Genomic DNA, 144,179 nt, shown 5'->3' with positions numbered 1-144,179 from the left:
ACAGAGCTGTGAAAACCGCAGTGTGAGCCACAGCAGTTACTGCGGCTGACAGGTGATAATGTCATCATTGCTCACTTTTCACTGGAAAATTCAGAGCACGGTTACAGTGGAAGCTTTATGAAGTTTCCTACAGCGTCGACGCATGTCAGCGGGGAGAGAGCACATGTTGAACCAGTCAGGTCTGCTACATGAGAGGCCACTTATTAAACATGAAGCCAATACTACCCAGACGCCTTGAGGGGTTTTAGCTATCAAAAAAAAGCTCCCCACACTTGCTAGGTGGAACAACACCTGTTCTGCTCTATAACAATGTCACAAGATATTGGAAAAGTTCAGGGAAAAACTGCCACTTTTTACCATTTTAGCAAATACTTCAGTTGGACCGACTGTTCAGAAAAGCTGCCTACCATGTTTCTACAATGTGGAAAAGAACCAGATTAGGATGAAGCTGCAGCAAACTGCCTTCATCGCCTCAAACCCTTGATGCCAACCATCCTCTCCACATGTCCAAATGACAGGGCTGCCTCATAAATAGCGCTCAGAGATGGCTGAAGAGAACGCTGAGACCATCATTATAGACATCCTGTCACATATGGTGCTCAGACCAACATGCCAGCACACACTCTGGGGCCGGGTAAACATGGCTGCAGACCTGGGGTCATGGACAAATTGCCTTCCTGGTAGTCTTTGCCAGATGAGGGTTGCAGCTAATCAGCAAGGAGGTACAATGGTGTAGGCGGGAAGGGTTGAGAGATAGAAGTGCTGGATCTGCTGCATTCAACATCGAGGGAAGAAGTAGACTTATAGATAAAGGTCAGGACTGAAGGGGTCAGGTCAATGAGCTCTGTGATTTTGGTGGTTGAATTTGAATGAATGTTGATTGAATAATCCATCCATTAAAAATCCAAATCAATTTCCACTTCTGCATTAATCCCTCAATTACTCAGTTGTAGAAATCCAGAGCCAAATATTTGTTTTTTTTGTTTGCTTTTAAGATAAAATAACAAAATAGTCGCCCAAATAAAATGTTGGTGGATCAATCCACTGGTGTCTGTAGCTGTGATGCAGTCAACGAGAGTGGATTATTAAATTAGACTATTTAATACTGTTTGTGCTGTTAAAGTGCAAAATTACAGATAATCGACCAAGTGTTGTAAGGCATCGGCTTTATATCATTAGTCTTCGTATTTGATGAACCACACTCGCAAGCATATATTATGGTTTCACATGGGCATATCATTAATTACCACTCACACATTCACAAACCCAGAGGTTGTTCAGGAAACTGCAAGCATGAAGCGCAAAAAGAGGCCTAAGAACGGCACCTGCATGGACAGAATAAACAGCCAGTGACAAAGCAGCCACCATGCTGGCTCCAGTCGACCTCCCTTTTGACACAATGAGGGGTGAAAACCTTGTTCTACTTGTTAAGTCTTGGGAAAAAAAATTTGGACGAGTACTCAAGATTGCAGAGAGCTCATTAGCAAGACAACTGGCCAAAACGAGAAAGTGTCATCGGACGTTTTTCATAAATTAAAGATGTGTTTTGCTGATCCATATTTAAATGTATGTCCATACTAAACATCGGCAAAGATATACAGACAGTTGTTGGCGTAATCCCCGGACGTGGTTTCCTGCCGCTCGTTGCGAGAACTTTGCGGGACTTGTCCAGAACCTGACTTCAGGTTCTGCCAACGTACTGGATATGATCAAAGCATGGAGCAAAGTGGTAGGACACGCCCACCCAGAATCTCACTAAAAATGTTCCTGTGACTGCAAACAGAGCTGGCCAATCACAAGAAAGTGGGCATGTGGGGAGGGGGGCCCTTAAAGAGACAGTAACTGAAATTAAACATTTCAAGCAATTGGCTGAAATTAGGGATTTCACTGACGCCAGTTCAAGATAAATAGGGAGGTTTTTGAGCAACACATCTCACAAAGCTTCTCAATAGGTGTCCCAGACTGACAGCTTTTAAAGGTGAAAGTGAGAAAAACAGATCTCTGGTATATTATTACAATCTGCTATTGCCTACATTACTGATTTAAAAAGGAAAAGTCAGTGCCACAAAGAATCAGTTTCTTTAACTCTGCAAATAGAAGCTCAGTGAAAAAAAAGCCTGAATCCGCAGGGAGAGCCTCCAGATTTCTTACAAAACACACTCTCACTACAGAAATGGTCCTTTGCGTTGAAGATCACTTGTTCTAATTCCCCACTGAATGATCATCAGGAAATCATAAAAGGGTACAGACACCATCTTACAACTAAAGGTCACAGATCTGATAGCTGCTGCAGCTGCTTGTATCCATGAAGATCCTAATTAATAAACTCAACCCCAGCAGCTTGCTCTCTCTCTGCAGATAAGAGCCTCTGTTAAATGTCATTAATTAAATATTAAAACATACATGAAAGGTGGACAAGAAGGCTACCGCTAACCTGAGTGACAGTCGCTCTGACTTTAATACATTATGCATCAAAGAGGTGCCGATTCCCCGTTGTTCTAGCACTCTGTTCAATAGGAAGATAAAGCTAAAAGCATCGACAAGCTCCGACAAGCTCTGCACGGTCAGTGATGGAAATCTTTACGTTGTTCGGAACAGCGGCTTGACCTACAAGCTTCACCTGCTGCACACGTTAGTCCACCTTTTCCAAAACAACCAAAGCTCCAGGCTGCACATTCAAATCAATACTGATGAATATTGCAAAGGCTTGGTTGAGGTCTGAGAGAGAAAAAGAGAGAGAGAATAGAGGGAGAGAGTGTAGGAATAAAGTAGAGCTGAATTTAAAACTAGAATTTAAAGATGGTGACATCGTAGATGAGACAGTCCATGTGAAATACATGTGAAGATGTGTCATGAAGAGGAAGAAGATTTAGGAGTAAGTTGGATTAGAAAGTCTACTCATATGGCCGAGCCTGACATCACTAAACGGCATAAACACCGCAATTACATGGTTACTGCAAATGCCATTTTCAAGGACGACGAGTAATCCCCCTTTTCTTAATGAGGGGGTTTCAACAAGGATGATCTACTTAGGTTTTTTATTTCTTTTTAGGAAGAGCGAGTGTGGAAAACAAACATGTTGTTTCCAAAGATGGCATACCCTTAACTGTTGTTCCATTTTAGGCTGTAGGAAAATAATCTGCACTGCTTTTTATTGCATCTTTGTTGGCATCCAGAAAGAGAATTAACTAAAACCATTCAAACCTTCTTTTTCTTGATTGGACTTGTTCACTCGCTCTTGCCAACAGATGCTGTCTTAAGCCCTGAGTATACTTTCTGTTAACTACGCGTTCACAAACACATGACATCAGCCTTGAGTATCCTGTGGTGGTTTTGAGTGTTGATTGTGCACGTCCTCAGAAACTAACGCTACACACCGCTCTCAGCGACGGCAAAAGAACCGCTAGGAGCAGTGTAGGACTGTACGGTGATGAGACCAGAATTGAGAACATCGGAGACACCAGAGAGCCGCTACAACAATGGAGGAAAGTTTTGAAGAAAAGTTAATAGATCGAGTCTGCAACTATCCGCACTACGATGTGTCATTGCCGTTGCATAGCAACAAACATGTTTGCCAAAATAGCTGGCGACAGGTCATCTCTACTTCGGTGTTTTTACGCCATTTGATTTATGTGTCTAACCCCTCTAGAGGAATCCTCCAGTAACACGCGTTGTACAAAGGCAAGTATGTGAACATTTAGGTTCATGATGCAGCAGGTTGTCTACGTGTGGCTCAAAATGAAAACCTTTTTAAGTTGTTTATGACCACACACTAATATGGCCAAAGAGGGGCTCAGAAGGCTTCTTTCTTGAACAGGTAACTTCAGTATACAGTAGAATGTGTTCATTTCTTAACCTTTCCATCCGATTGGAGTGTGAACTACCATTTGCTAAGCTGTGATGTTTGCAGCAGACAGTGCAGAGAGCATTTCAGTCGGAGAGCGTGCTCTTCAGGTCAAACTGTGTGTTGACACTATCCCTAAATTATGATTTGTTTGAACAAAAGTTTTCATATTGGTGAATATATTGCAAAACATACAGGATGTTATTGTACTTTTGTAGAAAGTGATATTTAGCCACACAGCTACTTTTTATAGCTTCATTTTTTAAGATATCCTCTGAGACTCTCTACATTGCATGTTCTATGGTAAGGAATGATATTCTTTTTGTGCTTTTAAAACACCTGAATGACATTTCAAAAACTCACTGTGTAATGAAGGGGGCCTCATGAAAGACAGCTCACTATGGACCAGTAGACAGCCTGTCACACATAAGCACTCCCTTGTTGGTCCTTTGTCGGCATGCAGCAGAAGCATTAGAGTAAAATTAATGTAGAAGTCAGAGGCTTGTTGCTGTGTATTTTAATTTATTTTTAAGTTGTTGGAATAAATTATGGCAATCAATCAAGACAAATTAATGTGGATACATTTTAGTTTTATAACCTTTAATTATTCAAAATCGTTTTAAATTGTAACAGGCCTCAGAGGAGGTGCCCGACCCAACAAGTCCTAACAAACCACTGTACAAGTTTACAAGCGTGCCATCAAAGCATGAATACGCACTTAACTTCCTCTTCCTATACCACCTGAATCTGTCTTTTATGTATCTGATGCCGACTATAATAATTTCTGTCCCGTTTGGTCATTTTACTGTTGCATCTGTGTCTGTGTTTGTTCGGTTCTCACTGCTGCATCCTTGCGTGTGTTAAAGCAAAAGAGAAAAAATCTCCCTGGCATCAAACCCTGCTGTTTGTAGTGACAGACTTCAGTAATGGAAAGCGTCTCACTCAACCATTCAACCTCAACAGCACACACACACACACACAAAAAAAAAAAGACAAAAGCACTGAAAGGAAGCGAGTGAGTATTTTCCAGAAACCAATGACGACAGAACCACAGAGGCCTGGAGGGACAAAAGAGCTACATGACATGAGAAACCAGCAGCAGCAAGAGCTTTCCAATGTTACATTTACATTTCTATGTTTACTCTGTCTGCACAGTGCACAGCTTGAGACGACTCAGTGGTCACCTGATTGTCAGTCACATACCTCACAGCTGCATGCTGAAAATGTTATCACTGATTTATCTAATATTAGGTTGCAGCCACCATGTCTAACCAGTGCTTGGCATGGAAATGGATTGATCTGTGCATTCAATAACTCAAACCATCCGTGCAGCAGTGTTCGGTCATGCACTAAAAATAAAAACTGGAGAAGGAAAAGAAGAGAAAGCAGGGAGAAGTAGATGGTTTATATTAATGGAGTTTGGGTTAAGGTTTTATCGTGCATGTACAGTAAGAGCACAGAACACGGAGGAGAGTGTTATATAAGCCATGCCACATATTCAGCAAAAAAATATTTTCATCAGAAGACACGTCAAGTTGTTACTAAAGAACAATTCAAACGGGCAACAGTATAAAATGACAGCGGCAAAAATGGAGTTGATTTCTATCCAATCCTTTTTTTTCCAGAGCTAATTCTTCACTTTGTGTCCACGTACACAACTCGCTGCTCCATGAGCGCAAGTGTTAATATACCTCTCTATGAACTATGTTACTGGAGGATATCTCCAGACTTTAGATTCCTCATCAGGAAATTCCTCATCACAGCACCGGATCCATCCAACAGACAATACCAACCAAGACAGGAAGTGGTGTGGAGTCAAACAGTTCGGTCTGTTCTGTCACAGCAGAGCATGCAGCATCTCTCAAACACAGAAACAACTACCAAGTGTGCAAGGTCAAGGTCAAGGTTTCTTTATTCGTCTCCCTAGGGAGAAATTTGTCTTGGATACTGGAAAATTGCTGCATGGACAATACATCAAAACAATATAAAAACAATAATTACAAATGTGCAAAAGCATTATCTTATCCCTGCTACAGTTTACCCAAGCGTCTGCTTAAGTATTTATTTTACATATTTAAAATACATTTAAAATCATCGTTGTTAGACTAGCAGTTCAACGCTGCTCGCTGCCTTCAATGCGACATATTGCACAGCCTGACTTCATATTTTTTCTCGTCTTTGCAGGATGTAAACTGAAGACATGACGATACTCCAGGTGGTTACTATGGTGATAATTCTGAGATCACAACAGCAAAAAGTGACAGTGATGGCGATGTAGGTGGTAGAGCGTGTAGTATTGTAGTACTCAAAACCGGTCTTGTCGCGGTGTCAGGTGGACTCCAGATTTTAAATCAAGACCGGCCAAGACCACCACACTGATAGGTTGTTTTCACATCATTACTGTGATTAGAAGGAAACAATGCTTGAGTGACACGCCCGCTGCACACAAGATGATGATTTTTCAGTAATATGTATGGTCTTTGTCTTGTCTCAGTCTCGCCCTGCCTTGGTCTTGGTCTTGTCTCGGTCTCGGTCTCGGTCTCGATCCCTAAATGTCTTTGTCTTGTCTCAGTCTCGCCCTGCCTTGGTCTTGGTCTTGTCTCGGTCTCGGTCTCGGTCTCAATCCCTAAATGTCTTGGTCTTGTCTCAGTCTCGCCCTGCCTTGGTCTTGGTCTTGTCTCGGTCTCAATCCCTAAATGTCTTGGTCTTGACTTGGTCTCGGAGCACTCTGGTCTCGGGTATATCTTGGCCTCGGTTAGTGTGGTCTAGACTACAACACTAACAGTATGTAAGGTGGACAGGACAAACCGTCTGCACTGTCCTCCATGCACGGACATCCTGTTACTGCCCCACACTTGTTTCCATTTAGTTTTGCAGGTTTTCATGTCGACTTTTAAAATCAAACTCACCTGTCCGCAGTTATTTTGACAGGTAGGTTTGTCACTGCAGTCACAATTACCCATCATACAGATGTGGATAGTTACAGACTTCATCAATTAGCTTGGCAAAAAAAAGCTTTCTGCAATCGTCATCCCTGCAAGTGTGTTGACTTTGTCACATCCTCTTTCTGCCTCTACTGTTAATGTGAACGCTGCATTTTGCAAGTGTTATTTGCAAGTTAATTTTTTGGGGCATGCGGGGCAGAAAACATGTGTGTGCATATGTGTGGGTAAAAGCAAGTATATCTCCAGCTTATAGCCCTGCAAAGACCAGGCGCCAATTCCCCCTATAGTTGACTAACTATCTAATTGTATAAAACATATCCAAAGAATGCCAAAATAACATGATGCTGATTTTTCAGGTCTTACAGTAAGATGAGATTTTTTCATATTCATTTCATTTTATACTCTAAATGATTAAGTAGTTTCTCCCAAAAATGACAAGCTGATAAGTTGTTTAAAATGGACACATAGAGAAGACATAGAAAGATTACAGTACTGACTGTATTTTATTATTGTTAAATGTTCTATATTGACCCCCTGACCACAGACATCTATCAGCCGGAACAGATTTGTAAGTTCTGGCATCTTCCCATTTGGCAGAGACCTCCTCTGCATCGCCCCCTGTCTCCCTCGCTCTGCTCTCCCTCTGTCGTCTTTAGTTAATGTGCAGCCTTATGTGCAGCTTTACAGGCAATCCACGGTGTGTAAAAAAAACAACAAGCAGCCCCTAATTGCTTCATTATCTTTTGTTAGAGGCGATTAAAATAAAGCAATCAATCTAGAGATACAAGAAAAAGAAGCAGAGAAAAGTAATGTCAAGATTGGAGGAACATTTTGTGCTGCTATTGTGTTTATGACTTAAAAGATAAAATGAGGCATCCGCTACCAAAAAGCTCATGCTACAGTTTTAAGGAAAATCCCCTTCTAGCGGCCATTTTGAATGACAAATTCTTGAGGACCAATTAATGCTTAAAGACTGCTGTAGCTTTCCACTAAATCAAACAGAGCTGGTACATTTTTTGTGCCGTTATGTCTGCATTGTAAATCAGAAACCATATTATAAATCAACTCAGCACGTCTGCCTTGGTGTAAACAAGACTGTGAACATGACTAATTAAAACTGCAGGGCCCACACACCCCTACACATCTGCAGTGAAAGCAGCGGTGTTGATACAGGATGTTAGGACAACTAAACGATGCCTGAGAGGGAAGACATGTAAAAGCTGTGACACTAGATAACATCTATTGAGAGGAAGTTGATATACTGTGAAGATCTAGAAGACTGTCACATCATTGAATCACAACTATTCTTCTTCTGAGTTATGAGCCAAAGTCCACATGGGGTGAAGCACTCAGGGAGTTGTTATATATTGATATATAGCATACCAAGTTAATTTCATATTAAACATCAGCCATGTCATGTGAGAACATCTTCATCTCATCAGTGTTTCACTGATTTCACTGTCATTCATCAGTACCAAAAGATGATGGGATCTGTGTTATTTCCAAGAACCATGGTTTAAAAAAGGAATATGTTGTCCTTGGAATCCATTAGTGCATGTATATTTAAGGTTAGATAGCAGACTTTTAAACTGTGATACGATTATTTCAAATCAAACAAAGTAAAATGTGTGTGATTGAGTGTGTTAGAAGCCACAGGAGGCTCAGGCTCTCGAGTAGACGGAGCTCCCCTCAACCTTCAGGGAGGTGATCAGGTGGCACTACCACCACCCGACATCCCTGACGCCCAGCCTCTACCATCAGACTGAGTCCTGCTCCGACCCCCACCTCAGCGGCAAAGAAGTGTGGACAACAGGAACGTGAGGAATACAAAGGAGAAATCCGTCCTGCATATTATCCCATATGATCTTTTATAAAGCATCTCGAGATAACACTCGTTATGAAATGGCGCTATACAAATAATGATTGATGGATTGTCGATTCCCGTTTCGATACCATAGCAACAAAAAAGTAAGTCCTTAGCAACCAATGTTTGGTCATTTCTGGTTTTCTAATCACCAAAAAGTTGCAGGCAAACTCCTGCACACTGTATAAATGGTACAAATAAATTGGCAACATTTCAGTTATGAAACCTTGGCAACATATTTGTGCATTTTAATCAGAGCTCTCTCATTTTGTTTTGCAGCTTTTGGTTTAAAAAGCGACTGAAGATGTGAAGTTATTTTAAAGCTTTGGTTCTTTTTTTAACTATCATTAAAACAATGGAGATTATATCATTTAAAACACATGGTATAGAAGAATCAGAAGTATCAAACATTTTAAAAACCTTTATGTACATTAGTCTGATTCTATCTTTGGAAAGTATTACAGACAGACCAATGACTCTTAGTCCATGAGGCCATGGTCAAACTGTTTGCCAATTCCAATAAATTAAAGGAAGCCAGTGAGTTTAATAAAAAACCTTCCATTCCCTAAAGCTTACTCATCCTGTCCATCCAGCCTCTAACAAAAAAGGGAGTCTAACTGCAGCGGGTAAGTCCTGACGTCCACAGTGTCTGAAAAAATAATTGATGCTGAATCAGTAATTGGACGAGATGCTTTGCTGTGTGATGTTTGTGCCACTGTATGTGTATATCAGACAATGATTAAAGGGTTTGCAGTGTCATGCAGACCCAGAGGACATGAGCATCACCAACACTGAAATGAGAAACGATAAACAAACTGAGGCTCATTCTGGATTCACAAGTGGCTCATTGAAACGCTGTTTTTGTGCCATTTTGAGCATCTATGCAGCAAATACAGCCACAGTACCCAAGAGGACAGTTGTTTATAACTTTTGATGGACACTATAGCGTGACTTGTTCAAACAGCGATGTCAACAAGACATGTCTCTGTGCATTTGTTGCTGTCTGATAATTAAGTTATTGTCATGATGATTTAGACCCAGCGTTTGATTAGTGGGAATAAATTAAAGAGGACATATGATCCCCCTTCTCCACCTTTTCAAACTCCTGTGGTCTAAATGAAACATCTGTGCTGTGCTTTGGTCAAAATATAACATGAATCAAACACCAGAAGAGGTTTTTTGACCCTGTATAAACCAGCTCTCTCAGAACGCTCCGTTTTGGTGTGTGTGTCTCTTTAAATGCAATGAGCCCTAGCTCTAGGCTGGGGGTGGAGTTCATGTGTGGAGATATCAGGGGAGGGGAGGAGAATTCCACTGTGACATCACAAGTTGAGCAAATTTGAAATGGAGCATTTCTCTCTGTGTTGTAAGACTTATGCAGACTACAAACAAAGGACTGGATGGATTTATTTCACATTTTGTGGGTGAGTAGACACTCAGGTTACCCAGATATATGTTCAAAAACACTGTGAAAGTGGATTTTTTCATAATATGTCCCCTTTAAAATCAGCACCTTTTCCGTCTCTATCTGGGGGATGAGGGCTCAGCTTATTTTACATGAACTAGGTGGGCTCCAAGGGAAAAAGGCTGAGAACAACTGCCCTCAGTATAGTGGTCAATGTGGTCTCATGTTACCGATACACAAATGGAGCTTTTAGAGGCTCACTAAAAATAAAGCCATTTTCCCATTAATCCTTGTCCCATGGGTGACAGTCTTCATTTCATATGGCTCCGTTTACTCCGTATTGAAAAATACCCTTTTTTGATGCGTTAACATAAAACAATGAGACTGTGACATGCACATGGATCAGAGATCTTCCATGAAGCCCCGAGCAGTTCAGTCCTTAACACAGACGGAGAGGTTTGCACCCTGCGACGCCCGCGGCTCACTCTTTGATACGTCTTAAGTCTAACATGTGGACTTTGTGACCTAAAGTGAACTCTGTCACCCCTCAAAACCTCATGATTCATGCGAGCCACATTCTGTTCACCCGCGGCTAACCCCAAGTGCTAACCCAGCACCGCTTTGATGGTACGACTGATGCCATGATGATTGTTGTACGAGGAGAAGAGGCGGTTTGCTTCCCCTGTGTGTCAGCAACTTTTACTAGCTGGGGCTGTGGCCAAATCTTCCCCGAGACACGCACGCACACATACACCACCGCAAGCTTTTCAAGAGGATCTCACACACACACTTGTACACAGCTAAACAGAGGCCTATCCTAACAATAGTGTTATTAACAGTTAAGTTACACGTAAAACAATACAAATCTCAATCCAAAAGCCGTAGCACTGAGGAGTCCTGACATGATTTTATACCTCGATAATCACATGTTACATGACAAATTACATGAGAGCAGATAAGTGCTTCCTGTGGTCTTTGAGCTTTCCTATCTTTGCAGCAAAGTTGTCACGATACCAGATATTTAAACTTCGATAGTAAATCAAACCATTCAGTGTGTTTCGATACCATGGCAACAAAACGTGTTGGAGCCAGATTATGGGTTTTTGTTTTGTGTCATGGTATTTTCCTTGTGGTTGTGGGTGTTGGCCCTCTAGTGGGCACTATGTGTAGCCCGGGCGGATGCTGTGTTTAAAGCATGGCTCCAGGTGAGGTGGGACAGGTGATTGAATGGAGGCAAGCACTTTTTTTACCGTGTCAGCCTGTCGGAGTTAAACGCATCCAAAGCGGATTTGTTTGTTTTATTTATAGACTTAGTGGTTCGTCATATTTTCCTTTATTGATAAGAAATGCTTAAAATAAATGGATTGAAATATCCAAATCACAACACCAATGGACTGTGTTGATTTCTTCGAGCTAAGCACGCTTCCAAAAGCTTCCACATTCATCCCTCAAGTGACTTTTCTAGACAACATTGGGTTTGTTTAAATTGGTCACTACAAAACGTCCTCAGCACCTAAAATTGTAATCGCAATATTTTGTTTTCAATAACCAAAACATGCATGCGAACTCCAGCACACTCTCTAAATTACAAAAATAAAATGTAGTCATGCAATTTGGACAGCGCTTTCTCTTTTGTTTGCAGCAGCTATTGGTTAAAAATATAACGGATGGTTAGAATTTTTTATAAATCTGAAGTACTCTTGATACTTAAAATAACAAAGATTGTATTTTTTCCACATCACCTAAACTTTCTAAATCAAAAAGTATCGGTGTATCAACAATTTCGACAACCTTCCTTTACACGCTGAGAAGGACCGACAGTTCGAGGAGGAGAACTAGGTTAATGAAATGTGTTTTGTGGGCCTTCAAACAAAATGAAGTTAAGGATCCCGAATGGAGATGTTATTCTAATTGGGAGTGACGCTCCAGGCTGACGTGATAAGAGCCTGTGATGTGGAGTGGTTGTGCCAGGAGAGAAGACATGCAGGAAACAAAAGGGGCGCTTGTCAAATGCAAATTAGACCCCCTTAATTTCCTGGAGAAGGTGCATGGATGTGTGATAGCGAAAATGCCGAGAGTGACAAACCCTGAGGGAATATGAAATCTGCTGGTGGTATATTCATAACAAAAAAGAAGGAAGGTAAAGTCACATGGGAAAGAAGTCAATTTGTATGTGGGTGTAGAGATGTTCCCAAAAAGTACGGCGTCACCTTCATCCGTCCTCTTGCCTCCACATATCATTCCTTTAATTGAGGTGGGGGCTTTTCACATCGTGCTGCAAGGCTTCTAACAAAAGTCTATCTCCATCTCCCTGCAGTTACCATGTAATGTGCCTGCTTCAGCACTCGCCTTCCCACTACAAGATCATTAAACCGCCATGCCATTCATCATCTGTGATCGGCTGCTAAGAGCGATACACACCCAAGTCTCCTTTCTCCGCGTTTAATACACTCCCGTTTCAATGTCAAACTCGGCTTAAAATGAGAGTGGAGACGAATGAGGCTGATGCAAATGCTAACTAAGAGCGGATATTTCTCCTAAGCCTGACACATTCACAGTGATGGCTTATCAGTCTTGCAGCAAATGGCATAAAAATGCAGATTCATGCCATTTGTGTGGTGCAGAGCGGTGATGTTTCATATTAACACATCATCGAGAGTCAAGGCTGAAAAGTGGCCGTTTAGCCCCCTGATACTCTGACTACACATGAGAAGAAGTGGGTCCGGGCTCTGTTATCTGTTCAACGCAGCTTCAAGCCTATTTTCATCTTTTCTTTTCTTGTAGCTGTTAAACTCGAGCTCGTTCCTGCCATGTCGCCGGCATTCTGGGCGTCAGAGTAAAGACCATGTTGTCAGTCCTGCCAATCAGAGTGAACGTAACGCTCCTGTTAGTCAGCACTTTTCAAAAGCTCCCGTGTATGACATCAGATTGGATCAGTGCTCAGCTGGTTTTGATCAAAACTGCAGTTTGCCCAGGAATGATGGAAGGGTTTTGAGCAGTAAATGGAATCACCGGCTCTTTAAACCTAAATACAGCAGAGAAGTCACGGCTTATCGGCACCCTGCCCAGGAGTGTGTCCATTTTTGACTGGTGTGGCCCAACTGGGGCACTGACTTATGCAGGGGTGGCATGAAGTTTGAGTGAACATCATTTTTTTACTCTGTCGCAACTGACCAATGACATTATAATTTAGTTTCATACAGATGGCATACTCCTGTGTATAAATATCTTTCATGCTTCAGTCATAAAGGACTCATAAAGAAGATGCAAAAGTATGAACAAAAGGAAGTATAACATGTTGCAACACAGCCCAAATTGTTGATCGCCACACAAGAACCACCTCTGACAAAGACAATAGCTAATAAAAGTATGGATTTTTGACTCGATTTCAAAGTCAAAGCCTTTGGAAACGCCACTGACCCTGTCATGGAAGACCCAATCTTTTAATCAATTACCAACAGCTGACAACAATTATGGCCTTGGGGGACGATTTACAGAGTTGTTGATAAATTATACCATTATCAATATTACCATCCAATACATTCCAAAGCAGCCTATCAGGTTTTGGCACGTGTGCAAGTCAGGCACCGATCTGATCGCCTATAAAGTCAACTGGGAAAGCAGAAAAATAATTTGATGCTGCTGATGAGTATAAATTTGGACAAAGCCAGCCCAATATCAGCAACAGTACCTTTCCACTAATACTGCCAATATATCTGTTTTTGCAATGATTTATTACACTGATATTGGAGGGATACTCGCACTCTGCTGATACACTGGTGTTGGTATGAATACCAGATATCTGATATCAGATAGATGGACAAGACTTCCCATCCTTCTGCTGGTGGTTGTCTACAGTCCAACAAGAATAGAGTTGGATTTGAGAGATTTATATCCCTTGGTTTGTTGAGAGGTCCAAGTGGGAAAAGTAAAAAGCCTACTTGTCTCCCGATGCAAGCCAATGGGCTCAGAGCTTCATATCAGCCAATTCCATAAGGCCTGTTTCCCTGCATGCAACCAAGACAAGCTCAAACATGATTGGTCAATAATACTCCCACTACAAATGGAACCCAGAACATTTTCGAAACCAAAAATCGTATCTGCATATTCATGAACAATGTGTAGGCGAAGGATATCTGTTCCTGGGAACATTGGAGGTCCAAACTCTCACACCACTTCTCCTATTTAAACTGGATTTACAAAGTTGCTAAAGAAAACACCGTTTGAGTTACACAGGAACCTCTTTCCCTCTCTACTCTTGCTTATGGAGAGTCTAAGAACATGTCCCCACATAAAAGCTCCATATTCAGCAGACTGTCGGTGTGTGTGGGATTGTGTGAATCTCAAGTGGGATGTTGCTGGCAGAGCGAGCGTTCTCTCGGTTGGGCTTTCTCTGGACCAGTAAGGGTTGGAGGCACTGTCCGAAAGAGGCTGTAACAGTAAGTGAGATCATGTGAGGTGTCAACAAGGCGCTGAGGGGAATTGTGGGTCATCAGAGCAGCTGTTAAACTTTAAGTTTAGCCAAACAAGCAGATCGGAGAACTCAACTTACAACTCAGCCGGATGCCCTTTAAAAACAGACCTCTAATCTAGGCTTGGAAGAGTTACCCTCAAAATAAAGCCAGGCCACATTCAGAGTCCCTTCTATCATATTTAACATTATTTCATTACATCACAGCAGTGTCCAGAGCACATATTACTACTTGAATAAGCATCTCATGTCAATTACAGGGGCTCCAAGATATTTAAAATGGGAGAGCTACTGTCCTCTGTCATACACCAAAGGATTTCAGATTTTTTTTCAACTTTCCACTCAACTGAAAGAAAGCCTAATATAGCAAATTGCTGCTACCATCAGTTTATTCCTGAGTCTTCTTTTGGCTAAGAGGATCAAACCATTGCTGGGATAAGGGAATCCATCGAGTTCAATTCCAACTGAAACAATCGTTTGAATGACACATCAATACAAACGCATCAACATTGGAAAACGTCCTTCTCTTTGTCTTCTTTATGAAACAAGAAACACGACTAACTGAAGACTCCGCTCTGCGGCTAACTAGACACAGCTGGCCTCACAAAGTCTTATCACTCTGCTGTCTGCAGGAAATGTAGGGAACACGGGGCAGGTGAAACGGTCAGGAGGAAACCCTTTCACAAGAGGTAGCAGGTTTTATCAAAAGTTGAAAATCGCTGGCAAATTTAAAAAACCTGCAACAAGCTTTGTGCTTAGCATTAAGATCGGGTTGATTGATGATGCTCTGTCCATTGCTCATGCCTTACAGTCATGCTTTACATCATGCTACTGCCCCCTCTAACAATATATCACGGTACATTGCCATGTTTGACTCTGGACAATGTCAGAAACAAGTGTTTTTTTAAAACGTTTCACAGTGAGTACCACCGCATAAAAATGTGGCTCTCCAAGCACCACCGTTACCACCAACATTCAAATACAGCAGCATAGAGCTACATATGCAGTTTACACAAGAGGCCATTTTATTCCTGATATGGATATTATTAATTATTGTCCGCAAACCACACACTGCGGCCTGGGCTCATTCTCTGTGTCACTGCAAAATGTGACACGAGTCATATGTCGTTCACTTCAGTTTCTACACTTTACTTCCCTTTGGAGCCAAAAATGAAAAAAACGTTGTAACCATCATATTTGCTTCCTCTGCTTGCCATCACAGCTTTGCTTGTCAACCATTTGATTTGTACAGCTTTATTTAAGAAAATAAATAATCTGAGACTCCCATATGAGAGACTCCCAGTGTACCACAAGAGGGATCCCGCATACCACCAGTGGTACAGTTTGAGAATGAATGTCATAAACACATTTGATAGTCAATGTAAACCCCAGCAGTACTTCAACGAGTTTCCAACACTTTCCTTATTTAGAGCGAGAAATTTCATAGAGGGATTGATATGACTGCATGATGGAGGCTATGGTCCTCAAAGCAGGCGGCCCGGGTTCGAATCCAGCCTGTGGCTCCTTTCCCGCATGTCATTCCCTACTCTCTCTCTCCCTGATTTCTAGCTCTATCCACTGTCCTATCGCTCTAATAAAAAGGCACAAAAAGCCAAAAAATGAATCTTTAAAAAAAATAATAATAAATCACACCAAAGCAGTTGAAGAGTCTGATTTAAATCAGCCACCCTTTTCAATGACCTGCTCTCTTCCAACGTGGCATCACCTGAGGAAGGAGAAGGTGAAAGTCCACCATTTGAAGGACTCTAAATCTCCGACGTCCACACCTTCCTTACACTCGCTCATTGTGTTTTAGAGAATTTATCCACAGCTCCCGGCTGCTCGGGGACGCTGTGCGCTATCTGTCATGACAGGTTCATTCAGCATCCTCAAAGAGCAGCTTCACAGGCCATCAGTGTCATGAAGCTCTCTGCCCTGCACACTCACGGGTGACAAATAACCCGGCACCCCTCGCTGTGTCTCTCATTATTCCCTATTCTCTCTGTCTGGAGACACAAGCCTTTCCCCTTCTACAGAAAAACAGAAGAAACAGTCGTTTGTTTCCTGCTCTTTCCTCTTTTTTGCATGAATTACACACACTGTGCTTTTGTAGTTTATTCTCCTTTTTTTGTTCCAGCCTTTAATACTGACTCTTTTCTGGTGTCAAAAACGCTCGGCAGACGACTCTTTGTGCATCCAGAAGTAGTTTGCAAACAGCGCAGCCTTTTATGAGTTAGCCCAGATTCACTGCATGACAGACAAGGGTGCATGACATGGCAGGAAAAATGTTTAGCTATTGATCAGTTTTAAATAAAAATAATTAGTAATCAAGAGCATAACATGGCGTCCTTCCAGGTACTTAGAGCCCGATTAATCAGAGGACATGACAATGGAGCTAATCGATGCTGATGGGAGAGCGTGTCGCCCGCTCTCCATCAAGGCCGTTAAACTCTCGTCTGCTGAGATTCCGCCCTAATCTAATCCGACACTTTAAATGAAATATCTTCAGCCGGCATTGATCTCGGTGAAACGCTGCCCTCGCGATCCAACGCAGACATGACCCAAGGGCAGGGAGAGAAGATGTAAAATGAAAGCTGTGACATGAAAGAGGAGGAAGATCAGTGAATGAGGAGAAAGAGGAGTTGTTACATCGAACATGTGGAGAGGAACTGCAGAGAAGGGAGAAAGAAACGATTACAGACAGGGAGGAAGATTTAATGAGAGGAAAAGGAAGAAGAGGGAAGAGAGACAGGACGAGAGATTGAAGGGAAGTACAATCAAAGCGGTGCAGGAGAGTGGAAGGAGTAGACTAAATGATAATGGAGAACTGGATGTAGAGACCAAAGCTTGGAGATGGGGGTCAAGTCCCCTCAGGGTTCACTGGATCATCCCCCGTTTGATACAGCAGACTGCTCGCAATCAACCCCGAGGAAGTGTTGAGAAGTGACGCATATACCTGAATCACTTCTCAACACCTTTAAGGCCGTGTTAAGTTCTCTACACCTCATTTTCCTCTCTTTTCAAACAAGCTTCTACCAGAACTCAAATGCTGAAATACCCCTAAACATTTGCCTACACATACACAGGAATTAATAAATATATACTACACATACACACAGGCCAGTTATTTAAGTGTAAAAAGTCTGTCTACAAACTTAAAAATCTGACATTTGTCTATGTCATGGCTTCATCTTAAAAACAAGAATAAATATTTCTGGTTTGGAGAATTCGTTCTGCAGTTAGAGTTTAGAGTTAGAGAATTTATTTCATCATCTCTTTGGAAAGACATAAGGCTGTTCAATTATTTTAAAAATCGTATTTCTCCTGAAACAACTCAAACTTAATCCCCTAGTTCCCCTTACATGTACTGCAGCCAGTAAGAAATCTAATAGATATATATTTCATAATGTGCTAAAGTAAAGCCAAAACTGTCTGACTGCACCGTGCAATCAGGATGAAACCTCCTCAAATTATTTATTCAGAAACAACAAGACGTCACTGGACTTTTGCAGGTGCAACTTTTGACTTCCCTGTGTTCAGTGAATCATAGCTACATGTTTATGTGCTGATACTGTATTGATATATTTCAGGAGTTTCACTAATGTGAGGTGTTCGGGATTCTGGGATTGAAGGGCTGTTCCAAATTTAAACTGCATTTTCTTTTGCATCAATGAATGTTTGAAGTGAAATGTTACCTCAGCTTGTGTCTGTTCTCTTTTACCTTACCGTCACACTTTCTCTACAAACTCTGTATTTACACTGAACAAAAGAGCCAAACATTTTCCATCTTCAAGTTGCCTAAACACACACTCAAAGGTAGAGTCAGCAGAAATGTTGCAGCTTGTAAACACAACATTCAAACTGAGCCTCTCCTCCTCGGCTCATCACCACCAGAGGTGCACACTCACTGAAGGACTCTGCGTGTTTTCATTTACTGCCTGTAGCTACATTGCAAGCTACCTGAGAGTTGGCCTATTGCATTTATTATAATGGAAAAGCCAATAATTCAGCAAGCTAGCACAAGTTTACTGCCGATGTTTGGCACCTGTCTGTCCAACAGAACGAAGGCCAACTCTGCAACACAAGGTTCAAACTCGTTTTGGAGCGAGCTTTGTCCACTTTTTCACCTCAGTATGAGTGTATTTTCTCTTCTGTGCAGCTCGACCACGTCTGTCATTTTTGCCAGTTTAAATCGCGTCCAATCACTGAAAAGTATCCACTCCTAAACTCACCTGCGCGGTCATTGGCTGGAGGAAACACATCAGCTCCTCACCCAGAAACATCCCGAGTTAAACAAAAAAAAACATGAAAATCCAGTCAGAAAACCGACTCTCTGCAGACACAGTCACCACCACACATGGGTCCCGTGAAGGCCCAGAAGTGATGATTGAGCGGCATTACGTTTGTCTCTATATTTTGTTTTTAGGAAAAAGCTCCTGACTCTGCCTTTAAGCTGTGTTTCCACAGCAGAAACGTTCCCCATGGGTCTGGGGACTTAAGGGTATTAAAGTCAGTGCCAGAAAAGTGTTAAGGCTCGACACTCAGCCTTAATGCTGTGATGGCAATTTCAGAAAGCAACTGGTTGAAAGCTGAATTATTACAAACAGATCTCAGAAAAGAGGAAAACAATATAATAGATGAAAAAGCCAAAAAAAGCCAGAGAAACAGAAGATGATCAAAGCCAAAGCCACATCCAAACAGATCTGAGGCAAAGTGAAGACAGAACCCAGAGCACAAAATGTGACATGAAACCAAAGAAGCCAATAAAAAAAAGGATTTTTGTAGCTTACAGCTAAAGACTGGGTTTCTTTATGATGTCGAAAAATGGTCGGGTTTAAGCCAGATCATAGAGCAAAAACTAAATTCATTAAAAACCTATTACGCTTAAAAAGAGGACAATTATGGGAAACAGCTCAACTGTGGGAAAGAATGAATCCAAGTGTAGACGTCAAAGTTTGTGCTGCGCTTGTGAAGCAGACATCTGTACTCTTCAGAGTAAACCAGGATACGGCTACCTGTTTCTTTGCTAAGATAAAGCAGATCAAACTGGACAATCAAAGAGATGAGCTCATCATGTCAGACAAGAAGAGTCCAACAGTTCAGAATAAGGCGTGTCACCTCTAGCTTCCTCTTGGCCAACCTGAAGAAGCTAGAGGTGAAACGCGTTGTTTGCTCACAATAAAATATATAAAAGTTATTTTCAGTGTGCCACAGAGTTTTGATTTGTTTTTCATGGTATGTTCCTGCAACCTGAGAATGTCCAGGCTGTGCACGGTGTACCCTGTTGGCCATTTAAATTCAGAATAAGACTTTGTAGGCTGCATTTATTAGCTCAGAGCTGTATGGTTCTTATTAAAATGAATATGAAAACATAACTGAAAGCAAAGTAGCATACTATTCATTTTATATCTTATTTGTACAAAAAGTAGAAAGTGTCAGAAAACTGTAAATCATTATAAATATCTTTCACAATCTTGTATTTTATAGGTTATTTAAAAACAAAGTGTTTGCTGGTCTCCTCCCTTCTGTCCTCACTTACGACCTCCAGAATAAAGAGATGTGATTGGTCAGAATAGGCAGAGATTCATACAGGTTGAACTCAGGAGACTGTTAGGTGTTCGGCATAGGTTACCATGGCGATCAACCCCAGTAACCCAAGTAGTGAACCACCTTCATTAAGGTTGAACTCTAATCCAGATAATAATCACATACTGTAAATATTAATGTTTGAAGCCTGAGTGACGTCAGCCATCTGTTCCTGCAGGGGGCTCCGGAGGCTCATCTGCAGCAGCCGCCATGTTGGAAATCCTGTCTCAGACTAACTTTCAGTCAACCTAACGACAGGCTGAGAGCTGGAGCTGAGGCGGGTTTTAAGCCTCTTGACGAACCGTTACATCGCATCAACCTGTCAATCAGATTAGCTACATGCCTATATGGATAACACGTGTCCGTATCAAAATCAAAACAGAGCCGCAGGAATCAGGAACTGCAGGATTTTGCACTTCCGCATTGGCTTCATGACAATATTTGACAATAACCCGTTCATGAGCAGGTTAGGTGGTCAGCACAAGTTACCATGGCAATGTACCCCCGGTAGGAAATGAACCACCTTTGTAGTAATGACCATCAAGAAATAACCCTCAAGTTACCTCGATAACGGAAACACCTGTTTCTTGGTGCCTGATGTGAGCAGGAAGGTGATTTGAGTCATAGGGCTGCAATGATGAATTGCTAAATCAATTCACGATATATTATGCATCATGGTTTTTCTCTCAAAATTTTAAAGTAAATACTCTCTGGTTGGAGCTTCTCCAAAAGAGAAGACACTGCTTTTCTTTGTCCTTTGTGACAGTAATCAGGTGTAGTCCATTCTCTGAATGATAATCAATTGTTTTACAAATATGCAGATTTATAGAAACAGCATTATGTACTTCAGAAATAGATATAACTAGATCAAAATCTAGTGCTGAAATAGGTTGAGAAAGAAATTACACATGGTGGGTAATTCATTTAAAAACAAAATTGAAGGTACAAAGTCTGAAATCATCATCTGAAAAGCCACAATGAAACACAAACACATAAAATAGCAGAGTCCTGTTAGAAGCACAGCAGGACTTGGCAGCTGCACAGACTACCTGCTGGTCTTCAGAGCCGCCCTCACCAGAGCTAATGACTTCTCTTGGGCTCATCAAAGTGCTTACTTAGGCTGCTTCACCCACCAGACCAGACTACATCCAACCCCAACACGCCTGCACAGTCCTGGCACGCCACCACACCTTGCACACCGGGTCTGATAGCGAGCGCGGCTTAGACAAGTCTCTGTGGCGAGGTTATTAGTATTCTCCCTGGGGATCAGATTCAATTCTGCAGCTTCTGGTTGACTGAATGAACGAGTGAGCGAGAGAGGGTTAACACTATGAACGGGCCCACTGCCAGATCTAACCTCAGACTGGGTCCTGTGGGAGGGGACGGGGATGCCGCAGCATCTCACTTGTTACACCATCAAGGAAATAATTGGTGCGCCTGACTTGGGCGTGTAATTCAATTAGGGCAATAAAGAAGCCGTTAATATTCTCTGGAAGATGAACAAAGAGGATGACGAGAGCTAAAGCTTCTTCAGCCAGTAAAATCAATAGAAGAAATAAGAAAACTCACTATTTCCCAAGAGTTTTCCTTAATCTAATGATGGCATGTCTAACCTTCTGCAAAAGGGACTTTTGCTATAATATTTACACATTTAAGAGTTTACAATCTCATTACTATGGATGTTTTTCTTTCACTGGTTTCTTATCACACGGCTCTTTTCAGCCTCGAACAGATAAAAATCGATGCTGCAAGCGAGTGAATCTATTATTAAAAATGTTCCAGGCGTTCACGAGAGCAGCCTGAGAGTGATACTAAATGGATGAGGATGAGCCCTAATCCACATCTGAGTCTCGTAAAAAAAAAAAAAAGAAGCAGACCTCCAGACAATAGTCCCCCCCCCCCCCCCTCCCTCCCCCCCTCAAGGTAATACTTCAATAACATTAATGATAAAAAACCTATAGGAGCATCCTCCGCCTGGAGATGTCATCCAGACGTTGTAAAGGGAGCAGAGGGCGGTGTGATGGATGGAGGCAGTCGTGCTGTCTGGAGGTCTGCAGCCTCACATAAAGTTTGTCATTGTAGAGGGAGGCAGAAGTACAGTTTGATAGAAGGGATGTAGCACAGGAGAGAGTAAAATCCTCTTTGCATCAGTTTGCATCAGCTCTTGATCATATCAGTCGTTTGCATCTTAGAAAGCAGTTAGAAGTTTTAAGAAAATTTGTTTTTTGAAGGGAGAAAAGATGCACAATTCCAGTTTTTGTCTTATAATTGCTGCCAACAACTACCTCAAGTCACAGAGAACAATCTGTGTACATGCATTTCAATCACTTTTTCATGCATCACTTATCTTCTTTGATAATCTGACTGCACCTTGCAGAAGTGCTCTGTATATTTACAACCTGAGAACCAAACAGAAACGCTCCTTTAAAGGCAGGTGCAGCCATATCTGGAACAATACGTGATATATCTTTTGGAGCCTCTGAGCTCTTTACGACCCGGCAACCATACATCAAGTAGTAAAAAAAAAAAAATCACACGTTTCTCTCAGCAAATTGATGCTGAATTGTCTTACCTGGTGTGTAGCAGCTGAAGAGGGGAGGCTCTCTATCTCTCTCTCTTTTCACCGCAGATCTTTATTCACAGCACAGGCAAACCATGACGGGATTTCAAAGGAAGAACAGCGTCGGGGGGGGGGAAGCAGTTTAAAGTCCCCTTTGAGGTGTTCCTGGAAGGCGGTGAGAGGAGGGATGGAAGTCCGGGTATGTGAGGGAGAAGGAGCCCCGCTCAGGCTGCGAGAAAGCGGCGGAAGAGAGCCTGCAGACCTCGCAGCTACAAGCTCGTGTGAGCGCTCAGCGGGGGGAGTGCAGCTGCTCCGGCGGACACCAGGTGGCGGTGTGGGACATTAAATCCATGACAGTGGAGGAGCGGTGTGGGGAGGATGCTCCCTGAGTTGACGGACATCGAAAGCAAGAAGAGACACTTTATTCATAAGGGTTAGGGATAACCTCTAGAAATGCCATAATATCCTTTAAACTGCAAAAAAAAAAGCCAGTGAAGTTGTGATTTCTGCAAAACTTCCCTTTCATCCATATTTTATTTATTCAGTTATTTAGTTATTCTGTCTATTCATTTAAGTGAAAAATGTACACCCCACAACATTACAAACACAGTGACATTATTCAAAATCTTAAGTTTTTATGAAAAAAATGGCATGGACATAACTATCACATTGGACGAACCAGACTCATTGTTTGAGTGTTTTAGCACACAAGCTAATTCTCAATGTTTGTACACAGGAGGCTATAGCAGCAAACTGCTGTCAAATTAGTTGTGAGAGTTTTTTTTAATCTTTATATTTCACTATTCTTCCTTTAATGTTCCACTGCATTTCTTCCTTGTCCAGTAAATTTACACTTAAGCACTGAATACTTTGTTTGAAATGTCACTGACTCATGAACTATGTGCAGAGGCTGTAGTCCTCCAAGTGGGCAACCATGTGTTCGAGCCCGACCTGCGGCTCCTCTCCTGCATGTCATTCCCAAGCAGCAACCTCCAGTGTTGAAAAATAAAGCCCATGCGGAAGTGTAAAATCCTGCAGTTCGTCAAGTCTCTGCTTGAAGCTCACTGTAGAAGCACCAGAAGTCACACACCCATTCAAAAAACTCTGTTTTTACAACAGAAATTAATTTTACAAAAAATGACCCAGGTCAATAAGCTCAAGTCTCAATCGGCACACACTGTACGTGTGTGTGGGGGGGGGGGGGGGGGGGGGGGGGGGGGGGGGGGGCGTTATTCACAAGGCCATAGCTGACCTGACTAGGGTCTGTTAAGAGGCTTAAAAGCCACCTCACCTCCAGTTCTCAGCCTGTCGTTAGGTTGACTGAAAGTTAGGGTTACACAGCATTTCCAGTATGCTGACCGCCATCATTGGGACTACAAAGCCCCCTGCAGTAACAGATGGGTGACATCACTCAGGATTTGTCCATTATACAGCCTATGGTCATTCTCCACTCAATGGTCATTCTACCAATTTCCCGCTCGATCCACTGTCCTATCCAAACAACGGCATAACCCCAAAATATATATTTTTTTTTAAATAAACAAAAACATTAAAATGTGACCAACAAAAAAAGGCCTGTCCTGCCATTTTAAAGCAAACAAAATTAAATAAAGGCCTACTTTGTTTTCAAAAACAACTCCTGTCATTTAATAAAGAGGCTTTAAAAGTGATTTAGACTTTTGTATTGGTGAGTGACCTAAAGAGAAAATATTACTATTCCAACAAAGGGAATCATTAACTTAATTTTTTTTAGCAAAACTATAAAAGTTGGTTATACTGTCTTATATTTCTTAAAAGTAGGATGACAAAAAAAAAGCCAACATATGAACTGATTTGAAAAAAATATATATCAAAATTTGAAGAAAAAAAGAGCTCCTTGAAATATTAAAACAATTAAGCGACAATACTTGTTTCCATGGGCCACATACAAGTGATGAACATGCACAGACACTACTTGGACCAGTTACACCTCCAGTTAAATTTTCATCGATTATTAAATTATCGTCAGTTCTGCTGAACCCCCGCGATAAGGACTTTAGCCTCCAAACTCAAGGCGCACAACATAACCAATAGGCTATCAGTGCCTCCTAGCTCAGTTTGTTACTTACAACTTTAGATCCAGACAACAACCTACAGGTTAAAAACGAGACTTCTACATGCTGATGTGGGAGTCTGCTGTAGCAGGGGTAGGAGAGTTGGAGAAGTCAAAGACTGGTACTGCACAGCCAAAAGACTCAAGACTTCAATGAATCAGGACTCAAGCCTTCATATTCCTATTTATTCAAAATGGAAAGCAGTTCTCTAAAAGCTGGTATCTTCCATCGCGTTCAAATATTACAAATTAAAAAGCAGATTTTTCTCAAGGTTTTTTTTTGTTCTTGTAGGTTTCTAAGTCATTAAATGAAAGAAGTAGTTCTGTAAACATTGAGGTTGAAAGGCGAGGAGCTGCATACAGTATACTGAGTGTTATGTGCCGGTAAAAGAAATCACTTCATGGTACTATTTCAGATAAAAGGCAGTTTGATGAGGCGTTCACTCATCTCTTTTCACTCAAGAAAAGACCTTGATATGTACAAGACATAGAACTATGGTTTCTCTCTCTCTCTCTCTCTCTCTCTCTCCCCTCCTTACACACCTGTCTGACCCACTCTCTCGCCCTCTGCTCTCTGTTGATCTGACTCAATCACACCACTAGAGGAAGCAGACAGAGTGGTCACTGATGATTCCTGCCTCTCCAAACACTGTGATGGGTCTGATTCAAGGAGCGCTAATGGGCGCTCAGAGTGAGCATGGAGGTAATTAGTACTCTGCCATCATCATGCATGTGTGTGATTCTGTCCTTCTTGTTAATGGAAAAGTTTACCGACTGCCTGGCAACCGTCACAGTCATGTCCTTGTCTACAAATGAGGAAGCCAATCGGCACCCTCTCCTTGTGTTTCTGTCAGCCAATTAGACGTCTGAAGCAGAATGAATACACATGTTTGTATTTTGCACCCTATCATTGTTTTTCATTGTTTTTGTGATTAAATATTAAATGATGAAGCAGGAAAGTCTTCTAGTGTTTTGCATCATTATCAGAGGCACTGATTGTCAAAGGGCTAGGCAGGCAAACGCTTGGGGCCCCAGGCCAATAGGGGGCCCTTATTGGCTGACAAACTTGAAACCACAACATTGCCACAAAATGTACAAATGTTGCAATGGCAGTAGGAAACCTCCCTAAGGGGACCCCATCTGACACCACTCACTCTCAATGCCCTGCTAAGCGTCGCATGCATTATTGCTGTGAAAACCAAATTTTGTCAATGAAGGTAAATTAAGAGGAAATATCCACCTGGGAAGGGGAAAAAGAAAGAGGGAAATAATAATGAATGCTGGCTGAAGGGGCCACAAATTAATTATTGCCCAGGGTCCCGACAGACTCTAGAGTCGCCCCTGATCATCATACCTACTCAGAGGAACATGTAAGCAAACCTCTTATGTGTTATCTCAAGGCTGTAACAATGGCTAAATGACATTGTATGACAATTTTATCGACTTAAAAAGAGACCTAAAGGGGCGCCGGATAGCCTAGCGGTGAAGACTGCACTAAGGTCCTTAAGTTTCAAGCATGCTGGGCGACTTATATCCTATCCTTCTTTTCAGGTATGTCAGATTCAATTTTGGACAAGCTTGCCGACAGCAAGAGTTCAAACCTTTATCTGAGAGATAGGACACTTTTTTATCCATCTTTTCATTTTTATTTTATTAAATTCTTATTGGTGTGCATTAGTCTCTCAATTATTTTATTAACTACTTTTTCGTCAATAACTTTTCTGCACTCTTGTAAAGCACTTTGAACTGCAATTTAATTTGCCTGAAAGGTGCTATATAAATAAAGTTTGACTGATTGATTGATTGAACATTCAAAACTATTTCGAACTAAACTGAACTTGAAAACAAAAAGTCAAAATGAAATAAAAATAGTTTTTGGATTGCTCATTACTTCCCATTTTTAACATTGGCACCGATGATGCACAGTGCAAAAGAACTGAGCCCTCATCTTTTGATGGATTTCATTTCCTTGCACATTTAACATGTTTAAGAAAAAAAACAACAATAACATGACGACCTTATCTGTCAGAGCGGAGCTGTTGCACCATCTGCCAACCATAAAGCATCACTGAGAGGCCCTGAAGGTCAGGGTAATCGACTGAAACAAATCCAACATTATGTGCATAAATAAAAACAAGCAACCAGGAACGTAAAAAAGGCAAGACGCACTTCCATGCTGTTTGGTTGTCATATTCATTTGAAACACGGTCATGGAAGAAGAGAAAGCGAGGTTTATAGCATTTAAATGTTGAACAGAGGACTGCTTTGTGTTTCCATTTTCTCCTGTATCCCCGAGTTTGATTTACAATATCACAAAACTGTATGACTATGAAATATTAATGAGGAAATAAGGTTTTATGATTTCACTTTCCAGCCTCAGAAAATGCAGATTTATTGAGTTATATAAGAAATGCAGTGAAAGATATTCATGTCTCTTTCATGTCTGTCTCCTCTCTTATTTTTTAATGATTGTACATTAACTGATGTTTAAATAGCATCAGCAGGTTTAAGACGGCCGTGTTTTTGAGCTTGGCAGGGACGTGCTGGTTGATACAGCCTGTGCTATACTTGTGTTCGCTGTTTAATCATGTAGACGCCCACTGGCTCAGCAGAGAGAGAGAGGCATGCCAAGTCCTTCACCTTCTCCTCCTCCTCCTCCTCTTCTTCTTCCTCCTACACCGCCTCTCCTGGCACTTCAACAGCACGGAGCTTCAAGAAGATTTAAAGCACATTATACTATCTTAGGAAAACTGAAACATTTTTATGGGCCGACAAGATTTGTTGAAGTTGATCTCTCATACATTGTTAAATGGCCTCGACCTGTAAACCCTATACATGGAGGGGGGGCATGAAATGTTGAAAGTATCTGTCTATACATGAAATTAGAACATCACTGTGGATCCCTTTTCCACAGTGAACATATGAATACTTCTTCAGAGTCATATGACAAAGTAATAAAGATCAAGAAAGTCTGCTTGGTGACAGTCAGGACGTATGGATCGCTTGATTTTCACCCAGGAGACCAGAGCTCGAGAACTTTATGACACCAAAGGTCAAAGTTGGCTTGTTGACTTGTCATCATAATGCAAAGTTATTTATGTAAAGTCATGCAGGTATGACGCCTAACTGCAATATTTATTGAGATCTTTATTTTGAACCTGTCAAGATTGAACAGGGCTGCATGGTGGTACAGTGGTAAACCAGAAGGTACCTGGTTCGAGTCCATCTGGGCGGGTTGCCTGCCATGTGGAGTTTTGCATGTTCTCCCCATGAATGCTTGGGTTCCCTCTGGGTACACTGGCTTCCTCCCACAGTCCAGACAAGACTGTGACAGCCCCACAACCATGGAAGGGATAAGTGGTATATATAATGGATGGGTGGAGATTCTAAAATCAAAAAGTATTTTTAAATGTAGAGTATATGTACAGTAACGAAAACTAAGGTTAGCAGACATAAGCTAACAGCCAAGGTACCATAATATAAGTTAACACAGCACTAGCAGAATCAGTATACACATAACCGCAAAATGATACCACATTAGGGAACATACGGTGAAGTAATTCAATAAAGACAACGTGTTTCAATTTAACATATTGCGATTATATCTGTAATGCAACGTGATGCAACGTGACGTAACAAGACATATAACATAATGCTACATATACCAATGCATCATCACTCAGTGTAATGCAACCCAACACAAAGTAACCCCACACAATGTATGACAATGCAGCACAACCCAAAGCAATGCCATTGTACCCAAAATAATGAAAAGCAATTCAATGCAGCACAAATCGACTCAACTTCCACTTACCGCATCACAATGTGACCCCATGTGATGTAAATGTAACATAACATGAAGCAATGCAATATAATCTAACATAATGTAACTTGGGGAATGCTCTTACTTGACCTAAGTGACCTTTTTCAGACACATTTGGAGCTGGAGAAGTTCCAGGTTGTCAAACATTAAGTTAATAAATGTACTGTTTAAGTCAAAGGCTAATATATTAACTTCTTAATTTGAATGTTAAAAACAACGTTTGACACAAAATTCACTTACATTAGAAGTGAAAGCTGACTTAGTTGTTTATTTATTAGAATATAAAGGCTATCAAAGTTTGCATATCGTAGCAGTGTCATGTGTTGTTTACACACATTAAACATCAGAGATGGAGCAGTTTAATGAATAAACATTATTATGCTAGGTCTCCAAAAAAGAAAAACCTGTCACCTTTCTTTTCCTGATTTATTTCAGTCATGTTTATTATCTCTATAAATGTGTATTGTTTTCCCCCTTCTCCTCAACAGCATGAGGCATAGTAACATCATGTTTATTGGTAAACTGCTGCACTTTTTACAGACTGCTGAGCAGGTATGAGGCTCAGATGTAAACCCATAAATCCTGCAGGATGCTGTCCTGCATTTTAATGAAGTCTGCTGTTGGTTGAATGCTTCTGTCCTTGCTTTTTCTCCATCTTTTTCTTTTGTTCTTCTCTCTTAGTGTGTTGCAGTTCAGTTTGTTTTATTTTACTCAGTGGCTTTTCATTGATTAGTGGACGGGGAAACATAAGGAGCTATCAAAAAAACAAAGAAAACATTCAAATTGAGGGATCTGACTTTCAGTAAAAACTTAAAAGACTGAAAGGTAGAAATGATAACCGGCATACAAAAAACTCAGCTCGGCCTGTTTGTCTATTGGTTCTAAATCACACTGTACCTCTTTTGACAGCTCGCTCCATCACTGACGGTTGAAGGTTGCAGGCAGCTCCAGCACTTCTCAGACCCAGAGGATTATAGTGTCCTTGGGGATTATTGCTGATGGAGGTCCGTGACGAACCTGATGCTCCAAAAAGCCTCTGGGACCCAACCTATGGTGCCTCCACAGCCATGACAGCCATAATACTGATAGCTCCACATGCTCTCTAATGTCTTAGGTCACCTCTAACAGGACAGAGGTCAAACTGTGCTAAGTACAAAAGTATCCCCAGTGTCTGACCTTTGTTTCCTGCATGTAACCAAGTCAGTAAGTTAAGTGTAGGATCACCATAAGTTTACATCGCAAGCATTAATTTAAGATGATAATTAGAAATGTCTTCTCTTTTTTTACTTAAAGGAGTCGTCACCCGTGGTAACAGTTTCCATCTCCTCAGTATAAGTATTCATAGCTTTCAGTCTTTCAGACTGTTGCAGAGGCCTCCATTGAACACTTTGTAGAGCTGCAGCACAGACTTGTTAACATCCCATCTCTTCAAAACGACGCAAGTTAACATCACATGAAAACCGCAGAAAACAAAGATAGTAGGACAATCTGCAGTCGTAAAATGACAGTAGAGGACGTATTTTCCATATAGCTGGGTCAATATTTTGGGCAAAAAGTGCTAATTAGCTACCGCTGACACCCTCACAAGGGACAGCTAATCGTCTATCATTCTTTATTAGATTCAATTCTGTAGAAGTACAAACCCAGGCTTCTCTCCTCGTCAGGTACTGCATCCAGTTGAACAACAAATGTCTTTATTTAAAAAAAAAAACAGAATAAAAGTAGTTAGAACACATAGGTGGCAACTGAGACTGATAGCTTTTCCTTAGCGTGCAGCCGCAGGGCGCTTTCTTGTCTACAGGGTTATGTCACGTCACATGAAAACTATGAATTGTGGATCTGTACGGCTTGTGGTGAAAACTCAAGTTGCACCATAAAGACGGGAGGTTTGAGCATCAATCAATCAATCATTATTTGTATAGCGCCAATTCATAACAGGTTTTATCTTGAGATGCTGTACAAAAGAGCATATGGGATAATATGCAGGAAGGATTTCTCCTTTGTTTTCCTCAACTTCCTGTTGTCCACACGTCCTTGCCCCTGAGGTGGAGGTGGGAGCAGGACGGTGGTGGTTGTGGGGACGACTCAGTCTGATGGTGGTGGCTGGGCGTCAGGGACGTCGGGTGGTAGTAGTTCCAGATCATGTTTTTTTTGGCACTTTACTTCAGTATAATGTCTAGACTTTGCTTGACAACCACAGCTCTCCAAATATCTAGATACAGCAAGGAAGAGTGGCCAAACTCTGTCGCTTAACATAAATTGTCATGTCCTCGAGCAGCAACAAATCAGGGTGATGCTACCTGCTTCACACACTGTAAGATAAGAAGGTGACTTCTTAATGTAAATAAGACTATGTAGGAGAAGCCTGGAGGCAGCTGGAGGTGGAGTCGGCTCCTCCTGGACCACCTGGCTGTCGCCGAGCTGATATCTGAAGTTTTGGCAAAGTGTCGCCTGGCTGAATTTCAAATTAAGAAAACTTTCAACTGCAGGAGCAACAGAGTCAGTTAATGTCTAATTTGTCAAAACTCAAGTGTAAACAGCATCAAATAAATTGTAGAAGTTAAGATTTTTCCACAAAGAGGAGCTATAGGTATAACCAGAGGTTCATGATTCACATTCATGTTTAAGATCTCAGATACATCCTCCTTAAGGGGAGTTGTTAGTTCGGCATGATCTCTCCTTTTCCCTTCAGCTGTAGGCCAGTATAATTCAGGCGACTTCATGTTTCCTCTGATCATTTAAATGCAGCAGACAAACTGGAGTAATCGCTGTTAGGCTCCTAAATCTACTTTCCCTGCTCGTACCCATTATCATTTAATAGACTGCTCCCCAAAACTGCTTCTTCAAGGCGTTATCTCCTCAGCTCTCCACGAGATAAATCACACACTCTCTCTGCTTTGGAGCACCTATGGAGTTTTGCACAGGTCACCTGGAGGCACCCAGCTCATGCAAATGAAGTCATAGGAGTCAAAATCAGAGAGGAATGCAACTATAGGACCAAAGACATTTTCACCATCGCCTCACCACGATGTGACCTAGGGCCAGTCTAATGACTTTACACTTTTCTTCAGGCTTTTAAACAACTGAGCTATACAGCTGGTAAGCTAACATTGTATGTGACAGAAAGCTGTGTGCAGGGGCGCTGGTGCCGCAGTGGTTAGTCCGTGCGTCCCATGTACAGAGGCTGTTGTCCTCCAGGCGGGCGATCCAGGTTCAGATCTGACCTGTGGATCCTTTCCCACTCTCTCTTTGTCTCCCTGATTTCCGACTCTATCCACTGTCCTATATCTTCAATAAAGGCCCAAAAACAAATCTTTAAAAAAAAAGAAAGCTGTGTGCAGGTTACATATCACTATGAGTTATCATGTTGCCTGGATTCTGATGAGTTGGGTTCTGGTGTTGCTCCTGATTTGTTTGGGTTATTTTACTGTTGAGGTTTTGTTGTTGGTTGGGTGTCTCTTCAGTGGGTTGCTGTCTTGTCTTGTCTTGTTTTGCTTTTTATTTTATTTTTCTGGCTCTTATGCATTGTTGTTATTTATACTTCTGCATGGGTCAAAGCACTTTGCAAACCCTTGTTTTTAAAAGTGTTATACTAATAAAGTTATTATTATTATGTTGAACCTTTTAGTACTCGAATTGATGACAACATCAAATTTGATCTTGAAAGTTTTTTTTATAGTTTTGAGTTTTTTTGAAAGGGGTGCGTTAAGGGTGCAAGAGAGCACCCCTGTAGAACAACACCTGGGACACTACGTTCTTGCACCACTTTGCAAGAACTCGCAATTAATGGGCACAAGGGTGGAAGTGTGGATATTGAGACAGGTCCTTACATGATAAAGTGTGGACAGTGCTGTAGTGCAGGATATACGCAGGTACAGTATATGGAGTATACCCACTTATTTTTCAGTCTCCATTGGGTATACCCACTTCTAAATCTCTGATTCTCACCATTAATTGATTGACCATATTCAGTTTGATGCTGCATTTCCTAGGATGGTGAAGGGATGACACACTCTACTCTGTCTTCAACTAAGTAAATATGCAAGAGGTTTCTTATGTCACTGTTAGTAACAGAGGCCGTTGAGCCTCCACTTGAAAAAATAATTTTGGGAAAAATTAAGAGTATACCTACTTATTCAGGCACCACTACACCACTGAGTGCGGACAATGTGAGCAAGAACATACTACCTCCTGTTCATCAGGGAGCTTCTTCAATCACGAGCAAAAAATGCTCGTCTCTGCACCAGATGCTTTTATTGTGAAAGGCTGCTTGACCTACTTGACCGTACTTCAGAAGCGCCGCTACGGTGGAGAAAGTAGTGATATATTTTTTAAAAGTGTATATTTATTATAGATTTATAATACAGACACATGTGTAGTTTACAGTTTTTCTTAAGAACTTGAATCAATTGACATTGCGAAAAAGCTGATTTTAAAGTAGATTTTTCTGGATATTGGTTGACAGTTCAAGTGATATCTGTACAGTTCAGCATTGCTGTATTTACTCCATACAGTACTGCCATGCTGCCCTCGTTTAAGTCCAACACCCTTCTTCTTCTTCATTTTCCCCCATTGGTCTCAAATCTGATTATATTCTTATTTCCTTTTTCCTAATCATCACCTTAAACCTCTCCACCAACACACAATCCACTCTTTCATTAAAATTCTGACAGTAATTTCATCACAGCCTCTCCTCCCTCCGTCCTCATGTTGGTGCTCATCTTCAGGATCGATGCAGCCGGAGGAGAGACGATAAGAAGATTTAATAATCCTCCTGATACTGTCACTCCTCTCTCCTTTCTCTCCTCGTCTACACACAAACAAAAACACAATTACCTTCCAGCCTCACGGCTCCACTTTTGTTTTCTTGCCCTCAGGTTATGACTGAATACATTACGTGACAGCTTTTAAGTCGTCTCTTTTGGATATCTCTGTGAAGGATTGCTCTAAGGTACAATGAGGCTGCTTCACCCACACAGTGACTGTTCGTGTCTTTATAGAGTTCAATTAAAGTTAACATTTATAAAAGATGGGTGGGGCAACATGTAACCTCTAAAAACCTCCACCTTATTTTGTTCTGCTTTTTTTCCACGCGGTAAATCTGCTCTACATGTAAGTGAAACTTTAACTGGAAAATATTAAAAATGTCCAAAACTCTGTTAATGGCCCAAAGCTGAGAAGTGTGTCTGCTCAGAATACTAGAAATTAGAAAAATGTTTGCAAGAAGAACTAAATTCTAATAAATTAATTAAAAGTTTTAATCAATATGAAAACGCCTGCAAATCTTAGACTCTGCAAGTCGCGTGTGCAAGAGTGATACATTGGAACGAAACATGTACTGTATGCACACATGTTGTTGCCATGGTAATGGACATTAAAGTTATACCAGAGGCCAGTCAACAGCGGAGTAATGCCTGGATAACAGCAGCTATTTATAAAATATCAGAGGCATATGGATCAGAATGTGAACCCTTCAACAACTTACTTTTCCAATACAACTGATCAAACTTTTATATAATCCTGATGACGTCATCAAGGATCCTCTTGTAGGGGTTTTTGGCTTTACATATGTTTATCATTAATCAATGAAGCGCACCTGCGTTTAAAGCCCCTGTGAGGAGTCTTTTAGGTGGTGATGAATCAGTCTGAATTCTATCCTGATGTCTCCATATGAGCCACAAACAAGACAGTTTTGTCAACAATGGTCACCAAATTGATGATATATACAGTATATATGGTAAATGGACTTAAGCTTGTACGTATAACACTTTTCGAGTCTTCTGACTACTCAAAGCGCTCTTACAGCGCAGGTCACACATCACAATCACACCCTGATGGTAGAGTCCGCTGTGTAAAGTGACTATCAGAAGTAACTAATCCATTCATACACGTTCATATGCCACTGACGAAGCAGCGGGAGCAATTCGGGGTTAAGTGTCTTGCCCAAGGACACATCGGACATGTTGCTGCAGGAGCTGGGGATCGAACCCCCGACCTTCCGATCGAGAGACGGCCGAATCTAGCAACTGAGCCACAGTCGCCTATATATGTATGCAAATTCTCTCAAGTGCTGGAAACAAAAACCTGTCTTAAATATTGATGCTGGACATTACAAAGAAGTAAAATCCTAAGGTGCAGTTGCATTCTGGGAAACGTAGGATCCTGTGTTTCTGAAGCTTCTGAAGCTTGACCCATATTGGGAACTAAGTGTCTTAACAGTCATCTTCTAAACCAGCCTCTTCCTAAACATTAAAGAACTTTAATGATACATCGGATGACTGTTATTTAAAATGTCTGGACACAGTGAAACACAGTGGAAAGTGCAACAATTCAAGTTTTTGGGAGACGTTTGGGTCCATTTTGCTTTTTGTAGCAAATATCAAACCCTCATGCAGCATGGAGCCGACCTGAGAAGAAAACATTTTTATGCCTCGACAGCTGCTGATGTGCTGCCGACTAAACCTCCAATAAATATTAGAAACTACTTTTATTTATAGGACTTTTAATCAAACCTCTGAACGCGAAAGGAGAATCCTGTAATCTGTTTAATCATGCCAGACGTCTTTTCATGATTTTTTTAGAGGTTTGATTTCTGCATCTGCTCCTGTGGTTAAGTTTCTGCTTCAATTTACATGAGTGACACACGACCACTAGCTCTAAAGCGCAGTCTGTTTTATTGAAGTCGGCCTCAGACTTGATGTGTGATACCTGCAGGACTGACGTGGAGTCAGCACTGAGTCAGGCTGATGATGGTCACACGTAGAGCGAGCGCCAACATGAAAGAGAACCGCTCAGCTACAGCACTTATTAACGCTTTTTATTCAACTCTGAAGTCATGGCATTTTTCAATTAACCTCAACAGAGTGTCTTTCACTTTGCTGCAGCGCTCGTGTACATACGTGTTCTTCTGATGTAGCAACAACACAAGATGAAAGTCATATCATTCTTGCCAGAGGTGAAGAACTCTGGATGAAGATTTCTGCTCTGCATTGCATGATAAAAACATTATCACAGAGCATGTTTTCTCAGCTCTCTCTCTCTCTCTCTCTTTCTCACACACACACACACGCATGTATTTGAGTACTCAATGGTTCAACCTTTGAAAAACCTGCACAAAAAGGGAACTCCTGAGTTTGTAAGTACCTGCCTTAGGACTATGGATGAAATGTAGCTTTCGTGCTAATTCCAGCTTATTTACATGGATGCTATTTGCTGATATGTTGATTAATGTGCACTGTCCTAATTCAATAAATAAATAAATACAATTAAAGACTGACAACCAAAACACGGATTGGACTGAAGTGATCTCTTATTATTCAACAGATGAGTTTATAGAGGTATTTTCTGCTGCATCATTTTCTTATATAACTCACAGACAGGGGCGTGTCCAAATAGGCTGCAATGGGTGTCATGTACCCTCCTCCCCCTTTTAACTCTGTTTTGGCCACCCTATGGTGCCACCCCAAATATTCTTAACCAGGAGACAGGATTTTCAGTATGGGACTCTAAGGGCGCACTCACATAGCAAAGTTGTCCCGTGCTGTGTTTAAGGATGATTGTCCCCCCTCCCCATTCTCCCGCTGGCCTGCACTCACACTGCTCCAGGACTAACCGGGCCCAAACACGGTTACCTCTTGTACATAGCGTTGTAATACAACACATGCATGGATTAAAGTAATTATGAAGCGTGCTTAGTTTACTAATCAGGCGGACTCGAGAGAAAAAGAAAGAAAAACCAAAGAAAGCGCTTGGGTCCGCATCCGCACATCGCAGAACAACGCGGAGAACATTTGTGCCTTACTTTGAGTTATTTTAGTCAGATACAGCCATAACTGTACCATGCCCAAGCACACCTGTTGCCAGAGCCAAGGAAGTGTACCATGCACGGATTGGAGCACTCACACTAGTCAAACAAACTGGATTCTAGGGGTGAAGCGTGCTTAGGCCTGGTACAGATTGTCTAGTGTAAGTGCGCCGTAATGCCCCCTGCAGTAACAGAACGGTGATGTCCCTCAGGCTTCATCCTTTAATATTTACAGCCTATGATAGAAAATACGGAACAACAGAAATACTGACATGACAAAACCCCTAAAGCAAAGTTCATGGGAGCAGCAATGTCAGTAGGACTCTTCCTGTAAGGACCATAAATTCAGACAAACTCAGATGAAAATCAAACCAGAAACATGTCTACAATGCATATTAATCGGAGGTGTGTTTAATATATAAAACCCATCCGTGCAGAGCCAGGCTACTCTGCAGCAGCGTCTGGTGTTTGGTATTCAGCGTGGAGACCCTGTTGAGTAAATGTGTTGAGGAATGGGACCCCGGGCTGATGATCCATTTCACTGCAGCATGGGGCTGAAATCACCGAGCTCTCAGCTCTCTCTCCATTATCCATACATCACACATGTGAAGCCTAACAAGCAGCTGGACGGCCGACTCCACGGTGAATTACAACAAAACTGATATTTTCAAATCAAATCACATCAAACCACAGATGAAAATATGAAGCGGTGTTATTTTCATGCAAACTGAGGCAGGGAATATGATAGAGACGACCTCTCAGATATAAACAGGGTGATTTTGAATCAATACTCTTCATGTGTGATGACTCATATTTAGTAATGTGTCGTCTGTTTGTAGCCTCTCCTCTGGCCTCCTAATGTTTTCATTTGTAAAAAAAAAAAAAAAAAGACGTTTTTCCAAATGCATGATGATAACACATCTGTTTAAATTTCATGAACGATAGGCGTACAAGTTATCCATAGTTAGGCAGAGACTGACCTGATTGACAGGTGGGGGCGGTTTGTCAGGAGGCTTGAAACCTGCCTCCAAAGGCCCCTGCAGTAACAGATGGGTGACATCACTCATTAATATTTACAGATTATGGTTTCAATTGGAGGGAAAACTCAGGCCAGGGTGAAAAAAGCAGCAGACTTCTCAATTCAGACAATTTGAGTGCATCTACTCTGCCAGACACAAGGGGGTGGTGTTGCACACAAAATCCCTGAATGTGTTACGCTATATGGAAAAGATTTTGATGGTGCTGGCGGCTGTCATGCAGGGGTCCTGATAGTTTTCCTTCATTTTATACATACAAATCTTAGCACACAATTCAGAAAACTTGAAGCTCATGCATCAACAACATGACAAAGATGAAGTGAAAGCTCTTCTTCTCTTGCATTTGCTTTTTGAAGGTTGTTTAAATGATTGATCCTTTGTTACATCTGTAACACCGGGGTCATAAAGTCAAATAGATACCCAAACATTGATATTTGTATTGTGAAAAACTGTATGTTTATCCTGACAATTCAATGCCAATCAACAGTGATGCAAATTATAGACAAGGATGTTCTTCTTTTTATAAGTATTCATGGTGCAGTGAGTGTGCAACTGAGCGAGATGAGGGTTTAAAAAATTGTGTTTAGAAGTTAATTTAGTAACAATGCATCAGACTACAGACTGACATTGTTTGAGAGTTTAAATGAACAAAACAATTTCCTCTGGAGGTGAGAGTGAATGATGTCACAGAAAAAAGGACATCAACTGATACCTCAGCTGCCAAAGTATTCATCATCACTCAACATCAGTCGCCTTCCAGTCGTTTAATTTGATCAATCTGCGTTTCAAAAAACATTATGTTCAGAACATTTTAGAATCACAGGTATAAAAACTATAATGGCTGCATGGTTTATTTCATGCCAGGAGTAAATTGTGATGTAAGCCTTTATGACTGACTCGGTAAATGGACTTGAACTTGTATAGCACTTTTCTAGTCTTCTGTCTACTCAAAGCGCTTTCACACCGCAGGTCTCATCTACACATTCACACACTGATGGTAGAGGTTGCTATGTGAAGAGTCCATCAGTATGAACTAATCCCAGTCAAACACATCCACACTCCACCGACGAAGCAGCAGGAGAAACTTGGGGTTAAGTGTCTTGCCCGAGGACAGATCATAATGTGGATGCAGGAGCTGGGGATCGAACCCCCGACCTTCCTGTTGAGAGACGACCAACTCTACCAACTGAGCCACAGCTGCCCTAATAATCCTTACTGAGTACTCTGAATGACCGCTCAGACTGAAGAGAGAGCCTCCACTTTACAGGCAGGAGGAAGGCATGGATTGATTTTCAATATGTATTCATCCCCAGTCAAACCACTAACTCCAGTTAAACCCACTAGTTAACCATGAGTTAATCATTATCAAAAGATGTTTCTATCAAGACTCAGACCATCCAGTCATATACATTTTGCTAAAATTGGATACTTTAGAAATCGTGTAACCTCCATTTTTGTTCTCCGTCCGTCTTCTGTCTCTTTAAGTTATCGCTCTGTGCTCCTCCTGTTTCTCTACCAGACCCAGAAAAAGACATGAGGCAGAGTTACATCCTGTGCATTGGTAAACAGCAACATATTTTACCAACAGCCGGGCAGGTATGAGGCCTCGGTTGCAAACCTGTAAATCCTCAAAGGATGTCGTCCTGAATGTTAATCGCACAAGTTATTAGACATGTTGCTCTGCAGCTCCACGTAGTTATAAGCCTCTAAAAGGAGCACGAGTTGTTGCTTCTCTGCAGTATATTTACAGATTGAAGTTAAATCTTATCTCTTTGACAGCCTGGATACAGGAACGATGGGTGGAGGACAAAGGCACCTCCAGCAACAACAAGCCCAAGAGAGAGTCACTTTCCTGGGGGAGAGAAGCTGATGGAGAGGCCTTGGAGACCAATGTGTACATCTGTGCTGCAGAAGCATTTCATACATGAGACATACGACTGATGAATCTGCCAGACCTCTGAGGTCATAGGCCATATATCTCAGTGATTTAGGCCAAACTGTACCAAAGTACAAAAATACTGTATGACCACACCCATCCCATAACTAAAGTGTGTGGTCCTTTCTTTAGGCTTCTTTATCAATTCACTACCTGTTATAACCATTTACCCACATATAGATTTATTGATGACATTGCACCTGTGTGGGCCAGTCATTTATTTAAAAACCACAAAATGATCTTTTTACTGAACATCAGAGAGTTTAAGCTGCACAAATCTATATTTTTATATAGATAAAGTAGAACAACACCTTTCGGCTTGTGGCCTTCATCAGGCTCATCAAGAAACTCATTGCAAACATCATTTAAATCATCTTTTTATGATGTTACATAACTTAAATATTAAAATGTTCATGTTTTTATTATTATATAATGATATTATGCCTGCACGCACACGCACGCACGCATACGTCTGTAATTGGGACGTAATGACGTAGACCAAGGTACCCCTATATAAGCGCTGTCAATCAACGTAACCTTCCCCCTTTGCATTTGAGATTGACAGAGATTGACACGAGTTGACCCAGTGCAAAAACCTGAATACGACAAAGCTGATTTTTGGCGAAAGCTAACACATCTTGTGGAGAACAAACTTTACTTTGGTGGATTACTTCTGACAAGTGGATAATTTTATTATCACTTTAAGAAAAACATCTGGAGAGATGGCTCTTCGTTGGACGAGATCGCCGGCGCGTGAGGAGCACCTGCTGACCGGAGCTGACCTTTCTGACATCCACGACGGAAGTAAGTATAAACTTTATAATAATATTCTTCAAAATGTTACAAAAAGTGTAGTTAACCCCTTTAAATGCGCTAACCAGTAGAGTTGTACCATATTTTATGAAGTTTGAGCTTAAAAGATATGTAAACCTTACTGAGAAACACTTTTAAAAGTAATATACGGACGTTTTCTTTATAGATAATCTTGTTTTTTGGATTTCGTCCCTCTATTAAATGTCCCGGGAAAATGTGGAGAATGTTTCAACAATGTCGTGGTGATATAAAAACATTTTAATTTAAATTGAAGGGGGTTCATTTGATGTAAATTGTCGTCGAAAGTTTGCTTTAAAATGGCGACTGGCCACTTTTTCGAACAATCACAAAATATGTATTTTTTTTATCACCATGGAGACGGTGGAATTATTCTGAGGCCTTACGTCAGAACGTGCAGAACGTACAGATGTAAACAAAGCAGAACGACTTCCTGTTAGCCTAATTTAACAATTTAAAGCTTCATGGTTAAATGTTAAACCACTGTGAGAACAAATTCTATAGTTCTGTAATGATTACAGGATGTAGAATTATGTGGAACTATTATTTAATATGAGAAAATAAATTATTAACTACATTCAACCATTAGAGTTGCTCTATCCCAATACATCCATTTTTTGTGTGCAATTAACCTCAATTTCTAAGTCTGAATTTATGGCAGTATATAAGAAAAGTTATTTTATTCTAAATAAGCAAGCCTTCTCATTAAGCATGCATACAGTATAAGTCTGGATATACTGTCCATGCTTTTCAGAAGAAGCTAAAGCGAGTTATAAGATCTCATTCATTGACATCTATTGGTGGAAATAAAAATGCTAAAAACATCTTTCTCATATTGGCACGCTGGTGTTTCATGCACAGCTGCCATGTCTGAGACATATACTTGTGCATTTCTAGTTTTTTGGATGTCCTCATATAGGTCATCCAGTGAACAAGTGAATAAAGTCAATATTAGATTGAAAACCATAAAGTAGTCTTATTTATTTCCAGGCTTGAGCAGAGAGGAGGGAAAGCAATCTCTTACAGATGCTGCATTACACTCATAGATCTGAGAACTTTATCTGAACCTGAAACTGTGGAGATTTAGTATGTGTTTGTATATTTTTACAGTAAATTAAATACTTTTGCATGTGCTTTCTTTTCCACCTAGGTAGCTCCCTCCACGCAGACGACCTCCCTGGACGTGCCGAGGATCTCCTGCAGTGGATCAGAGCCCTCGACAACGACCTCCCCGTCTTCAGCTCTGAGGACAAGGGAGATAAGGTAAGTGAACTTGAGGCCTTCTGCCAGCTCCTTTCTGACGATGAAGATGAGGACGACGACGTGTTTGAGGTAAGTGAACTTGAGGCCTTCTACCAGCTCCTTTCTGACGATGAAGATGAGGACGAGGAGAATGAGGTAAGTGAAGGTGAGGTCATCTTCCAGCTCCTTTCTGACGATGAGGACGACGACGTGTTTGAGGTAAGTGAACTTGAGGCCTTCTACCAGCTCCTTTCTGACGATGAAGATGAGGACGAGGAGGATGAGGTAAGTGAAGGTGAGGTCATCTTCCAGCTCCTTTCTGACGATGAGGACGACGACGTGTTTGAGGTAAGTGAACTTGAGGCCTTCTACCAGCTCCTTTCTGACGATGAAGATGAGGACGAGGAGGATGATGTAAGTGAAGGTGAGGTCATCTTCCAGCTCCTTTCTGACGATGAGGACGACGACGTGTTTGAGGTAAGTGAACTTGAGGCCTTCTACCAGCTCCTTTCTGACGATGAAGATGAGGACGAGGAGGATGATGTAAGTGAAGGTGAGGTCATCTTCCAGCTCCTTTCTGACGATGAGGACGACGACGTGTTTGAGGTAAGTGAACTTGAGGCCTTCTACCAGCTCCTTTCTGACGATGAAGATGAGGACGACGTGTTTGAGGTAAGTGAACTTGAGGCCTTCTACCAGCTCCTTTCTGACGATGAAGATGAGGACGAGGAGGATGAGGTAAGTGAAGGTGAGGTCATCTTCCAGCTCCTTTCTGACGATGAGGACGACGACGTGTTTGAGGTAAGTGAACTTGAGGCCTTCTACCAGCTCCTTTCTGACGATGAAGATGAGGACGACGACGTGTTTGAGGTAAGTGAACTTGAGGCCTTCTACCAGCTCCTTTCTGACGATGAAGATGAGGACGACGACGTGTTTGAGGTAAGTGAACTTGAGGCCTTCTACCAGCTCCTTTCTGACGATGAAGATGAGGACGACGACGTGTTTGAGGTAAGTGAACTTGAGGCCTTCTACCAGCTCCTTTCTGACGATGAAGATGAGGACGAGGAAGATAAGGTAAGAGAACTTGAGGCCTTCTGCCAGCTCCTTTCTGACGATGAAGACGAGGACGATGAGGTCACCTTGCTCTTCTCTGACGATGAAGATGAGGTAAGTGAGGGTGAGATCAGTCTTTCACTCCTCTCTCATGATGAAGATGAGGTAAGCGAGGGTAAGAACTCTTTCCCACTCCTCGAGGTAAGTCTGCTTCTCTCGGACGATGACTTGGACCAGAGTCTTCACCTGTCAGACTCCGACTACGACAGCCTGTCTGACTAGGAAGAGGACTCTGGAAGATGTCAGGCCTCCCTCTAATCTCATCCAGCAGTTCCCACCACAACCCGCCTGTCCTCCTTTTTGTTCCCGTCCCTCCTTTTGGGATTTGGTTTATGTTCCTCAGAGACTGATTATCAGGATCCTGCAGGATCCTGTTAGCATGAGCAGCCTGTGGAGCAGCACCAGAACCTACATCAGTGTCTGCAGCTCCCTCTTTATTTCACAAGAGGAGGTGTGAACTAAAAGTCCTCAATGAGTAGCAGACAAAGAAGCCAGGTGTAAGTAAGAAGAGGACAATAACAAATATGTCAAAGAGGATGTAACCCTTGGAGATCCAGGTCCATCAACTCCTTGACTTGGCTCTTCTGCAAAGAACCTGAAAGAAAGTTACCACCATGAGACAGGGGAAGCCTTATGATCATCCTTTCCTAATATTTATTTTAAGTTATTTAAATGGTCAAATTTGGTGACATTGGTTTCCTAAAAAGTTGAATGTAGCTGCAGAAGTTTAGTTATGAAAACACTAACAAAGCTTCTGCAAGTCTTCTTATCTCTGCAGAGGATGACACCCGCCGGAGAAACCTGATCCAGAGAAACCTGATCCAGAGAAATGCTGCTTCGTATTCGACACCAACAAGAAAAAGTGAGAATAAGAGTCAAAAAAAAGTTTTCATGCCAAAGTGTTCAAAAATATTCACGACTTGTGTTTTTATATTCCTCAGGGACTCTTCTGGTGTCGTTTCTAACATTCCTGTGACGTCTTAAAGAGTGGATGTGGACACATCCTCTGTATCCTATCCTTGAAGAGCATCGAGTGGTTTCTATGACAACAAGTAAAGGAGTTCCTCCTGCCCTCCAGATGAGAAGGATGGTCGACCGCAAGACAAACTGGAGGATGATGGGCGACTTTTCATCAAACAAGTAAGTAAACCCTCACTTAGACTGGAGACTAAACTCTGTATAACAATAGTTTGTAAGTGTTAAACATGTTTAGCTACTCCCAGCAGTCACTCTAAAAGATAGAACCAACAGAGTCTAATTAATGTGTCACCTTAAAGAATAAAGGTAGAGTACGTTAGCAGATAAATCATTAAAGAGGGATTATTATACATATTATATATTTAGATATGATTAATTTAAAGTGACTGCACATCTGAGAAATGTGTTACATCATCATAACGTCTTTCAAATCAGAGTGTTCACAAATATTCACAACTTGTTTTTCTTTATTTCTCAGGGACTCTTCTGGTGTCTTCGGCTCTCGTGTGACTCCTCCTCCTGTGGAGGAAGTGGACCAGACGAGCACAGCAGCAATCCTTCAATTCCTGGGACACATGTTTTATTTTATTTTTAAGATCTGAAATCAAAATGTAAATACTGTACCTAGACAGAGAAGATATAACAAGATCTAAATCAATTTACTAAATATGAAGAAATACTAGAGTTGGTAAAATAAGAAGTTGTGTAAATAGAAGAAAAAAAACTAAATTAAATTTAAAATAACACTAAAACTTGATGTGATAAAGATTCAACATGAATGAATTCAAAATGAGTGGTAAAATAAAGTAAAAGAAGTTAAATGATAAAAAGGATTGTAGAAGTCTTTGCTTCAAAGCGGTCACTCGCAGCTACAAGTTAAAGCTTAAAGTCAAATAATGAAAACAAAATAAGAAAATAAGTCAGCAAGGAAGTCGATTAAGATTATTTAATAAACTTATTTTTTTATATTTCAGTAGACTAATAAAGTTCAGAAACATTTATCTTCATTGTAATATGAAAACAAATTCAGGTTTCTATTCTCCCAGTGAAATCTTTACATTAGTACAGAAACATGTTAGATTTACTAAATAATAATAATAATAATTCATACCTTAATAATTGTATAAATTAGGAGAATTAGAATTATGATTAAAATAATGATAGTAACAGGAATAGATAATAATTCTAGTGATAATAATAGATGTTTTTGTTGAAATAATAATGGGTAATAATTTAATAATACATATTTATACCTTTGTTTTATTAATGACTGGTTTCATGATTTAAGAAAACATCAGACATGTGAAATAATTTGGATTGAACGTCCTCTTAGATTGTGTTTTTAGTTTATTATAGAACATTTAAATGTTTGTGCTCTTGTATATTTCTGTAACGTAGACACGAGATGATGTCAGCAAAACATCTAAACCAAATAAATCTGTTTAATTCACTAAAAAAAAATCATACTGACTATTTGTTTTCTTTTGATTCATGGGTCTTAATGTACTTGATGATACATTTAAAGTACTGACAGTTCATCTGTGTTTATTGAAGTCATCCTCACATCTCCTGTGTAGTAAAGCTGTACATTTAGAGTCATGCTCCTTTGCTGCTGTGACAGGGAGAGCCATGCACACATGAAAGAGGAAGACACTTGTTAGCGCTTATTTCCAATTCTCAACATCAAAAGTCGGGTCGGCCTCAGCAGGAGATCTTCTACTACAGCGACAAGATGAGAAGAAAGCGTTTCCGTTCCCACCAGAGGTGAAGGATTCTGGACTCCTGCTCCTCGCTGCAACAATCACCTTTTATCACAGTCTTGAGCTTTTTAACAGAAACTAAAGAACAAGTAGTGAACGCCTACAACAAATTCATTTTATAGACAGCCAAGGGCAGGTTCAGGTCCACATACAGAGAAGGTAACAGGCATGAAGTCCTGATATTTAATGTAACAGTCACAGTTTGAAAGAGGCCAAAGGTACTTGGCAAGAGCTGTGGAAAGCCCAGCTGGATTTCGGAGAAGGAAAACTGAAGGAGGTGAGGAAAGAAACAGGTTTTAAAGGTTAAGAAATGTACAGATGTTAAAACTGTGCTGGGAGAAATTCTCAAAGGACGCACTCACAGGTTAAATCAATCTGAATATGAATCTCAATCGATTCCCTCACCTGTTGAGTAGCTCTTGCTTGTCACAGTATAATACAGGGTCAATTAAACTTCTGGGGTCAATCTGTCCATTTAACAAGCACAAGTGCTTGTTAATCAAAAAAAGTGACAACAGGTGCAACGAAGAGGCAAAAGCAAGACAACCCCTTAAAAAAAGGAAATGGTTTTACAAAAGGTCACCACAGAAAATCGCTCTCTGCTTGCGTGTTCTGCTTGTATCGTCATCACTACTGGTAGCCTGAGGCGGTACTTGCAGCCTTGTTAAGTTGCACAGAAAGAAAAACCAAAGAAAGCGATTGGGTCCGCAACAACGCGGAGAACAACGCGGAGAACAAGACAGATACATTTCACTGACTTTGTGCCTTACTTTGAGTCATTTTAGTCAGATACAGCCATAACTGTACCATGCTGAAGCACACCTCTTCCAAGCGTGCCAGAGCCAAGGAAGTGTACCACTCACACTAGTCAAACAAACTGGATTCTAGGGGTGAAGCGTGCTTGGGCCCGGTACAGATTGCCTAGTGTGCTCTCACAAGCAATTCCAGAAAATCCATGGCTAACCGTAGCAACAGATCTCTTCTCCTGGAACTCTGAGAACTACATTGTCATATGTGACTACCTCAGCAGGTACTTTGAAATCGAACACCTGCATAACATCACCACAGCTGCTGTTATCCACAAAATGAAAGCAGTGTTCGCTAGACATGGCATACCAAAAAAGGTCGTCAGCGACAACGGGCCATGCTGTAGCTCACGTGAATTCCAGCAGTTTGCAGAGTCATGGAGTTTCCAGCACGTCACTTCGAGCCCCCACTATCCCCAGAGCAACGGGCTGGCCGAAAAAACTGTTCAAACCGCAAAGCGGATCCTCACAAAGGCCAAAGAAGACAAGAAAGACCCATATCTCAGTCTACTGGAGTACAGGAATACTCCCGTCGACGGCCTAAAATCTCCAGCCCAGATCCTCATGAGCCGCAGACTGCGTGCTATCTTGCCCACAACAACACAGCAACTGCGACCTCAGGTAACCCCTCCAATCACAGTGCGAGCAAGGAGAGAGGAATGCCAGCGCCGCCAGAAGCAGCACTACAACAAGTCTGCTCGACCTCTGTCAGCACTGCACGCCGGAGCACCCATCCGCTTCCAGCAGGAAGATGGACGCTGGAGACCTGCAACAGTCATCCAACCAGCGGAGACCCCGCGTAGCTACCACATCGAAACCCGGGACGGACAGACCTTCAAGCGCAACCGACGACACCTCCTTGACAACAAGCACACACCTGTCACACAGCAGCCCGAGGTCGGCAAAGACAGTTTGACCCCTGAACAAACAGAGACAGGTGATCAACAACCTCACCATGGTTCAGTGTGTGAACCAGATCGCACCGAGCCATATTCCCGCACGACGTATGGTCGTACCATTAAGCCAAGGCAAGTCCTTGACTTATAACTGATTGTGAAGGGTGTACGAAGAACGCTGCCCTAAAAAAAAAAAAAACTTGTACCTGGTTATAATACTTACCCTGTTGTTGATGTTTACTTAATGCACTATTGTTGATGTTGTGATGGAAGAAGAAGAAACAGTTGTAAATGTGTTGAGGAATGGGACCCCGGGCTGATGATCCATTTCACTGCAGCATGGGGCTGAAATCACAGAGCTCTCAGCTCTCTCTCCATTATCCATACATCACACATGTGAAGCCTAACAAGCAGCTGGACGGCCGACTCCACGGTGAATTACAACAAAACTGATATTTTCAAATCAAATCACATCAAACCACAGATGAAAATATGAAGCGGTGTTATTTTCATGCAAACTGAGGCAGGGAATATGATAGAGACGACCTCTCAGATATAAACAGGGTGATTTTGAATCAATACTCTTCATGTGTGATGACTCATATTTAGTAATGTGTCGTCTGTTTGTAACCTCTCCTCTGGCCTCCTAATGTTTTCATTTGTAAAAAAAAAAAAAAAAGACGTTTTTCCAAATGCATGATGATAACACATCTGTTTAAATTTCATGAACGATAGGCGTACAAGTTATCCATAGTTAGGCAGAGACTGACCTGATTGACAGGTGGGGGCGGTTTGTCAGGAGGCTTGAAACCTGCCTCCAAAGGCCCCTGCAGTAACAGATGGGTGACATCACTCATTAATATTTACAGATTATGGTTTCAATTGGAGGGAAAACTCAGGCCAGGGTGAAAAAAGCAGCAGACTTCTCAATTCAGACAATTTGAGTGCATCTACTCTGCCAGACACAAGGGGGTGGTGTTGCACACAAAATCCCTGAATGTGTTCTCTATCTTCTGTCTACTCAAAGCGCTTTCACACCGCAGGTCTCATCTACACATTCTCTTCTTCTCTTGCATTTGCTTTTTGAAGGTTGTTTAAATGATTGATCCTTTGTTACATCTGTAACACCGGGGTCATAAAGTCAAATAGATACCCAAACATTGATATTTGCATTGTGAAAAACTGTATGTTTATCCTGACAATTCAATGCCAATCAACAGTGATGCAAATTATAGACAAGGATGTTCTTCTTTTTTTAAGTATTCATGGTGCAGTGAGTGTGCAACTGAGCGAGATGAGGGTTTAAAAAATTGTGTTTAGAAGTTAATTTAGTAACAATGCATCAGACTACAGACTGACATTGTTTGAGAGTTTAAATGAACAAAACAATTTCCTCTGGAGGTGAGAGTGAATGATGTCACAGAAAAAAGGACATCAGCTGATACCTCAGCTGCCAAAGTATTCATCATCACTCAACATCAGTCGCCTTCTAGTCGTTTAATTTGATCAATCTGCGTTTCAAAAAACATTATGTTCAGAACATTTTAGAATCACAGGTATAAAAACTATAATGGCTGCATAGTTTATTTCATGCCAGGAGTAAATTGTGATGTAAGCCTTTATGACTGACTCGGTAAATGGACTTGAACTTGTATAGCACTTTTCTAGTCTTCTGTCTACTCAAAGCGCTTTCACACCGCAGGTCTCATCTACACATTCACACACTGATGGTAGAGGTTGCTATGTGAAGAGTCCATCAGTATGAACTAATCCCAGTCAAACACATCCACACTCCACCGACGAAGCAGCAGGAGAAACTTGGGGTTAAGTGTCTTTCCCAAGGACAGATCGTAATGTGGATGCAGGAGCTGGGGATCGAACCCCCGACCTTCCTGTTGAGAGACGACCAACTCTACCAACTGAGCCACAGCTGCCCTAATAATCCTTACTGAGTACTCTGAATGACCGCTCAGACTGAAGAGAGAGCCTCCACTTTACAGGCAGGAGGAAGGCATGGATTGATTTTCAATATGTATTCATCCCCAGTCAAACCACTAACTCCAGTTAAACCCACTAGTTAACCATGAGTTAATCATTATCAAAAGATGTTTCTATCAAGACTCAGACCATCCAGTCATATACATTTTGCTAAAATTGGATACTTTAGAAATCGTGTAACCTCCATTTTTGTTCTCCGTCCGTCTTCTGTCTCTTTAAGTTATCGCTCTGTGCTCCTCCTGTTTCTCTACCAGACCCAGAAAAAGACATGAGGCAGAGTTACATCCTGTGCATTGGTAAACAGCAACATATTTTACCAACAGCCGGGCAGGTATGAGGCCTCGGTTGCAAACCTGTAAATCCTCAAAGGATGTCGTCCTGAATGTTAATCGCACAAGTTATTAGACATGTTGCTCTGCAGCGCCACGTAGTTATAAGCCTCTAAAAGGAGCACGAGTTGTTGCTTCTCTGCAGTGTAGTTACAGATTGAAGTTAAATCTTATCTCTTTGACAGCCTGGATACAGGAACGATGGGTGGAGGACAAAGGCACCTCCAGCAACAACAAGCCCAAGAGAGAGTCACTTTCCTGGGGGAGAGAAGCTGATGGAGAGGCCTTGGAGACCAATGTGTACATCTGTGCTGCAGAAGCATTTCATACATGAGACATACGACTGATGAATCTGCCAGACCTCTGAGGTCATAGGCCATATATCTCAGTGATTTAGGCCAAACTGTACCAAAGTACAAAAATACTGTATGACCACACCCATCCCATAACTAAAGTGTGTGGTCCTTTCTTTAGGCTTCTTTATCAATTCACTACCTGTTATAACCATTTACCCACATATAGATTTATTGATGACATTGCACCTGTGTGGGCCAGTCATTTATTTAAAAACCACAAAATGATCTTTTTACTGAACATCAGAGAGTTTAAGCTGCACAAATCTATATTTTTATATAGATAAAGTAGAACAACACGTTTCGGCTTGTGGCCTTCATCAGGCTCATCAAGAAACTCATTGCAAACATCATTTAAATCATCTTTTTTATGATGTTATATAACTTAAATATTAAAATGTTCATGTTTTTATTATTGTATAATGATATTATGCCTGCACGCACACGCACGCACGCATACGTCTGTAATTGGGACGTAATGACGTAGACCAAGGTACCCCTATATAAGCGCTGTCAATCAACGTAACCTTCCCCCTTTGCATTTGAGATTGACAGAGATTGACACGAGTTGACCCAGTGCAAAAACCTGAATACGACAAAGCTGATTTTTGGCGAAAGCTAACACATCTTGTGGAGAACAAACTTTACTTTGGTGGATTACTTCTGACAAGTGGATAATTTTATTATCACTTTAAGAAAAACATCTGGAGAGATGGCTCTTCGTTGGACGAGATCGCCGGCGCGTGAGGAGCACCTGCTGACCGGAGCTGACCTTTCTGACATCCACGACGGAAGTAAGTATAAACTTTATAATAATATTCTTCAAAATGTTACAAAAAGTGTAGTTAACCCCTTTAAATGCGCTAACCAGTAGAGTTGTACCATATTTTATGAAGTTTGAGCTTAAAAGATATGTAAACCTTACTGAGAAACACTTTTAAAAGTAATATACGGACGTTTTCTTTATAGATAATCTTGTTTTTTGGATTTCGTCCCTCTATTAAATGTCCCGGGAAAATGTGGAGAATGTTTCAACAATGTCGTGGTGATATAAAAACATTTTAATTTAAATTGAAGGGGGTTCATTTGATGTAAATTGTCGTCGAAAGTTTGCTTTAAAATGGCGACTGGCCACTTTTTCGAACAATCACAAAATATGTATTTTTTTTATCACCATGGAGACGGTGGAATTATTCTGAGGCCTTACGTCAGAACGTGCAGAACGTACAGATGTAAACAAAGCAGAACGACTTCCTGTTAGCCTAATTTAACAATTTAAAGCTTCATGGTTAAATGTTAAACCACTGTGAGAACAAATTCTATAGTTCTGTAATGATTACAGGATGTAGAATTATGTGGAACTATTATTTAATATGAGAAAATAAATTATTAACTACATTCAACCATTAGAGTTGCTCTGTCCTAATACATCCATTTTTTGTGTGCAATTAACCTCAATTTCTAAGTCTGAATTTATGGCAGTATATAAGAAAAGTTATTTTATTCTAAATAAGCAAGCCTTCTCATTAAGCATGCATACAGTATAAGTCTGGATATACTGTCCATGCTTTTCAGAAGAAGCTAAAGCGAGTTATAAGATCTCATTCATTGACATCTATTGGTGGAAATAAAAATGCTAAAAACATCTTTCTCATATTGGCACGCTGGTGTTTCATGCACAGCTGCCATGTCTGAGACATATACTTGTGCATTTCTAGTTTTTTGGATGTCCTCATATAGGTCATCCAGTGAACAAGTGAATAAAGTCAATATTAGATTGAAAACCATAAAGTAGTCTTATTTATTTCCAGGCTTGAGCAGAGAGGAGGGAAAGCAATCTCTTACAGATGCTGCGTTACACTCATAGATCTGAGAACTTTATCTGAACCTGAAACTGTGGAGATTTAGTATGTGTTTGTATATTTTTACAGTAAATTAAATACTTTTGCATGTGCTTTCTTTTCCACCTAGGCAGCTCCCTCCACGCAGACGACCTCCCTGGACGTGCCGAGGATCTCCTGCAGTGGATCAGAGCCCTCGACAACGACCTCCCCGTCTTCAGCTCTGAGGACGAGGGAGATAAGGTAAGTGAACTTGAGGCCTTCTGCCAGCTCCTTTCTGACGATGAAGATGAGGACGACGACGTGTTTGAGGTAAGTGAACTTGAGGCCTTCTACCAGCTCCTTTCTGACGATGAAGATGAGGACGAGGAGGATGAGGTAAGTGAAGGTGAGGTCATCTTCCAGCTCCTTTCTGACGATGAGGACGACGACGTGTTTGAGGTAAGTGAACTTGAGGCCTTCTACCAGCTCCTTTCTGACGATGAAGATGAGGAGGATGAGGTAAGTGAAGGTGAGGTCATCTTCCAGCTCCTTTCTGACGATGAGGACGACGACGTGTTTGAGGTAAGTGAACTTGAGGCCTTCTACCAGCTCCTTTCTGACGATGAAGATGAGGACGAGGAGGATGAGGTAAGTGAAGGTGAGGTCATCTTCCAGCTCCTTTCTGACGATGAGGACGATGACGTGTTTGAGGTAAGTGAACTTGAGGCCTTCTACCAGCTCCTTTCTGACGATGAAGATGAGGACGAGGAGGATGAGGTAAGTGAAGGTGAGGTCATCTTCCAGCTCCTTTCTGACGATGAGGACGACGACGTGTTTGAGGTAAGTGAACTTGAGGCCTTCTACCAGCTCCTTTCTGACGATGAAGATGAGGACGACGACGTGTTTGAGGTAAGTGAACTTGAGGCCTTCTACCAGCTCCTTTCTGACGATGAAGATGAGGACGACGACGTGTTTGAGGTAAGTGAACTTGAGGCCTTCTACCAGCTCCTTTCTGACGATGAAGATGAGGACGACGACGTGTTTGAGGTAAGTGAACTTGAGGCCTTCTACCAGCTCCTTTCTGACGATGAAGATGAGGACGACGACGTGTTTGAGGTAAGTGAACTTGAGGCCTTCTACCAGCTCCTTTCTGACGATGAAGATGAGGACGAGGAAGATAAGGTAAGAGAACTTGAGGCCTTCTGCCAGCTCCTTTCTGACGATGAAGACGAGGACGATGAGGTCACCTCGCTCTTCTCTGACGATGAAGATGAGGTAAGTGAGGGTGAGATCAGTCTTTCACTCCTCTCTCATGATGAAGATGAGGTAAGCGAGGGTAAGAACTCTTTCCCACTCCTCGAGGTAAGTCTGCTTCTCTCGGACGATGACTTGGACCAGAGTCTTCACCTGTCAGACTCCGACTACGACAGCCTGTCTGACTAGGAAGAGGACTCTGGAAGATGTCAGGCCTCCCTCTAATCTCATCCAGCAGTTCCCACCACAACCCGCCTGTCCTCCTTTTTGTTCCCGTCCCTCCTTTTGGGATTTGGTTTATGTTCCTCAGAGACTGATTATCAGGATCCTGCAGGATCCTGTTAGCATGAGCAGCCTGTGGAGCAGCACCAGAACCTACATCAGTGTCTGCAGCTCCCTCTTTATTTCACAAGAGGAGGTGTGAACTAAAAGTCCTCAATGAGTAGCAGACAAAGAAGCCAGGTGTAAGTAAGAAGAGGACAATAACAAATATGTCAAAGAGGATGTAACCCTTGGAGATCCAGGTCCATCAACTCCTTGACTCGGCTCTTCTGCAAAGAACCTGAAAGAAAGTTACCACCATGAGACAGGGGAAGCCTTATGATCATCCTTTCCTAATATTTATTTTAAGTTATTTAAATGGTCAAATTTGGTGACATTGGTTTCCTAAAAAGTTGAATGTAGCTGCAGAAGTTTAGTTATGAAAACACTAACAAAGCTTCTGCAAGTCTTCTTATCTCTCCTTTAAGGATTCTGCAGAGGATGACACCCGCCGGAGAAACCTGATCCAGAGAAACCTGATCCAGAGAAATGCTGCTTCGTATTCGACACCAACAAGAAAAAGTGAGAATAAGAGTCAAAAAAAAGTTTTCATGCCAAAGTGTTCAAAAATATTCACGACTTGTGTTTTTATATTCCTCAGGGACTCTTCTGGTGTCGTTTCTAACATTCCTGTGACGTCTTAAAGAGTGGATGTGGACACATCCTCTGTATCCTATCCTTGAAGAGCATCGAGTGGTTTCTATGACAACAAGTAAAGGAGTTCCTCCTGCCCTCCAGATGAGAAGGATGGTCGACCGCAAGACAAACTGGAGAATGATGGGCGACTTTTCATCAAACAAGTAAGTAAACCCTCACTTAGACTGGAGACTAAACTCTGTATAACAATAGTTTGTAAGTGTTAAACATGTTTAGCTACTCCCAGCAGTCACTCTAAAAGATAGAACCAACAGAGTCTAATTAATGTGTCACCTTAAAGAATAAAGGTAGAGTACGTTAGCAGATAAATCATTAAAGAGGGATTATTATACATATTATATATTTAGATATGATTAATTTAAAGTGACTGCACATCTGAGAAATGTGTTACATCATCATAACGTCTTTCAAATCAGAGTGTTCACAAATATTCACAACTTGTTTTTCTTTATTTCTCAGGGACTCTTCTGGTGTCTTCGGCTCTCGTGTGACTCCTCCTCCTGTGGAGGAAGTGGACCAGACGAGCACAGCAGCAATCCTTCAATTCCTGGGACACATGTTTTATTTTATTTTTAAGATCTGAAATCAAAATGTAAATACTGTACCTAGACAGAGATATAACAAGATCTAAATCAGTTTACTAAATATGAAGAAATACTAGAGTTGGTAAAATAAGAAGTTGTTTAAATAGAAGAAAAAAAACTAAATTAAATTTAAAATAACACTAAAACTTGATGTGATAAAGATTCAACATGAATGAATTCAAAATGAGTGGTAAAATAAAGTAAAAGAAGTTAAATGATAAAAAGGATTGTAGAAGTCTTTGCTTCAAAGCGGTCACTCGCAGCTACAAGTTAAAGCTTAAAGTCAAATAATGAAAACAAAATAAGAAAATAAGTCAGCAAGGAAGTCGATTAAGATTATTTAATAAACTTATTTTTATATTTCAGTAGACTAATAAAGTTCAGAAACATTTATCTTCATTGTAATATGAAAACAAATTCAGGTTTCTATTCTCCCAGTGAAATCTTTACATTAGTACAGAAACATGTTAGATTTACTAAATAATAATAATAATAATTTATACCTTAATAATTGTATAAATTAGGAGAATTAGAATTATGATTAAAATAATGATAGTAAGAGGAATAGATAATAATTCTAGTGATAATAATAGATGTTTTTGTTGAAATAATAATGGGTAATAATTTAATAATACATATTTATACCTTTGTTTTATTAATGACTGGTTTCATGATTTAAGAAAATATCAGACGTGAAATAATTTGGATTGAACGTCCTCTTAGATTGTGTTTTTAGTTTATTATAGAACATTTAAATGTTTGTGCTCTTGTATATTTCTGTAACGTAGACACGAGATGATGTCAGCAAAACATCTAAACCAAATAAATCTGTTTAATTCACTAAAAAAAAATCATACTGACTATTTGTTTTCTTTTGATTCATGGGTCTTAATGTACTTGATGATACATTTAAAGTACTGACAGTTCATCTGTGTTTATTGAAGTCATCCTCACATCTCCTGTGTAGTAAAGCTGTACATTTAGAGTCATGCTCCTTTGCTGCTGTGACAGGGAGAGCCATGCACACATGAAAGAGGAAGACACTTGTTAGCGCTTATTTCCAATTCTCAACATCAAAAGTCGGGTCGGCCTCAGCAGGAGATCTTCTACTACAGCGACAAGATGAGAAGAAAGCGTTTCCGTTCCCACCAGAGGTGAAGGATTCTGGACTCCTGCTCCTCGCTGCAACAATCACCTTTTATCACAGTCTTGAGCTTTTTAACAGAAACTAAAGAACAAGTAGTGAACGCCTACAACAAATTCATTTTATAGACAGCCAAGGGCAGGTTCAGGTCCACATACAGAGAAGGTAACAGGCATGAAGTCCTGATATTTAATGTAACAGTCACAGTTTGAAAGAGGCCAAAGGTACTTGGCAAGAGCTGTGGAAAGCCCAGCTGGATTTCGGAGAAGGAAAACTGAAGGAGGTGAGGAAAGAAACAGGTTTTAAAGGTTAAGAAATGTACAGATGTTAAAACTGTGCTGGGAGAAATTCTCAAAGGACGCACTCACAGGTTAAATCAATCTGAATATGAATCTCAATCGATTCCCTCACCTGTTGAGTAGCTCTTGCTTGTCACAGTATAATACAGGGTCAATTAAACTTCTGGGGTCAATCTGTCCATTTAACAAGCACAAGTGCTTGTTAATCAAAAAAAGTGACAACAGGTGCAACGAAGAGGCAAAAGCAAGACAACCCCTTAAAAAAAGGAAATGGTTTTACAAAAGGTCACCACAGAAAATCGCTCTCTGCTTGCGTGTTCTGCTTGTATCGTCATCACTACTGGTAGCCTGAGGCGGTACTTGCAGCCTTGTTAAGTTGCACAGAAAGAAAAACCAAAGAAAGCGATTGGGTCCGCAACAACGCGGAGAACAACGCGGAGAACAAGACAGATACATTTCACTGACTTTGTGCCTTACTTTGAGTCATTTTAGTCAGATACAGCCATAACTGTACCATGCTGAAGCACACCTCTTCCAAGCGTGCCAGAGCCAAGGAAGTGTACCACTCACACTAGTCAAACAAACTGGATTCTAGGGGTGAAGCGTGCTTGGGCCCGGTACAGATTGCCTAGTGTGCTCTCACAAGCAATTCCAGAAAATCCATGGCTAACCGTAGCAACAGATCTCTTCTCCTGGAACTCTGAGAACTACATTGTCATATGTGACTACCTCAGCAGGTACTTTGAAATCGAACGCCTGCATAACATCACCACAGCTGCTGTTATCCACAAAATGAAAGCAGTGTTCGCTAGACATGGCATACCAAAAAAGGTCGTCAGCGACAACGGGCCATGCTGTAGCTCACGTGAATTCCAGCAGTTTGCAGAGTCATGGAGTTTCCAGCACGTCACTTCGAGCCCCCACTATCCCCAGAGCAACGGGCTGGCCGAAAAAACTGTTCAAACCGCAAAGCGGATCCTCACAAAGGCCAAAGAAGACAAGAAAGACCCATATCTCAGTCTACTGGAGTACAGGAATACTCCCGTCGACGGCCTGAAATCTCCAGCCCAGATCCTCATGAGCCGCAGACTGCGCGCTATCTTGCCCACAACAACACAGCAACTGCGACCTCAGGTAACCCCTCCAATCACAGTGCGAGCAAGGAGAGAGGAATGCCAGCGCCGCCAGAAGCAGCACTACAACAAGTCTGCTCGACCTCTGTCAGCACTGCACGCCGGAGCACCCATCCGCTTCCAGCAGGAAGATGGACGCTGGAGACCTGCAACAGTCATCCAACCAGCGGAGACCCCGCGTAGCTACCACATCGAAACCCGGGACGGACAGACCTTCAAGCGCAACCGACGACACCTCCTTGACAACAAGCACACACCTGTCACACAGCAGCCCGAGGTCGGCAAAGACAGTTTGACCCCTGAACAAACAGAGACAGGTGATCAACAACCTCACCATGGTTCAGTGTGTGAACCAGATCGCACCGAGCCATATTCCCGCACGACGTATGGTCGTACCATTAAGCCAAGGCAAGTCCTTGACTTATAACTGATTGTGAAGGGTGTACGAAGAACGCTGCCCTAAAAAAAAAAAAAACTTGTGCCTTGTTATAATACTTACCCTGTTGTTGCTGTTTACTTAATGCACTATTGTTGATGTTGTGATGGAAGAAGAAGAAACAGTTGTAAATGTGTTGAGGAATGGGACCCCGGGCTGATGATCCATTTCACTGCAGCATGGGGCTGAAATCACAGAGCTCTCAGCTCTCTCTCCATTATCCATACATCACACATGTGAAGCCTAACAAGCAGCTGGACGGCCGACTCCACGGTGAATTACAACAAAACTGATATTTTCAAATCAAATCACATCAAACCACAGATGAAAATATGAAGCGGTGTTATTTTCATGCAAACTGAGGCAGGGAATATGATAGAGACGACCTCTCAGATATAAACAGGGTGATTTTGAATCAATACTCTTCATGTGTGATGACTCATATTTAGTAATGTGTCGTCTGTTTGTAACCTCTCCTCTGGCCTCCTAATGTTTTCATTTGTAAAAAAAAAAAAAAAAGACATTTTTCCAAATGCATGATGATAACACATCTGTTTAAATTTCATGAACGATAGGCGTACAAGTTATCCATAGTTAGGCAGAGACTGACCTGATTGACAGGTGGGGGCGGTTTGTCAGGAGGCTTGAAACCTGCCTCCAAAGGCCCCTGCAGTAACAGATGGGTGACATCACTCATTAATATTTACAGATTATGGTTTCAATTGGAGGGAAAACTCAGGCCAGGGTGAAAAAAGCAGCAGACTTCTCAATTCAGACAATTTGAGTGCATCTACTCTGCCAGACACAAGGGGGTGGTGTTGCACACAAAATCCCTGAATGTGTTCTCTATCTTCTGTCTACTCAAAGCGCTTTCACACCGCAGGTCTCATCTACACATTCACACACTGATGGTAGAGGTTGCTATGTGAAGAGTCCATCAGTATGAACTAATCCCAGTCAAACACATCCACACTCCACCGACGAAGCAGCAGGAGAAACTTGGGGTTAAGTGTCTTTCCCAAGGACAGATCGTAATGTGGATGCAGGAGCTGGGGATCGAACCCCCGACCTTCCTGTTGAGAGACGACCAACTCTACCAACTGAGCCACAGCTGCCCTAATAATCCTTACTGAGTACTCTGAATGACCGCTCAGACTGAAGAGAGAGCCTCCACTTTACAGGCAGGAGGAAGGCATGGATTGATTTTCAATATGTATTCATCCCCAGTCAAACCACTAACTCCAGTTAAACCCACTAGTTAACCATGAGTTAATCATTATCAAAAGATGTTTCTATCAAGACTCAGACCATCCAGTCATATACATTTTGCTCAATGGGATCCTTTAGAAATCGTGTAACCTCCATTTTTGTTCTCCGTCCGTCTTCTGTCTCTTTAAGTTATCGCTCTGTGCTCCTCCTGTTTCTCTACCAGACCCAGAAAAAGACATGAGGCAGAGTTACATCCTGTGCTTTGGTAAACAGCAACATATTTTACCAACAGCCGGGCAGGTATGAGGCCTCGGTTGCAAACCTGTAAATCCTCAAAGGATGTCGTCCTGAATGTTAATCGCACAAGTTATTAGACATGTTGCTCTGCAGCTCCACGTAGTTATAAGCCTCTAAAAGGAGCACGAGTTGTTGCTTCTCTGCAGTGTATTTACAGATTGAAGTTAAATCTTATCTCTTTGACAGCCTGGATACAGGAACGATGGGTGGAGGACAAAGGCACCTCCAGCAACAACAAGCCCAAGAGAGAGTCACTTTCCTGGGGGAGAGAAGCTGATGGAGAGGCCTTGGAGACCAATGTGTACATCTGTGCTGCAGAAGCATTTCATACATGAGACATACGACTGATGAATCTGCCAGACCTCTGAGGTCATAGGCCATATATCTCAGTGATTTAGGCCAAACTGTACCAAAGTACAAAAATACTGTATGACCACACCCATCCCATAACTAAAGTGTGTGGTCCTTTCTTTAGGCATCTTTATCAATTCACTACCTGTTATAACCATTTACCCACATATAGATTTATTGATGACATTGCACCTGTGTGGGCCAGTCATTTATTTAAAAACCACAAAATGATCTTTTTACTGAACATCAGAGAGTTTAAGCTGCACAAATCTATATTTTTATATAGATAAAGTAGAACAACACCTTTCGGCTTGTGGCCTTCATCAGGCTCATCAAGAAACTCATTGCAAACATCATTTAAATCATCTTTTTATGATGTTATATAACTTAAATATTAAAATGTTCATGTTTTTATTATTGTATAATGATATTATGCCTGCACGCACACGCACGCACGCATACGTCTGTAATTGGGACGTAATGACGTAGACCAAGGTACCCCTATATAAGCGCTGTCAATCAACGTAACCTTCCCCCTTTGCATTTGAGATTGACAGAGATTGACACGAGTTGACCCAGTGCAAAAACCTGAATACGACAAAGCTGATTTTTGGCGAAAGCTAACACATCTTGTGGAGAACAAACTTTACTTTGGTGGATTACTTCTGACAAGTGGATAATTTTATTATCACTTTAAGAAAAACATCTGGAGAGATGGCTCTTCGTTGGACGAGATCGCCGGCGCGTGAGGAGCACCTGCTGACCGGAGCTGACCTTTCTGACATCCACGACGGAAGTAAGTATAAACTTTATAATAATATTCTTCAAAATGTTACAAAAAGTGTAGTTAACCCCTTTAAATGCGCTAACCAGTAGAGTTGTACCATATTTTATGAAGTTTGAGCTTAAAAGATATGTAAACCTTACTGAGAAACACTTTTAAAAGTAATATACGGACGTTTTCTTTATAGATAATCTTGTTTTTTGGATTTCGTCCCTCTATTAAATGTCCCGGGAAAATGTGGAGAATGTTTCAACAATGTCGTGGTGATATAAAAACATTTTAATTTAAATTGAAGGGGGTTCATTTGATGTAAATTGTCGTCGAAAGTTTGCTTTAAAATGGCGACTGGCCACTTTTTCGAACAATCACAAAATATGTATTTTTTTTATCACCATGGAGACGGTGGAATTATTCTGAGGCCTTACGTCAGAACGTGCAGAACGTACAGATGTAAACAAAGCAGAACGACTTCCTGTTAGCCTAATTTAACAATTTAAAGCTTCATGGTTAAATGTTAAACCACTGTGAGAACAAATTCTATAGTTCTGTAATGATTACAGGATGTAGAATTATGTGGAACTATTATTTAATATGAGAAAATAAATTATTAACTACATTCAACCATTAGAGTTGCTCTATCCCAATACATCCATTTTTTGTGTGCAATTAACCTCAATTTCTAAGTCTGAATTTATGGCAGTATATAAGAAAAGTTATTTTATTCTAAATAAGCAAGCCTTCTCATTAAGCATGCATACAGTATAAGTCTGGATATACTGTCCATGCTTTTCAGAAGAAGCTAAAGCGAGTTATAAGATCTCATTCATTGACATCTATTGGTGGAAATAAAAATGCTAAAAACATCTTTCTCATATTGGCACGCTGGTGTTTCATGCACAGCTGCCATGTCTGAGACATATACTTGTGCATTTCTAGTTTTTTGGATGTCCTCATATAGGTCATCCAGTGAACAAGTGAATAAAGTCAATATTAGATTGAAAACCATAAAGTAGTCTTATTTATTTCCAGGCTTGAGCAGAGAGGAGGGAAAGCAATCTCTTACAGATGCTGCGTTACACTCATAGATCTGAGAACTTTATCTGAACCTGAAACTGTGGAGATTTAGTATGTGTTTGTATATTTTTACAGTAAATTAAATACTTTTGCATGTGCTTTCTTTTCCACCTAGGCAGCTCCCTCCACGCAGACGACCTCCCTGGACGTGCCGAGGATCTCCTGCAGTGGATCAGAGCCCTCGACAACGACCTCCCCGTCTTCAGCTCTGAGGACGAGGGAGATAAGGTAAGTGAACTTGAGGCCTTCTGCCAGCTCCTTTCTGACGATGAAGATGAGGACGACGACGTGTTTGAGGTAAGTGAACTTGAGGCCTTCTACCAGCTCCTTTCTGACGATGAAGATGAGGACGAGGAGGATGAGGTAAGTGAAGGTGAGGTCATCTTCCAGCTCCTTTCTGACGATGAGGACGACGACGTGTTTGAGGTAAGTGAACTTGAGGCCTTCTACCAGCTCCTTTCTGACGATGAAGATGAGGAGGATGAGGTAAGTGAAGGTGAGGTCATCTTCCAGCTCCTTTCTGACGATGAGGACGACGACGTGTTTGAGGTAAGTGAACTTGAGGCCTTCTACCAGCTCCTTTCTGACGATGAAGATGAGGACGACGTGTTTGAGGTAAGTGAACTTGAGGCCTTCTACCAGCTCCTTTCTGACGATGAAGATGAGGACGAGGAGGATGAGGTAAGTGAAGGTGAGGTCATCTTCCAGCTCCTTTCTGACGATGAGGACGACGACGTGTTTGAGGTAAGTGAACTTGAGGCCTTCTACCAGCTCCTTTCTGACGATGAAGATGAGGACGACGACGTGTTTGAGGTAAGTGAACTTGAGGCCTTCTACCAGCTCCTTTCTGACGATGAGGACGACGACGTGTTTGAGGTAAGTGAACTTGAGGCCTTCTGCCAGCTCCTTTCTGACGATGAAGATGAGGACGACGACGTGTTTGAGGTAAGTGAACTTGAGGCCTTCTACCAGCTCCTTTCTGACGATGAAGATGAGGACGACGACGTGTTTGAGGTAAGTGAACTTGAGGCCTTCTACCAGCTCCTTTCTGACGATGAAGATGAGGACGAGGAAGATAAGGTAAGAGAACTTGAGGCCTTCTGCCAGCTCCTTTCTGACGATGAAGACGAGGACGATGAGGTCACCTTGCTCTTCTCTGACGATGAAGATGAGGTAAGTGAGGGTGAGATCAGTCTTTCACTCCTCTCTCATGATGAAGATGAGGTAAGCGAGGGTAAGAACTCTTTCCCACTCCTCGAGGTAAGTCTGCTTCTCTCGGACGATGACTTGGACCAGAGTCTTCACCTGTCAGACTCCGACTACGACAGCCTGTCTGACTAGGAAGAGGACTCTGGAAGATGTCAGGCCTCCCTCTAATCTCATCCAGCAGTTCCCACCACAACCCGCCTGTCCTCCTTTTTGTTCCCGTCCCTCCTTTTGGGATTTGGTTTATGTTCCTCAGAGACTGATTATCAGGATCCTGCAGGATCCTGTTAGCATGAGCAGCCTGTGGAGCAGCACCAGAACCTACATCAGTGTCTGCAGCTCCCTCTTTATTTCACAAGAGGAGGTGTGAACTAAAAGTCCTCAATGAGTAGCAGACAAAGAAGCCAGGTGTAAGTAAGAAGAGGACAATAACAAATATGTCAAAGAGGATGTAACCCTTGGAGATCCAGGTCCATCAACTCCTTGACTTGGCTCTTCTGCAAAGAACCTGAAAGAAAGTTACCACCATGAGACAGGGGAAGCCTTATGATCATCCTTTCCTAATATTTATTTTAAGTTATTTAAATGGTCAAATTTGGTGACATTGGTTTCCTAAAAAGTTGAATGTAGCTGCAGAAGTTTAGTTATGAAAACACTAACAAAGCTTCTGCAAGTCTTCTTATCTCTGCAGAGGATGACACCCGCCGGAGAAACCTGATCCAGAGAAACCTGATCCAGAGAAATGCTGCTTCGTATTCGACACCAACAAGAAAAAGTGAGAATAAGAGTCAAAAAAAAGTTTTCATGCCAAAGTGTTCAAAAATATTCACGACTTGTGTTTTTATATTCCTCAGGGACTCTTCTGGTGTCGTTTCTAACATTCCTGTGACGTCTTAAAGAGTGGATGTGGACACATCCTCTGTATCCTATCCTTGAAGAGCATCGAGTGGTTTCTATGACAACAAGTAAAGGAGTTCCTCCTGCCCTCCAGATGAGAAGGATGGTCGACCGCAAGACAAACTGGAGGATGATGGGCGACTTTTCATCAAACAAGTAAGTAAACCCTCACTTAGACTGGAGACTAAACTCTGTATAACAATAGTTTGTAAGTGTTAAACATGTTTAGCTACTCCCAGCAGTCACTCTAAAAGATAGAACCAACAGAGTCTAATTAATGTGTCACCTTAAAGAATAAAGGTAGAGTACGTTAGCAGATAAATCATTAAAGAGGGATTATTATACATATTATATATTTAGATATGATTAATTTAAAGTGACTGCACATCTGAGAAATGTGTTACATCATCATAACGTCTTTCAAATCAGAGTGTTCACAAATATTCACAACTTGTTTTTCTTTATTTCTCAGGGACTCTTCTGGTGTCTTCGGCTCTCGTGTGACTCCTCCTCCTGTGGAGGAAGTGGACCAGACGAGCACAGCAGCAATCCTTCAATTCCTGGGACACATGTTTTATTTTATTTTTAAGATCTGAAATCAAAATGTAAATACTGTACCTAGACAGAGAAGATATAACAAGATCTAAATCAATTTACTAAATATGAAGAAATACTAGAGTTGGTAAAATAAGAAGTTGTGTAAATAGAAGAAAAAAAACTAAATTAAATTTAAAATAACACTAAAACTTGATGTGATAAAGATTCAACATGAATGAATTCAAAATGAGTGGTAAAAGAAGTTAAATGATAAAAAGGATTGTAGAAGTCTTTGCTTCAAAGCGGTCACTCGCAGCTACAAGTTAAAGCTTAAAGTCAAATAATGAAAACAAAATAAGAAAATAAGTCAGCAAGGAAGTCGATTAAGATTATTTAATAAACTTATTTTTTTATATTTCAGTAGACTAATAAAGTTCAGAAACATTTATCTTCATTGTAATATGAAAACAAATTCAGGTTTCTATTCTCCCAGTGAAATCTTTACATTAGTACAGAAACATGTTAGATTTACTAAATAATAATAATAATAATTCATACCTTAATAATTGTATAAATTAGGAGAATTAGAATTATGATTAAAATAATGATAGTAACAGGAATAGATAATAATTCTAGTGATAATAATAGATGTTTTTGTTGAAATAATAATGGGTAATAATTTAATAATACATATTTATACCTTTGTTTTATTAATGACTGGTTTCATGATTTAAGAAAACATCAGACATGTGAAATAATTTGGATTGAACGTCCTCTTAGATTGTGTTTTTAGTTTATTATAGAACATTTAAATGTTTGTGCTCTTGTATATTTCTGTAACGTAGACACGAGATGATGTCAGCAAAACATCTAAACCAAATAAATCTGTTTAATTCACTAAAAAAAAATCATACTATTTGTTTTCTTTTGATTCATGGGTCTTAATGTACTTGATGATACATTTAAAGTACTGACAGTTCATCTGTGTTTATTGAAGTCATCCTCACATCTCCTGTGTAGTAAAGCTGTACATTTAGAGTCATGCTCCTTTGCTGCTGTGACAGGGAGAGCCATGCACACATGAAAGAGGAAGACACTTGTTAGCGCTTATTTCCAATTCTCAACATCAAAAGTCGGGTCGGCCTCAGCAGGAGATCTTCTACTACAGCGACAAGATGAGAAGAAAGCGTTTCCGTTCCCACCAGAGGTGAAGGATTCTGGACTCCTGCTCCTCGCTGCAACAATCACCTTTTATCACAGTCTTGAGCTTTTTAACAGAAACTAAAGAACAAGTAGTGAACGCCTACAACAAATTCATTTTATAGGCAGCCAAGGGCAGGTTCAGGTCCACATACAGAGAAGGTAACAGGCATGAAGTCCTGATATTTAATGTAACAGTCACAGTTTGAAAGAGGCCAAAGGTACTTGGCAAGAGCTGTGGAAAGCCCAGCTGGATTTCGGAGAAGGAAAACTGAAGGAGGTGAGGAAAGAAACAGGTTTTAAAGGTTAAGAAATGTACAGATGTTAAAACTGTGCTGGGAGAAATTCTCAAAGGACGCACTCACAGGTTAAATCGATCTGAATATGAATCTCAATCGATTCCCTCACCTGCTGAGTAGCTCTTGCTTGTCACAGTATAATACAGGGTCAATTAAACTTCTGGGGTCAATCTGTCCATTTAACAAGCACAAGTGCTTGTTAATCAAAAAAAGTGACAACAGGTGCAACGAAGAGGCAAAAGCAAGACAACCCCTTAAAAAAAGGAAATGGTTTTACGAGGTCACCACAGAAAATCGCTCTCTGATCCTTCCTGACAGATTTTTCTCTTGTTTTGTGTTCTGCTTGTGTCGTCATCACTACTGGTAGCCTGAGGCGGTACTTGCAGCCTTGTTAAGTTGCACAGGTAGCCCAGCTCCTCCAAGATGTCACATCCATCCATCAACAGGTTTTGCCATTTCTCCCAGCACAGTCTGAAGCCCATGGAGGAGATACCAGGAGACGAGCAGGGCCAAGAGCAGAGCTGGACAAGTCTGCAAGAGGGGCAGCAGGACCGGTATCAGCTCCTGCATGAGAGGAGGAACACCCTATGAAATGACCTCCAGCAGGCTAATAACGGCATGTTTCTGACTAAACAGTCAATGATGGACCTGCCAATTCTGCTGTTCTCAAATGCTAAGCGAGCTGCACGGTGCTGGGCTGTGAGCACAGGTCCCACTACAGGATGTTGGGCCCTCATGCCACCCTTCATGATTGTGCTCAACATATCGAGCATTTCTCACTTCAATCAAATCAAATCCTGCAGAGTCCACATTTGATAAAGTGCATGGAAATGCAGTGGAAGGTGTTGGATCCCCTTAAATATCTTATCAGGTAAAATTCCATACATATAATATGAACCCATCCGTGCAGAGCCAGGCTACTCTGCAGCAGCGTCAGGTGTTTGGTATTCAGCGTGGAGACCCTGTTGAGTAAATGTGTTGAGGAATGGGACCCCGGGCTGATGATCCATTTCACTGCAGCATGGGGCTGAAATCACAGAGCTCTCAGCTCTCTCTCCATTATCCATACATCACACATGTGAAGCCTAACAAGCAGCTGGACGGCCGACTCCACGGTGAATTACAACAAAACTGATATTTTCAAATCAAATCACATCAAACCTCAGATGAAAATATGAAGAGGTGTCATTCTTATGCAAACCGTGGATGGAATATAATAGAGACGACCTCTCAGATATAAACAGGTTGATTTTGCTTCTACACCACCGATATGTGACGACTCATATCTGATATATTTCATCTTTTAGTAAAGCAGCCTTTGCCATCCTTCTGTTTCCGTCCAAATATAAAACTTGTTTTTCTAAATATATCTAATTCCCAGGTTATAATTACAATTGTTTTAACTCTGCTGTTTCTGTTTGTTATTATGCATTCCCAAAATGCTGACATATTAGTAAACCCTAGTGTAAAGACAGGATATAAAATGATGCAAAAACAGATCATTGATGAGGACTGCAGAGCTGTTTTTATTAGAATGAAAAGTAATTTACTACTCTAAAAAATAAAGCTTAAAGTCAGGAGGATGCACATTTGAATCCAAGCATTGGAGGTTTCTACAGTGTTTGTTTATTTATTTATTTCATGTGTATATGCATGAGTATGAAAGAAGTTACTGATCCCAAACACTGCAGCATTTACAGCCTAAGATCATTTGCAAAGCCCGTCCCCAGATGGGACTTTAAAATGCAGATAAAACAGAACCAAACGAGCACAACAACAAACAGACAGAACAGTACAGGATACAAACTATCACACAATAAATCAAAGTAAAACAGGACGGGGGGGGGGGGGGGTGGATTCTACTATATCGTACTGTGAGATGAAAGATGCACCCGGACTACATTGATAAAGGTACATTACAAAGACCATAGACCTTGAAACAAACATCATGCAGTACCAGCTGTTGGCCTTTGTGAGGCAGTGTTGTGTGTTTGTTCCATTACTACGCTCCTACCCAGCATACTCTTTAAAGTCTTTAACTTCCCCCCGAGGCCTCCAAGCTAAATGTATGCACAATATTTTTGAGAAATTATTGTTTCACCTACCAACAGATTATTAAACAACGACATTTTACAGAGGAGGAAACAACTTAACAATAACACTCTTGAATTAAAATGAATAAAAGGTTAAAACATTTTTATATCTTTATAATAACATTAAGTTGCAAACTGCTGTCCACAGTGACACTTTACATAAGCTGCAAACATAGAAACAATAAAAATGTATAAAGTTGGTGTTAGTCCTGGAATGCAGACCTTTGTGGACTTTTTTATTTATCTATTTATTTAAATAGGACAGTCAGGGGCGATTCTAGGGTCTCTTGGGGCCCTGGGCAAAAATTCATTGGGGGCCCCTCCAGCCAGCATTCATTATTATTTCCCTTTTTCTTTTTTCCCACCCAGGTGGATATTTCCTCTTAATTTTCCTTCATTGACAAATTCTGGTTTTCATAGCAATAATGCATGCAACGCTTCGCAGGGCATTGAGAGTGAGTGCTGTCAGATGGGGCCCCCTTAGAGGGGTCTCCTGCTGCCGTTGCAAAATTTGCACATTTTGAGGCAATCCTGTGGTTTAACGTTTGTCAGCCATTGGGGGCCCCCCTACTGGGCCCCAAGCAGTTGCCTGCCTTGCCCTTTGACAAGCAGTACTTCTGAGGACAGTGCACATTAAGTGGACGTATCAGCAAACAGCATTCATGTAAATATGCCAGAATTAGCACAAAAGCTACATTTCATCCATACTCCTAAAAGGCAGGTACTAACAAAAAACATTACATTTACAATTACAGGACACATCAAAGGACAGTCTGCAGAACAACACACACACAAAAACCTCTCACACCATTTTACAAACACATTGGACACAGTTGTCAACATAATATTGTATGTACATCCTGAGTTATATTCCCTGCTTTTTTTTGTCAATGAAATGCTTAAAAGAACAAAAACATTTCTAAATCATGTCAATATCTAAAAGCTCAGATTTACATTATAAGTTGCTTGACATGGTGTGATTAAAGATGATAAAAACTAGTACAAAATCAGGTTTGAGGAGCGGAAACTGTTAAAACTGTTTGTGCTAATTAAATGCATTTCAAATCAAGTCATGAAGAAAACTTGAGTGAATTCAGTATAGATCAAGCAGAGGAGCACATATCTGTGTTGTACTGAGCAGGAATTATGACAATAAAACAAAAATGTTTTAAACATAAAACTGTAAATATCAGGTTGAAAGTTATGCAGCACTTACTGGGAGTCACAACTGATGGGACTGATCAACAAAAATAGATGCGTCCTCTTTGACAGATCGGTATCTTAGGACTCACAAAGCTTGAGCTGGCCAATCACAGTTGATGCTCTGCAAAGCTTATTGAAATGTTAGAGAGGTGTGTTTGCAGGAGGAGGAGGAGGAGGAGGAGGAGGGGAGTCACTTTACAGCCCAGTCCAAACAGCTTCAGCTGACTCCCTGACGACCTGATCAGGACGAGTCAGGACCTGCCCGCCTCAGAACAAAACATGAAGCAGTCCAGCTGATAGAACTGATCTATCGTTAATCCACAAAGAAGACGGTTTGATGTTGGAACTTCAGTGGAAAGACGTAATTGATTCCAGTTTTTCAAATGAGACATTTTTGAGGCTTCTGAGACGGTTAATTTAATTACTCTGGGCACTAGTAACATCTAAACATATTAAAATATCAAGTTTACCTCAATCAAAATCAGTCACCCTAGACGCCCCTACCTCCTGTGTCCTACAACAACTGACTCAAAGCCCCTCCAGCAGTCTAACAAGTGTTGCTGTTTGCTCAAGGCCAACATAGCTGTGTTAAAAATGCCCATCCTCACCTTTGGGAAAAGAAAAAACCTTTGACCTCTTTTCCCCTCTTTATAGCGTGCTGTCTCTTAACTGCAAACAGAAGTGTATTTTACCTCTGAAACAAAGTCTACTGCACCAAAACAAGAATGAAACTAAGCCTTCAGTTTAATCAGATGATGCAATAATAAAGGAAGTTTGGTGAAACTGAGCTTTAGGAGATTTTTATTTTGTAAATGATAGGCCCATCCACACATCAAGTTTGGTATTCACAAGTCAGGAAGTTCAAAGCCAATCAGGGACCAGCTCTCTTGCAAAGTTTTTTTAGGCTACCCTAACCCTAACCCTAAGTCATAGGACTCACTCTTATGATACATGTGCATTGCTCATTTTTAAAATAGCATCTGCCTTTTTTCTCAAGACGAAGTAAACCCTGAATGTAACTCATCAGTCCACTGCGATGGCCATTACTCAGAAGCCCTTTTCAGACTGACCGTTCAAGGTGCAATATGTACGTCCTGGGATCTGCAAGACGGGACATGTGGAGCCAGCAGGAGCGAGCAGCGCTGTGTGTGTCTGCAATGTCTGAGTGAGTGTGTATGTGGAGCTCCCGCTGGTTCTCTACAGGTCGGTATGTAATGTGAAATCACAGACTGGAACAACAATATTTTGCTGACGCAGAATCGATATGAATGTAAAAAAGACATAATGACGGCAGAGCTTGGTCTGAAAAGGGCTTCAGACAGATGCTAATTATGCTGGCTGCTACAATCTGGTGCTCGGTAGGCCTGCAGACATGCAGACATGCATGTGATCTACTCCTGCAAAGACCTTCACTAAAGTTATGAAGACATGGAGGGTACAATAAGGAAAGCAGGAAAAGTGCAGGAAAGTTGATAACAATGTGGGGATCTGATCCTACAGTTAATCAGACACCAGGATGTGTCCCAGGAAGAGCTTAATTAGTCAGCACATGAAGAATATGTGACAAGACAGAGGTGAAGGCGGGTTACATCTGTGAGTCTGACTTAAGAATCCTTCACTAAATGCCAGAGAAGATGTTCATGTGTAGTGAAATGTGTGCACTGCAGTTTGCGGTGAATCGTAACAAAGTTTCTGTGGGAGCAGGTAAAGAAAAAGGTCAGTGTGCATGAAGCGGGTTGTAAAAGTGATAAAACTTGAGAATGAAAATTCAAAAGGGCAAAGAGAGAGGCAGCAAACGCTGTCATATATGCTCCTCTATGATTCATAGTCTTCTCACACAGACTAACAGGTGACAGTTTGTGTGACTGTGGGGGGGATCTAAACACTTGTTGTTGAAGTACAGAGCCCCTCCCTTCTTTTATCTCTACTCTTATTTGCCCTCTCTCCTCTTGTTCTCGCATGGGAGAGGTCGGTGTCGGCTGTTTTAATTAACTGACCTTCCAAATCCATCCTTCATTTTTTGGGGGGGTTTATATGCCTTTGTTGTAGAGATAGAAGAGTGGATAGAGACGGGAGTTGGGAAACAGAGAGAGTCAAATTTGAAACAGGCTGCCATCTTCGAGGACTATAGTGTCCGTGCATGGGGCGCATCCCCTAACCACCACCAGCGCCCCCAAATCAACCGCTCATTGATCATATTTTCGTGTATTGTTTTAGCTTCCTATCCAAGAGGGACCACATATGCAAATTAGCATTATATCTAACAGTTGTGTTGGACATCATGACCCCGGGCCCCGTCAAACTAATAAACTCAAAGGTCATTAAACTAAAGGTGATGCCTAAAGGTTATTTGGATTAGTGATTATTTCTTCTTCCCAGAATGCCCTGCCATGACAACCTGAGAGGACATGCCTGAACATGTTGTTGCTGTGCTTCATTCTACTACTGATTTTTTTTATTATGATCATTGATTGGATTACAAATACATGTCTTCATCAACACCATATTACATGTAGCTGAGCTGAAAACAAAATAAAATACATTAAGATGTAAGGTCATGTCACCAGTTTTTTATAAACCAAAACAATGTTATTCACTTTATACTGCTTTATCTGGGGGCCCTGATGGCTGTTAGGTCACGCCCAATATATGGAGGCTATTAGTCCTCCAAGTGGGCGACCAGGAATCTAACCTTACCTGTGGCTCCTTTCTCTCTTTCTCTCTCTCCTGATGTCTTTACTCTTTCCACTGTCCTAGCTAAATAAAGGCAAAATAAAAACAAAACATTTGAGGAGCTTGAAGAGAGTTTATGACTTAAACATACAAAATTAGGACATTGTTAAACATTAATTTGATATTAGTCAAGATGAGGAGTAGGCCTACTTATATTTTTTGTTGTAAGCGATGCTTTTTATGTTTTATTGAATATTATTTCTACAATTGGCTACTGACCACCATCAGAAAACCTGCTGCATGGGTAATTTGTGAAGAAAAGATTCAGTCATTCCACAGTCAAAATCATTAATATGACTCTTTAATTTAGCTTGTTGTGTTCATGTGAAATCAGCTGTTGGCCTTTAGAAAGAACGCAGGTTTATGCTACTTCTACATTAGCATCACTTCTCAGACTTGTAGGCTAAAATAGATGAACACTTCTTAAACGGTCTTTGTTTTTACCAACTCCAACTGGCTGCAGCGTCATTACAAAAGGCTCGAGATGAACACATGAAGAAGAAAAACCAACAATCTGCCAAACCTGATCCAAACAGGTATTAGTCAAACTGAGCAGTGAACGGTTCAGTGATTGTGTTTGAAATGCAAATCAGAGCTCTGCTAAAAGCTTAGTTAAGTTAGTATTGGATTGCATCAAAGCACATTACTCTGAACAACAAACAAATCTGTTAACACTTCATCTGGTCGTCAAGAGCTTTTCTCTTTTTGGTTTCAGCCTCTTGATGTGGTTAATTTGAAGCTGCAGTTGGATTCAAACCCAAAACAAGAGAGCGTCAGTTGAGTGCTTAATGGGGAGTGTAATGACATAATAAGCCTTTTGAGTAAAAAGCACAAAATCAAAGACAAAAATAAACATTGGCTGAAACAACAAGCGTGTAAAAGGATCCCTGCTGCATTCAAAACGTGCACCCCTTTGTCCATCTTTCCACAAAATGATACCAATACTCAGAGCAACCTATTAGCTTATCTTGTCCAGTAGCCAACATGTGAAGATCTCATCCTTTTTATGATACTAATAATTAAATCTTCAAGAAACTTTGCTGTGGATCATTTTTAAAAAGGTTGTTGGCAACATGCTTTACACCTCACCTGACACCTACCCCACCTAACAGTTTGAGACAATTAAAAAAAAGATAACAATCAATCTTCTTACTGTTACATGAGTATTAATTTCAGTCTGTTTCATGACCAGCTAAAAACTCCTAAGAGGAGGTTTAATATCATAATCAATGCTTCAAAAAGAGTCATATAGATGTTTATCTGCACGTCATATCTGCCTATTAAACATCCAAAGCTCATCGAAGTTTCATATAACTTGATGTTAAGATTTATTAAAATGACTTAAGAGTTCTGCTAATGCAATATCTATGCTTGGAAGAATAAATCAGGCAATGTAGAACAATTTTGTTTGTTTTTTTGTACAAAAGTATGACATTAAATATCAGCAATAACCATAAAATAAGCAAAGACTTATATGTACATGACTAAATGAGACAATAGTGCAGTGGTGGGTAGTGCAAAAAGGCTGAGACTAATTGTGTAACAGATGGGTTCATTTACATGAGGTGGATAGTTTTTACAGTATAAACATTAAGAGTGTGCATATTGGTATCAGAGGAGGATAATAATACAGTATTTACCTGATTAAGTCATTGACACTAAAAATAGTTTGAATAATCTAACGCCTACATTCACAGTGCTTGAAGCAGACCCAAGATGAAGCAACACCAGTTTGGCTGCTTGATCGTGAAAGCTTTTAGAGTGCTGATAAAGGGCTGGAAATGAGCTCAATGAAACAGAACAAAGGGTCAGAGTCTGCACCTCAACTTGGACGGTTATTCTGGCATATTTTTCATCATGATTTCAGCGTACGAGTAACCTGGAGGGTCCAATTTGACACCTGAAATGTTGTCTGAGAAGAGTTTCCTGACAAGACTTTGCTTATCTTGATCTGACTTCAGTTTGAACAATAGAAAAACAAACAAAAACAAAAAACAATCCATTCTGCAGGCTTAAATACAATAGGCCTACCACTTCTTCAGCCAACAGATATGTAGCCTAACTTATTCGTCAAACATAACCATTCACCAAAGAATGAGCCTCATAATGACACATGCATCATGCTGCACTGATTAAATTGCATATAAAGTTATACATTTAAACTTTTTTGGGTTCCCTATACCAAATTTTCCCATCTCTGATCACTTCATTAGACATCTGAAGTGGTAAAACTACAAAAATTACTTAAAATTAAATATTAGCTCTAATCATCCAATGGGGAAACAACAAACTGGAGTGTTTTTCTGTAATCCCTGACTAATGCATGCCATACACATACTCAAATATTAGTACACAGAAATAGTTTTAGTCTTCAGGTTCCGCCTGCTCATAGGTTTATTCTTGTAAAAATCACTGCCCTCCTCTTCTTCACAATCTCAGATTTGAAAAGCATTTGGCGGCAGACTTTGTGTATTGAAGACTATTATGCAATGGGCTTGTCCTCAGTTTGCATTCAGGGCGGGATCCTGTCTGCTGTTCCCACCCACAACTTTTCGCGCTGTCGCCCAGGTGATATTAGCGCCACTCGTGACGCCCCGACAACCCCCCACCTGTGACTCCCATCTGTCTGTTTCAGCCGCAGAGCTCATTACTTCCCGCAGCAGAGACAAAGGCCTCGCTGATTAGGTGAAAGATATTAATAGCGGGTTTCTAGGTGCGGGGCTTTACTACTTGACGCTGCCGGTCACTGTGGGAGAAAAAGCGGGGGACAAGCCAAACTTCTCAGCTGAAAGTCAAAGGTCGTCTATAAAGACGACGTGTCACTCGGTTAAGATTTTGATTATTCTCATGTATGTACATGATAATAAAGTAAATGTATGCTAAATGATAAACAGAATATCAAGGAGTGGAAAATCTACATATTGTACGCTACAGTAAACTAGATTAATAGATATGAATGGACTTTTTAATAAAAATTGAAAGAAGCTAGCATATGTTAATGTAACAGCTGTCTTTTCCTTGCTTGTTACCTTTTTATTGATTTCTATACGTGAAACAGAACTTGTCATAATGATTTATAGCCTACTCTACTTGATATGGGATATTTTAACTTCATGTGAAAATGTAGTAGGTTCATTTTAAAGTTATCCTCGTCTTCTCCATTCTGCTGCCTCAGTAAGTATAATTTAGCCTTTCTCACGTACATTTTAGCGTCTTTTTCGATAACTGCTGCGTAGCAATACGTTATTTGTTTCCGATAAACTTCATGTAGTTTCATCCTAAAGTTGCTGTGTTAATAATTCACAGCTTTGCCTCTTATTTTTTTTAGTTCTGTATCCGGAGAGGGTTGCAGAGTGAGACCTCTGACTTTTAAAACTCCCCATCAGTCTTGAAGAGAGCGCGCCGGTTGCCCCGCCAACACCACTCTTGGGGGCGTGTTCATAAACACCCCCATAACGCTGATTGGCTGTCGCCGAATGACACTGACAATCAACTGTGCGCTGATTGGCCGGAGTCATCCAGATGCCGGAGAGCGCCAGAAAACAAGCTTGAGCGGGGTGATACTGAAGACTCCCCGGGATAGTGCGAGAGTTTCCGCTGATCGGACAGCAGTCTTATTAGAGAGTCGTGGAGGAACAAGCTAAAAGAGGGCTACCCGTTTATTTTAAAGAGGGAAACTAGCCGCTATGATCTGAAAAAACGACTCACCGACAAGTCTGTAAAGCTGGACACAGAGCCTCAAAGGAACATTTAATTCATTCATTCAACAGCAGGAAGAAAAGGTAAAGAATGAGGTTTTCTCTCGGTGTGTTTCCTATTAGAGTTATGGTATGCTGGTCAGCTGAGCTAGTAGCTAAGTAGCTAATTAAAGCTAAATTAGCCTTTATTACTTTAATTATAGAGTAATAAACCCCTTATTTTACACAGACTCCTCCACACCTTGTGTTAAAGCATTAATTTAAGTGAATTTGTCCTTTTCTTACTTTATAACGTAGAGCCTACCTCTTACCTCTTGGATTTAACATGATGTTATAACGTCATGTGATAATAGTTTAAGGTTTGAACCAGCTGCAGGTCAGCAGGTTATGTGTGATCAGGATCATTCATGGTGCTTTAGAGGGAATAGTTAAGTTATAGGCGTTAGCTTGCTAAGGGCTAATTAGCTGATGTTCTTTGCGCCAAATTCAGCTGACCACTCGTCAAAGTTGTCCGCAACGCAGATACCCTAAATATCATCAACTTCCCCTTCAACCCACAAGACATAAGTCATGTTATTAACTTCTGATGTAACTCATTTCTCTGTACTTTTTTTGGACTGTAGATGGAAGTTGAATGTCTGTCACTGAAAGACCTCACAAGTCCCAGGAAGAAAAGTTTCCCCCTGGAGGAGGAGGATGGTGGCCAAAGTGAACAAAAGGTAAGGTGGCTTAATGTCTGGTCTGAGCAGTGTGGCAGGTTTAATCTGATTCCACTTAAAGAGAGTTCAGGCTGATCAGAGAGAGATGATAGGAGCAATGATATGCATGTTTTAAAAGTGGGAGAGTGTGATATCAGATGGTGCCTTTGGTCCTTAAAGAAAGATTTATAATCCAAAAGAGTTGGAAAGTATTTGTGGATAAGTGACATCCTCTAGTAAACAACACGACATGTTCAAAATCAATGGATATGTTTGAAAGTTCTTAAAGTAAAGTCACTTATGTGAGTGATCTGGAGCTGGCTGTAGCACTTCCTTGGCTCTGATGAAATCCAGAAGTTTTATTGAAAGCTGTATCTGACCAAAATGACAAAAAAATAAGCCGTGGGGCAATATTAGTGCAACTGGGACTAGTGTGAGTGTACCCTTAGTCAACAACTAAAATTACCGTCTTTGTTGCAGGAAAACATCTGCACCGACAGGAGGAGATCCACGCCCCTTAAATCCGCAGAGTCCCCGGTCCCTTCTTTCCTGATCATCCGCAAAGGTGCCACCCCCGACCTGGCCCACATCACCCCCATCAAACACACGGTGCTGGCTGAGCCGTGGACGCCCACCGCCAACCTGAAGATGCTGATCAGTGCGGCGAGCCCGGACATCCGGGACAGAGAGATGAAGAAGGTGCTGTTCAGACCCATAGAGAACGAGAAGGAAAAGCCTGCGAGTCCGGAGGCGGCGGTGGAGGACGCAGAGGTCGAAGACTCTTGTCAGGTGTGTGAGATTTTTAGCACTTTCCTGAGAAGCTAAGGACCAAACAAGATAATCAATAAGCATTCTTTTTGTCCTAAGTCTAGTTCCTGAACATGTCGGATTTTCAAATTAGACTGCAGAAACACTTGTTGTATGAGAGTCTGCACTTCTGAGATACGATTATTTGATACATCAAACATCTACATCATGTCTCTTTCTTTTTGTACATCCAGTTCGAGGCTGCGGAGGAAGAGGACGATGCAGACAAAAAGCCGAGCAGGAAGCAGAAGAGTCTGGGTCTGCTCTGCCAGAAGTTTCTGGCCCTCTACCCCGATTACCCTCCACAACACACCCCCATCTGGATCTCACTGGATGAGGTGGCCACCAGTCTCGGTAAGAAGCCAGCTTCTGATAACATGGAAGGGAGGGATTAAAGGTTTTGTGACGATGCATTTGACGAGGGCAGTAGTGCCTTCTCGGTCGTAAAAACAGAGTATAGCTTTGTGTTTATTGAAGACTTCATGCCGCAGTTTGCATTTAGATTTGTTAGTGCATATATATTTTCTAAAATTCACATTGCTAATTTTTTCACCTCTCACATTCCCGTGGTCAGGAGTGGAGCGGCGGCGGATCTATGACATCGTCAACGTCCTCGAGTCGCTCATGATCGTGGGACGGATTGCCAAGAACAGCTACACGTGGCACGGCCGGCAGCGGCTCGAGGCGACGCTGGAGGACCTGCAGCGGAGGGGCCGGCAGCAGGGGTACCACCTCCAGATGGAGCTGTCTGCTGAGGCCAGGGAGGCGGGGCAGGGATGTGAGGACGACGGAGCAGAAGGAGACGCCGGCAATGGTAAAAAAAACAACAACAAAAAAACTCTAGTTCAGGGATACTCCTAGAAAGAAGACATGCATGTTCTTAATTTGTCATTTTTGTATTACGAGCAGCTTTCCATGCTGTTACTGCTGTGGTGAAGGTTATTGTTGCACTGACAGGATAAGACCTTCATTTGAATTCTGCACATGTAAAACTATTTATTGTAGGTGCCTCAAAATTAAAACGACAGCCGAACAATGTCTCCCCTCAGACTCAACCTCACAGGAGTGAATACAAGCGTGGTCTCTATGGTGACCCTACCTCACTCACACATGCCACACACACAGTTTCATTATTCCTGTGTGTGTGTGTATGTGTTTACTGGTGGATGTGACAGGATAATAATAGTACTCATGACAAAGAGAGCGCTTTGTTGTGAAGTATTGTTGTGGATGGTTGGAGTGTTGTGTCCTCGGGCGATGTAACATTAAATAATAAGCTGCAGAACAACAGACTAAAAGAGTATGAAATGGTGTTAATGAGGCTGTAAAATTCAAGCCTTTGTGATATTGTGGTTCTAAAAGAGAAAACAGATACAAGGATGAGATGATAAAGGATGCAACTTGTGAAGAGTGAAGGCAGCAAAAATGATGTCGAGGTGATGAAAACGTGAATTTTAAAAACATGCACGTTAACTGAAGAAAGACGTGATAAATTAGGATTCATTTGAAGACAATTTGAGTTTTAAAAAATGGCCACGATTTGGTGAAAATAGAGCCATTGTCTTCCAAATATCATTCATCACTCTCAACACAAACACATCCATTCGGGTCCACAAGGGCAGAAGCAACAAAAAGTGTCCATGTGACCGCTGTGGTCTGACGTAACGTGTGTGTTTCTCTTCGTCTGCAGCGGGAGCCAACAGGAAAGACAAATCTCTGCGCATCATGAGCCAGAAATTCGTCATGCTGTTCCTCGTGTCTAAAACTCAGACCGTCACTCTGGACACGGCGGCCAAGATCCTCATCGAGGAGAGTCAGGACTCGTCGAGTCACAGCAAGTATAAAAGTAAGGAAGTACCCAAAACTAAAATGTAATAAAAACAGAAGAATATACATTTTTTAAAACAGTACATCTAAACGTCTTCTCTGTATCTGCAGCTAAAGTGCGGCGACTGTACGACATCGCTAACGTGCTGACCAGCCTGGGCCTCATAAAGAAAGTCCACGTCCGAGAGGAGCGGGGGAGGAAGCCGGCCTTCAAGTGGCTCGGCCCTGTGGAGTTTCAAAACTCTGGGAACGGTAAGAATCAGAGACGGGCTCCTTAATCCTTTCAGTAACCAACGGTGACGGATTATGACATCATCGCACATTTTCTAAATATTGATCTCATAATCCTCTGTTGTCCGTTCAGCTGTCACTCTGCCCGGGGTCACACAGCCAATAACAAGGGAGGACATCATAAACCTAAAGATGTCCCGCCACGCTTCTTTCAACATCGCACCGACCTCCGTGGGCGTCCAGCGGCAGGTCAGCTCTGCGCCCAGCACGCCACGAAGAGAACCAACAGGTAAACGCCTCGAAGTGCTTCTGTGTGTCACCGTTTAACAAATCAGATTTCAATTTATTACAGCTGAACACTTTTTAATTCTTGTTGTTTTCTTGCTCTGCAGGTCTGTTGAACCAGCCTGTGGATTATTCCATAAAGACTTCAAGCAGCAACGCAGTGCACAGACTGAAGTTTGAAAACATCACCGAGTGAGCGCACACACACACACACACACACACACACACACACACACACACACACACACACACACACACACACACACACACACACACACACACACACACACACACACACACACACACACACACACACACACACACACACACACACACACACACACACACACACACACACACACACACACACACACACACACACACACACACACACACACACACACACACACACACACACACACACACACACACACACACACACACACACACACACACACACACACACGCTGTTATGAGCATGTCGAGTCAACAACGATTCCTCTGCAATGAACATTTTCATTTACAAAGTTGTAGATTCAAGCGCCTCTGCTCGTCAACATAGTGGGAGAGAAACTGTTTATGTATGTGTCAGCTTGCAAAAAAGTCCAGTGAGCAACGTTAGCATCAGCACTAGTTTGGTTAAATCTGCCATATCTGAAAAATCTTCACCCTGGAAGGAGTTTTACAAAGAGGTGTGTTTTCAGTGACCTAAGGCCAAAACGCACAGGGAAAGCTAAAATTAAAAAAAAACACCCTGTCTGCTTCTGTGTGGACGAGGCCTGAAGCTACACACTTTATCAATCAAACTTTATTTATACAGCACCTTTCAGACAAATTAAATTGCAGTTCAAAGTGCTTTACAAGAGTGCAGAAAAGTTATTGACGAAAAAGTAGTTAATAAAATCATTGAGAGACTAATGCACACCAATAAGAATTAAAAACAATATATACAAATGAAATATAAAATATGACACATAAAAGGAATAAGATATTAAAATTAATACATCGGAGAAGAATATTTTTAATTTTAGTAGGATAAAAAAGACAATCCAATAATGTTAAGATTTGAATTGATATAAAGCACTTTATAAAAGCCAGACTGAATAAATGAGTTTTAAGACTGCGTTTAAAAATCTCAATATCCATCATATCCAAATGGATAAACAGATAGTTTCATTTTCACCTCAGGTTAAAATGTCTGAGGTATAAGATTCTCCTCTGTAAACGGATGTTGACTCTCTAGTCTCTCACATATTTTTATTTTACACTCTTTTCCTGGATTTTCATTGGCCAGCGTGTTTAGCTTTAGGCTACATTCAACATGAGCTGAACGCTGTGGCTGTGCAGCATGGCTTTTTGTCCTGTGTGAATGTGTGCATCAACAACAGTAATACAGAAGTATCAGAGTCGGTCAGAGTGCTTTTGTCCGAACCTCAACGGCCTCCGCTCTGTGGCTCTTAAGTGTTTTTAGAAGGAGAGAGAGAGGACACAGAAGTGTGTGTTGAAATTTGAATTTATTTATTTAATAGGGACAATGCAATTTAACATAATTTCAATACAAAGCATGAAACTGATGTGCTGCATAAAGAGTTTATAGCTATTGCTAATTTCCAACTCGTGTCCCCAGTTGGGCCTTTGTGTAAACAACAGATTAAAATGTACAACATTCAGTTACATAAAACCCCATAACACGATATGAGGATAAAAGAATGAAACTGTCTGGGTGGTGGCCCACAGGATCAAAGATGGAGTCTCATGGTTGGGAAGTGGCCGAGTTAGAGGTCAGCATATCAGTTAAAGTATAGCATAGAGATATGTAGACCCTTCTGATCAGCCCGGACTAAAGCAACATGTGTGTGTGTGTGTGTGTGTGTGTGTGCAGGTCTCAATGTAACCCCCTCACTTTGATGACTCATGTTTCTCTTTTTGTTTCATGTGTCTCTGCAGGATCCGTCCTACTGCAGCTCAGCAGACCCCCGCCTGCAGCAGCACTCTACCTCCGTCCACCACCCACCGCACTCTGCTGGCCCCCTCCCCCCACCCAGAGCACCTCTTCACAAACTCCGCCTCCCCCCACTGCTTGGCCTACCTGCCCAGCCTGTCCCAGCCCTCGGTGGTCATGCTGTACAGAACGCCAGAGCAGCCCGAGGTTCAGAGGTCGTCTGGGTCGGAGCCTGAGGAGGGGAGGAAGCGGAGGAGGGAGGAAGGGGAGGAGGAAGAGGAGGTGGTGTCGAAAAAGAAGGGAACGTCTGGGTTAGAGGAATGTGACAAGGTGAGGTGTAAATACAACATGATGAACATTTGTATTCTGGTTCAGTGCTGCTGTGATTAGAAGATGTCTTATATGCTGCTAAAGATCCTGTTAGTCATTTAGGAAGTCAGAGCGTTTAATTAAAAATATGAAATCCTACACGCTGCCTAGTTAGGATAACTCACTCCCGCTGTAATTAAACACTTAAATCACTCACTTTTAACACATTAGAGGAAATGGAAAACCTCGGCTATTAGTCAGGCCACACAATCTTTGAAGTTGAAAAAGTCTCGTATTTCACGGTCTTAAAGAAAGGTAGATTAAAAAGAGTGTCAGCATGAGACCTTTACACGGCAGGCGTTATTAGAAGGTCATTTAATAAGTGCAGACACATCAGCAGTTCACATTCAATAAATTGTTTTCAATTAGTGCTGAGCATCTTAGACGCATAGTTAAATATTAATAGATTGGTTTGTGTCATTTGATGAATTCCAGGTTTTTTTATTCTCTGTTTGTTTCCTTTCCTTCCAGGCGAGGGAACGAGCAGAGGTCAGCTCCAGGACTTCTCCTGATCGTCCTGCAGGTCTCTCCAGAGAGCAGGCGCTCAACGACATCTCTTATGGTAGCAGCAACGCGCCGGCCCAGCCGTCCCACTACCTCTATGTACCCAACAATGCAGGTAGACACACATCACTTTCAAACCCGCCTAGCCCTGCAGTGACTGATGCTTTTCATTGTTTGTTTCCTCTGGAGACTTTGAATTCACACATTTTCCTGCCATGTTCTCTCAATCCGTCTCCTCCAGGTCTGAACGGCTTCAACTTCCTCCTCTCCGCTGGCCAATCACCAGCCGGCCTCACGCTTCCTCCCAGCAGTGTTCCCACCCTGCCCATCCCGTACATCCTGGTGCCCTCCTCTGCCATCCCCCACCATCACCACTACCCCCTGGTCGCCAGCAGTCTGCAGCAGCAGGGCTCCGACCCCCACAACAAACTGAGCTTCAGCCTCCCTGCCGTCATGTCAAACGCACACTTCATGGTCGGGACGGCGCCGTTCGGCCTCACGGCAGCTTCAGACGTCGGCAGGTCGCCGGTTCCGTCGCCGTCCACCCCGGAGCAGAGCAGGATGTACGGGTCAGCTACGGGGGCTTCACATTCCCCCTCAGGATCATGGCAGACCGTCAGCGTCAACACACCTGAACCACTGGTGAGAATCATCTGTATTCTGTAGCTCACATGCTCACATCTATATTGTGGAAGTCAGGGTTGTCAAGATACCAGACTTTGATATTACTAGTGTAAAAATCAAACATCATTACCTGTTTCAACCACGGCAACAAAAAAAGAAATCTGAGGCTTCTTTTTGATGGCCAAACTCCTACAAACTGTCGAAATTGCACAACATGTTTGTGCAACTAAGACAGCTCTCTCTCTCTCTCTCTCTCTCTCTCTCTCTCTCTCTCTCTCTCTCTCTCTCTCTCTCTCTCTCTCTCTCTCTCTCTCTCTCTCTCTCTCTCTCTCTCTCTCTCTCTCTCTCTCTCTCTCTCTCTCTCTCTCTCTCTCTCTCTCTCTCTCTCTCTCTCTCTCTCTCTCTCTCTCTCTCTCTCTCTCTCTCTCTCTCTCTCTCTCTCTCTCTCTCTCTCTCTCTCTCTCTCTCTCTCTCTCTCTCTCTGTGCTCAAAATATGACTCAAAGATTTCTCGTTACTCTAAAGCTTTGGTACTTTTTGATCCAATCAATCATTGAAATATAAGATTGTATTATTTCAAAACAAGTGCTATCGATAAGCATCAAAGTATTGAACGTTTTGACAACGTCCAGATGATTTAAAATGACCTTTCTGCAGTCAGGCTGTTGCCAGATCCAAGTGCAGAGTCTATTTAACCATTTCTCCTCACAGACTCATCTAGACACTTTGGTTCTTTTCCCAGCGGTTCAAGTTGTTAGGTCGGGATTCATTGTGTTTTCTGCAAAGCCAAACAGAAGTCTGCCAGCATTGCTCTTCTCAAACAGAGTTGTCTCTTGACGACCTGCTGAATTAATGCAGCGTTTACAAACTGGGATTTTTAATCCACCGATTACGGCCGCAAACTTCCCGGTGTTACGGTCTAAGAGTGAGTGGCACGCCCCCTGCAATACTGATATTTATGCTATATTTTTGCCCTGCCTTGGTCTTGGTCTCGGGTAGTGTACAACACAAGGTGACAGTTATTTAATATCTGAAAGTTCTTGAATGCATCTTCACTCATACGTCTTCATGTATCCTCTTCCTTCTAGCCTTCATTGAAAATGTTGCTTAGCATCTGCCAATCCACTCAGAATATCGTTCTCCCATCTAACCTCCGTCTTTTACCTTCACAGACCCCTCATACTCCAAAGGAAACCACGCCGTCTGCTTCCAAGGCTTTCTTCCAGACCCCGGGCACTCTGGGAAGTGTAGTCAGCGCGGTGCCAGCTGCTCGAAAAAGAGGCTCCGCTCAGAGGAGACTGGACGTGGGCCACCCTCCCCCCACCTGTTAGGACATGATGGGTGGGAGATGCATTAAGCTGTTTAAACTCTCAGGTGTTCATCCTGAAAGTGAACAACATGGTTTAAAACCACTGGTGCTCTGTGAGGTCGTCAATTCATAAATTAAGGATGTTTTTCCAAATTTTAGTCCAGGGAGATTTACTCAGACCTAAACTCGTATTCCCTGAAGATATGAAACAGTTTTTGAAACCACATTTCAAGCATCTAAACTCGTAGATGAAGCCGTTTTGTGTTCTTGTTCTTTGTGTTAACAGTTCAAAGTGCCTCATGGTTCAATTATGGGACACTAGATTTCAGAGCCAGCAACTGAAGCAGTATTGCCAATGTGACAGTGCCCTCCTGTGGTGGGAGTCGGCCACTGCTCTATTTTTTTATTTTGTACATCAGCCTTAATTCTCCCCCCCTGAACATGATGAGGCTACCTAATCCCCCCCATCACACATGTATTATAGCCCAAACGCTATTTATATTAAGATAATATATGTCGATTACAGGTACTGTAATGAAACATTGTTTTAGCACTAAGTATTTGACGAACATTTGTCTAATATTGACGTGATTGAGTGAGAAGTTTGCCCCCCTTTTTCTTTTTAACTGTTAAGGTATAATAGGAAATCTATTAGCTGCTGATCACTGATTTTCCCCGAGGTTAGCGGAGCATCCTCTCGACTCATTTCAGAAGTCACTGGAAGGAGAATAATCACTAAAGCCTTAATGTTTACAGCCATCGTGGTATCTGAACAGACAAACAGTTCCTGGACTTTTTGATGCACAGACACGACTGAGAGGGGATGTGATGGGATGATGCTCTCAGGTACTTGAATATTTGTGACTAGACGTGGGTTTTGTTGAAGTATCATAGTACTGTAATGATCAAAAGAGATCGTCTATATTTTTAACCCCTGAATTGTCTTATTTCTGCATATTTTGGGGTCGTAAAGTCTGAAAGAATCGCTCCACTTAGCATATGTGGAAAAAAGGGGGCTACATTATCTTTGATGTAACCCTCAGGAGCTAATGCACCAGGTGATTGTACGTCGAGTAAAAGCACATTTCTTTATTTACTGACCGGCTCAGATTGTTGTTGTCTCTTTTCTTCCTTAATTACAGAAATAATCTCTGCAGAAACACCTTTTGTGTCAGACGCTGTGTTAAAACGCCTCTCTCCAAAGCAACCAGACTCCACTGATAAACAAATTTATTTACGAAGTTACATGTTTGTGTTGAATGAGAAGATTGTGTGGATCCTGACCAACTCAAACAACTTCAAATAAATACCAGATTACTTCAGCGATCGACGAGCACATCTTTGTGTTCTGCGAGGTTCAATTCATGCATTTGTTGATGGAGTTTGGCGGCTTTGAAGAGATCGACATAAAGGCTGTTTCCAAAGAAGATCTTATTATTTGTTTCTTTAAGAAGCTTTCTGTAAGGTTGTTAGAGTTTGTAAGAAACAATCTGAGCCTGTCAGTGTCATAAACAACATTTTAAAATCAACATACTTTGATCAGTTGAATTAGCTTTGATTTTATTCAGAGGGCAGCATTACAGCCTGTTCCCTCACTGACTAAGTGACCGAACGGAGCAAATCCAAGACTTTAACTTGAACACCAAGGAGTCATTTACATCCCCCATATAAAGCCCTGGGACTCCCCTTTTAATTAGTCATGGGTGCAGAGACTGAGGTTAAGGCTTTTGCAGTCAGGTGTTAACGTGCCTTACTTAAAGGCACCTTTCTGAGTCGTCAACATCTGCAAGGTTTTGTTAAACAGACTTTCCTCTGGACAAAATACTGGTGCTTTTTTTTTTTTTTTTTAACTAATCATTCAGGAGCTACGTCACACCAAAGGGTGCACAGATAATCCACTGTGATCAGTGGACGCGTCATGTACAGTTTGATGTCTGTAATTATTTTGTACATTGTATTCATAGTGTCATTTATACTTTACACATGCACAATGTTACTGTTTCTTTTTAAATAATGATTCTTGCACTGCTAGTTTTAGTAGGCGTGTCCAAACCTCTGAGCCGTTCTTTCCCTGAACTTCTGTCCACTCTGTAGTTATAGCCACCAACCGGTTCTCTTTTGTAAAACTGTCACAAACTTTTATTAAAAATGCTTGATGCTTACGAGCTGTGTCTTGTGTGAGATTCAATTTAAAAGTTCTATCCTCCTTTCTTTCTTTTCTTGTTCTAAATCCACTCTGATCCTGTATTTGATCATGTCTATAAACCCCTCTATTTCAGTCCTGCTCAGAACAGGCTGTTTGTGTCTGTACCTTTAAATATGTAAATGAGCTGTGTCTGACCACGCCCCCTCTCTGGAAGGTGCTTGTGTGTACTCAGGCTTTCTCGCTCCATGTCCTATTGTTTACGGTGAGAAGGCAGACTCAGAGTAGAACAAACACCTAGCTGTGGGAGTGTCACCCACCTGGGGGAGGGGCTACTGCCCTTTGTGATGTCATGAAGGGAAAATCTCCAAACGGCCTGTTTGAGCACACATTTTCTGAAAAGTGGAGCAGGGGAAAGACGGAGAGGATGGACTTTTCTCATCATTGGGGTTTTGTAGACGGACTAGAGACACATTAGAGTTAGAGAAACATGGTAAAGTGTATTTTACATAATATGTGACCTTTAAGGAATTTGTGAATGTATTTGGGGTTAATTTTTTATTAAATGTTTTAGATATATTCTCGCTTTTTTTTCCAGGGCGAAAAGTCCTTTATACCCTTTTGTTGAATTCTACAATAAAACGATCTGAAATGGCAATCCAAACGTCGACAGACTTACAGATATCTTTAGATAAACTACAGATGCCACTGATAATTCAAAGTCCAATTTAAAATAGACCAACAGATGGAAGCAAGCCATGCAAACGAGATCAGATAACGCTCATCTGTATCACAATACGCTGCACACTGAGCGACAAAACTGAATAATTAGATGCTGCAAAGTTTTAGCTGCTCAAACGGTGAAGTAGTAGTGACGGTGGCTAAAAATCCAAATTACACACGCAGTAAACACAGAGGTCGGACTCATAATTACAACCAATAAAGCTCCATCAGGGAAAAACACATTGAACTCATTAATTGTGATCTCAGGGTCAGATCAGGCTGATTGAGATACACTTTAAAAACACGCACACACACACCATCTGTCCGAGCACATCAAATATTTTATATGGGCACTAAAGTGAGTGAGAGAGCTGCCAATAGACGTGTTTGGCCCCCGTGAGGCATTTAGCGCACTAAACCTCAGCAGATGGGACAATTAACTTTATACAGACAGATAGTTTAGCCAAGTGTACGCTGTGGCCAAATAACAGACACCGCTCAGAACAACAAATACACAGAACTCCACTAACAGCCTGTTTGTTTCTAGTACTGATACTGGTGATTTATAAAGCTTACCCTTTAACCTCTGCTTTTTCATCTGCAACTTCTGTGTTAGGTGCTGCCTGACGTTGTTTTCTTTTCTTTTTTTGCCTTCATTAGATAGTTCAGCCTTAGGAGAGGTAGGGCAGTGGTTCTCAACTGGTAGGTCGGGACCCAGTAGTGGGTCGTGGAGCCATTTTAAGTGGGTCGCGAATGTGTGCTTGGAAAAAAACTTGTTTTGCTCCACAGACTTTTTGATACATCTTTGTTTTGTTCAGTTTCTCACACTTTTTCAGTGAGTAAATCTAATTGGTCGAAGAATATCAGAAATATTGGGAGGACTTTTTTCACGCAGGAGTAGGAGGTGGGTCCTGAGGCCGGACCGGTTGAGAACCACTGAGGTAGGGGATGAGATGCAGCAAAGGGCTGGGGTCAGATTCAAACTCGCCAGCTACTGTGACGAGGACTATAGCCACTGTACATGGAGTGCACGGCATAACCACTAGGCTATTGGCTCTCCAGTTTTGTTTTCTTTGAGGCACTATATATATATATATATATATATACACATTAACCTCTGATCTGCTGCACCTGAGTCCACCTCCTCCTGCTTCTCTCTCAATCTGCAGGCAGAATCAGAAGCATGGCTTCAGCCTCCACTTTTCTTTTCTTTGAGTATTTGTTAAGACTCCTCTATGTTGCTTCCCCTGACCCAGGGTCATAACACTTGAAGCAACTTCTATAAAAGTAACTATTGCTAGTGTAACAGTTCGACCATGACCACCACTATACAGTTCCTGCTCCATGATGCTCTTTAACCTTTAACTGCTTTTTCTACACAAAGGCCTCTAACTACACTAATATTACTATTACAAACTGTTCTAGCCTTACTGCACTTCCACACACACCAAATGATTGCCAGTTCAACTACTACACTATGCATCAAACTTCAGGCAAGACTTAGCTTATTAGCATAACAACTAGAGACAGGGTAACTTACCGATGCACATTTTTAATGTCAATTAATGTTTCTCTAAGGCCAAAGAAGATACTCAATTCCTGTTACAATGTTTGAGCGTTTAAGTGGATGAAAACTATGATTTAGAGTTTCAGATCCTTGAAAATGTCTGTAAAAAAAGATCAAATCAAAAGTCTCTAAAGACTGTGAATGAGGATCATGCTCCTTCTGTAGTTCACTAAGGAACAGTGTCACTTTAAAGTTAAACAGAAACATCTGAAGTTCTTATTCAAATCCCTTAAAATTCAAAGAACCACAACTGAAAAGTTGTTTATTAGGCGTCCACATTCTCCAGAGGAATTATAGTCAATCCCAGAGGCACAACAGGCAAGGTGGGCAACTGCGTGGGGCCCCAGGCCAGTAGGGGGCCCCCAAGAGCTAACAAACTTAAAAGCACAGAAGTAACTCAAAATGTCCACCTCGTCTGTAAGAGGGACAGTACTCATGTCGTTGATCTTAAATCTAAGTTTGTGAAGTCACCATTGGTGTCAGATTATTTATAACATAATGGTGATGAACACTAGAGGGGCCCCTGTGAGTATTTCTTCAGGGCCCAACAGACTCTAGAATCACCGCTGCTGGTTTTATAATAGAAAGAAACTCTGTATGCCCTCGAATGGCCAAACATTTAATTTCAATGCAACACACTCTTCATTTCCGTTCGTTAAGTTGGGCTCTCCTTTACAATTTCCTTACCTCAAGCCTTTGTGTCCATGTAAGGTAAACAGGAAATGCAGCTCTACCTGCTACAATCTGATTCTTCTTCTCTTTATTACAGCTCCGTTTCCGCTACAAGAAATTCTTTCTGGATGATTTGGTTTATTCTGATTTAACCCAGGTGTGTCTCCAGGAAAACTTAGCCTTTAAAACAGAGCTCGTATGAAAGACGGTCTAGCTTTTTTTAAATCTACTAAACACTGACCTCAGCTGAAGTTCGAGCACTCTGGTTCTCATTGAGTTGTCGCTGCACCCAGGCCTCGGGGAAATTCTGATCTCCACAGTTCTGACATTTCCCAAGATTACTGCTCTCACAGCCATGATTTTATTCTGTTATAAAAGGTCTTTGTTACTGTACCGGTTTAATATCAAACACATTATTTTCCTTTTTCCCCCCAGTACAAGTATAATATGATAGTTGGATCTTTATGGTGACTGTCACTGTGGGGCAAAGGTTCAAAATGAGTGAGGGTTTCACATGCTGCACAGCTGCATGCAATCAGGCTGTCTTCAATCAGCTGTTTCTAATTAACAATCAGTTCAGTACAAAACCATTTTCTCATGAGTGATGTGTTTCTCTTCAGCCATGTTAAACAAATGAGTGTTGAACATGATAGCAGTAATTCATTTTGTCTTCTAAACATCTTAACTCTAAATGAAACTCTTTTCATTGTGGGGGGAATATAAATGGATGAAAATGCTTTCACAAAACTACAATGCCTGCACACAATAGCATCATTAAATGAAGATTAATCTGCTAACACTTACGGCGTCTTCCTTATAGTGTACATGTTTTCAGATCACGGTCTGACTTATATTCACTTTAGATGGCTTTGTAATGATCCATGTTTAATAGAATAAACAATGAACAGATCACCAGTTTGAAGCTTAGTCAGACATTATCGCTCACAAGATGAAGTGGATTAAATATTCTTGCAGAGCTCTCTGTTATAGGGATCAAAGTAAACATAACTTATAACTATGAAGCTCAGGTTTGATGGTTTGCAAACAGAAGGTTAATTGGAACAATTAAATGTGTTTTTTTTTCAACTAAAATACAAATGTATGCGTCTCAAATGTACTCCTCCTTGTTCTCTTGACGAGGACGTTGGCTCCGTCAGGTTTGAGGTTAATGGGACGAGATCTTCCCGAGGATCTCCATGTCCATGGAGAAATACATCTCCAGACTGCACTCCTCCATGTTGTGGTCCCTGATCCAGATCAGTGGGCTGGGTTGTTGGAGCTTTATGTGTTTGAGGATCAGCTTCTTGGTCAGCACTGTATTTAAATCTTTAATTGAGTTCAAACCTAGCCTCCTCAAACAGGGATACATCTTAAAGTTAAAGCACTAAAATCAACATAATGTATCATGCCATGTGTTTGAAACTGCTACTTGGGGATTAAGGAGTCGGGTCCAATTTTGACTAAAAGCAGGAAAGAAATGTGAAACATGTAAGCCCAAATTAATGGCGTATAATAATTCTGATGCATTATTACACTTTTGTTGAACTAGTGGACAGAAAACTGCAGAGGTTTACATACATTGGTGCACTGAAGCATTAGTCTTTCTTTTTGATGCATAAAACAGATGTCAGACATGCCAATGTGTTTAGAGTTATTATCAGGATGTGGTCTGTGTTTGCCTTTTGAGATGTTGAGTTAGAATTCCACACAAAATGCTCCATTTTTGTGTTTTTCTTGCTGCTATAAACATTTTTTGACCCCATGCTTCAAACGCAAACCTTCAGTCATGACAAACTGTGTCCAGCAGGGGGCAGGATAGCTACATGTTTCACCAATATTTCCAGAGTATAATATTATCAATATGTAACATGCATGTGTACTAATGGACACAGCTGCCCCCAGGAAAGGAAATCATAAACTAAGTGGGATAAGTGGAGTTGGTGCACTGTCTCCACCTCACTTCCTGTTATCATAACAACAGGAAGAACAGCTTCATTTTTCCAGCTAAAATCCACATCATTTAATTTGAAAACACATTAAAATACAAATGTCGGGCTCACTGCACACTTTACATTCAGGGTGTTCAACATCAGGTCCTGCAGCGATGTATATTAAAGCACAGAATCCACCAGAAAATGTGTCCTTAAGTGTCCTTGAGTTTGGAGCAGAGTCATTTCAGGTGGTCTGCCAAAAGTCTCAAGTGCTCGGAATAATCCACTTAAAGACTTCCATCATATTTGGGTCAGAGCCATTGGCCCTAATCATTAAAAAAAAAGGAGGACATGACCTTTAATGAACAGAAGAAATAGATTATACAAAAGGTTAATGTAGTTAGCACAGGGGGACCCCAAAATACAGGGGCCAGAGACTGAGGACTGTAGGATTGTAAATACACTGGCATTGTTATTTCTTTCTTTTAGGTGGCAAATAAACTGGGGATATTTGTTTGTATATTAGTTGTACACAGAGGTGCTGCTGGTCAATAGGCAAGGCAGGCAACTGTTTGGGACCCCAGGACAGTAGGGGCCCCCTGAGGGCTGACAGCACTCACTCTCATTGCCCTTTTAAGTGTTGCATGCTTTAATTCAGTGATAACCAAAGTTTGTAGATGAATCTGGGAGAGAAAAAAGAGGAAGAGGAGAAAGCATCGGGACATTGGTAGACATGATGGTGATGAATGCAGGTTGAGGGGCCCCCAAATGACCTTTTGCCTCGGGTCCCAATGGAGTCTATCGCCACTGGTTAAATATGAACATTTGTCGGAATAATATGTTAACTAATAGAAGAAACGTGAGAAAGGGGGTAGGCATATATACATTTTACTTCTACCTACTCATTTTTCGGACACTGTTAATTTTTTTTTTTTTTTTTTTTAAATAAAGTCTTTCATTCATTCATTACGTTCGCATTGTTGTTTACGCAGGTGTACGTGAATGCAACAGTTCATTTCCCCCTCGTTTTCTCCTGAGCGTACCTGAACGCAACGTGTTGGGTTCACGCCCCTCAAAAACCCCTCCTCCTTTCCCTGAAACAGTAAATATGTGCAGTATGTGGCATTTCACAGTCAGTGGAGTAAAGTGTGCAGCTGCTGAGGAGGACAGTGATCTGGATATCTACCTTTTAAAACTCTACAAGGTAACTTTTTTATTCCATTACATTGTGCTCAAACGATTTCAGATTACTGTCAAGACAAAGACTTTTATCAGGGTTAATGTCTGTTTTAAGTCAGCCTAGAAGAAAATGAATGAGACGTTTACTGTTTACTGCCTAATTGTTTAACATTTGGATATAACCGAGAAATGACGTTAAAACTGCCTCTAGATAACTTTAATGAAAGTTTGTTATTATAAAAGCTTGTGAAGTCGAACAGGAATTGAACATATTTATGTCTAAAGGTATTAAAATAAGTAATAATATCTATCTTAGAGCTAACGGGTTTTCAAATGAGTAACAACAGCCTCAGACTTTGTGTTTTATTTATAACAATCAAATAAAACTTTATTGATACAGGACTTTCTAACACAGGTCACAAAGTGCTTTACATCAGACCACAGAAAACTAATGAACACCTGTAGTGTCATGTAAGGTACCAGGGTGTTAACAATAAGTTATAACATGTTTTGTAAAAAGCGTAATAAACAAAAGACAGGTTCATCTTTTTTTTAAAGATGAACCCTGAACAATACGTGTCCAAGGTTTATCAGTGCTTTTATTTTGTTAAATTGTAATTTGCCTTTACAAAACACCTGCGAGAGGAAGCGAATTAAAAAGCATGCAAATTAATACAAAACTAGAAAAAAAACTAAACATGTTGATATATTTATCAAAAAGAATACAGCAGACAAGGTTTACTTAAAGCTAAAATAAACAACTGTAACGTTTGAATGTATTTTATCTGAAAGAGACGACAGGTTCATCTTACCTTTTATTAAATCCTGTGTATCAAACACAATATTGTGAGAGCAAAAACTGTTAAAACAGCAAAGGGACCACAGGAATCAACCCTATTTCTTAAGATACTGAAATAATGTAATGGTTACTTACTTCCAGCTCTACTGGGTAACAGAGTGTATTGAGAATAGTTTCAGGAAAAGTTATACAAGAAATGTCAAATGGACTTTAGTTAAACAAATCAGTGAACCGTATAAGTTAATTTAATAAAATGTAGTCCATTACAGAGTTTCCACATTAAGAAAAGTTCAATGAGTCACCATTTGTGAATAGATCAGTAACAGTCAAATCTGCATTAGTCCTGGTTTAGTTCAGTGGAACATTTTAATGTCCAACAATGATCTCAAACTTGATTTGCAGAATTAAGGATATTGTGTTACAGCTCAGAAACGCTCTTTACTGAAGTCAGTTAAACTTGAAATAGATCTGTGGTGGTCTACAGAGGCCAAACCCACGACATTTCTATCAACAGCAGACTTGTTGGTCTGCAGTCTGCACACTTCAACACCAACCAACCCTCTGATCACACCCCAACCCCGAGGGAAAATTTGAGGGTAATGTTTGTGGTCTTTTGATCCCCTCTCGTGCTCGGGCCTGTTCTGCAGTCTGTAATCCAGCTGGGAGGAGATCGTACTGACTGACAAGATTAATAGTCTCTTTTTCTTTGTGTTTACCTTTCAATTCATTCAGAATAACAGGGCCTTTTAATGCAAGTCTTAAAAAGCATGCTATCGCAGTCTTTAAATGTTAAATCTGTCTCTTTTGGGAACTCATCGACGCCTCCTTGTCATAAATTCTAAAGGGCAGTGAGTCTGTAATAACAGGCAGATGCACATGTGAGTCAGGGAGGGAATTGAGCGTCACATGAGCTCTGGTGGTAACAACAGTGTTTACGACGCACTCGCTCGTCTACTTTGCTGTTTGTTTTTTTGTGTACCCTGCAGCCACAAGCCGTCAGACAACAAAAGCCTTAAGGACATTCCTCGGGGTATTAGAGTGCCCTGTTGTTTATGACGACCTATTTTGCATTGTACAAAACTTCTTTTATTTGGATTGAAGTTGTTGCCTGGAGCTGTGTTTTTTTCAAATCAACCTGCAATACTATAACCAGAAATCCAACAACATGTTTCCCCAAAGACAAAAGTAGAATTCTCTTAAATGTTTACAGAAGAGGTCTTAAAAAACAAACAGGTCATATACCTGTGATCACTGCATTTATCAGGTGCTATGTTTGCCAAAGAAACAAGAGAGATGGATGTAACCATGGTGGCATTACCATTTTGTGGTTGTATCTGTTGCAATAAATCTTTCCAGGAGTGACCATTTCTGGAAGAGTGGGTGGAGCCTGAAAGGAGGGAAAGGTTGACAAATGCTTGGTTATTCGCACTTCCACAGTTGCCGCTTGTAGCCGGGCCGTTCAATGTTTACATCCATTCTATAAATGGTGACACACATTTCCACGTGTTGGCACATCCTCGAGGTAAATAAAAGAAAGAGCGTAAAGGAATCAAGGCATTTCTGAAAAACTTCCCCTCTCAGTTTTATGAGAATCATTCCTCGGTGAAACAAAAGTCTCCACAGTTCAGATGAGTAACAATCAAGAGATCAATAAGGACAGACAGAGTATCCCTGACTCACATCCTTCTTCCTCTTCTTTCACCTTTCTATCTCTTCTCAGACACTGACACAATGCCAAACTGGGGAGGAGGCAACAAGTGTACGGCGTGCCGGGGGACGGTTTACCACGCTGAGGAGGTGCAGTGTGACGGGAAGTTTTTCCACAAATGCTGTTTCCTCTGCAGTAAGTACGGCTGTGACACATAAAACCCTGCAGAGGGATCACATTAAAAGCACTCTCTTTGTGGTTTGTTTTGTGTGAATTTCCAGCCATTTGTGTATCTTGCCACTTCTACGACATATCACAGAGAGTTTCACTCAGCCTGTGGAAAAGAGAAGTGCAATTTCATTTCCCTACTAAAAAAGAAACTTAAAAGAAAATATGAAAAAAGTTTTGTGAAGTGAAATGCAAAATTCTTAAATTGAGAGAGTCTCCAAATGTGATGCATGAGGGACAGAGTTCTTGTAACCGTAAAGACTCAGATTAAAAGCTGTCTCTACCTCTCAAGAGTCTTAAATATTATTGTGTTAGCGTTAGCCCGGCCAACAGCAGATATTCCATTAAAAGGCACATGTTTTTTGTATTTATAATCTAATAAAAGTCTGTTTTCGCTGTTATGTCCTTGGCACAAGAAGATGAGTGAGGAGAGAGACTGGTGGGCTCACATTCATCTTTTCCACCGCTCATCAAAGGGTGTGCTGACATTTCTCTCTCTGCTTGCATTGTTGCCCGTTTCTTGAACGGGGTGGGGGGCGGCTTGTCCTGCTCTTGAACCATCCTTGAAATGTCAAAGGAGGGAGATGTTCCAGCAGATGGACGAGGAATTACACAAACGCTCTCATTTAGCCGCTATCAAGAAGAAGAGCGAAGCGACCAGCGACACAACAGATGAGTTTATACTTTCCAGCGGTTTTCAATTCAAAGGCAGCTTTGTCTCAAACTCCTACTGAGGAGATGTTGAGGCAAAATGAACTTCATGTTCTTGACTCTTCTCTGCCCTTTCCTCCAATTTCTCAGTTTGACATTCAACACTTTGTATGTGCATGAAAGGCAGCAACATACTGACAGAAATGCCACACAGATTCAAAAGACTCTTTCCACACTAACTCTTTGATTTGCTTGCTCAGGGATTAATGATCCAGCTGTTTGCAAACAGTTGCAACAAAGGTGATTAAACACATTGGAGTCGTCTAACAAGCACGCGAGGTTTTTAAACCCACGTGGGTGGGGGAGACCAGAGAGGACATGAGTGGAGACTTTTTTTCCAGCCAGTTGAGTGAAATCTTAAACCCATCTCACACAGTGACGCAGTGTCGGCCAGAGCGTGAAGAATTCATCTGATCCCAGCAGCCAGTGTGCGGCCGTAATCCACTGTACTGCTTTTGTTGTCTCAGATAATGCATTCTTTACTTTGCACCAACCCGCCAAAAGTAGAACACAAGCTTTGTCACGATGCCAGATTTTAAAACTTTAAACGACTCTAGCAGACATCAAAAAATATCGGTACCTGTTTCAATACCATGGCAACAACAAAACAAGTTTTGCGCAATTTAGACAGTTCTCTCTCTCTCTCTTGGCTCGTGGCAGGTTTAGGTTATTTTTTATTTAACCTATAAAGAACCAGGTTTGTCCCATTGAGATTAAGAACCTCTTTTCCAAGGTGGACCTAGCCAAGACAGTCAGCAGCAAAAAACACAAAGTTGCAGACAGAGACACAAAGAGAGACAAAGTATAATTTACAAAAACTCAAATTAGCTTTAAAAGAGAACCATCAATGAGTCAATTTTTGGGAGTCAATAGTTCAAGCAGTCGAGCTGAAAACGTCGACATCCTGTAGAATCTGCTTCCATGTGTTTCATTTTAGATTAAAAAAATTTCAGGACAGACGCTCCTTGAGTTTCAAGTCATTCTGGGTCAATAATGACTGAAGATCTTGGAGGACTGCAGCCTCTGCACAAGGGGCGCGCGAACTAACCACTAGGCCACCTAAAGTTTTTTTTTAACTTCTCAGCTGTCAATACCATCGATCATTATAATAACAGAGATTGCATTCTTGTGGGAAACTAGCTCCAGTTCTGGTGTCAAAAGCTTAAAAAGAAGAAGTGAGTTGAGTTTCAGCTAAAGTGAAAGACCTGCAAAGAGTTACAGGATTGTTCTTTTTGAAGATCTGTAACCTGAAACAGTCAAAGTCACTTGATCTGAAAGTGGTAAGTACAGAAAGTACTGGACATTTCTTTTTCAATGTAATGCTCCAGACAAAAACTAGTGTAATGGAAGCCACACTGTTGAATTACCTTTGGTTTCCCATCCATGCCGTGGCCGACTTCCATGTACAGGCTGCTGCAGCCTGAGAGAAAATGACTCCACTTACGAGCAGGTGATGGTAGTCTATATGTTGTTGTTCAAAAAGAGAAACCAACAGGACAACTCAAAGTCCAAACAAGGTCAACAATGTCTTTGTTCATAAATATTTACAGCGAGGAGGTTTAAAATTGGTCAAACTTTTCTGGAGTGAAAAAAGGTGTTTTTAAAAATCATTGACATCATCACAATGTGAAGCCTAAAGTCAAGAAATAACCTGCAGCCAAAGTCATCGTGCATATTTAGTCAGCTGCTAACGCTGAGGTAAACAGGAAGCTCTAACTTTTTTAGCGCAGGAACAAGGTGACCAACTTCTTTTGGACTGAATAGATATTATCTAAAGCTTTTTGTATAAGATTTTCTGCACTAAGGTTTTGACAGTAAATCAATCAATCATTATTTGTATATCGCCAATTCATAACAAGTGTTATCTCGAGACGCTTTACAAAAGAGCACGTAAAAGACAAGACTGATCGTTAAGAAAAATTTGATAGGGGAAGATGGGATAAGAGATGCAGGAAGGATTTCTCCTTTGTATTTGTAGCAGGCCGTCCCCACCAACAATCCCGAGGAACCTACAAGACCTGAGAGCTCAGGAGTAAAGTCTTCTCTTGTTAATGTACAAATGCTGCTCGTCTTATGTCTTCCTTAAGAAACAACGTCTTCATGACAAAGAGTTCAATTGTATTTCTCTGTAATATGCACAGATACAGTCTTTATGCCTAATAACCACTTCTTACTTTCTGTGTCCTCAGTGGTTTGCAGGAAGGGCTTAGACAGCACCACGCTGGCCATTCATGACCAGGAGATCTACTGCAAGTCATGCTACGGGAAGAAGTACGGCCCCAAAGGTTACGGCTACGGTCAGGGCGCGGGGACGCTCAACATGGACCGAGGAGAGCGGCTGGGAATCAAACACGAAGAGTAAGCTGGAACTACTGCTCGAGTGATGATTGCATGAAGTTTTGTGATGCACAGTTTTGAGTCACTGTGACTAAGAATGAAGATGATTTAAATGTGGAGGTTATTTCAGGCAACATGCCAAAGATTGTCTGCAGTCATTGTTTCAAAGAAGCCATGTGCTCCGAGTAACTGCAACATGACTCTTTTTTAAATTGTCCATGAGGTTGAAGAGGTCAGTTGGTTCAGTGGTCCACTGTTTGTGTAAGGATGTTTATACGTCAAGGCTGCTGACTCTGACTGTGCCTTTGTCCCCAAACAGCATGCAGTCATTGTGTTAAAGTCAAATAGCTCCAAAAAAAAACATGAACAAAGACGCTGAATGTAGTCTTATGATAGCATATCCCAAGTACAGATGGGCTCAAAATTGCCTGGAAAAGCAGGATTTGTTTTCCCAGAACTTCCCGCTGTTGAATTTTTTTCACGGGGCAACCGGAAATAAACCTTGATGGGAAATTTGGTAAACAGTCCACCGCTTTATCAAATACAGCTGGGCTGGTTTGGTGCGTCAAGGAAGAGAAATGTAATGATCGGAGAGTGTAACGGATCAGGACTGATTCTCTCCAAGACGGATACAAAATCCCCTCTCGCTGCGTGTCGTTCTGAACTCGTTTGTCTTCCTTCTTCCCTTTCTTTTGGAAGGCCTGGCCCTTGACCTCGAATATACAAATCATTATTCAAAAATTCTCTGAACTTTACAGTGCAGGAGAAACAGCGTAGCAGGCTGTAAACGTACAAAATCGGTCACAAAAAAGCCCTTCAGTGTTCATCTTTCACGAGGTTGTTAAGTCATGCTGAGAGGACTCCCTCCTCCAGAGTGAATCAAACTGCTAGAAACAATGATTAAAGGCTTTTCACGTTAAAAATCTCGGATGCTTTTCAGCTGACGCAGGATGTCACGGGGCGTCGGGCTGAGAGCTGAGCTGCTGGTAGCTTGTTAATAAGTCCTCAGGAAGTTTTCAGGTTCAGATGTGTCAGTATTAATTGGTCATGAGAAATGAACCGCAGACCAAAACAGATTGAGTGATTAAGATTACAATATACTTTATTTATCACGATGAGAGAAATTCACTTTTACACTCTGTTGTTGTTGAACATGCTGAACACACACAGACTGAAACAAACAGGATCCTATGGACATGCACTAAAGGAGAGACGTCAGAGTGAGGGGCTCAGCATCACACAGAGAGCGCTCCTGAGCTGGTGGGGCGTTCAGTGCCTTGCTCAAGGGCGCCTCGGCAGAGCTCAGAAAATTAACTGGCACCTCTCCAGCTACCAGACCGATTTGAATACTTGAGACTTGAACTGGTTCCCAACCCAGGTCCCTACAGACTGAGCTACTGCTGCCCCTATTATCTCACCCTCTCTGGAAGGGCTGTGAGCCAAGCTGTCGCTGAATTTAATTCAGCTAAATTTCAGCCTTTTTCCTTCACCTTTTTGACGTTATGGTTAGGAACTAAGGTGATGGGGCTCAAAGCACTAAAAAATAACTCAGCTTGAGATATTTAAATGCCCATCAGACAGATGGTGCCAATCAAAAACTCTAATAAATGTGTATCTAATGTTAAAAAAACACTGAAAAAGACTCCTATAGGCTGATATTGGGGAAAAGAAGATATAATCAAAGCTCTGTGCTTTAAAGCCAAAACCATTGGGTTCACAGGTTCAGATTTAATTAGTATATCAACATCTGAGGCCTCCCACCTCACAAAGACCATATATATATATATACCCCTCTAATACAGGATGTAAAAGCAGCAAAAACAAACAAGAAAAGAAAGACCCACACACCCTGACTGTTTGCTCCAGACGTCAGGTGATGACTGTTATGAAAGAGATTATTATGTAACCAGCAGGAGCCCTCTTACCCTCCTCTCTGTCCTCCGCCACAAAGAGCTTCATTCAGGGGCCACTGGGGCTGGCAGTCACCCTCCGATAAGCTCAGCTCCAGGGCCCCAAGTTCACTTTCCCACCACTGGCTGAGGACAGAGGCGAGAGACAGTAGAGGAGGAGTTGCCGCCAGGTTTATTTCTGGACTTTTTGTCTTTTTTGAAAACAAGTTGTAATCATTTATAAAGTTGTAACAACGTTCTCTAATTAATGTTCGACTAAAGCATAACTGAGGTATTTATTACCGCACAGCTCAGTGTTTTGGGTCATTCCTGGGTCACTGAGTAAATGTTTTCACAAGAGCAGAGGAGGCTGTGGTACAGAGAGAACATCCAGAAGAGTGACCATTGTTTTTGTGTTGTTTCAGAAGCAAAATGCTAATTTATACTTACCTTTATATTTATTCTCTCTCTCTCCCTCAAGGACACACACTCACAAACCGACCACCAACCCCAACCCGTCCAAATATGCGCAGAAGTTTGGAGGTTCGGAGAAATGTGCCCGATGTGGAGACTCTGTCTACGCGGCTGAGAAGATCATGGGGGCGGGCAAGGTGAGCGTTTAAACCATCGACTACACTCTGTTAAAACCATCACATTGTTTCTCCTTCCTCCAATTCAACGCCTATAGATACAACCAGTATGTACCAGCAATGAAAGAAGCATTCAAGGGAAATTTTTGGTGAAAGTAGAAATACTACAGCACAAAAAAACTCCATTACAAGTTTTAGTTTTGCACTCAAAATGAAAATCTACATTCATTTAGCTTAATCTTTAATTTATTTGCCTGTTTTTTTTCTCTCTCTAGTACATTTTCTGATATTTTTTAATTCATTTTGAACGCACACTATCTCTCCCACACTGTATTTAGTTCTTTATGTTTATATTTTAAAAACTGAGGACTGCAAAAGAGACTTAAAGAACAAAAAAAAAACTTCAAAATCAACATTGAGTATTAAAGTAATGACACGATGGCTCCCATCAGTGTCTTATTATGAGATTCATTTTGATCAATGTATCTGCAAGCAGGACTGTAGCTTTGTGGTCGGGGGGTTTGATCCCCAGCTATTGCTCCTGTCACATGTCGAAGACTTCATGGCCAAGACGCCGAATCCCATATTCATCCCTCGGCTACGGCATGAATTGATTATTCTCATCTTCACGTTGCACTTTAATGAATCTTTTATGAGTGTTCATCTCTATCTGAAGGGTGAGACAAAAAGCTTTGTGTGCAGGATAGAAACACACACAGCTCATCAATCTGTCCAGACGGAGGCCAAGTGGACCATTTAGCTTTCACTGGTCGAGCCAAGTTGCAAAAATGATGACTCTAGGCTTGAGTGAGAATCAATCTGTTGTCATGAGTGTGTACAAATAGGCTGCGTTTGGGAATCTGGTCTGATGCGACTGCATTAAAGAATGTGCTTCTGCTGCTCTTTCCTGCTGATTTGTTCACACTGCTGATAAACTGCACGTTGCTCAATGTTTAAGATGTAACGTTGGCTTCACAGGGTTATAACCAACCTTTAATAGGAATGCGCCAAAACTGAGGCTAATATGAGTTAATCTCTTAAATAGTGTGATCAGGTAATCTAACATTTGGGATAGCAGTCTGCAAATCTGTTTAGCTCCATGCTTCTGTCAAAGGCATTCTGGGTCATTTTGCAGGAAGAAAAGAACGAGGGAGCTAAAGTCTCAGCTCTCTAAAAGTATTTTGTGATTGCTATGACACTTGGTAATTTATGCAGTTTGTTGTTTTGACCAGATGTAAGGGCAACGCTCCTTTTGTATGTGATTGAGTTTTGGCCTCAAGAGAAGGAGAGTTCAAATATCTTGAGGTCTTATATAAGTGAGGATAAAAACTCTTGTGTGATCGAAAGACTGATTGGTATTATGCAGATTTTTATACCAAACTGTTGTGGTGAGGAGGCAGCTTAGAAGAAAAGCTGATCTCTATCCCAATCCTGACCCGTGGTCATGAGATGTGAGTAGTGAACGAATGAATAAGCTCGCTGATACAAACAAATGTGTTTCCATGGTTGTGTTGTTGGCTTAGAATTAAATTTACTACACAAACTGATGGCAGAGACTGACACAACGCTGTAGTAAACCTGACATGGCATTGGGCTAACAGGAAGCAGCAACAACTGTCAGGTTTTCAAATTAAAAGTTTTAAACAATAGTGTAAGAATTGAACTTTTGATCAAACTTTATAGTAGGAGCTGTTCCATCTCGTCTGAACGTCGTCATGGAGACGGTTTGTAAACACTTTTCACAGTTCAGTCTGAATGTTTTCAAAGTGAACTGTACGAGCTGAGAAGGTTTAAAGCGCCCAACCATTTCGGCGCCGCCAGTCCGATATCCGATACATAGATTACGTCAATATCGGACCCGGGACCAATATTAGATCGGATCGGTCCCATGTCTTGCCCAAGGACCCTATGAAAAGGGGGCGGCTGGTACATTGTTCTCTCCAGGGTGGGCAGATTTGTTACTTGATACCCAAAGCCCTGATATTGGATCTTAAAAGTCTGACGGGCACCACATTTAAAAAAAATCATCTTTAGTCTTTAGCTTTAAGCCAGAGAAAAATGAAACTTGTAACCAAAGCATATTTTGTCCCTTAAACCGCCCCAGAACCACTATGTGCATCACAAACCACAGGAGTGAAACATGTCTGAGCAGATTGAACACACATGCCTTTAACAGTCCTGAACCACATGCAGGAGGTTCTGGTGTGGTCGCTCCCTAATGACAGAACCCAAATCCTGTTCTTGTGATTGAACCCAGTCCATACAGTTTGGATGCTGGCTTCCTAACAGCTGCCTCTAATCGTCTGGACACTGCACTCTCTGCCAGATGTTGTTGACACGCAGATTTAGAGCAGATGAAGTCATGAAGCTTTCACTCCAGAGTTTAAAAAAAAAAGTCAGGATGTTTAGTTCGACGGGGATAAAAACCCAATAAAACCCAGCGTGAAGACTCACATAAAAACCTCTCCGCAGAGGAGCACAGATTTTCTGTGAGTGAACAATTTCAGAGGATTCATGCATGAGCTGATTTACAGCAGGTGATGTCATGAGCTGTTAACGTGTTTCCCCAACGGGAGGAAATCTGAAGCATAACCTGTAATTTCCATTTAATGAAGATATTCTTGTTTTTGATGGATTTAATGAAGGAAATCATGACACACATGTTTCATGAACAACCTGCAATTATCAACTTTAAATAATAAACACAAAATATCTTTTTCAAACCTGACTTGAGTTTTGTTTTAATGCTGTAAAACATAAAGGTCACATATTATCCTCCTTTTGGACCAGTTTAAAGGAAGAGTGTGTGACAGTTTACACATAAATAAAGCAGAAATCAAAGTCTATCCTCTGTAAATATCTGAGTCATGACTGTCTGCAATGAGTGTGAAGTGTGAGTCCTGCCAGCTGTGTTGTTGTCAGAGCCGTGTTTACATCATGTTTACATCATGTTTACATGGACAGGACGGCCCTTTGTATAAAGCTGTTTGAGTCAAGGACTAGAGAAAAGAAGAATAACATTCTCACTGATTATTTGGATGTCACTGAAATGATGTCTTCTTTCTCCTAGCCGTGGCATAAGAACTGCTTCCGCTGTGCAAAATGTGGCAAGAGCCTGGAGTCGACCACTCAGACTGAGAAAGACGGAGAAATCTACTGCAAAGGTGAGTTAATCGTCTGAGACAAAATCTACATAAACTACATACTGTACGTCTGTGATGTTTGATTTCAGCATTACAACACAATATTTCTGCAACAACTTCAAAGTAATTATGTCATGATGTAGATTTCAAAGACAGACAGGAATAAAACAAAGTCAGATGAAAAGCTGCTTTATTCATCGGACGTTTAAACTCACGCTGCATCACTCTCAATGCAACGTGAGGGATTGCTGCACAGTTATCCAACAGCAAAAAATGTTTTCACTAGAATGTGTTGGGCCTTTACTACGACATTTGCACAAAAATTGGTTGGATATCTGGAGTGCATAGCCTCTCTGAGTGACAGGTGGTTCTCGCTAGATGTCTACTAACTAACTAGGGCTGCACAATTAACTTGTCCTTCCCAAGATCAAAGAAACAGGATTGATGGTGAATATTTACATTTCAAATTGCGTGCTCCTTCCATAAAAACTCTATGTTGTCGCCTTTTGATTGTATTTCAAGATATCCATGACTCTGTTTAAATTATGGGTCATGTTTGGCCACTTGTTAGGGACCAGTGTGAGCCAAAAATGCTAGAACAGATTTTACAGCCTTAAGGGGGGCTCTCACAATCCCCTGTGGTCTAAATGAAACATCTGTGCTGTGCTTTGGTCAGAATATAACATGAATCAAGCACCAGAGGAGGTTTGTGACCCTGTATAAACCAGCTCTCTCAGAATGCTCCGTTTTGGTGTGCGTGTCTCTTTAAATGTAATAAGCCCCCCCCCCCCCTTATCCTTTGCTAGTGAGAATAAAAATGGGGGACCTGCTCAAAAGTTTTGCTCTAGGCTGGGGGTGGAGTCCATGGGTGGAGATACGAGGGGAGGGGAGGCTTTTTTTTTTAACCAGAATCCCACTGTGACATCACAAGGAGAGCACATTTGAAACAGAGCATTTTTCTCTGTTTTTATTTATTTACTTATGCAGACTACAAACAAAGAACTGGATGGATTCATTTCACATTTTGTGGGTCAGTAGACACTCAGGTTACCCAAATATATGTTCAAAAACACTGTGAAAGTTGTTAATATGTCTCCTTTAAAAGCACATTTATAGAAAAGGGGTGACTTGTTGCAGCAGCAACGTAAATCCCTGCAGGTTCACCGATTGCAAAACACTCACGAGTTCACCTGTTGGATTTATGATTTACTGTCTTATGATTCAGTCAGGTCAAAATGTACAGCTGCTGAGCCCAGACTGTCTGCACTGTTAGTAATTATGACATCACTGATGGCGCCTGCTCTTAAAACTGAGTAAGCAGCTATTCACAAGCATTGATGATTTGTGAGTTTTAAAGAGTTGTACAGGGAGCAGCTGTCGCAGTAAGGTCACCGCTGTCAGCTGATGAGATCATGTCAGCACAAGCTGAGCTACTTGGTCTGGCTCTTATGTAACAGCCTTTTCAATCTAAACACACACACTGTTGTACTCACTGGGGTTGCAGATAATTAGTGTGTGTGTGTGTGGTGTCAGTGTTGGTCGTCAGTGGCCCGGTCAAGCTAACAGAGCTGCTTACTGTCCTCCTGACTGTGGAAACAGGGTCATAAGCACAATATGATTCAACAGAACACATGCAGATGTCCACAGATGGATATTAGCTGTGAGTTTGATAAGGAGGAATTTTTCACCTGATCTCCAAATCCAAACATCCCAGACTCCTCTCTGATGCCATCCATCTGTGGATTTATCTCACATGGCTCTCGGTCTTCTTACGGAGACATCCTGAGCTGCAGACCGGAGATTTCACACTTGTTTAAGAAAAGCAAAAATCTTTTCCCAACTTGTTTTGAACACAATCCAGGAGCCAAATGGTCTGAAACTCTTCACCTGGTTGTTTGATCACAACCTGAGCTGTGAGCTTCTTTTTTTAAACTTAACATGTGAAATAAACACTCAGAGCATGAGAGCTGGGACACTGTGCGCACGCATGCATGCATGCATGCACACACGCACGCGCGCACGCACGTACGTGTTTACTATCCTGGTTTATTAGTCAGGTTGAAGGTGATCAAAACTGTGCTGGATTATCAGTAAAATGTTATTCAGCCTTCAAATCATTTTCACTCGACGATGTATGACAATCAATTGTTGACATTAATGTAGCTGCTACTTTCAGCTCCTTTTCCACCATGTGCTCCGTTTTAGTATGGTACCTATTACAAATTATTTGAGCGGTAATGTAAGGGAGCAAGTTTTACAACTAGATCTGCAGCTTGTTTACGAGTTTTTCTTCTCTCTCCATCTTTCGCTGCAGCGTGCTACGCCAAGAACTTCGGGCCCAAAGGATTCGGATACGGCCAGGGAGCCGGCGCTCTTGTTCACGCTCAGTGATGGACCAATTGGATTTTTTTTTCTGAACAGACAGTCACACCTTCATATGTTTTCTCTTTCCTACATGAACATGAAACTCTCAATGTCTCGTCTTTTTTTTCTCTCTTTCAGAATGCTTTTATGTTTTAATAGGTGCTTGTGATACAAATAAAAAGATGAAACCACAAGTTCACATTTGACTGTATTTTATTATTAAAGCCATTAAAACTGAACCATGCCCATATGTTTACATCTGAAGCGGAGTAACAGTGATGTCTGGAGGTGGGCAGAGAGGCACTGGAAATGATTATGTGCTTTTTATCCTTTTTATTTGATTTTATTATGAGAGGGGAGACAGAACAGAGACTTTTTAAGGGCTGCTGGAAGAACTAGTGAGGACTGAAAATGGCTTTGAGTTCATGTCCTGGTTGAGCTTGGAGTGCTGAAATCTGCCCTAAAAAAACACAAAAAAACCCTCGTCCAATCACCTTGAAGGCATTATTACAACACAAGGAGTTAGTCACGGGTACTGATATGATATCTACAACCAAGTAAAAACCTTTGACCTCCAAAAAAGGAGCTGCCGGTTTTTGTGTTTTTAGGGCAGAAATGACATCAGTGGTTCGTTTTGTGAGTCTGGGGGAATGATCGGTGAAATGACGACATAACCGTCCTCTTCTGATGATGCAAACATGAGGCCCAAAAAGTTTTCCGGAGGCCCTTTAAATGTAATATAACCTCCGTCTATCCTTAAAACTATTGCATGATCACATTTCAGCTTTTAGAAAACCAAAAAAAAAAAAAAGTCGGCGTCTGCCTTAGTTCTCTAGTGTCTTTGCTTTACAATTTGTACATCCAGTGGTATAACAAACCCAGCGGTATATGACATAGAAATAAAAAAAACAAAACCCTTTATGATGACTACAGAGTCCACAAGCATGAAACATTCAGATATATTACACACTTGCACAGGACGGCCCGACGGTGAGATCAGTCGCCCTGAAAGAAAGAACTTCCACTAAACACTGGATTTGAGGGAAGGAAACTCATTTAAAAAAACAAAACAAAAAAACAACGGACAAATGAACAGAAAAAGTACTTGCAAATACTTAACATTCACTATATACAAACACGTGGCTTGCCGGGCTGTCACCATGGTGATGAAAACGGGTTTGACAGGGGGGGATATACAGCGAGAGCCCAGCTGTCCCAAGCATCGTACATGCAGTGGAGTTTCCTGGCGGGGGGGGGGCGAGGGGGGTTAAGGGTTAAAATGCCTATAGACAGCAGTGTCGGACATCACTAAAAGCTACAGTCATACACTTGGAGTATAGTCACTTGGTTTTCTTCTTGGCGTTTCGCCTGGATGAAAACCCCCAAACTAAAAAAAACCCCAAAAGAAAACAAAAATGAAGTTTTGTAAAGGAGGGAGCACCTCGGGGCTAACACTGACGAAAAGAAAAACATTACAGAGAAATATATTGTTTATGTACAGATGCACATTCTTTACACTTCAGTCCATCCTGCTGCTGCTAATGCTAACGTGGAGCCGACTGCACGGGGGGGGGGGGGGGGTGAGAGGTCCAGATAGGGAGTGATGGGAGTCGGCCATGTCTGATAGGCCCCTCCTCCTCCTCTTCCTCTCTGTCAACAAACGGGAGAGTCGGCGTGCTGAGCCCGTGTGTTCAGAAACGGCCAAAAAAACAACAACACAACAACAAAACAAACTAAAAATCAGTGCAATGTTGTAGGCAGACAAAAGACAAAACATATAAGACTTTACAGCTTGTTGAGAGAAACACATGGAATGAACCGTCTTTGTAAACTCGTCTGTCCGCCTGTCCATTCTTCTTCTTCTCTTTAAACTCTGCTGTTAATAAATACACTCACTGTACCTGCACCGCGGTCAAGGTCCCGGGCTTCTTCCACCTCAAACAGCTACAGGTACTCGTTCCATATTTTTTTTTTCCTCATAAAAACCTACTCAGCTAAAAATGGTTTGAAATGTAAAAATGATGGCGCTAGCACATAATTACTTTATCTATAAATAGTTTTAAAATAAATATACCTGTATCACATTGTCTGTAGGATATTTTATGTCACGTATACACGGTGGTCGCCGCTGGAGGAGTCGGAGTTCTCGTGCTTAGCCCTGCGTTTATACTGCATTACAACTGTTTTTTGTTTTGTTTTTTTTTGTTTTTTTTTCCTTGCAAAAATTTTATCTTCTGTGGTCGCAGCTTCTCGTCAGCAGGTGAGAACTTTTGGACTCCTCCAGCAGCTCCAACATTTTTTCCTCTCTGATAAGTTCAACTAATGTTGGCGGATCCTCATCAGCTCGAGTCGAAACTCATCACGGTGCAAAATCAAGACCCTTAAAAAGACATTCCCTTATCTCGATCACACTTTGAAACAAACTCATGGTTGTAAAAAAAAAAAAAAAAAAAATCCTTCAGCCTCGCTGGCCACCACGGGTAAATCTCACAGGAACAGCAAAGTTCCTGAACCAATCAGAAACAAAAAAAAAATACACACAGGGCACAACAACGGGGACACCATAAATAAGGATAATATATAAGGGGAAAGGAGAAAGAATGATACTGCCACTTTAAGGCGCCGCTCTCTTGACGGCGTCACGTTTGAAAATCCTCTCGCTCGCCCTCTCTCCTCGTGCCTGGCAGCATCGCACCGTCCAAAGGGCTCGGGAGAAGAGACGAGGCGGAGGGGTCAGAAAGCAGCAGAGGTACAGTAATGAAGTCCCAAGTTGTAGAATAGTAGTAGTAGTAGTAATAGTAGTAAAGTTGTTGGTTTTGGAGGGCGGAGTCAGAGGCGGGTAGTAGGTGTGGTGTCGCCCCGTAACAGCATGCTAGTCCTGGCTGATTTTTTTTTTTTTCAGTCTTTTGATCGGTGAGGGAGAGATGGTCCAAAAAAAGCAAGCGCTCCCGAGAACAGCATCGCTCTGATATGAACGCCATGTGGGGGGTGGGGTGGGGGTGCAGGGGGCGGGGATCCATTCAAACTTCCTTCCACACAGCGACACTCGACTCCCCCCCCCGCTCCTCTGCCCCCTCTTTCCTTCCTCCTCTTCTTCTTCTTCTTCGTCGTCTTCTTCCTCTACACCAGCTGGTAGCCCGAGCCAGACGTCTGGTCGTATTCCACTGTGTACTGCGTGGTCCAGTCCACCGCCACGGGCCGCATCAGGCCGCAGCAGCGGATCTCGAAGAAATCGATGAGGTTTCTGAAGCAGCCGTGGCTGAAAAGTGACAAAGACGGAGATAAGAATTTAGACTTTGATCACACAATAGTTTGGTTTTTTTTTACTTTAAGAATTTCTTAACTTGTGTTTTTGAAAATGAAATTGTTCCAGAGCATGTTTCACTTTCTGTAGATAACGTCTTTGAAACCACAGCGGAGTCACAGACGATTATAAGGCCATCATCGGTGAGATCACTTCAAACAATGATCCTTCATTTTCATAATTTTACAGACTTATTATAAAACTAAACTGAAGAAACCAACAAAAAAAGAATCTCCAGTGATCTTCTTATCTATTTATAAAATCATGAAAAGTATAAAACACACAAGTAACCATCAAGGTTTGAAATGATCACCCGTCACCCGGTCAAATAAGGTTGTTTTCTTTTTGCAACTTACTTCCTAAAAGACTCCTAAAAGTAACTAAAAACTAAAACATTTAAAATAAACTTTTTCTGTTTATGAGCGAGAAAAGAGACTTCTCTTTAGTAGTTGAAACATTTCGCTGTAGCAAACCATGAAACAAGATTGAAGGCGTAACTATGGCGCCCTGAAACAGCAGTCTGAAGAGGGCTAAGTGACAACACACAGTGTGTTTTTACTCGGTTGCATCACAACAGTTTGTTTTTCTGAAACCAGCTGAAATACTGAGATGTAGCTCTGATTTCAGTTTTTTTTCAGTGAGATAACTCACTTGAAGGGGCTTTCGATGGACGTGGCTGTGACTTTAAAGTGCTTGTATCTCCGAGCGTTCATCCTTTCATTGGTGGTGATTCCCAGAGCTGCGATCTGAGAAACATTCAAGGAAAGCAAACAGATATAAAGAACAGATTCAAATCCTCCTTAAGAGGGGGCTCATGTGTTGATCTTAGATTATAAAGACAAAACTAAAGTTATCATTGTGTCTTTGTAACTGGCGCGCAGACCTGGTAGAGCTGACACATGATGAGCACGGCCACCCACATGAAGTGGAAAATGCTGTTGAGGAACATCCAGAACATCCAGGGAGAGCAGGAGGCGATCTGGGTCAGGTAGAGCCAGAAACCGTCCTTCGCATAACTGGTGGCACAGTGGATCCTCCAGTCTGAGGGGACGAGAGAGAGAGAGAGAGAGAGAGAGAGAGAGAGGGTGAATCAGCTGGGCAAAGAGGTTAAGTGACGAGGGAAACAGGAGAAGGATGATGTTTTTGTTTTGTTTTTTACTCACAGGAAATGCAGCCGTAGATCATCCAGCAGATCATGCAGAGCAGGAAGAAGAGATAACCCATGAAGTAACGGTGGTTCCCACTTCCTGTAGAGGAGAAACAACAGAGTCAGGTTCTGTTGTCAATAGAGGGGAGATACAGTGGATGTTTGGCATGTGATGTCTTCAGTCTCATTAGCACCAAACACAAATGATAGCTGATGATGATGATCAATTGAAGTTCAAAAAATGTTAACTTTAAATTTTAGAAAAAAAGAAAAGAGGAGATTTCCTTTCTCTCTGGTCCATCATGTATAAATCAGAAATAGAAAAAGTTCTCAATACAGCACAGAAACTCAGAGAAGCTGAATGTTTAACAGATGACAAAGACAGGAAACTTACTGTACTACAACCTGATCAACAAATTAAATATATTCTGAAGGAGGACATGAAGTACAAAGAACTCGACTGCACTACCAGATTATTAAATCATCGGAGGAGCTTTTCTAATCTCTTTTCAGGACTCAGCAGTGAAGAGGTGTGTTGGTCTGTTGTTTGTTCAGATAGTTTCCACAGTTTCAAAGCTTCCTCCTGAGTATTCCTGACCAGCTGGGCCCCCTCCCCCCCTCCACACCATCTCCTGTCTGCTTCAGACATCCTCTTACAGACTACACACACACTTGCTTCCTGCACAACATATTTTTCCTTCTCTGTGTTTCCTTCATCCTCCAGTGTGTTGTGTTTCTGTCATTCCACATAAAGAAAGCTTCTGATTACACACGTTTGTTTGGTGCACGTGTTTATCACATACCGACACAGTTGCCCACCCAGGGACAGTGGTGGTCGAACTTTGCGATGCAGCGGTTGCACACTGCACAGTGTTTGGACCTGATGGGCTTCCGTATCTGCAGAAAAGAGTTGCATTAGCAATGCAATGATCTTCAGAGTCTAACGTGTGTGTGTGTTGTGAGATAGGAGTCAGATCTTTTACCAAGCAGGTGCTGCAGAATATGCTCAGATCCAGGCTGCCCGTCTCTGCCAGCTCCACAATCGTCTGTCGGGAGGAAACACAAAAAAACAAAAAACAAGATTTAAAAAAAACAAACAAAGAGAAGCAGACAGAGACATGGCAGAAAAATGAATGAACACAGAAAATCATCTTGCCAAGGTCTATTTGGCGCTGACACAATAGACCTACTGACAGTGAACAGGCCGAGGATGGAGCCTCCAGCAGAGCGAACATACAGGACTGACACTCGGCTGATTTACAAGCTGCGATGGGATTTACAGTATTCAGATTTGAAGGTAAAATACCTTTTACACAGGTTTTGGTTTTTATCTCATCTTCACAATGAACATTTTCCCCTTCTGTTTTTTTTTTTTTAAATCAGCCTGCTTCAAATCTTATCTCGACAAATAAACTCGACGTATAACAATCCTAAACAAACTATTGAGAGGAGAACAAGAGGTGGAAGAGGAGAGGAAAGCTTTGAGGCCTTTGATGTGAGGTGGCTGCCCGGCTTTGACAGCAGTGAGTGCTGCGCTAACAATGTAGGCTAAATTTAGCTCCTCATCAATCAGAGGCCTGGTGAAGAAGCAGAGCCTCCGCTGTGCTCCAATAAAGTGTGAGAACGAGAGGCCGAGTGGAGAGAGGGGCGACAGCAGGCAGCGGGCCAGAGAGTCAACCACGGAGCACCCGCCATCTCTCTGCTGAATTCTTCTGTTGTGAACGTGTGTGTGTGTGTGTGTGTGTGTGTGTGTGTGGAGGTTCAGGTTAAAAGAAAACATGTACAGCATGAGAGATCTGAAGTCCTATTTGAACTCGGTCACCTTCTTCTTCTGCTCCTCTGACGCTTTGATGATTCCCGGGTCAGACTTCCAGGATTTGCCGAAGTTGTAGAAGAGAGCCAGCGTGTTGATCAGGAAGGGGACGTGGACGGTGGCGAAGGGGAGATGTGCAGCGCGGTTAAGGAAGAAGGCAGTTCTTGTTTTTTTTCCCTCTGGCTTGTTTTTGTTTGTCACTCTAAATACAGAGACGCAAACAGCTTTGTTTTTCTTTTACCACAATTCAATGATATCCCTCTAACCACACAGATGACTCCCAGAACACCAGAAGCACCATGTGACCACGTCTGTGTCCAAACAGACTTTTAAAGATCTCAAAATAATAAAACACATCAATCATTTTGGAAAATGTCCTTTCTGCTTTCTTGCCCAAAGATAAACAAGATGATAACATTCTTATTTATGCACGCTTTATATGAAACAGTCCGTTCATTATCTTGACTCAGGCAACCAAGGCATTACCAAACCCTCAGCACCTGATTGTTTCAAGTTGCCTCATAAGATCCTGTAGTAATAAATCATTTGAAACGTAAACATGTTGATATGAGACAAAAAAGGCAGTCCAGAAATCAGGAACATCTGGCTCCTCAAGTCGTCAGTGAATTAATTTCTAGGACACTCGTGTAAATGAGATTCTTAATCTGAATGAATTCTCTCAGTTTAATTCATTTGAAATAAAAACATTTTTGTTTACTAAGTTTTCTTTGATATCAGACTCATTCACTGATGGTTGTCTTAAACACATCGGTAACTGCAAAAAGAGCTGACACAGCTAATCCAGCATACTGCAAATGGCGCTATGGGACAGAATATTTTCACATATCAGCTAGGAAAAAAATGAAACTACAGCTCACTAACTCACATTTAACATTCTCAAAGCAGAGGAAATGTCACATAAAGCAAACAGAGCAGCGGGACAGGATGCCTGGTTCTGTCCGCCCACGAATGATTCTATGTAGAAACAGAGTCAGGTTTTCTTGCACCAGCTACCACAGTGCATGAAGAGTGAAAGGCTTGAAGAGGTCAAAAAGCTCCAGCAACACTTGTAGTACAAATATCAACTTTATCAGAGCGGTGTGTTCCGGCTTGAGGCCTTCTGATGACTCCCCAAGAATTATTCAATAAAATCAAATGTTCTGCTGTAAAGTGATATTAAGTTATGAAGCTTGTTGGATAATGAAGTAACATATTAAGACATTACGTTGATTAGCCTGGTGTCTCTGTGTGCTACCCTGAAATACTCGACCGAGAAATGGCAACAAAACAAACAATAAACAATTAAACAGCTTAAAGCTGATGTGAATAAAAGACGTGTCTGCTCATTCACTACAATCCCATCAGTGTGAGTCAGATTTTCACTTCATGGTAACGTGACAGAGAGAGGCGTTGTGACGCAGGGAGCAGCTCAGTGTCACCACGGCTCACACAGTACGAGGAGGATCATTTCACAACAGCTCATCATGACTTCACTTCCTGAACAAACAACAACAACACACATACAGCTGTCCCAGAGAAGACAGCATTTTAGCGAGTCAGTCCTGCAGGTGTGCATCATGAGTCATCTGAAACTGGAAAGCAGCAAAGTGACACAGAGAGAGGCAGACAGTGTACGGCTCCACACCGTGTGCTGATAAGTCAAGTAGGACTGAATCATCACAGCAGGTCAGAAACTAACGACTCAGAGAACGCTGGTAAGTGATACTTTCACTTCTTAGCTTGAAGACAAAGGTGGACGATGGCCAAGGTCGTTACATTTAAAAAATAGTTGATCCAAATCTGAAGTTCATTTAATGTATTGACTTTCCAACAAACATCTGTGCTGTTGGCTCGATCAGCTCAATCAGTTTTGACATTTTATTGCTACGAGCTACTTTCTCTGTTTTTCATCAGAGACTCTTGTTTCTGCTTTTTATGACGTTGTCAGATGTGAAGTTTCAAACCTGCTAAACATCAACAAAGGTTTTCAGTGCTACAAGTCTGTTTGAATGTTAGTCACTTCTAGCAGATACCCAATGATCCCAGTTGAAGAGTTGGGAGGTCGTTCTTCCGACTTCAGTGTGTTTACGGGCTTTCAGTTCGGAAAGTGGGAATGTTATAACAACAACAAAAAAACAGAGTGGACGCAACAAAAAATTTGTGTCTAAAGACTCTGTTACAAGTTATATTTGAGCAAAAAGTTAACGTGCAATGATTTAGTTAATGACAGAACACATCGTAGAATGAAGATCAAAATTCAAACAAGCTAGACTTTCTGTCGGGAGTTGTGAGGTTTCCCAGATGTGGCCTTGATTGTTGTTTATGATGACACACTACATGAGAATTAAAACATCAGACAAAACCCCACCACTGCTAAATCAGGCTATAATCCTGTTTATAACGTTTTGTATGACCTCGGCATTAGCCTTCATATAATCAAAACATTTGTGTTATAAAACAAACATCCCCCTACAGTTTTTACAAATACAGAAATGAGCTATAGACACCCAAACTGTTTCTTAATTTGAAGTTTGATGGGGATTTCTCTGCATTTCCCAGTTTTATATTCTGGTATTTTGTTGTTGAAAAGCTCAAAGTTCTGCCCTGACCTCTTTCACTCCGGCTTCATCATTCTTGTGAGACATTTACCTGCTGGAAGAAGCGTTGAGGAGCGGAGACTACAGATTGAAAAACTGTGATCCCCATCTGGAAAAGAGACAAAGTACCGTCACACGGCTCCACCCTTCGTCATCCGATCTGATCTCAGGCCTGAGGAGGAGACTGAGCTCACAAAGGCTGAAAGTGGGTCAGAACTGGTGGATAACAAAGAGGTGCTGAAATCTCACATATCCTTCTGCACACTGTTAAACGTTTGGTTTATGGTATTCAATAAAAGCTTAACAACAAATGAAACTATCTTTCATTTCAGCAGACGATCATGTTAGGACTTTTTTAAACCAGATGTTGGAATCTTTGGAATAAAAGGTTTTATATTCTTCTCTTCAAATCCAACTTCAATAAATGTTCACTCACACGGCTGGAGCTCAACCAGAGACCCTCAGCAGTGCACAGTTTATGTGCTGACGGGTCAGAGAGACTCAAATGATGCTTCTCCAAAAAATACAAAGCAGAACATAAGACGAGGTTAAAAGCATCATTACTCTTCAACCACACACCTCCAGCTCCTCTCGACAGATTTCAACAAATATCCAGAAGGTGAGTGGAAGAAAATGAAAAATGAACATGTGTCCTTTCACTACTTTTAGAGTTTGGCACATCAATGCAAACAGGTGGAGTTTATTCTAAAGCCGATTCTCTTTCAAAGAGAAGGAGGATGGGACGCTGGTGGCGCAGTGGTTAGTGCACTCGCCCCATGTACGGATGCTACAGTCCTCCGGCCCAGGTTTGACCCCGACCTGTGGCTCCTTTCCTACATGTCATTCCCCATTTTCTCTTCCCCTGATTTCTGACTCTATCCACTGTCCTGTATCTCCAACAAAGGCAAAGAAAAGCCCAAATATCAAAATAAAAATCTTTAAAAAAAAGAGGAGGCTGCTTGATGATGATTAGCGTTATTAAAGGAATTCTAGCAACATGTCAAAGAACAGGAATGAGGTTTAAAATGTCTCATTCATTCATTTGAGAAAGGGGCATTGCTCCTCATCATGCATACATTGATTTTCTCTGCTTATTTTTTTTTTTATTTAAGTCCCATGAGGTTTTTATTATTGACACAAAAGTTTCAAAATGCTTAATGTTAAATTCAAGATTTTTTCTTTTTTTTTGGGACATTTTGTGCTCCATTGTAGAGCCAGCTCAGTGGACAGGAGGCACAGGTCGGACCCGAACCCGAGCCGCCCCCTCGGGAGGAACACTGCCTCCGTAGATGGGGCACGCCCACTAACCACTACACTACCAGTGCATTTCCCACCAGTTACAAAATGCACATAGAAACAGCTGAATCTGAACAAAGTGAATAAAGGCCGTTTCAAATAATAATGACTTCACAGCATGTTCAACTATATTCATCCTCAGTAACTGTCTGTCTCTACTGAGTGTGAATGTCTCCTGTCCAGAGACACATTGTTCAACTCTTTGACTTGATGATCTCAGCTATGGCGTCACTATCACTTGTTGGTAGCTGCCTCAACAGTCTCACTTGTGTTAGAGAATAGAATTCATGATTAACTTGAGTTAAAAATCAAGTACGCTACAGTGCTCCTGATGTGGAAAATCGCTTGCTTTGCATAAGTTAATGCAAATAACATGCACACGAGAGAATGCTGCTGGACAAGAACCAACTGTCACACTGACTGAGTTCACATCAGATAACGTGTGTCTGCATCGCTGCCAGGAGAGAAACTTTCCTGGTGCTGTCGGGAGCATGAAACATCGTGTCTTTCATCTCAACACAGACACACAAAAAAAAACCTGGAAAGAGATCGATGGCAGACGCTCGGGCTTTATGACTGACTCTAAGGCTGCAGGGCAAACGGGAAGCCTGAAAGAACTAACTGTGCTCACTCGTCAAAGAAACTGCCTGAAGGCAAAGAGGCAACTTTGGATGTATGAACAAACATTTACCACAATACAGGATGTAATGTCACCTAATCTTAGATCACTTAAGAAGAATGCTAATGCAAAAACCTGGCTCAGGCAGCAGAGACGTCCTTTTAGGATAATCCTTCCTTTTATGTTGCCTAGATGCACCAAACACACGTAAAAACAAGCTCAAAACAAACCTCCAGCATCTTTTTTTAAAAGAATACACAGGGCAGTTTTCTTCTTCAAAAAGGCTCAGGTCAACGACATCTTTACTCTCCCTCCCCTCCCCCCCATTAGTGGAGCAATGAAGCACAAAATGAAATGTCCTCCACAAACAACACCTCCCCTCTCAACCCCTGCAATTAGCAGCTTCCCAATTATTTTTCCATGAACAAAATGAAATGTGACGGCAGCCCCGCTGAGGCCAACACAAACTCTTCAGAGTCCTCTGGTTGGGTTTGAACCACAGCTTGGATGCACGAGCATCACTCATGTTCATTTAAATACAAAACGTTTCGACATTCTGACTGCAACATCGATTTCTAAAGAGGTCCTTGGATGTTCTGCACTCCAGCCTGGAGTTTCTTTAACACACTCTCAGCTCACTTTTCTGTCATCTACTCTTAACTCTATCCAGTATTTCAACTTGAATCCACTGCAACTGGCCTGTAACTCAATCTCACAGAAGTTTAATCCTGCCAACAAAAGTGCTTTCCCCGATAATCCGTCCGTCTTCTTCAATCAAAACGCTTCATCAGTACATTTATATTTTTACAAGCCAAGATTTGTCAGAGATTTTCTTAAACAAACCGAACAGATTCAGAAAAGCTTTTGGCTTATGATGTATGACTTTCTGAATGCCAACAATGAATTCCCCATTTCAAACTGTGAGCCGATGCCTCTTTTTTTCCAGTAAACAGAGACTGCCAGCTCTTGAAGCTCTGGCATACTTCACACTTAAGTGGATTATAGATGGAAACGAATAAAACAGGTGGACAGAAGAGCCCATCGATCACTCTGAGTGGCTGGAAAGAGCCTCAGAGGATTGAACTGCAGCTCGACTTGGGGAGAAATGTTGCATGCAGTGTCGGGGAATAGGTCCACATTCTTGTTCAGTTAAATTCTTGATTGTATTTGGAGTTTATTTACCATTATTCAAAGATTCCTCAAGCAAGAAACCAGCCAATTAACTTCTCTCAAACTGAAGATAGCTCTGAATCAAACTCCCAGAGGAGAAAAAAAAAAGTGGTAATAAGACTTAAATGAGTTCATCCATCACACTAACTGAAGCGTAAGATGTGACATCAGGAAAACACTTCATGTTGGTCACACTGAAAAATCTGTTTCTTCTTACTTGGTGAATTTACTTGTTGGTCAGGAAGTTTGACTTCCTGTAGTGCCTATTGGCTGCCTGGCAACTGCTAAAAATATGATGGCTTATATCCCTATACAATCACAATGTAGCCTGAAACATTTCCCACCATGCATATTTCTAAACAGAGAATTTAACATTTAAATACGTGATCTTCAGAGTTGTACTCGGGTTACATCTGGACAGAGTCCACAGCAGCTTCCTGTTGTTTTCTACCTTGTGCTAAGCTAAGCCAATCTGCAGCTGTCTGTGTGGTCATGTTTCCTGGACAGATATAAGAGAATCTTTTTATCCCACTCTCAGTGAAAACATAGACAGTTCTTTAAAGACAAATGAAGTGTGAATGGCGTCAGTCTGAGACAGTAAAGGATATCGTTCCAGAACCAGTAGAACCAGGTGGTGTACATCCAGAACTTGGTGGCCAGGTAGATCCCCAGAGGGAGAGCGCTGTGCATGGAGTGGTCGAAGAAAGCCCTGCAGAGAGAGAGAGAGACAGAGAGAGAGAGGTTAGTTATCAGCATAATTATCAAAATGATTATCCCTCCAGTTGATAAAAAGCAACAAGAATGTCATGTAAGCATTTTTTAGATCACTGCCATTAGGTGTCAATTTACATGCAATGTGCATATATTGCATATATAGTGTGCTAACACTAGCCTGCTAACACAACAATGCAGGCTTTAGGTAATTGCATCTCAAGTCAAGGACAATTTTGTCTGCCTCTTACGCTTAATGGTGCGTTCTATATAATAACTTATTTGTGAGAACGCGGGGGAAGTGGGTTGGAGGTGTGTCGCTGGAGGAGAGCGGAGGCTTCAGAACGAGAGTAAGCGGAGGCGTGGCCAAACAGCAGTTTGTTTTAGTTTCCTGCTGGTGAACCAGGCCGACATCTACGGGATCAAAAAGGACACACCTTCTTCCTTTCTATGGCTACTTGTGTCTGAAAACAACTTTTACATCAGAGATCAACATGTTCCCAGCCTGGCGCAAACAATTCTTCATTTTGTTCACTCATGACAACTGCACAGGGGATGCATTTTTATTCCAGTCATTGGTTTAAATTACATAAGGAAGAAAGTTGTGCATGATTAAGATTAAGGCTGTTTTAAGTGACAGGTGCATGCATTTAGCTGTCTGCAAGGTGTCACAGAAGCTAATCCCAGTCACTGAACTTGACCTCTTGGATATCTACCCTCTCCTCCATATATGGAAACTTCTGGCTCTAAAAAAGGAAATTAGATGGCGATGACCATGACACTCAAGCTGAGTATTTAAAACATGAAAATAGTCAAAGTCAACAAAAAAGTGATTGGGTCAAAGTGGTATCTTCCACTTCTTTAGTAAAGCCTGTATTTCTGATTTACTGTCATACAAATAGTCTTGGCTCTAATTGCTGCTGTTTTTGTAAAAATATAGCGAGCTTGAATTTTAGAATCTGGCTTCCCTCCCACTGCAGATACTGCGTAGCTCGTATCATCTCAGTTTCCTACATCAAGGCATTCTTCCAGCAGATGTTAAACGTGTTCACTTCACATGTGGACAGATGCAAACCTGAGTGTTTGATCTGAACTGTTCAGTCTGGCAGCAGCAACAATAAACCAAACTTTAACCCTCAGCAGCCCTCACTGTTACAAAGTGTTATTTATCCAAGTAGTTATGTAAAGAATGTCACTAGATGTTCAGGTGACACGCTGGGTAATGTGTGTTTTTGTAGTCTAGAGCTGAAGAGAACAACAAACTACACCAGCAGGACCAGATGGCTGCAGTGACGGGGTTAAAGCAGAGTATGCAGTGTGTGTGTTTAAAGATGTTTGTTTCAATGCATTGGGTGGAATGTCAGAAATGACATGTGTGTTTGCACGCAGGGATATGTGCATGTTCATCTCTCAACTCATCGAGACCGTCTGTTTTTAGGAAATCTCAATCAGACTTTTAAGTTTTATTGTGAGTTGCATGATAAGACATATACGAGATTAAATTCATTAATTGATGTGTCATTGAGACGTACTTGGAGAGGAACTGCACGGCGACCCAGACACCGGCGTACATGAGGCCCTTGATCAGCCAGGAGTCGATGTCCAGGTCAGCGATGAATCCAACGAGCCAGATGACCAGGAAGGGCGTTCCCAGCATCACCTTCTGCCTGAACTCCTGCACGATGAAGAGGAGGAGGAGGAGGGAGACGGAGGGGTACATCAGCAAGAGTTATAAAAAAAACAGCAAGACAGGAGATACAGAGAAGAGATGAAGTACTGGAGGAGACAGACCGGAACAACAGACTTCAGACTTTTGTATCTATAAAAGGTATAAAATCTATTGATTCAAAAGTGATAGAAGTCATGGTGATTAACATCTCCCTGCAGGGGGATCACCTACAGTCTTGATTTCTATTAGTCTCTAATGGAATCTAGTCCAGTTTTAGTAAAAAAAACTGTCAGCTTTTGTAAAAAAAAAAAAAAAAAACATACATAGCTAACATCTTTAGCTCCTATGATTTTCTGCAATAGATGCATACGATACATTTGCAAATAGATATATGTATGTTATGACGTCTAAATGCCTGACTATGATGAAGGATGTTTTCCTACGGCTAGCTATACACATTTCTAGTTTACATACAAATACAAAACTGAAATCTGCTACTTTAGTTTGGCTAAGATATAGAATCACTAAAAAGGAAATTTAGCAGCAATCCAACCAAGTGAGATGCCAAAAATCTACGACTAGCCTGTGAGGCTCTACCTGCTATAGATTGGGTCTGACACTGAGGGGCTCGACTAACTTTGAGACAAACCTCAGATCTACATGTGATGCTATAAATTGTCTACAATCTATTTTTAATTTGTATGAACACTTAAATCTCTATACAAGAAATAAGGAAGACTTCAGAGGTCTATTTGTATATCCCTCTAGATCAACACTTTACCTTTTTTAACTAATGACATCCCAGCAAACGAGAGGAAAGACAAAACATTAAAGTTTCAACAAATGCATTCAAGGTCTTCAATGAAAAAATGTGAAAGTAGAAATATCTATACAGTCTTCCACCTGGGAAAGATGTATAAATATTGTTGTTGTGAGTCTGTTGCATATGTTTATAGACAGGTAACACATCAGACAGCCAAAGGAATGCTTTCTTTAAGATAAAAACCAACAAACACAGGATGGGACCTCCACATTGAATCAGGTTCAAAGCTTGTGTCAAAGCTCTTACTAGGAATAACCCTCTGTGGTCGGACCAGACTGTGCAGCAGTTACCCTGTTCCAGTATTTTCCTTTAGTTGTCGTGTTAAGCCTATCGTTTACGAGTTGTCTCCTTCCTGTCAGACTGTCTGATTGCAGACTTGAGAAGCAGTAAACGGCTGTCAAAGTGACATGTTTAGACTGAAAGGTGATCTCAGCCCCCGGACATGCCGTGACATCGCTGCTGCAGTGCAAAAGTTCAGCGTGGACAGGCCTGTGTGAGCACGTCAGTGTGAGCGGTGACTGAGGGGTTTCACAGTGAGCCACACAGAGGTGTGTTTGTGTGAAAGATTAGGTGGTTACACTTGATTCTACCTTTGGACATTTCTTGAAAGCTTCAAGGTTTACTGTACAATGTGATGTGTGTGTGTGTTTACCTTGTCCATCTTAAGTCTCTTCAGGTAGGACGGGCTGTCGTAGCCTTTGGCCTGCCGTGCCTCCTGTAAGTGATTGATCATCCAAACGTTCTTCCTCTGCTTGGCGAGATCTAACGGGGTTTCACCCTAAACACCAACAGAAGACCAGTCTGTATTTATCCTCCATTATTAAAATAAAAACGTACTTGTCCATCATTCATAGGGGCAACCAGTGGATGAAACCATGACGACATGATTACCTTGATGTTCTGTGCATCGACGTTAGCGTTAGCATCCAGTAGCAGGCTGATAACAGTGGTGTTACCAGCCAGTACGGCCCAGTGCAGCGCTGTGTTCTTGTGATATTTGTCGCCCAGATTGACAGAAACATTGAAGGTCAGGAGCAGCCGGGTTGGATCCACACTGTCGCCCAGAGGAGAAAAAAATGAGCATGATATACATGGAATTTTTGAAAACTCATACCCACACTAAAGCTATATTTCACTGCTAATGATGAAATCCCTCGATTCTTAGATTGATTAATCACATCACTAAAGTATAAATAGAGATGTTTCTGCTGAAAAATAGCTCATAAGGGAATATTCAGACGACGCTGAGCAGCACTGGGACTTGTTTCCCCGTGTAAGCAGTCTGTCTGATGAATGACCGCACATTTACACATGACAAGGTTGTTGTGTGTCTGCAGTCAGCAGAAGCATGCTCCAGCTTGTGCGAGGGTTCAGGTGCGTTTTTTAAGTGGCCTAATAGTCAGACTTTTTTCCTGGAATCAGTTTCTTTATTTGAGGTTGAAATTATTCAAAGTTTAGTTTCCCAGTCTCCATTCTTGTCCAGAGCAGAACAAGTCAGAGCAGCGACTCATAACAAAGCTCTAATAACAACTGTGTTAACACTTAAAACGTGCACACCTGTGCGTCCTGTAAGCCGCCCACATCAGAGGAGTCATGCCGTTCTGGTCCATCATGTCCACGTCCTGTAACAAAGGAGAGATGCATTAAAAGGAGCTGAAGGAGAAGAGAGAGTCTGAAAGAGAAGCTTTAGGGCTCCCCCTGGTGGGAAGCATCGGTACTTTCAAAACACAGACTTGACCCACATTGGCAGAAAAACCTCAAATGATAGAAACATCAGTAGAATGGATGTTGTTCAGATCCATAAGCAATAACAAATAAATCATGATTTCTGACCCAATCAATCTTATTCCACATCTGATGCTGTGAGAAAAGATGACTGTATGAAGGAAAGATCAAGTTCTCCTGCTGATTAATCCTGCTGTGTCCTACCTGTCCTTTGGCGATTAAGTAGGCCACGATGGAGGTGTGGCCAAACTGGGCGGCCAGATGACCACAGCTGCATCCCTCGCCATCGATCAAAGACGGGTCTGCGCCGTATTTCATGAGCTGCACCACCATGGATAGATGGCCTTGTCTGTGAGGAGATGCACACAAAACAAACTTCTAATAAATATCTTACTCCTCCGTGCTTTACCAAAGGCTGAACAAAAATATTTTAAACTGAAGTGTAATATGCTCCGTTTCCTTTGACAGGAAGTGATCAGATTTTTATTCAGACAAGTAGTTGGTAGTTTGATTCAAAAAGCGCAGTAACGTGCAGGAGAAAATGACACCAGACTTTTAAGAGGATCGGGGTCAAAAAGGCCAGAACTACTCTCACTTGATCGGCCACTTTGATGCTGAGTGGGTGAGCAGGCTAAGCTCAACAATCCAAAGAGGAGGGTGTCACTTACTCCCACTCCCACTGCTTTGAACAGCGCTGCCTGCACAATTAATTAAGTAGCCTCATATAAGCAGGTGTGATACTGAAAGAATGAGTCCCCGTCTTCTCTTATCGTTTAATGTTTGTCTAAGTGGTATATGAGTCAATTTGTTACAGGCGTTTATTGCATGCAGTATATTGAGTTTGAAATACTTTACTACCAGCCCTGCAATGCAAACTTCTTCTCACAGGGCAATAACAATGTGAAAGCAACAGGTAAAAAACATAAAATTCAAATTCACTTATTTTTATTCTCCTGCCTGAGGGGGGGGGGGGGCTGTGTGCTATAAATTTCCCTACACCAAAAACAGTAATGTACTGTGTGTGATCGTGAGCAGACAAAGCCTCTAACAGCCAGTCTTTAACTCCAGCAGGTGTCTAAACGGTCGAGAGGAAGAGGAGGCTGCGGGGGCTTTTAAAGGTTATTGGTCATCGGTGGGGGGGAGGATGTGACACAGGACTCCTGAGTGTCTGTTAATGTCTGTTGTCAAGCTCATCAATAATTCAGGATGAGAGATTCATGCCCCCATGTCTGCTTGGTATTGGGGGGGGGGTAGAGGATCTCATCTGACTCGTCTTGTTTCACTATTATCAGCAGGAAGGAGTGAACGTTACAACAAGGAACGAGGAAATCAACACACGAAATAGAGGATGTTTGTATGTAGGAAGTAAGGCTGACAAAGTGTCCGATACTTGGATAATTTTAAACCATGTTTTAAAGCAACACAGTCCCCATTATTCTAATGATGTGAACACAAAAAAATAACATTTATTTGATGAGAAAGGTGCGGTGCAGAGGAATTAGTAAAAAAATTTAAAGATTTATTTTGGGTCTTTTTGCCTTTATTGAATAAGAAAGTGGATAGAGTAGGAAATCAGGAGAGTGTGGGAATGACATGCAGGAAAGGAGCCACAGGTAGAACTTGAACCCACACCTCACCCCCAATACGGAGGACTATAGCCTCCGTATTGGGGGTGGGACCTAACCCCGGGGCCATCCGCGCCCCAGGACTTACATTTTTGTTGCTGTGGCATCAAATCAGGTGTTGATTTTATTTTATTTTAACTAGTATCATATCAAAGCTCAAACTTCTGGTATTTTGACAACCCGAGTAGGAACAGGTCAGTCAGTGCTGCTCTACATTTGGCACTTTTAGAAGATCTTTTCATAGAATTGAAATCTAAAAAAATCATTCTCATGTTTACTGGCAGCTAGTTTTACGTCTTTTTAATGAATTTGATATTTTTCAGAGATTGCTCCTGGGATGTCTTCCTCATATGTGATTGCATATTGTTTCATCTTTTCTGTTCATAAATTCAGCATTTTTCTAAAGTCCATGGAGGTAAAAAAAAACTATTGAAGACTTTATTTCATCCTGTAAACTTTGGCACACTACCTTGGTATTCCCGTGCACATTCCTCTGTTTCATTACAACAAAGAACAGCTATAGTTTCAATATGTTTTCAATGTTCTTTCACACTACAATTCATCACCAAAAAAAGGATGAAAACGTTTTGTTGTCTATAGATGGAGTTAATATTGAAAGAGTGTCTGAATTTCGTTTTTTGGGTGTGATCATGGATGATAAGTTAACGTGGAAATCACATATAGCTCATGTTAAAAAAAAAGTGTCCAAGAATATCTTTGTTTTAAACAAAGCAAAGTTTCTCTTGGATTGTAAGGTACTGCGGATTTTGTATTGTTCACTTATTTTAGTTATTGTGTTGAAATGTGGGGTAACACTTACGTCACAAACATTAATCCGTTATTTATTTTACAGAAAAGAGCGGTAAGAATCATTTATAAAGTCCACTATAGAGAGCACACCAATGGGCTGTTTTTAAGATCAGGTTTATTGAAACTGAAAGATTTAGTTGAGTTACAGACACTTGTAGTTATGTTCAGAGCAAAGAGTAAAGTATTAGCAGAAAGTTTACAAAAGATGTTTGTTTTTAGCTCAGAAGATGAAGAGCATAGAAGAAAATTTCATTTTAAGCATCAGTTTGCGAGGACAACTTTAACTTTCTGTGTGTGTTTTCCTTCTACTTTCTGAGGAAGTAAAGACTGAATTGTCAGCTTTGTTTTATGTTGGCATGATATTCATTCATTGATTGTAATTGGACAGACCATCCAGACATTTACTGTTGCTTTTTGAGTAAGGGGCAGGCAAAACAAGAATTATTTTTCTCCCTGCTCCTTTCCGTACATGGGATAAAGTGTGAATTGTTTTTTTTTTTTTTTTTTCCTTTGTCCTTTTCTGCTGTGTGTTTTGACATGTACGGAACAAATAAAAAAATGTATGAGTACTCTGGTTTACTTGGTCGTTGTCTTTGCTCTTTATGTTAAGAGGTATGCACCTAAATCAAATGTGTAAACCCACTATGCAATAAACCTATTTCTTTTACATTACTGTGGATTACCAAAAGACAGAAGAAGAAGAAGTGGTATTTATTTTTAAGGGCATGAATAATATTTCACATGTTAATAAATAAGAGCTCTGTGGAATAATTATTTCCACCAAAAAGCAGGTGTGTTATCTGTGTGTGTGTTACCTGGTGGCCCAGTGCAGAGGTGTGGAGTTCAGGTCTCCTCCCAGCTGGTCCACTATGGCTCCCTTTGATATGTAGTACCTTCACAAACACACACATTCAGAATCAGCTGAAACTCTTCACTGCATCACACTGACTTATTTTCAGTGATATCATTCAGCTGTAGGCTGTAAAGCTGGCTTTTATTTCGTTAAACCTTTATTCAAATAACGACCGTATCAAGACGGATTATACAAGAGCTAGTCTTTGTATCATCTAACTACAAGCTCAAGTCTCTAACTTATTTGCTTCTTCCTCCATCACCTTAAAAAAAAAAAAAAAACATAAAAAAGGACTCACTTGACTAAGTCTATCCTGTTGTTGATGGCGGCCCAGTGGAGGAGCGTTACGTTTTCTTTGTCTGGCTGTCTGACATCGAACCCCGCCTCCACCAACTCCCTGCAACGCTCGAAGATGCCGTACCTGAGGGAGAGAGAGAGAGGGAGAGAGAGAGAGAGGGGTGGAGAGGGATTAAATACACACATGCATTCAAAAGACAACGAAATCGACAAAACCTGAGCACACTGACAGAAAGCACATAATAAATATAAATACACACCGTAAATCATAAACACACAAACAAGACTCCCACACTTTAACCAAAGTCCAGAACCTCAAATCAAAACAACATAAATCTGTTGTTTAAAAACATCTCAGAAAAAGCTTCTGTTGTCTCATCAGGAAGACATTTCAACATCTCTCCTCTTCCTCGCCTACAGTCACTTATAACTGCTGAATCAGAAAACCACAGAAACAAACACGGTGCCTTCAACTGGCCCAGAAAGAAAGTCAAAAAGCAGTGTTCATATTCAATCAAAAGCTGAAACAATGTTTACTCAAATCAGTTTTTAAGGCCACTCATGTGTAGTGTTATGTGCAACACTGAGGTACAGTCATCTTAGGAGCATGTGGGGTCAGCTATGTCCATCCATCATTTGTTGGAGAGTTTGTCACGCTTCACCCAGGTCTTCCACCAGATCTTCTCCATTACATCTCTGCACTTCCTCGTCTGTCAACATCTACAGATCGCGTTTTTAGACTTACTCCTGACAGCACGAGATAATACAACTTCATGTGGTATAATACTGTATAAAACACTCATAAACCCTTTTCACACATACAGAAATCTCCTGAAAAACTCCAGAGATTAGTCTACCCGGAGCTTCTTTAAGCTATGTGTGAACGCAAACAGACGCATTTTTCGCGCAGACTTCACCCAGAGTTTCTCCGGCCAGACCCCTAGTATTTTATCCGCACAAAATCTGAGTGAGCTGATGTCTGAACGTGGCAGCATATACTCCGGAGATTTTTAATTTCAGCCAATAGAAAGAGAATGAAGTTTATATACAGTGACCGGCTAAAGTGTCTGCACGCGACTACTACGATCTCTGTGCACGTAATTAAACGGCTGCATTATGTTCGTCAGTATGTTGTTCTTCTCTCTTTTGTGGATGTTGTCATTCCATTGGATTACACATGGCATTGATATAAAGGCAAATATTCTCATTATAGCATCATGTAGCGGACTCTGTTGCTTCGACCGCTACTTCTGCGTTTTTTATTTACATCACGTCTTACGTGGGGAAATCCCCCGCGGCCCCTCCCCTCTGACAGGGAAAGTCCCCGGCTGTGAGGAGCATATGTGAACGACTAGTTCGGGAGAATCTCTGGAGAAGTCCTCCTGTAAATATCTAGATGTTATCCGGAGTGCATATGTGAAAACGGCTATACAGTCATTGTTCTGAACCGCCAAAACAGAGGGTTTTATTCTGAAAAAAATGTTTTAATGTTGTTTCAGTGTCTGACTTCCTGTCCCACTTGATCAGCTCTTTGGGAAATTGATGCAAAAATAGAAACCATGCTAATCTTTTGCAGGACAGAGTCAGCGTAGCCAGAGGAAACACACACATAGACTTGAAAACCTATCATCTCTGTTGCTGTAGTGGAGCGGAGACGGACCGATCACGCCTCTGGTGGAATTAATCAGTCAGTATAGCCGTTTTCACATATGCACTCCCGGCTAGATTCTCCCGACCTAGCCGTTCATATATGCTCCTCTCAGCGAGGGACTTTCCCTGTCAGAGGGGAGGGGCCACGGGGGGATTTCTGTGACGTAAATAAACAACGCGGAAGTAGCGGCCGAAGCAACAGAGTCCACTACATGGTGCTATAATGAGAATATTTGCCTTTATATCAATGCTATGTGTAATCCAATGGAATGACAACAGTAGTGGTCGTGTGAAGACACTTTAGCCGTTAACTGTATATAAACGTCATTCTCTTTCTATTGGCTCAAATTGAAAATCTCCGCAGTATATGCTGCCACGTTCAGACATCAGCTCACTCAGATTTTCTGCAGATACAATACTAGGGGTCTGGCCGGAGAAACTTTGGGTAAAGTCTGTGCGAAAAATGCGTCTGTTTGCGTTCACACACGCCTAAAGAAGCTCCGGGTAGCCAAATCTCCGGAGTTTTTCAGGAGATTTCCATATGTGTGAAAAGGGTTTATGGAACTTTTTCACATGCCATGTCATGTCATGTAACTGCACTTGCCTTCTTCAGCTGGCAGATATCAACCACTCGATTCTTCTCAGGTTTTTGCTAACCCTTTTCATAAAGTCTGTTTAATTTCAAATGCGTTTCAAATTATTTTCTTAAAATGCTTCTCTGTTTCTTCTGCTTGTCTCCATTATCTGATCAGCATGGCTTTGCTAGCCAGTGTCTTCATTCTTTTTTGTCAACAAAGCTCATTTTGCTTTGAGGTCACTTGTGCATGCCGAAGGTCAATCAGGCATGAAATATTTATTTATTATTTACGAGTCATATTTTTAGATCCCCTCTGCTTGACCACAAGGCAAGCTACTTTCTTTGTGTTTACAGTTTGTCAATTAAGATTTGAAACCCCTCATTACAGTTCAGCAAGCATGTCCTGATGTTCTTTTGAGACGACAACACACAGATGGCAACACATTTACTCACTGTGTGGCTTTGACGATGTCCCAGGTGCTGTAGTCGTCAACATGGTTTTTACGGCTGACAGTCTCGGTGTAGCCGTGGTTGTAATGACTCTGAGGTTTGATTTCCTGAAAAGAGAATGACAGACAGAGATTAAGATGAGTAGGTTAGGTTGTACTGCGTTTTCCCCCCAACAGCCATTAAGTGTGAACATCACAAATGTGATCATGTGTATTGAATACTTTAAGGTTTGAGTCAAACAAATGGAGGTTGAAGACATTGCCGCACTGAACACACCCAGAGAAAAGAAGGGGACAGATATGGCTATTCTTTAAAAGTGAACATGTCTTTATGCATCTTCATGTTACAGAACTTTTCTACAGAACATTACATAAGAGATGTGGGAGAGGAGGACAGTCTGTGTGTGACCCAGATCAAGGATATGGCACATCTCAAGGCAATCCCTGAGAACTTAAAAATAAAAAGGTATTAAGATGTACTAAAAGACTTAAAAAGGGTTTTACATCTTGAAAGCATAGCACAAAGAATTGCTTGTTAACTGATTCTCCAAGATAATTTTCCTTTTCAGTAGCTGTGCCCAAAAGCAACACGATCGATCAACAGGGGTGAGAAGGCCTGCAAACCCACACAGATATTTCCAATAATACAGCTACGCTTTATGCTTAGGATGTAACTACAGTGGGAGTTAAAGGTTACACTATGAGCTGCAACCTAACAACAAAGAAAATGTTGTGAAACGTGCAACAAAACCATGAAGGAGAAAAAAAGACTCACAGCTAAGCCTGTAAACACCCACGTAGTCTGACACAGGAAGTAAAGTCAGGAAACACAAGAGGAAAGCCTTGTGTTGAATCATCAAATACAGGTGAAATACCTTTATTAACGCTGGATTACACTGCAATGATTGCTGGAGTTGAGCCATCTTTTATATTATTAGTCCTTCCAGTGCATGCACCGTTATAACATGTATAAATATATTTTCTGTAGACACTGAGCATTTATTTAATTACACCATTAGAAGAGGGAAATACAGGCTGCAGGACAAAGGCAGGCTTCTCGGTCCTGTTGCAGATGAAGATCTAATCTGTCACACATGAGGGCAGTGAGCTGCTCATAGTCAATTAGTCGCCATGGTAACACCAAGGACACAACAATTAAGACTCCATCTCCTAGAAACGAGGGACGCATCTTGTAAACACAGAGCGGGGGCTTTTTCCTCTCTGACTCCTGACTTTGTGAATGAGCGCTCAAGCTCCTGCTCAATCCAGATAGGTTGCTTTGATTTAATTTCAGAGACACACAAATAATCGAGTCGCAAATATTGAGATACACAAAAGAAAAAAAAAAACAACTGGATCATTTTAAGAGTTAAAGCTATAATGCTCAAAGTGACATGCCCTTGATATAAAAAAATCTGTAGTTTAACAACATTACCACCTATAAAAACATTTGTTCCACTTTCAAGCAGGCATTCACACCTATTGGTAGATATATATATAACAGTAAGAAATATTAAGGAAGCCACTAGGGGGGTAGAGGATGACAGGCATGTGCAGTGCTGTTGGGTAGCCTGAGGCACAAGGCCTACAGAGACTTAAAGCTGCACCATCTAACCTCTGAGTTTAGCTTGGGCTTCCCTACACAGCCAGCAGGACGGGCTGAGCCAGCGTTTCTGCCTCCACGGGGGACTGCTGGTGGAGCAGCAAGAAGAAGATGGTGCAGGACAAAATCTCATACACTCATTCCTTTTCACACTTGGATGGAAAATGACTCACTGAGGCTGCTGAACTATTTCAGGATATTATCTTCCAGTAATTGTTGTTATTTTCTCTGCCAAATTGTTTGGTTGTCAACTATAAATCAGATTTTCTTGAAATTGAACTACAGGCCTTTTTCTGTGCTTTCAAATATTTACAAAGATATGATTGCACCCAGCATAATTAAAATCATAATGATGTGACATCTGGTACAAACAACTATGTTTTCTTGCATGTGGAAAAATAAAGGTTTTACGGTGCAGGATATCTCTGCAGAACTACTTACACATGCTTTATTGTGATTTTGATAATGTACATTGTATACTTCAAAGGAGCAATCTGTAAGATATCTACTGAATTCAATCATAAAGTGACCTTACTCTACCATCAGACAGAAAAGGAAACATGCTATGTTGAAGTGCTGGCTTCAATGACATCAATGCAGCAGCCAGTCTGTCCTCCTTCTAAGTTACGATTGGTCTGTCTGTGTTTGTTTTGACCAGAGAAGGTAGGCGGTTTTAAGGCTCCCCCACACAAAGGTTTTGCACACCCCTCAGTTTGCCAGGCAAACCAACAGGTGTTGCAGCGATGGAAGTAGGCAAGTGAACTGGTTCAGATAAATGATTCTATCTGACCTAAAAAGCCTCGGCAGTACACTGAAAGGTATGAAGACAGATGCAGAGCTGGCTAAGCACTGAAGCTTTCTGTGTCCGCTACACGGCAACCTGTGAGAGCATGGACTCTAGAGAGGAGGAGGCGAGGGGAGACAGCTCTCTACAATGTTTTTCAATTTGGACTGCAGTACCCATTTTAAACACTACGCGTCAGAGTTACATATTGTTCCTTTAAAATCAGAATGGCAACATTTTTTTAAGCATAATGTCAATAATAAAACTTATAATGTCACAAGACTAGCTCCAACGATTTAAACATTGCATTTTACCAGAGAATGTTATGAAAACGTAACTGTTCAGGCCTTTCTCTAACATGTTATATCAAAGGTACGATCCCATAACTGGACTGTTTCATTAAGTTTTCATAGGTCACGTAACAAGCAAGGTGCTTTATGTTGTTAAAAACTTTAACTGAAATTACCCAGTTTCGTATTTAGTATATCCTGTTATCAGATGAAATGGTGTGAGATTACAGAATCAACAAACAATTTAAATGGTTTGTCTCACTTATTCAGCCACGCTGGAAGCTCGGTCAATCTTTTATCCTATGCCTTGATGTGTAACATGTGCACCAACGTAAACACAGCCAAATAAAGAAATAACAGCAATCAACTGCCTTTCAATTTTGGGTGGCTGTTATCTAAAGCTCATGCATTCGCTCTGACAGCAGAACAAGCTTAAATTCCTACTCCTATCTCCTTACAAATCTTTGCTCATAAGAAGAATAAGTGTAATCTTTCTGTGATACTGCCATGGCAACACAAGGGACAAATACAGGAAAAAGAGAAGCTAGGATCAGTGGAGGAGGGGTTTTATTTTAGAGACTACAGCATGAGGAGGATGTGTTAGAGGGGGTTTGTAAGTGACCGTCCTGTTCTGTTTTAATTCTTGTATTTTTAAAGTGTCAGTGTTGCCAGGAGGTGATTGTACATCTCACTGCCATGTTTTGGTCGTTTATAAATCTCTATGCAATCTGTTTTAACTCCCCCCATGTACTATTCAGACCAGTTTAGCTGCCAGAGAGAGGACTGTGTTGATAAGAGTCTCTTTATGATGATAGTGACTGCACTGTGTCCAGGTTCCGAAATGAACACCCGCCAAGCGCCAAATGCGGGTAGATTTTCGGTTTGGCGAGTACTTTTCAGAGGGCTATCCGCCACAGGGCGGCTAAATGTTTTATCAAAAAGTCATAAAAAACTATGCTATGAGTATTCAGCACGGTTGATGTAGCCTAGCTGCAGCTACTTTTCTCTGCTCCTCTCTCTGCTGTCATGTCTGTGAGCATCACAGGGCACGCTGAGACACACCAACATACATTGCAGCGCAAACGCACGCACACACATGCGCGCACATACACGTGATCCGGTCAAACGGTTTTCTCCGTTCACTCTCACCATGTCTGCAGCTAACTTAACGATAGCAACGTCATAAGTGTGTGAACATCTCCACACAGACTCTGAGAAACAGCGCTGTGTTACAAACACTTCAGATATGCTAGAGGACGCTAAATGCATGCTCCACTTTTCTCTTCCATCACGTGCAGCAGGAGCAGTCAGAGATATACACACGTCCACTAATGAGCTGATTATATTAAGTGTCTAATATTGTCAAAGCTAAATCAGGAGAAAACTTGTTTTGAGGATTAATAATTTATTATTCTCTCGTGGATTTTTGTTTTTAGTCTGTAATGCAGGGGCGGTTTAGAGTGGAGCGGGGGGGGGGGTTCTGGGAACTACTGCCTACAAATAAAACAAAAAAAACAAAAAAAAGAATTTTTTCATCTACCTGCCACCTTGGCCTGTGAGTCAAAAAGTAAATTTCGGACCCTGACTGTGTCTCTTCAGACTGACAAACTGAAGTCACCTGGGAATTTAAATGATGGAAAACATGCACCATCACAGGATGACTGTCTGAGGGGGAAGAGGGCCGGACTCTAAACCCTCACACACCAGATGGGACTCCCTTTCCCCATCTCAAGCTACTGTGGAGATAACCTTTGACCCCTTGCCGGTCACTGCAGCTCCTCTCTCCCTCCTGCCATCTAAAAAAAGCTGAGGATGGCATTTGTAACAGTAGTGATAATTGCAGCTAGTGGATTTGTTCACCTCTTAATTATGTTCCTGCTTACATGTGATGCATACACTAACTAGGCGGACAAGACGACTGGTAATATTGTCACTTAAACATATTATCCTTTTCATGTATTGATTTCAGGTTGGAACACATTCTGAGCAGGGGGGCAGCAGGCCTGGCTTTTGTCAATGGAGCTGGTCAGTGGGACAGATGGTAACCTCTCCTCAGGGAGGTGGAGGTCACGTGCTTTGAGCAACAAAATGCTAGACAGCACCGTCTCTGAAAATGCATGTTTTCATTCATTAACAGTAGTAGTAGTAGTAGTAGTATCATAATCAGAGCACCAGAACAAAAGAGATAACCAAATCTCAGTTTCGCAACAACAATAAGATAAAAATTGGCAGAAAAGTAAGAGCTGTACCTCCAACCATGTACCAGCCGATTTGGCTCTTCAATAAAAGACTAAGGCTTACTCCACCGACTCAGCCTATAGGAGTCTAATGTATTACCTCTAAGATGCACATTCATCACCATTTTTAATCATCAATGGGTTTTAGGACATTCACAAATTTGTGGCACATTATTTTTATCGTCTTAAGTCACTTTGCTGTCGATTTCATTCAAGCAAGTGACTGATTTTGTTCAGCAAGGTTGCCAGAATTAGAACAAGCTGAGTTTCAGCTCCGGTGAAATATTTTTTAAAGTGGGATTTTTAGAGTGAAACGACTTCATTAAAGGGATACTTCACCCGTTGAAACATGAATCTGTGTTGACATTGGGTCATATATGTAGTAGAAATGTGAAATACATTTTGAAGTTGGTGCCTTCTTGGCCGAGAAAAGGCAGAAAGTGTCTTTTTGACACCAAATCCCAGAATGCACAGCACCGCAGGCCACTCCCACTAAGGTCAGGTTTACAGACATATTTACTTTAACACATAAGACCATTTCCTCAACTGATTCAGAGATTTCTTCCAGAAGGAATTGGTATCTTGGAAATTCCTGCCAGAAAACAGACTCTATGTCTGTGTCCACAGGCAAACACCGACACTACCAGCCGGCCCCCGGCTCCTCGTCCTCACTGCCGCCGACAGGCAGGCCTTATGTCTCGGCTGCTGAGCTGGCAGCGGCGGCAATATAGCGGCAAGATGGTTTAAGTGTTTTACAGGTTTTACATGTCTGAGTTCTCCTGTTTTGGATGAATCTGAGACTCTTTGGGGATAACTGGTAAAACTCGTTTGAACCACAAATGATGCAGGAACTCAAAGCTAAATAGTAACCGAGCACCTAGAACAAGTTAGCAGCAGCTACGTTTTTAAGCCCAAGATGCTCCACCAAAGAGTGACAGAGACAGGCTTTTACCACCATGTCGGTGTGGTGGTGCATTCCTCTGTGCACTGAGCAGCTAAAATACAATTGTCAGGATCTAAGTCTATTGTGGACCCATGGATTTATGGTTTTAATCAACCCCAAGGTTTCAGCCCTAAAAATACATGAAGCAATTAAATAAATGAACCATAACAGCTTTTTTGTTTGATCTGCAATAACGACTCTGCTTGGACCACCCACTGTTATATGGCTTTCACACTTACAGAAAATCTCTGGATATTTCCAGGAAGAGCTGTGTGTGCGTGAACGCAAACAGCCACATTTTTCACTCAGACTTTACCCAGAGTTCTCACCCTAGTATTTTTTCGGCAGCATGTCAGAGTGAGCTGATGTGAGAACGCAGCAAGAAATGACCATTATCTGGTATGAGAGCCACTTCAATGGATTCATAATCAAGGCACAGTTTGTATCCATGTGTCAGGAGAAAGCACGTGAAATCATGATTGATTTAATAGAGGGATTTCACAGTACCACTCAAAGGATACAAAAACCATCAGCCCAATTTGCACAAAAAGTTAACTATCAAATAAACGGCTGAGGTTCTCTAGCTCTATATGCCTTTTGTACAGGTACACTCATTAGCATTTTCAAATGAAGTCATTGGAGTTTGTGGCTAACATTCCTCGAGAGGGTCACTGTTTGCACTTGACATGTTAAACTGGTCCACAGAAAAAAATAGTGCACAGCTTTCTGAGGGTTTCAGCTAAATTTCTGTTGCTCCAATTCAGGTGCCTCATACATTCAGCCACAGCCAACTACAAGATGACCCAGATTCCAAGCAGCACCCTGCTGAAAAGAGGAGCAACTTTGGGCAAAGTCTGTAGATAAATAGAGGCAAATAAACTACATTTATCATAAGAATTCCTTCAAGCGTAATCCTTCATCATGACAAGTGGATGTGTAGCCAAAAGGTCACATTGTGAGGGTCTCTGTTTAATGACTTTAAGAATCTGGGGGCTTTGGTGCCTCTCAATTCATGCAAGATTGGAGAAAAATATCCAATGGAAAAGCCCAGACACAGTGGAAGTCTTGTATTTACAGTCAAAACAACACCAAATCACTGATTCTATGGTGCACGATTCAAATTCGGATTATGTTGTAATAAACACCTGCACACCATGCATGAAAATAAAACATCCCGAGTCACTTGCTCAGACTCGAACTCTGAAACTAAACTAACAAGACTACATAAACTAAGTTAGTCTGACATCTCTCATGCTTCCCTGTCAGGTCAAGAAGTGAAATTCTGAGAAACAAACACAGGAAGGAAGGAATCACCAACAACTGATTGTGTCAAGGGAGCAAAGAACACATGGTAAGTACATTCCCATTAATTAGAAGGCCCCACCAGTGTGTTCTGCCACTGAGAGGAACTATTTTATCTATAACACAGAGAGAAAGACTAGTGTTGTTTAAATGAAAATGAGTAGAAGGCTAGGTGTGCACATTTGTTAAAGGAAAAACCAATTACATTGTGTATACAGATCAATGAAGACCCCTCAGAGTTGCTTTAATCCAGTTAAGATAAACTGTTATCTACAATGGCTGAAGTGTGTGCTTCATGCACAAGACGTTCTCAGGGGTATACTGAGCATGACTGGTTTTTAGGAGTCATGGGACTGCTGTCACAGTTCAACTGCAGTTCCATAAACCAAACTGTCAAACCACAAAATTCCTTAACTTCAGTAACAAATACATTTTCAGTTCCCCTTTATTTCCACTTATGTTTCATTGTCAGACAAGTCAGGTTTATTGGACCAACTAATACAAGAAAAGTCTGACCTGCATTCAACCTAGGTTGACATATGTGCACCGATTCAGATCAACTTATGAGCATAAAAACATGAGAGAATGAGAATGTAAATATTAATGTTTGAAGCCTGAGTGACATCAGCCATCTTTTCCTGCAGGGGGCGCTGGAGGCTCATCAGTAGCAGCCGCCATGTTGGAAATCCTGTCTCAAGCTAACTTTCAGTCAACCTAACGACAGACTGAGAGCTGGAGCTGAGGCTGGTTTAAAGCCTCTTGACGAACTGTTACATCACACCCACCTGTCAATCATGTCAGCTATGGACCTAACTATGGATAAGACATATCGTTCATAAAATCAAAACGGAGACGTTAAAAAAAAAAATCACGCCCTCCCGTACAGTGTGTATCCATGATGAAAATAACTAATCAGACCTATTTAGTTTTTTGTTCCAGGCTGTAAACATGTTAATTTATGCTGTAAAAACAGTTATTTTGACTGTGTTGTGTATGTGACTTCAGGGGTTCCTGGAGCCATTCTCAAGCAGACAATTTTTCAAGGCTGCCGCTTGCATAAAACCCAGAAGTTTTGGCTGTTAACTCGTATGAAATTACACTCCAAGCTCATCACCTCAAAAACAAAGGAGTCTCAGTGTCAAGGGATAAAGGGTAAAATTACTTAGAACCATCTTCCTTTGTTTGGTTTTCCTTCATTTGTACAATCTAGAGGAAAGCTGAGAAATCCACCGGATCAACAAAACATATTTGCCACCACAAAAGCAGCTGTTACAGTTAATTCAACCACAGTTTTCCATTATGGGGCCATGTGTGAACCTAAAATCAATACCAATATGGAGGCAAATCCATGTGTGGTAATTTGACTGCTAATCATGTAAAGCAACATTACCACTGAAGAGCATTACAGGCTTAACGCGCGAGAGGACGATCACATTCAGAGCATTCATTTAAGTTTATTGTTAGCTGAGAGGCAACTAGATTTTGAAGACACTGCCACCTCACTGTTTGGCAATATTTTGAACTGAAAATCCTGGTGGTAAAACAATAACTTGTAAAAAAAAAAGTATGGTTTTAATTTCAAGGGTTATTGCCAAGGATAGAGACAAAATGTAATTGCAACATCTTTATAAATCTCTTGATAATCAGTAACTCATTTGTGTACTCACTTGGCATTAAAAGATATGCTGTACAAAACACTGTCAGGTTTACCATCAGTAAATGACCAGGTTGAACAGTAAATCAGTTCACCTGACATCCTGTCTACAATCCAAAGTGCAAAACCCTACTCGTGAGAGAAAAGGAAGACAACGAACTATAACAGTGGCAAACTACCGTGTGTTTATCAAGCAGGTCTCTTCCAGATGATTAGATTGGCCACCAGACAAAGAAAATATGAATTGATAACCAGGCTGTGTTCAATATACAAAACAACAACTACCCAGAACCATGGAATTAACTGTGCATTAAAGATGTGCAGTCAAATAGATTTTAAATGTATAAAGCAAAGCCTCTGGTTAATGATGAATATAAAAAAAGCAAACACACATCAACTTTATATAACCTACTTAAACTGTAAATACCTGCCATATCTATTTACATTTTTAGAACATATACATTACACATATCTGTGACTTATAGTTCCCATTCATATTTGTCAATGTTACTTTACACTCTTTATTGCAGAGTCATACCTAATTCTGTGATTTCTGTGTCTGTATACTAGGGCTGTGCTCTAAAAATTGATATGCCAATATATCGTCATTTGCTACTTGAAAATACATGTAACAATGCAGATGTTCCAGAATGGATACGGCCGCAAAGCTGTGATGACAGTTTTGAAAGACAGCTGACCTAAGGTGCAGGTCACAATAACAACATAGTCATAGCTCTGACATTAAAATATTTGAATGTATTTCTAGGATCCCTGAGGACCTGAATTGAAGTGTTTTAAGCTGTAGGATCCATAATATGTCTCTGCTGTTATTCTCAATAAAGAACAGCTGTTGTAGGACATGGTCACTATCAAAAATCAATGTACGATATATATATCGTATCACGGCCTCTGTATCCTGATACGTATCGTATGGTGGGGTTAAGGGAAATACCCAGCCCTACTTCTACACTATGTGTGTGTATACCTGTTTATCATGTAGCCTACATTATGGCTTTGAATTCTCCTTTTCAATAACTATTGTGACTTTAAATGCACGCTGTAGTTTATGTGCCTGTTCATTTCTTCATTTCACTTCATGTTTGTTTGCAATTTACTCAGCACCTTTAAGCTTTTATGCACTTCTGGTAAGATGTGCAATGACAATAAAGTTAAATCTAATCCAATCAGTAATTCAAGTAAAACACACAATGATAGATTAAAACGCTGCTTCATTTTGCTGACAACATCACAAATGGTACCAAATGAAGAGATGAGCCAAAGGACCTGGTTAACTTAAAGAAAGACAGTATTTCCGTCATTATTAAAGATTAAAATACAAACATAGAGACACATTTTCAACAACATTAGCTGAATGGACGACACTTAGAATAACGTTAGCCAGCAGAGGGTGACAACATAACATAATAACATGGTTAATATCGGATATGAAGGATGTTTTACACTCGCTACTGTTAATATTAATGTTTTATAAGCACTAAATGGACAGCACGGGGTAGTAAACCCAGTTACATCTTCGCAGCTAACAGTGTTAGCATCAGAGCTAACGCCGTGTGGCTGCAAGGATTAAACAGTAACGTTACTTTAGTTCAGTTACACTCTCAAACACATGGCTTACACACTTGTGTACGAGCTAATCTGTGTTTCTATCGTGGGAAAACGCCACCCTGCTTATCGTTAACATTAACACCAACATCTGCCCAGCGTTTGCTTTGCTATGCAGCAGGAGGAGGGGGGCTAGCTAGCGTTAGCACCTTTAGCATCGTTAGCTACCTGCCGCCCCCCTCCTCCACCACCACCACCACCACCACCGGGGGTTTTGCAGGGGGCATCGCAGTTTCCCAAACAGCAAGGCCGATTCATACAGCCATCCACACGCAGGCAGGTGAAGTGTGTTTTCTGTGTGTTCGTGTGTCCGTGTGAATGAAGTCAGAGCTCCATACCTCGGGATGGAGAATAGGGACGCAGCCAGCTTCTGTCTCATATTCCTCCATAGCGTCGGCCATCTTGGTGGTGATGTTCGCTGAGCATTGTGGGAAACAAGAGGCTGTGTGAGGAGGAGGAGGAGGAGGAGAGGAGCTGTCAAAAACCTAGATGAAGGGCAGGTCATATCAAACAGAAGGTCATATAATCACACCAGTGAACATTTATATGGGCTTGGAGCACAACACAGAATATCAGATACATACAAAAGACTTTATTATTGCAAAAACTACCTAAAAACATATTATAATAATAACCATCTCAACCCCTAATGCTGATTTGTTCCTCATGTTACAGAAGTGAAACCAATAGGCTATATCGCCTTTAACTGTCAGTAAAATAGCAGCTGCAATGCCTCGGGCATCCGCAGGTCACTAACAACAGAATTATAATCAGCTTATACCATATGTAGTCTACACATTGCACTGATGGAGAATAGAGAGCGTATTTTCAGGAGGGTCAAAAGCATCCCATCATGCAATTTTGCCCCTGGGCGGGTTGGCCTACTGCAGTTTGAACCAGACCGGCTCAAAAGTAAACAGCAAAAGTGTTGTCTGATGGTTTCGGTTAGAGGTTTTTTTTTCCATGCTTTTTAGTTCAAGCTGCCTCGTTATATTGAAAGGGATTGTAATACCCATTGACTCTTACTCCAGAATCTTTCAACCCCTGGCCATTTTCTACAAAATCACTGCTACTGAAAAATGAAATGATGTGTAAAATGAAAGTCTCCGCTGTGCATATTTTGTAATGAGGAAGCGGAGCACCAGACATATATGTTGTTTTACTATCCATATGATGCAAGTTTTTAGTGTCCAAGCTTGGCTACAGCCATTAGATATTGTCTTAAACGTGCTCCTTTAAACATTATTTTGGGTTGTCTGGAGGAGAATTGTCCCCAGATGTTATATACCATCAATCTGCTGCTTTAAATATTGATATTTAAAGCACAATAAAGAATGAGTCTGAATCAAGCCCTTGTTAAACTAAATTATAAAGTCATTAGGACACCTTTTGGAAAGATTAACCCAACAAAAATCTAATATAGTAATGCAACATGTTATAAAATGGATATAAAGTGGGATTAAATAGAACCAACACATTTTATTTTTTGTCTAATTGTCTTGTCTCTAATCTTGAAGTTTTTTTTTTCCTTAATGTCTTGCTGATTTTATTTGAGAGTAAAATCTCAAGCTTAAAAAGTGGGTTTTTGAAATTCTTGTTATTTAAATGTACATTATGTACATGTGTTATTGAGATAACACACAGAGATTTGACACAAACTCAATTTAATGTATATCTATTAAGATGTGCTTCAAAAAACAAGGATGAGATTCCCTTTACAGGCTTCACTTCTTTCCCCAAGCCACCTACTGTATAGGCCTATATTTTATTTTGGCAACTCACTAAATCAACAAGCCACAAGCTAATGTCAGCTTTTATACAGTTTTTATTGTTTTATTTTCCTTCGTCCTATCATGATAGCATCAAAGCAAATGCATGAACGGGCGGGATTTTCACGAAAATCCAAGCTTAAAAGAGTCTGAATCCGAAACTGCAGCAGAACAAGCTCTGATCTGAAAACTAGGAAGGTCTTGTCAGCTAGGTGGGTGAATCGAAACTTGCTTTGAGTAGATATTGATAGTGGGTTGTTGTCAGGCTTTGTTTGGGCTGAGCACTTAAGTTTCATTCTCTGAGCATCAACAGGAGAGGCAGTAAAAAGGAGTCTGACGCTTCAGGATGGCCACAGAGCCCGGGCATCCACGACTACTGTTTTGCCTATTTCCTCTGGTCATCTGTTAAATGCAACATGTGCTACAAAGAAATCTCTGTCATTCATGGGAACAGGAAAAGACACATCTGTCATAGACAATGAAATCTTAACAATTTGTCTCTGCTTAAGAAAGCCTCTTCTACCCACCCTTCATTTACTTTTGGCCTCTGGAACTGTCAATCTGCTGTGAATAAAACTGAATTCATCCAAGCACTTGCAAAAATGTCAGACATTCAGGCACTTGCCCTTTCTGAAACCTGGATCTGCCCAGAAAATACAGTCACACCAGCTGCTCTTTCTGTTGACACAGTGTTCTCAGACATACCCCGCTCTGTTGGACGTGGAGGTGGTACAGGTATCCTCATTTCTAATACCTGGAAATTCAATAAACTCTTCTCACTGAGCAACAACTCCTCATTTGAATATCACACAATCTTGGTTACTGCTCGTATTAAAATGTACATTGCTATCATTTACCGTCCATCAGGGTGTAATCTGAATGATTTTGTTGTGGAACTGGACATGCTACTCTCAGAAATCCCTGATCATGGAACACCACTGATTGTAATGGGAGACATGAATATACACACTGATAAAGCCCAGGCAACAGACTTCCTTGCTCTCCTATCCTCATTTGACCTCACGCAGGTCCCAACTCCTCCTACCCACAAAGCAACACTCTTGATTTAATCCTGACTCGGAACTGCTCGACAGTAAACCTGACTGTTACCCCTCTACATCTATCAGACCACTTCTTTATTCAAGTCACAATCTCCTTGCCGGAACTCCCTCAGGCACACCCACAAATGGTGTCATACCACCAAAACATGCGATCGCTCAAGCCAGCTCAGCTGTCTAACGAGGTAATGGCTGCCATGCCTGCCCATAAGGTCTTTACCGCACTCTCTACAGACGAGGCTACAGACACACTCTGCTCCACACTAGCCTCATCTCTGAACAAGCTCTGCCCTCTGGTGTCCAAACCCGCTGACAAAACCCACCCTAGTCCATGGCTCACTGAAGACATAAGAGAGCAAAGAGCAGGGCTGAGGTCAGCAGAGAGAAAATGGCAAAAATCCAAACAGTCCGCTGACCTCAATGACTATAAGCAAAGACTTGTCTCATTCTCCTCCAGCCTGAAAACGGCCAAGACATCATATTATCAGAACAAGATATGCAATGCCACAGATACAAGAAAAATGTTTTCTGCTTTTAACTCACTACTTCAACCACCTCCTCCTCCACCCTCCGATCTTTTCACACCAGACATGTTTGCCTCGTATTTTACTGAAAAGGTTGCAACCATCAGTAACCAGTTTTCTGAGCCTGACAAACTCAGCCCAAAGGCACCAACCAAAAGTGCCTCACTCGACTCATTCTCCTCTCTGACTGAGGATGAAGTCTCTAAGCTTGTGCTAGACTCTCGGCCCACCACCTGTCCTCTGGACCCAATACCATCAAGCCCCCTGCAGACCATTTCCTCTCCGCTTAATGCTGCACTTAAGCACATCATCAACTCCTCTCTGTCATCGGGTGTGTTCCCCACCGCATTCAAGCAAGCTCGGGTCACCCCTCTGCTCAAAAAACCCAGCCCAGGTTGAAAACTACAGACCGGTTTCTCTTCTGCCCTTTCTGTCAAAAATACTTGAGCGCACAGTCTTTAAGCAAGTCTCTGAGTTCCTGTCCATAAACGATCTGTTTGACCCAAATCAGTCAGGCTTTAAGCGGGGCCACTCTACTGAAACTGCACTACTGTCAGTAACAGAATCGCTACGAGCTGCCAGAGCTGCAGGTCAGTCCTCAGTTCTATTACTGCTAGGCCTGTCTGCTGCCTTTGACACAGTCAACCATCAAATCCTCCTATCCACACTCTCTGAACTTGGCATCTCAGGATCTGCCCTCTGCTAGTTCGTGTCCTACCTCTCTGGGCGATCCTTTAGAGGAAGGGAGAAGTGTCCAAAGCGCACAGCTTATCCACAGGGGTACCTCAAGGGTCGGTGCTTGGTCCCCTTCTCTTCTCCATATACACAAGCTCACTACCACTGCTATGCTGACGATACCCAGCTCTTCTTGTCATTCCCGCCAGACGATGTTAAAGTCTCTGCAAGAATCTCGTCATGCCTTGCTGATATCTCTAAATGGATGAATGAACGCCACCTTCAACTCAATCTTTCAAAGACTGAGCTCCTTGTCATCCCAGCCAGTCCCTCTATGCAACCACAGATCAATATCCAGCTTGGAACAACCAAACTCATGCCCACAAAGTCTGCCCGGAACCTGGGTGTCATGATTGATGACCAGCTAACTTTAAAGGTTCAAGTAGCCTCGATTGCCCAGTCATGTCGATTTGCCCTGTACAACATCAGGAAGATCAGACCATACCTGTCAGAACACGCTACACAGCTCCTGGTACAGGCTCTTGTGATATCACGCATCGACTATTGCAACTCTCTACTGGCAGGTCTTCCTACATGCACTATCAAACCCCTGCAAATGATAAAAAATGCAGCAGCACGACTGGACCTTCCTAAAAGAGCACATGTCACTCCGCTGTTCATCTCCTTACACTGGCTCCCAGTTACTGCTCGCATCAAATTTAAAACTCTGCTGCTCGCTTACAAAACAGCGACAAAAACGGCTCCTCCTTACTTTAGCTCTCTGATCCAGGTCTACACTCCCTCCCACCCACTACGCTCTGCCAATGAAAGGCGTCTGATCCAACCTTTACAACAGGGTCCTAAGTCTCTGACTAGACTCTTCTCCTCTGTTGCCCCCCGGTGGTGGAATGAACTTCCAAACTCCATGTGATCTGCAGAGTCCCTCTGCACCTTTAAGAAAAAGCTAAAGACCCAGCTCTTTCATGAATACCTACTAACTTAATGATGATGGTCTCCATATTATTGATGATGATGATGGTAATGACAATGGTTTTTGTTTGATAACAATGACTTATAAGATGGTTTCTATACTGATTAGAGCTCTCAAGAACTGCCCTCAATGTTGTGCTTTGCTTCTGGTCACTTCCTGTCAGCACC

General features: G+C 41.4%; 5 protein-coding genes across 5 annotated transcripts; 4 read left to right on the top strand and 1 right to left on the bottom strand.

Moving 5' to 3' along the window:
• Nucleotides 1–50,166: 50,166 nt before the first annotated feature.
• LOC132956778 (coiled-coil domain-containing protein 1-like) lies at nucleotides 50,167–52,547 on the top strand. The gene is made up of 3 exons (XM_061030407.1): nucleotides 50,167–50,467; nucleotides 51,645–52,474; nucleotides 52,521–52,547. The coding sequence occupies exons 1-3, from the start codon at nucleotides 50,386–50,388 to the stop codon at nucleotides 52,545–52,547; spliced, it is 939 nt and encodes a 312-aa protein (XP_060886390.1). The 5' UTR covers nucleotides 50,167–50,385.
• Nucleotides 52,548–59,729: 7,182 nt separating this feature from the next.
• LOC132956771 (coiled-coil domain-containing protein 1-like) lies at nucleotides 59,730–62,123 on the top strand. Its single transcript, XM_061030399.1, has 3 exons — nucleotides 59,730–59,977; nucleotides 61,155–62,053; nucleotides 62,100–62,123. Exons 1-3 carry the CDS (start codon nucleotides 59,896–59,898, stop codon nucleotides 62,121–62,123), a joined length of 1,005 nt encoding a protein of 334 aa, XP_060886382.1. The 5' UTR covers nucleotides 59,730–59,895.
• Nucleotides 62,124–74,757: 12,634 nt separating this feature from the next.
• e2f7 (E2F transcription factor 7) lies at nucleotides 74,758–85,662 on the top strand. Its single transcript, XM_061030050.1, has 13 exons — nucleotides 74,758–74,988; nucleotides 75,527–75,624; nucleotides 76,084–76,392; nucleotides 76,605–76,764; nucleotides 76,985–77,224; nucleotides 78,101–78,256; nucleotides 78,349–78,489; nucleotides 78,602–78,757; nucleotides 78,861–78,945; nucleotides 80,701–81,025; nucleotides 81,536–81,683; nucleotides 81,810–82,210; nucleotides 83,364–85,662. Exons 2-13 carry the CDS (start codon nucleotides 75,529–75,531, stop codon nucleotides 83,520–83,522), a joined length of 2,376 nt encoding a protein of 791 aa, XP_060886033.1. The 5' UTR covers nucleotides 74,758–74,988; nucleotides 75,527–75,528; the 3' UTR covers nucleotides 83,523–85,662.
• A 5,982-nt stretch (nucleotides 85,663–91,644) lies between these two features.
• csrp2 (cysteine and glycine-rich protein 2) lies at nucleotides 91,645–105,623 on the top strand. The gene is made up of 6 exons (XM_061029256.1): nucleotides 91,645–91,740; nucleotides 94,235–94,357; nucleotides 97,291–97,459; nucleotides 99,809–99,938; nucleotides 102,988–103,081; nucleotides 105,375–105,623. Exons 2-6 carry the CDS (start codon nucleotides 94,246–94,248, stop codon nucleotides 105,449–105,451), a joined length of 582 nt encoding a protein of 193 aa, XP_060885239.1. The 5' UTR covers nucleotides 91,645–91,740; nucleotides 94,235–94,245; the 3' UTR covers nucleotides 105,452–105,623.
• Nucleotides 105,620–139,420, bottom strand: zdhhc17 (zinc finger DHHC-type palmitoyltransferase 17). The gene is made up of 17 exons (XM_061029255.1): nucleotides 139,334–139,420; nucleotides 128,564–128,667; nucleotides 125,885–126,007; nucleotides 125,549–125,626; nucleotides 122,503–122,647; nucleotides 122,131–122,195; nucleotides 121,465–121,627; nucleotides 121,226–121,351; nucleotides 119,614–119,756; nucleotides 117,979–118,079; nucleotides 111,698–111,822; nucleotides 110,859–110,921; nucleotides 110,679–110,772; nucleotides 109,892–109,975; nucleotides 109,612–109,769; nucleotides 109,380–109,474; nucleotides 105,620–108,683 (listed from the first exon to the last, which is right to left on the bottom strand). The coding sequence occupies exons 1-17, from the start codon at nucleotides 139,394–139,396 to the stop codon at nucleotides 108,545–108,547; spliced, it is 1,869 nt and encodes a 622-aa protein (XP_060885238.1). The 5' UTR covers nucleotides 139,397–139,420; the 3' UTR covers nucleotides 105,620–108,544.
• Between the last annotated feature and the right edge of the window lie 4,759 nt (nucleotides 139,421–144,179).

The sequence above is a fragment of the Labrus mixtus genome, chromosome 22 (assembly GCF_963584025.1).
Source record: "Labrus mixtus chromosome 22, fLabMix1.1, whole genome shotgun sequence".
NCBI classification, from domain to species: Eukaryota; Metazoa; Chordata; class Actinopteri; order Labriformes; family Labridae; genus Labrus; species Labrus mixtus.
This window is presented reverse-complemented; position numbering and strand designations above follow the sequence as displayed.

What these genes read in the sequence shown, in the direction of transcription:
- LOC132956778 (XM_061030407.1), top strand. Translation starts at nt 50,386, where the DNA reads ATGGCTCTTCGTTGGACGAGATCGCCGGCGCGTGAGGAGCACCTGCTG. An exon ending in TTCTGACATCCACGACGGAA is followed by an intron (nt 50,468 to 51,644) that starts GTAAGTATAAAC and finishes TTTTCCACCTAG; the next exon opens with GCAGCTCCCTCCACGCAGAC. An exon ending in AGGACGACGACGTGTTTGAG is followed by an intron (nt 52,475 to 52,520) that starts GTAAGTGAACTT and finishes CTGACGATGAAG; the next exon opens with ATGAGGACGACGACGTGTTT.
- LOC132956771 (XM_061030399.1), top strand. Translation starts at nt 59,896, where the DNA reads ATGGCTCTTCGTTGGACGAGATCGCCGGCGCGTGAGGAGCACCTGCTG. An exon ending in TTCTGACATCCACGACGGAA is followed by an intron (nt 59,978 to 61,154) that starts GTAAGTATAAAC and finishes TTTTCCACCTAG; the next exon opens with GCAGCTCCCTCCACGCAGAC. An exon ending in AGGACGACGACGTGTTTGAG is followed by an intron (nt 62,054 to 62,099) that starts GTAAGTGAACTT and finishes CTGACGATGAAG; the next exon opens with ATGAGGACGAGGAAGATAAG.
- e2f7 (XM_061030050.1), top strand. Translation starts at nt 75,529, where the DNA reads ATGGAAGTTGAATGTCTGTCACTGAAAGACCTCACAAGTCCCAGGAAG. An exon ending in GCCACGAAGAGAACCAACAG is followed by an intron (nt 78,758 to 78,860) that starts GTAAACGCCTCG and finishes CTTGCTCTGCAG; the next exon opens with GTCTGTTGAACCAGCCTGTG. An exon ending in CTATGTACCCAACAATGCAG is followed by an intron (nt 81,684 to 81,809) that starts GTAGACACACAT and finishes CGTCTCCTCCAG; the next exon opens with GTCTGAACGGCTTCAACTTC.
- csrp2 (XM_061029256.1), top strand. Translation starts at nt 94,246, where the DNA reads ATGCCAAACTGGGGAGGAGGCAACAAGTGTACGGCGTGCCGGGGGACG. An exon ending in CAAATGCTGTTTCCTCTGCA is followed by an intron (nt 94,358 to 97,290) that starts GTAAGTACGGCT and finishes CTGTGTCCTCAG; the next exon opens with TGGTTTGCAGGAAGGGCTTA. An exon ending in CTGGGAATCAAACACGAAGA is followed by an intron (nt 97,460 to 99,808) that starts GTAAGCTGGAAC and finishes CTCTCCCTCAAG; the next exon opens with GACACACACTCACAAACCGA.
- zdhhc17 (XM_061029255.1), bottom strand. Translation starts at nt 139,396, where the DNA reads ATGGCCGACGCTATGGAGGAATATGAGACAGAAGCTGGCTGCGTCCCT. An exon ending in GACATCGTCAAAGCCACACA is followed by an intron (nt 126,008 to 128,563) that starts GTGAGTAAATGT and finishes TCTCTCCCTCAG; the next exon opens with GTACGGCATCTTCGAGCGTT. An exon ending in CAGAGGAGCAGAAGAAGAAG is followed by an intron (nt 110,922 to 111,697) that starts GTGACCGAGTTC and finishes TCCTCCCGACAG; the next exon opens with ACGATTGTGGAGCTGGCAGA.